The 144,179-nt window shown below is 35.3% G+C and overlaps 6 protein-coding genes across 7 annotated transcripts; 3 read left to right on the top strand and 3 right to left on the bottom strand.

Annotated features, from left to right (window-relative positions):
* Positions 1–10,039: 10,039 nt before the first annotated feature.
* LOC129002745 (phosphatidylinositol 3-kinase catalytic subunit type 3) lies at positions 10,040–24,501 on the bottom strand. Its single transcript, XM_054430775.1, has 2 exons — positions 24,329–24,501; positions 10,040–15,943 (listed from the first exon to the last, which is right to left on the bottom strand). Exon 2 carries the CDS (start codon positions 15,827–15,829, stop codon positions 13,199–13,201), a length of 2,631 nt encoding a protein of 876 aa, XP_054286750.1. The 5' UTR covers positions 15,830–15,943; positions 24,329–24,501; the 3' UTR covers positions 10,040–13,198.
* Positions 24,502–51,975: 27,474 nt separating this feature from the next.
* Positions 51,976–56,205, top strand: LOC129003311 (uncharacterized protein K02A2.6-like). The gene has a single exon (XM_054431604.1). It carries the CDS (start codon positions 51,976–51,978, stop codon positions 56,203–56,205), a length of 4,230 nt encoding a protein of 1,409 aa, XP_054287579.1.
* A 14,268-nt stretch (positions 56,206–70,473) lies between these two features.
* On the top strand, positions 70,474–90,986 carry LOC129002113 (glycerophosphodiester phosphodiesterase 1). The gene is made up of 6 exons (XM_054429687.1): positions 70,474–71,152; positions 72,232–72,407; positions 80,658–80,763; positions 81,416–81,508; positions 85,580–85,806; positions 86,420–90,986. Exons 1-6 carry the CDS (start codon positions 70,775–70,777, stop codon positions 86,562–86,564), a joined length of 1,125 nt encoding a protein of 374 aa, XP_054285662.1. The 5' UTR covers positions 70,474–70,774; the 3' UTR covers positions 86,565–90,986.
* Positions 90,987–93,250: 2,264 nt separating this feature from the next.
* Positions 93,251–106,887, bottom strand: LOC129002111 (DNA-directed RNA polymerase I subunit RPA1). The gene is made up of 10 exons (XM_054429684.1): positions 103,248–106,887; positions 101,654–101,773; positions 101,039–101,314; positions 100,437–100,634; positions 99,802–99,961; positions 98,759–98,853; positions 98,211–98,387; positions 95,710–95,827; positions 94,578–94,787; positions 93,251–93,634 (listed from the first exon to the last, which is right to left on the bottom strand). The coding sequence occupies exons 1-10, from the start codon at positions 106,661–106,663 to the stop codon at positions 93,344–93,346; spliced, it is 5,061 nt and encodes a 1,686-aa protein (XP_054285659.1). The 5' UTR covers positions 106,664–106,887; the 3' UTR covers positions 93,251–93,343.
* Positions 106,888–110,542: 3,655 nt separating this feature from the next.
* On the top strand, positions 110,543–115,731 carry LOC129002115 (programmed cell death protein 5). The gene is made up of 4 exons (XM_054429689.1): positions 110,543–110,632; positions 114,396–114,507; positions 114,943–115,109; positions 115,578–115,731. Exons 1-4 carry the CDS (start codon positions 110,561–110,563, stop codon positions 115,623–115,625), a joined length of 399 nt encoding a protein of 132 aa, XP_054285664.1. The 5' UTR covers positions 110,543–110,560; the 3' UTR covers positions 115,626–115,731.
* Positions 115,732–116,584: 853 nt separating this feature from the next.
* On the bottom strand, positions 116,585–134,484 carry LOC129002112 (protein disulfide-isomerase TMX3). 2 transcript variants are annotated; one of them, XM_054429685.1, is made up of 14 exons: positions 134,309–134,484; positions 130,523–130,571; positions 130,308–130,347; positions 128,861–129,024; positions 128,013–128,199; positions 126,638–126,715; positions 126,096–126,162; positions 125,676–125,779; positions 124,873–124,952; positions 123,906–123,959; positions 122,635–122,827; positions 121,907–122,102; positions 120,826–120,894; positions 116,585–118,778 (listed from the first exon to the last, which is right to left on the bottom strand). In XM_054429685.1, exons 1-14 carry the CDS (start codon positions 134,343–134,345, stop codon positions 118,753–118,755), a joined length of 1,344 nt encoding a protein of 447 aa, XP_054285660.1. In that variant the 5' UTR covers positions 134,346–134,484; the 3' UTR covers positions 116,585–118,752. The 2 variants fall into 2 exon arrangements, with proteins under 2 accessions (XP_054285660.1, XP_054285661.1); XM_054429686.1 differs by lacking the exon at positions 120,826–120,894.
* Between the last annotated feature and the right edge of the window lie 9,695 nt (positions 134,485–144,179).

Here is a 144,179-nt window from a genome sequence, read left to right as displayed (position 1 = left end):
TAAAGCAACTGTGCCTTTATATTTACTATGTACATGGTATAAATAAATTTATGTAAGATGTTTTGTAATACAGTTCCAGGAAAACTGCAAATATATTTTTGATTGACGACTTCAACATCCAAAGCATTTCTTAAAACTAATAAAAATTATTCAAAGAGGCAGGTGATAAAATGGAAGAAGCCCCTGAAGCATTGCAGCAGCCATAAAAACAAAATCAGGGACAACTTTGGGGAGACGGATGCTTAAAGCAACTTCACAACACTTTATTTCAAGCTACCTGCACTTACTTACTTGACTTTCCTCATCTTTTACGTGAGACCAAAACTGAAAGGAACAACTTCAATAAGATGTTTCCCTCAGCTTTGGTGATAGCTTTTGTTCAAGTATATGTTAAAAAGCATTATTCCCTGTTTGTTTTCAATTTATATGAAAAACTAATTGTAAAGATACCAATATTTTTCCATCTGTTTCGCTAAAATTGTAAGTAGCATGTACAACTTCAAAGGCTACCTTCATTTTTAGTGTTCCTCTTGGAAATAAATTTTATTTATTTAAATTATTTTTAGTTACAGCTATAAAAAAAGTATGAACATGTCTATAAGTAGTGGATTGAAAATAAAAATACTTAAAACAGTACGAATGAATACTTATCTTGAAAACTCAGTCTGAGTTATAGAAAAAAGTTAGCTTGCATTTGTTTTTTTAATGCTGGGAGAGAAAGATTTTGAGAAAATAAATCACATAATAGTTTGATTTCGCTTGAGTCTAGAGATTCCAAGGAGTCCCATATCTCAATTGCATACCAAAATCAGGAAAATGTAAATTTTTCATACCGTAGTCCTAACAGTGACAAAATACAGGGTTAGTAAAAAGTCTGGAGACCCCCGTTAATTTTTTAACGGCCTATATTATAAAAACTAAATTCAGCACCCCTTTATGGAATGTTATGAAGTACCTACTTTTTGGGCATAACCGCCACTTGGTGTACACCCCCAAAATGGGAGATTTCGGGGGAAACTCAAAAATTTCAAACGGTAAGATTGAGTGACCCCCTCATTTTGAAGGTCCTAATTAAAGAAAACTAACAACGCAAACTAGAGGTATCTGTCTCAATCCAGTAAAAAATGGCAGCTGATTGAAATCTTTAGAAATCAGAATTAACCTGCAATTTCATATTCAATTGGCTGCCACATTTTACTGTGTTAAGATAGACCTCTAGTTTGCGTTGTTAGTTTTCTTTTATCACGACCTTCAAAATGAGGGGTCACTCGATGGGGCTTAACATTTAAAAACTTTTGAGTTCCCCCCAAAATCTCCCATTTTGGGTTTGGGAACCAAGGTGCAATTAGGCTCAAATAGTACTTCATAACATGCCCTAAAGATGTGCCAAATTTAGTTTTTCTAGTATGGGCTGTTAAAACATTTACAGGGGGTCTCCAGACTTTTTACTAACCCTGAATATCTTGTAAATGGTTGGAATAGAATGGAAATTAAGTACAACATTCAAACTAAAATATATGTAAGAAATAGCTGTCTTGCTTTAGAGTACAAAAAAGGAGTTTGGAACATTTTACAATCCCTATAACTGATTACATTTGAATGTTATTCATCATAGTTAAGGTTAACTGAATCATTCCTTATTTTTCAATAAGGAATTTTTGATCCAATACAAACTTGAAGGAGAGCGTTGCGTAATGTGGAATACCAGCTGAGGCCATGTAATACAAGTACCGGTATATACCGGTATCTAACAGAGTATCATATACCGAGATCACTCCTTTTACTTATTTGTAATTTGAAACTTTCAAATAGTTCAAGGTGCACTACCTAGGTGATTCTTATTGTATTCCAAAGCTTAGACACATGTTAAAATATATACAGTGTGGTTAAAAAGTCCCGGAGACGTGTGATATATTTTATACTGTTATCGATAAAGGACCATGGATTACCTTAGTTATCCAGGTTATGGATTTACCTTGGTAAATCAATTATAACTATAAATGTCTACCTACTTGTTAAGCTTGAAAGAGTAGACATTTATGGTTATTATTGATATACCAAGTTTTATTACTTTATCTATAAAGGTAAAAAATGTATTACACTGTTCCGGGGGACTTTTCAATCATACTGTATGTATATGCTACTATTTAAAGCATGATTTCTTAAAAAATATCGCTAGCCTAACTGTGTTTTTTTACAGTATAATTTTTTAACTATATGTTAAACTAGTTATAATAATATAACAAAACTTAATATCAAGATGCATGATAACAAATAATATAGCAAGAGTGTGTATTTTATTTACAAGATACAGTAAGAACAATTAACTTTTATTGATGTAGTGTCTAAACACACATATTGAACATATATATTGAATAGAAATCAAAGTTATTCACCTGAAAATAATTATTTTTACTCAAAAATAGATCTTTAAGTTAATTATAAAATGACACTATTGATCATTACCCGTAAAATAACACATTCACATCCATACAAAATTAATTTAAAATCATAATGTGATGTTTATAGCAGAAATTTACCATGAATAAAGATCCACACTTAATCTAGTTATTTTGCAACAATATATCATTTTAAGAAAAAAAAACATGGCAAATACTAATCTTATATTAACCCTCAGTTTATGCATGTATTTTTTAGTCATCCTTAATGTTTGACATTTGAATATGTTATGCAAAAGTTGGATTTGTGTCCCAACACTGTAAAAACTTACCGTAAACTACAGGTTTAACCCCAGGTACTCGGAATTCACTTGGATGTTTTGTTGAAGTTTCTATCAAAACGTTCTCTAAGTCGCTCTACTTTAACTTCTGCTTATATAGTTTCTAAAGTATAAACTATAACTATAACAAAGTTCTTACAAAAATGTTTATAGTTTTTGTTTTTTTATAAATATACTTTAAAAATAAGAGCTTTGAATGGAGCTTTGCAAGTTAGAGACTCTACTGTTTTTATTAATTAAAAGTTTGTGATCTATTACGTTTTGTCATGAAAACGTTTCAAAAGTATACTATTAAAGCGAAATTATCAGGTATGAATTATTTCAAAGCTAAACAAATAAAATGTGAAATTATACTAGTTGTAGATGATAGAAAAGCGAATTATAACGAATAATACTAAAACATTCCCTTGTGTTGGTTAGTCTATGATAGAAGGCACTAAGGTTTGCCCCGAAGATGGATCGCTGCGATTCATCAGAAACGTCCACAGTGTTAGCCACTTCAATGATGCAGTCATCTCCAAAAGACCAAGATTTTACGATTACAACCACATAGTCTAATATTGGTAAACCCTATTGAAAGTGTTTATTTTGGCTAATTCACCTACAGGGTAGAAGCTATTTTGTTTTGTAGGTGACACATATGGACCTAGACCTGGGAGCAATTTTTTTTTTATTTTGATGATCCATGAGGCCAAAATACTATTCGTTCAAACTTGTATATTATATACTATACAGGGTGTCCCGGAACTCTCTACCAATATTTTAGGGCATTGTTCCTGGGTAAGAAACATATCTAAGTATCATATTTAAATTGTCCGGAAGTCCTTAGTTACTCAGATAGCCGCCATTTTGTTTTTTTCACTTATTAATTTTTTTCAGAAAATTGGTTAAACATACGAAGTTGAAACTTTGCACAAACATTTATGACAACTAGACAAAGCTACAAAAAAATTATGACGATTTTTCAAATTCATAAAACAAAATGGCGGCTGTTTAAAATTTTGTTTCTTAAATTACTCGAAAACCGTTGATGTTACAAAAATTTTACTAGAATAACTTTTTTAAGGAAATTTTATTACAAATCGATCGACACCTTTATCTTTAAGATCGGACGAGTATTAACTGAGATATGGCAGTTTTAGTGATACGTGACCGCCGGATATTAGTTGCAGCGCATGCTGAAAGCGGTCACGTATCACTACAAACTGCCATATCTCAGTTCATAATCGTCCGATCTTAAAGATTAAGGTGTCGATCGATTTGTAATAAAATTGCCTTAAAAAAGTTATTCTTGTAAAATGTTTGTAAAATCAACGGTTTTCGAGTAATTTAAGAAACAAAATTTTAAACAGGCGCCATTTTGTTTTATGAATTTGAAAAATCGTCATAATTTTTTTGTAGCTTTGTCTAGTTGTCATAAATGTTTGTGCAAAGTTTCAACTTCGTATGTTTAACCAATCTTCAGAAAAAAATTAATAAGTGAAAAAAACAAAATGGCGGCTATCTGAGTAAATAAGGACTTCCGGACAATTTAAATATGATATTTAGATATGTTTCTTACCCAGGAACAATGCCCTAAAATATTGGTAGAGAGTTCCGGGACACCCTGTATAGGTACCTATACAGGGTGAGTTTCTACTGACCGTGTTAACTTCGCCAGTGGGTTCTACTCACTAAAAGGAACAAAAAAGTTCCTATAAACCCATGTCCGATTTTCGACCGTTTGGCTGTTTTGGGGGATTTTGTGTTTTTCTTATTTTATTAGACTTTGCTCCACAATTTATGTAATAAAAACTTAACCAATTACTTTAGAGAGTTATAGTTATTATAATTGGAAAGAACATTAAATTTGCTATAAATCAAAGGTTTCATTCAACAATTATACCATTACATAGTCCACGTTATAACCAAAATAAAGTAAAAATGTCATTAAATTAATTAATTACGATAATTTTCACGGGCCTCCTTTGATACATAAACCTGCATTTATGCAATGTTGAAATGCATAAAAAACTTGGCATTTTAATAATCTTTCAAATGATATGCTATTCAATACTATTATTGATATAAACCAGTGAGAAATTACTAATAAACTACAATAAAACACGGTTTACAGATTTTGTGTTTGCACAGTTTTACTGTTAATAATAATTACTGTATACTCCATGATGTATTTTATTGAACTATCTGATAAAATTTGTACATTATTTTAACTTTTAAATATTTATTAAAATTATCTGAATTAATAAAATGTATAAACTCAAGGTTTTTCACATTTTCAAAGATGTAGTGTGTTTGATTCTTAAATGCTGTGTAATTAGTTTTACCTTGTGCTTGATAAGTCAGCTTTTATTGATTTGTCATCTATAGCTAGATAACTCAGCCGCTTGAACATACCTTGTTGAGTAATTTGCTGTTTTAACTTTATATTTCCAAGTCAATTAAGAGTTTTTCAACATTTATTAAAATATGGAGCCTTTTACCAATCAAGATTATGCCAACATGATGAATACAGTAATTATTATTAACAGTAAAACTGTGCAAAAACAAAATCTGTAAACCGTGTTTTATTGTAGTTTATTAGTAATTTCTCACTGGTTTATATCAATAATAGTATTGAATAGCATATCATTTGAAAGATTATTAAAATGCCAAGTTTTTTATGCATTTCAACATTGCATAAATGCAGGTTTATGTATCAAAGGAGGCCCATGAAAATTATCGTAATTAATTAATTTAATGACATTTTTACTTTATTTTGGTTATAACGTGGACTATGTAATGGTATAATTGTTGAATGAAACCTTTGATTTATAGCAAATTTAATGTTCTTTCCAATGATAATAACTATAACTCTCTAAAGTAATTGGTTAAGTTTTTATTACATAAATTGTGGAGCAAAGTCTAATAAAATAAGAAAAACACAAAATCCCCCAAAACAGCCAAACGGTCGAAAATCGGACATGGGTTTATAGGAACTTTTTTGTTCCTTTTAGTGAGTAGAACCTACTGGCGAAGTTAACACGGTCAGTAGAAACTCACCCTGTATATAAATATGTGTGCGTGAAAACGATTACTCGAGTAATTTCGGTAAGATATTGGGTAAATTAAGAATGAGTGAATAGTACTGGATAAAATAGAATGAGTTTACGAACCATCGAGATCAAGTCATAAGAATAGGGTGTTATGGATTTTAAAGTTTTTCCGAACTTGGTTTTTGTCAAATGTTTACCCTTAAACACATGAATGTGTCCAATTTCTATTACAGCCATTGTGTAGAGCTTAAAAAACAAACAATTTGATACTGTAGGCGAGAGTTAAGAAGTCCTCTGAGCCAGAGAGAATGCAGCAATGTTTGTATGTTGCCCCGCGGTATTTGCAGGTGCTCTTTTGGTTTTAACGCAGTGGATGTTGAGCCCTGACTGCCGCGTGGAACATGAGTTAACCCGCTTGACCCGCCTAGACCTCAAGTAGCAAGTGCCTGCATTTTTACAATAGGCCAGGACTCAGAGGACTTCTTAACTCTCGCGGACAGTATATTAAAGCATTTGTTGTACAATTTAAATTACAGAGAAAATTCCAAAAAAAACTGCACATTTTAAATTTCAATGTTATTCTTATTGAGAAAAGGAAAACTCTCCCAGTTTGCTTGTTAATGGATATAATTTTGAGCAGATTTTGCAAATTTATTTATTTCATACAATATTATCAACAAAACATCATTTCCCTTCTCTGTAGCAGCGAACCTAAGTACTCGTTAAATAAGTATAATGTTATTTAAATATGGAACATATATATCTATGATTAATCTTTTCTATACAAATATTTGTACTAAAATCCAATCAGCCAAAATTAAATTTGTTTAGTCTGCAGGTTTGCCGTGGCAGGGGTACCTATTTAACCTTCACTGCAACTGATTTTTAAGAGTATAGTTGAAAAATTAAGTGAAACCCTTTCAAACAAAGTATGATTGTAAATGTAACATAAAACCCTCATCAATCCAGACCCCAGTAAAACAGATATTTTAAATTTAATACTGATAAATTAGGTGGCAAATTCCTAATATATCCGTATGACACACACAGTTGCTTTATACAAAAACAAATCTGTGAAATGTACGTGAATTTTTTAATGAACTGGGAAATTTTAATATTTGGAAAACTGCTGAAAAGATCCGCTCTAAATTGTCGGTTTTTCTCGGTTTGCCTAGTTGAAAATCGTGATCGCGAGAAACTATCATAAATTATGGATGTTGTCGCGATCGGAAGAAATAATCTTGGACAATGCCGCCGTACGGGTAGATTATCACAAATTTTTCTAAGACCACAAGATGACCCTAGATGTGGCCGCATTCACAAATTATTGTCACAGGAGTTGTGCAGGTGTTGTCATCACAGTTATAACATACCACTATCGTGAGAATAAATTAGAGGTGTTGTCATGATCATCGGGAAGGTAAACAAAGTTGCTGCGATCCCAAGTAATTATCACTGAATTGCTGCGATTGCGGTAAATCATCACAAATTTTGCGATCGCTGAAGGTGATCACAGATTTAAAACATCACAGTAAATCATTATGGGCGTTGCCACTATTATGGGAAATCATCACGGGTGTTGCCGTTTTTAGGAGGTTGCTGCGATGGCAGGAAATCATCACGTAAGTGTCCGTATTGCGGGAAAACACCACGGATGAACTTGTATAGCAAATGTAGGTAAATGTAGGTATACAAAATATGGAGTTTATCCTACTGTCAAATATTTTTGCGTTCTCGGTGATAAACATGCTTTGCGGAATAGACTAATCTGTTTGATTACGGTAGATTACAGTTCAACACCTGCAGTAATACCAACGGCATAACATGACTAAAAATGTTTACTTTGACCATCTATGGAGCCATTCTTACAGTTCAATAGGTCTAATCTCAATTCTGTCTGTAAAGGGTGTATAAATTGCTTGCAAGACATCAGCTATTATCTATATATTGGACGATGGATATATTAGCGCAAAATCCCCAAATACCCTTTTTTGGGGGGGGGGGAAGCACAGATTAAAATCTCGCCCCGGGCATCTACTACCCTCGGTACGACTCACAGGTAGCACACAGTCCTTACTGAGCATGCCACAGTGCATACAGGAAGTGGAAAAGGCTATTGACTTTTCAATACTTAAGTCAACATCCCATCTATGTAAACCAGCCGTTGTCAATTAAAAAAAAAAAAAATTAAATTAACAACCTATAGTGTGTGCTATTGTATAAATTCCCCCTTTCCAACAACTATTCAACTTAACCAGTCTGTTTCTACAACTTCTGAATAAGTTGGACAGTTCAAAATAAGGGCCATTCTAATGAAAGTAATGATGTTAGTACCTAGAGGCAACCACGTGTTTACACTTCACGTGTTCCATTGCCTTGATGAATCAAATGATAATGGTAGAGTAAATATTGATAACATTGAGAGTTTCCTCTTATGCAATACTAGGCAAAGGTAATTCACTGTAGCCGAGACCAAGAATAAATTTTAAGAATCATTTTCCTGATTTGATGTACTACCCCGGAGGAACTATTTCGTATTTCATTTCTTGGCTGATCTTAATCTCGCTGACTAAAGACATGCACATCAGATCAAAGCTAATGAATAATGAACACCTTGTCGTGGTTATATAAGGCCCCGGCCACACGAGGCGAATTTAAGCTGCGCGGCTTATCTTCGCGCGAAGTTAAGCTGCGCAAAGTGCCTGGCCACACGGGGCGGATGAACCGCTTCCGGTTGGGTTTTCCCAGTCTCAGTACTCTATTAAAACATAGTTCAGTTCACTCTTTTTAGTCATGGACGAAACACATATGTTAGTTTGTGCATTAGTGTGTGGTTATCTGGAACCAAATGTTAACAGAAATCATTGGGCCCATCCCTTCATAACGGAAAAGCCATTTGTGTTCCAAACCTTTTACGAGCACATGCGAAACCATAGTTCGGAGTTTTTTGGTTATTACCGTATGTTTGTAGCATCTTTGACCAGTTTAATAAGCTTGTCTGTATCAAACAATGTTTGAACACCACACAAGCGGTAACAAACACGCAAAACAAACTCAAAAACCACTGGTAATGTCCGAAGAATATCTCCAATAAGCGCGGCTGTTGCGCGGTCAAACCGTATCGTGTGGCCACTCTCATAAGACTAGGTGTGTCATCCCCTCCAACTTAACTTTGCGCGGTCGAGAGACGACATGGCGCGGCTCAACCGTACATGCGGCTAAACTTCGCCTCGTGTGGCCACTCTCATTTGATTCAATGTGTTGTCGATTCCCTTAACTTTGCGCGGCTTAACTTCGCGCGGTTAAACCGCCTCGTGTGGCCGAGGCCTAACTGCAACAACATAATCATTGAGACTCACGCTCACACTGTTACTGGAATAACAAATACCAAACACCCTGTATCACTTTCTCTACACTTGACAAAGCCTCCCAGGAGATTAAATATTTTGTGTTTAGTTTCTCTTCTGTATTTTCTTTTTCCAATTAAGTTAGTCGATCAGTTTTATCAATGTCATAGTAGAAAGAGAAGATTTAACCCTGATTCAATAGCTTTACTTGTTACTAACTTCACACAAAATACCTGCATCTATAATTAATTACAGGCACAGTAATCAGGGCAGTTAGGAAACTTTACTGGATGTTTGTGCCTAGTTAGTGTTTAGAATTTAGAACTACGCACTCCATTTGGACAAGTTGAAAATATTGATTACTTTGTTGTTCAAGTGAAAGATATATTTTGGATACAGACCTTTTTGTACTGTAAGAAAAGGTAAGCAAAGGTTTTTAGTAGAAGATGTGCTCTTCTTGCAATACTTTGTTACACTTTTAAAATAACTTTATCTGCTGGAAAATTTTGTTTTTGAACTTATAACACCTAGAAACACAAACACTTTTTATTGACACTGTCTATTTTATTCCCACTAGCTGTGTGTCCTGGGGTTCACCATTTTAAAAGAAATACTGTAAATCTAGCCATCATTATTTTTTATAACGATAAATGAAAATGAACTCTTATAACTGAAATCACTAAAATGGGATAACTCCCGTCTCCCGACACTACAAGTTTAAGTTTGTTTTAGTGCAATATATATAGGCTAAAATTTAATTTTTAATAGGCTGACATTTATGGATGGATTTAACTATTAATACGAGTAAATATGTCAATTAATTGTGATACCAAGGGAACCAAGGTATAAATATTTTATGAATAATGAAAATATTAATTATTAGGGGTTTTAATTAAAATCTACAGTTATAATAAAAATTCAACTTTTTATTACTATATTTACATTTCATTATTTATTTATACCTAACAACATTCTACACTTTATACAAATCAATAAAAACCTTTACATATACAGTACATACAATTGAGGCATTCCATTCCAAAACTCACTCATTGCAGTTTAGCAAACTTTACACTAACTAAAAAAAACTTGTTTTTTGATTATAATTATAATGTTTTTTAGTTGTTAGGGGGTTACTTTGGTAGCAAATTATCTCTGGAACCTTTTGAAACATTTATATTTTCTATTTACGACAAGCTGTTTGCCTGAAATTGAGCTTAAAAATCTGTAAGGAGTGAGTTTTGTCATGGCATGCCTGTAAAGAGTGAGTTTTAGCATGATACCATTGTACTGAGTGAGTTTTGTCATGACACGCCTGTAAAGAGTGAGTTTTAGCATGATACCATTGTATTGAGTGAGTTTTAGCATGTCATTCTTTGGCAGTAGTAGAGTCACATGGCAATTTGAAGCAACTTTATTGGCCAGATGGAAAGAGAGAGTTTTGGAAAGCAGCAATTTCAGGTAAATGTGATGAAGATAAAGCATTTTGATAGGCAGGTTGTAATGAGTGAATTATGGAACAACAAGGACCTTAAAATAAGTTAGTTTTGGAAACCTGACTTTCTACATTTAATTAGAAATGGAAAAAGTGAGTTTTGAAAACGTTTAATGTTAAAAGTCAACAAATCCATTAATACTCCAAATTAATGATGCCAACATCTCAAAATCAAAAACTTTTTTGATAAATGAGTTTTGGAATAGAACGTCTCAATCTACAGTTATTTGCGAGACTATTTGTTAGCTTAGGAGAGTGATATTTTACAGGAAATAACACCACAGCTCCTAATATAATATTCATATGAAAAATTAATGTTAACTTTGCGTAAAAAATTCAAATTGATATTTCCTACTCCAATATTTATTTTTGGCAACACAATAAATCACGACTAGTAGGGAAGTATTTAGTATTAACAACGGAAAGATACCTCAAATCATGTCTGAAAACAAGGACAACGTTTTGTTTCATTTTAAAACTGATTAAATTATAAAATACTGTAAAAAATAAGGTTATAAAAAATTTTTAGATTACAAAATGAGAACAGAAGCTGGTAACTATGGATCATAAGCATAAAAAAATAACGTAACTGGTCCGAAACCTATACTACTATTAACATATGGTTTAGACAGTTAAGCAATGTTAAGCAATCTATATATATAAAATCCAATGTATGTTTGTCCTTTATGAACTCCGAAACCGCTTGACAGATTGTAATGAAACTTTCAGGCATTATTAAGCATTATTCAATGGTGGTTTGTGTGAAGTTTGGTGCAGATCCGTCAAAAGGGCTCCGCCCCAGTGGTTCTGGAGTTTCCCATGTTAACCTTATGAGTACTCTCACATTTAAATGGAATTAAAGAATCTTAACAGCTGGTTCAACTAAACAATTTGATTCTGTGATGTTCAATAGCATTGCTCCAACCTAAAGGTGAGTAAGCGTAGCAAACGAGCTTCACCAGGATGTGATTGAGCCATGCAAATGAGCTCATCTTGAAAATGAACGAGCATTGACATAAAACCATATTAGGACAGGACGACGTCTGTCGGGCCAACTAGTGTTGAATAATGATAACTTTCTGGCAAGTAACATCTATATATATAATACGTGAAGCCGTTTTTTGTTAACGCAACTCCTCCCTTATTTGCGGACCAATTTTAACGTTTAAGGTGTCAAAAAATTCGTCTCAATATGCAGTTTTGCAATAAGGTTTTAGAATTTTTAAATGCCAACTCTTAAGGGCGTGAGACCCTCTCAAAGGTCGGGTTTTCCCCATAAGAAATACATAGAACAAATTTAAAAACAAAAACAGCTGTTTATAAAAAGAAACTCATTAGCTTTTTGGGAGTAAATATTAATGTTTGCAATACAAGTTAAACAGTTAATCAGTTTTGTTGGAAGAACAGAAAACGCCTCAAGTTCAAATAAGAAATATTGAAAACGGGAGGATGAGACAATTAATAATGAGATATCTTATGCGTATGAGGAGAGTAGAAAAAGAGAGGTAGAAAATTCACCAACACAATCCAGACATTTCAAGTCAAAAATAAGAAGTTGCTATTGAAAGCTTTAGTGGCAATATTAGACCAAACATAAGTGAAGGAATTAGTGTTTATGTATTCAACGATCGAGTAGGGACAATCAAGTTTATTTTTATGATTCTAAGGCAAATAATATACGCTGTTCAAAAAGAGAAAGTTGCAATTGCTATCCAAGTCTTATAGCTACAAGAGCTAACTAACCTATTTAGACAAACGAATCCATACTTTCAAAACTTTGGGACAGGTATTAAGAGAACCCCAGAAACTCCACTGAACAACGTAAGACAGTTCTGATGCGAGGCATATACTGAGACTGAGCCAACTTTCAATGGTGTTGCTGCTTTCAAAGCAGATTATGGCTGTCCAGTTGGTAATCCGGAGACTTTTCGAGATTCTATACGAAAAAACCGTTGGTTTAGGAGGATGTCTCAAATAAAATTAACAAACTAAAAAACCCCAACTAAATTACTTAACACGGGTTATCAGTAAGGCAACCGTTTTCATCAATTCTTAATGCTGGAAAAACATTGTTGCAACATGTTAACTCAAATTGAAGCAGAACGTTTAGCTTACATTAAAAGTTATGAGTAAAAACTGAGAGCAGAAAGAATGTAGGTGAACATTGACGACGCAAATAGAGTTATTCAAAATAATTTTCTAACAAGTTTTCAAACAACTCTAAGATGTAACTAAAAATACTTGAATTTAAGCATAATGCTCTCCTCGGTGTTATGTTTCGTACTATGCGGCTCATTGAGCCGCACGGGTTCTCTAGTAATTTGTTAATGTTTATGATCCATACTGTGTCTCTTCTAGTATTCGTGCTGTAGACTGATTTCTAGAAATGTAAATGAAAAAATAATCACTCAATTATCAATTAACTTAATCACTACTATTGAGGCAACTTACTTAGGTGAGTATTAACAAAATAAATTAACAGATATGCTATTTACAATATTCCTACACATTTTTTACATGAATTTGTATGGATATATATCATTAGAATTTTAAGTTTAGAATCAGTTAGAAAAATTGAACATTAGTTCCTCCAGTACTGTGCAAACTTATGCAGCTGATCTACTAGAATGGCCATGACAGCAGTTACTGATATGTCCAGCAAGTGTTTGAAGTATTGGACAGCTTCTTCATCTCCCAAGTCCAGCCTCAGCTTGTCTTGAACTTTCTTGAGAGCCTTGTCAGGTTCTAGGGCTATGTCTGGAACATTGGCATTCACCATCAGCGAGAACAAGTTGAGTATCACGTTGGCGTTTCTCCGTAAGTGCAGGTACGCAGTGTAGCAGAGCTTACGGAACTCGTGGTAATATTCTGAATCTGTTCCACCCATCGCCTCCACCATTTCCTTGCTCAATTTCATGGGAGGAGGGAAAGGTTTCGGATCGCGCCCCAAGATATAGCCAAAGTCTATATGGAACAGTTTCCCTGTGGTGGTCAGAAGGAGGTTGTCCAGATGTCTGTCACCTACTCCCAGGATGTATGTTATGACGCAGTAGCCGGCACAGCTGCGGATGTAAGTGTCCATTATATCTGGAGCGATGCCATACGGACTGTTTTCACTAGGATGTCTCTTTCGCAGAAAACTCTGAATGCTTCCTTCTGACGTCAACACTTCTGCAATTGTCAAAGAATTTATGAACTGAACAAATCCGTGTTTTGTTCCAGTAGCTAATACTCTGTAAGGTGTGAGCCTCAAGTCTAAATTCTCTGAACGCAGCAGTTTATCCATTAAGGTTATTATTTGCAAGACGAACTGGTCTTGGCGCAAGTCATCCCCGTGCTTAAAGAGCGCAACATATTCAGATCCTTCTGTCGTTTTGAAGGTCAGCCTCAATGGCATCAATGCAGATTTAAACAGGATAGCATTATTTGGAACTATACCACGAATACAAACGCGAGGATCTAACGGGAAAGGCATTGGATCAAAATCAGCTAAATTAATTTTAAATGCTTCGCTGTCAGCTAACAGCATTTGTAGTTGTTCAATTTTCTTTTTCCGGTTGGTGTTTTCTCGTTGCACGCTCTTTACCAATTTGACTAGTTCGTCTACCAGCAATACCTGTTTCTGCAGTACTTGCTGCTGCTTCTGCCATTCTAAAGGCCCATTTTGCAATGTTTCTTGAAACATACGCATCACTGTAAGATACATTTCTCTCACTTTGGTTTCTTGTTCTACAGTCACCTCTTGATCTTCGCACTCTGTAATCAGGTACCAATAAAAGTAATTGGCTAACGTACAGTTGTGGCAGGCTCTTTGTATTAAAAATGTAGCAAGATTCTTATCTTCACTTTCCAGATCAGAGTTGCTCTTGCTATTGAGGGAATCATGAGATTTGCTCATGCAAGAAACGGACATTTCCTTTTGTTCACCGTCACTCGAATAAGAATCTTTAATCTGCATTTTTTTATAGGCTTCATTAATTTCATAAAAGTCTTCATACTTGAGAGCTTGGACTAGCTGGAGTAGATATAGCAGTAAATCATCATCTGACGCCTGTTGCAGCCTAGAGATGGCGTATCTTCGTACTGCAGGGTGATTGAAAGCTGGACTCAACAATTGTAGAGAATCTTCCACGGCCATCGGAGCCCACTGCTGAAGCATATCTACTGCTTGACGAGCCTCTACAGTCAATTCCCAGTTCACACAATACAAGAATTTTGCTAAGGCTTGCTTCTGAGTGCTCAAATAAAATCGATACTTCCAAATGTAATCCTGTTCTTCTGTAGTCAGTTGCTTTGTTGGTGGGTAAGCAACAATTGCATTCAGTTTGTCTCTAATTATTGCATTAGGTTTTGCATCTTTATCAGATATTCCTCTATGTAAACTACGGGTCAGATTGTGATGTTTGTTCTCTACCAGATTCTCCTGCAATACTTCAGAATCTGGCACAAGAACAATATCGGGATGGTCTCTAAACTGGTACAACTCGTCCCCATCCTGCTCATAAAATATCACAGAGTATTTAGTTCCGTGATAGGTGAATTCAGGAAACTCGACCATCAGGTACAAGTAATCAGAACTTCTTTTCTCCAGCTCTTTGAAATGTTCTATTTTACAAAAGGCTAGCCTATCCAACCAATCAACTTCAGGCAAGTGACCGTCTCGATGTTTCTTTGCTAGTTTAGCTAATTTTATAATCTGTTTTTTACCGTCGTGGCAAGCTTTACCAGGAGTGGAGCTTTGTGGACTGCCATCAGCCACACAGTCTGGCCACACTCTCAAGTCGATCATTCCCTGACGGAACACTCCATGCTTGCTGAAGAATGATATAGTTGTTCCCCCGACAGGCTTGAGAGACGCAGCTCCCACACAGTCGTACAGTGTGATGGCTAGTAGAGCATCACGAGGGAGGTCACTGTACTTGAGAGGAAGGGTGATCCAATCACAGCGAGTTGAGAATGGAGGAGAGGGGGCTTTATGAGCCGTGTACACAGGGAGTGAAATGGGCCTCCCACCAGAAAACACCTGACATTCTACCATCAGATCTGCACTCGATTTCTCATGAAGTCCTGAAAATTTTATCATTGGATCTGCAAGTATTTGGTTATATTCTGGCACCGGATGAACTCCTTTCAGAGAACCAATTTTTATCTGAATTTTCAAATCAAGAGAGGAGCTATAAACACAGTACAGATATTCATCAAGTGTCTTCATTGTTTTTTAATAGGATTCCAAATAGTCAATATATACTTTGTATATTGAATGGAATGAAACTCACCTTATAACATCAAATCATCAGTTCTTTGGCTCAATGAGCGATTTTGGAACCTGAAAATAAATTAGTTTAGTAATAAATTTGCTTTAGGATATTTTGAATATATAAAATTGTGTACCTATGTATCCTTTTTTTACCAGAGTCAAGAAACTTTGATGGAATATTAACTAAGCTGCAGCGCTCAACTACTTTTTGATTTATTATAGCCCAGGAATGATAAAAAAAATACTAAATCTAATGGTAGGTTGGTACTAAATTTAGTTGCTGGTTGCAAAGCTTTTTCCTTTTAATTGATTAGGCCTGGGGGCTCGGACACCTAAGTGATATTGATAGTAGTATTTTTGTAATATTAACTCAAGCAAGCTATACAGTTTTTTAACAGGAGGATTTACCACTGATCTGAATTTTGTTTAAGTTAAATTTTTTAGTGTTGTGATTGGAATTGCATTCCTGAATGAATGAATGAATGAATATAGTTTGTTCCAAAAAACATAGGCTACAAGCTGTGATTATAACTAAATAAAGTATAATAGACAGAGACTTTGGTCACTAAAATATTTTATAAGAGTTTTAATAAAGCCAAAAATTATAACAATAAAATAAAGGAACTAGCAGACATAGGCAGTGCTACCTGTGCGTCTGCTAAGTTGCTGTCAAATAGAAAAAAGAAAAATTGTTGAATTTTGGAATGGCAATTAAAAAAAGACAATAGGTCGTTATTATTATTAGTTAAATAAGTGAATGTATTTCCATGAACACAGTGCTGGTAAGATAGCGCTTTATAGATTTTCGTGTTGGCCAGGAGAGAGAGGGAGGGAGGGTGTGTGTGTGTGTGTGAGAGTTTGGTGGTAGTGAAGAGAGTGATGAGTGGATTGTAGGGTAAGAGTACAGTGAGGTGGAGGAGAGTGGTAAATTCGACTGCGGACAGTCCTAACAAAAGTGCCAAGGTCAGTCAGTGCAAAGGTCGGATCAAGTGCGCCGGTAGTCCGCCGTGATAATTGAGTCGGCCTCGTCGATATTTAAACTGAATAGGAAATCATTGACGAGGAATTTAAATACCTTTAATGAGTCACAATCAAAAAAATTGAAATCCTTAAAAATGTTGCATATGTTACGATAGACTAAGTGTGAAACATAGTATGAATTAGTCGTAGAAAAAGTATAATTCACTTGAATTGTGGTGATTCCAACTCTAGAAGAATATCTTGTGTTATATAAATGTGAAATATTTTGAAAAATGTTATTGTAATTTGTATGAATGTTTATTAATATTGATTTTACGTACAACTGGCGAACAGTGAGGACTCCTATTTCTTTAAATAGAGCGTCAGTCGGGTAACGTTTGCATTTCCCAAATCCTATTTTTAAAATCAATTTTTGAGCAATATTTAATGGTTCCAAGATACTCCTATAACAGCCACCCCAAGCTATAATACCAAACGAAAGTAATGATTGAACAAAAGCAAAGTAAGCCATTTTTAATTCCTTAACAGTCAAAATATCTCTCATGTGTTTGAAGGCAAAAATTAATTTCCTAATTTTATTTCTAACATAATTAACGTGAGAATCCATTTTAATCGTTCGTCAAACAATACACCTAGATATTTATAAGAGTTGACCTTTTCTATACTTTCACATCTACAAGAATTACTTTGATAATCGTCACATTCGTGGATTGTGAGATTGCCTAAATTGAAGTCTGTACTCTTACTAATAGATATAGGCATGAATTTTGTCTTAGAAACATTTAATGTAAGAACATTTTGATTTAACCACTTCTTAATTATCATGAGGTCGTGTGTGGCTCTGTCATACACCTCGGGCCAGGTCCTTCCTTGCAAGAAAATTAGGCTATCATCGGCAAATAAAAAGATTTTACCAAAGATCTTTAGTCTTGAAATATTATTCATATAAATAAGAATAAAACTGGCCCAAGGTTGCTGCCTTGGACCACACCATAGTCTACTGGCAATACATTACTAGTAATGTCATTAATGGAAACAAATTGTGATCTGTTACAAAGGTAGCTTTGGAACCATGAAAGGGAGTTTCCGCGAATACCAATGTATTCCATTTTTCTCAATAATATTGAACGGTCAACAGAATCAAAAGCTTTTTTTAAATCAAGGAAAATTAATACTGGATGGTTTTTTTCTGAAATCGCAGAATTTAATTCTTTATTAATATCAAACAACGCATCTGAAATATTTTTGTCCTGACAAAACCCGTACTGACGCTCGCTGAGTATGTTATTGATTTGTAAGTAAGTAACTAATTGGTCTTTCACCACTCTTTCAATCACCTTAGTAAAAACACTAAGCAAGGAGATTGGTCGGAAATTAGTTTTATTTGTGATGTCATTTGATTTGTATAGAGGAAATACTTTGGCTAATTTAAGACATTCTGGGAAGGATCCTGTGGTGATACTCAAGTTGACTATATGTAAAAGTGGCTCCCACAAAATATTAAAATTATTTTTTATGACGTCGGCCGATACACCATCATAGCCCGGAGCAGACCCTCCCCTTAAACTGAAGACATAGCGTCGGAGATCTAGTTCAGTGATTGGTTGAATCGTAAAGTCTCAATCAAGGCGGTAGTCAGAGTCATTCAAAACTGGGTCCCCACTATAATCAATTGCGTCAGCGAGTGATTTACCTACTCCAGAAAAAAATTCATTGAACTCATCTGCTACTTGTTTGTATGTTGTAGAAATCGGAGATTGCGAGCTAGAAACATATTTTCCAATAGGAAAGGGTTCTTTTATATTTACCCTGCCAGCCAGTTCATTGATTAATCCCCATAGTTTCTTGGGATTTTTAGATGCTTCATTAAGTTTTGATCGGTAATAATTACGTTTGGTTTGCTTTAAGTTAGTATTAACATTTGTCTTTAAATTATGGTAAAATTGTTTCAATTCTAAATTAAAGGGTTGTCTTTTAACTCTTTTGCTGATTTTATCTCTAAATCTGATCTGTCTGATTAAGTCAACGGTTATCCATGGTTTGAGTTTATTGAGCCTTGTTGATTTGTTACCAACTAATTTCTTTGAAGAATTTATACAATTAACAATTATATTACTAAAATGGCTAGAACAAAAATTAATGTTGTTTGAGTTTAAAACAGGGGCCCAGTTAGAATGTGTCAGTAGGTGTGATAGTGACGTATGGTCTATGTACAAGTGTGGAGTAGTGTCTTGTGACAAAGCAGGTTGTGTTGTAGTGGGTTTAGTAATAGTGAGGCCAGTGCTGTAGTGATCAGTGATGGTCGTTTGAATCACAGCTGATTTAATATCGCATTCGTCGTTATATTTTACAAAAATGTGATCCAAGCAGCTCTCGGATACCCCAGACACTCACTTGTAGGTTTGTCAATACATTGTACAAATCCTCCTCCTATTAGACAATCCAAATATTTTTCTGTTATACAATCTTGTCTAATAAGGTCAAAATTAATGTCTCCCATAAAAATGCAGTTTACATTTTTATTGATTTTATTAAAATAATTTTCAATTTCATTCACAAAACTGTCTGGGTTACTATCAAAGGTACGATAAACAGCAAGTATTAACATTTGTTTTTTATCAAACGAGAAGGCTATACCATTGACTATATAACACTACCTATTATTACGTTAGTGTAGTGTTATATAGTCAATGGCTATACTCAACCCGTAAACATCTCCCAAAGTGACCTGTGTTGCAGTAGCAGAAAGTCGTTTGTTAGTGTAAACAATGACTCCGTCATTTTTATTTTTGTGTGTATCAGTCTGGTGCATGTCAAATCCGTCCAAACCGGTTCCCTCCCCTCCCTCCCCCAACCAACACTCTGTTAACACTATGACATCTAGAGAAGAAATAAAATCATTTAAATAAACTAGCAACTCATCTGAGTTTTTATTGAAACTTCTAATATTGGTTTGAAAAATACACAAACCATCCCCCCCCCCCCCAGCACCGTGATCATAAAAAACAGAATATTGTGAAATGGAACTTAACTCTAAGCAGTGAAATGGTTTATCTAAATTATCATCAGCAGTGTCACACAGCATAGGTCATTGCCTTGTCTCCTGTCTGCAATTGTGTATTATTAGACTATTGTGCCATAACAGTAAGAAAAATAATGTCAAATAATGTAAACAATTCAAAACTTTTATCAAATGTAAACAATTAATTCACTTTAAAAACTAAACTACAGTATTGAGATAAAGAGATTGGAATGAATTATAATGAATGATATATGGTGTCCTTGATTTGATAATATCATAATGTTATAAGCTAATGAACCTTATTTTTAGGATTGTAATAACCAAAAGAGATTGAAGCTTTCAGCGGGAGAACATTTTTTAGAGATTAAGAGTCTTCTTCACCCCTGCGAAAAACTCTAAAAACATGCCTTGGCCGTCCCTCGCTCCTGATGGAATAAGTAAAGATCCAATGTTAAAACTTTTTTCCCTACAGATAAAGGTTGGTTCTAGAGCCCTCATACCTGATTTATCCAAAATAATAATTTGTATAAGTAAGTACCAAAAAATCTTAAAAGTAACGTAAATTTAGTTACTTTTAAACATTGATAAAACTGTTTTTATTTCATTTTCAATTTTTCGAGGTATAAGGGCCGTAAGTATAACTATTCAACAACATTTTTACCAAGTTTCAACAAAATCTGTTGAAAAACAGCGTCCGAAACGGGGGACGAAATTAGCATGTTTTGTCCCAAACGCCGGTCTGCCGAAGGGAGGCTACTGCGCTACTAGCCTTTTACAAAACTTGGCTCAGACGGCAGATGAGTCACCGAAACGTCGCAACCTGTCGCTGTCCACAGGACTCTGATCAACAACTAACTGCTACATATTACATTTTATGCAACTTGGTACAACAAATGGGCAAACTCTGTAGAGGCAAGGCATTTTTGAAATGAAAATTAAATTAAATGAAAATGCTTCTTTATTGAAGCGAACTTAGGACCTCATGGTCCTTTCTTACAGTTAACCTCTAAAAAACTAATAATAACAACAAAATAATAACAAAAAATACAATAAAGTTTGTAACATAACTAGTAATAAAATAGCATAAATCTATTCATCTTCCCTAACATACAGTCACACACACATACACCCTCTGCTGCATCTAGGCCTAACGCACGCCATCCCGCCAAGCCACGGCCATCCGGCCAAGGTAACATTCTTTCAGCGCCAAAATGATTTATTATAAACAGTTGTTCTGTGATGAGGAATGCGAAGCGTGGACGAGCCAGAGCAGGTATCCCTTGCGCCTCTTCCATTCAAAAATTTAAAATTCTTTTCAAGATAATTTGGAATTCCAAGATTGATGACTGAATGAGTAATGGAAAGTATTCGTATTTTTCTGACATTCTCTATTAATGTAATAGGGTGTGACATGGTCATCACGCCTAAGATTGAACAAGAATCGAACACAATAATTTTGTACACGTTGTAGTTTTGTTGCCAAAGCCACAGTCATATCATTAATCACAGTGTTGCAGTAGTTGAAGTGTGGAAACACGAGTGATTTGACCAGTTCATAAGAACTAAACCGACAGAGCAAAACAATTGAACCGTATACTTGAACTGTTTGTTGGCTAACTACTTTTTCATTTTTTGGTCAACTAAGTTAAAAAAACGGTACCTAGATTTTGAAGCTAAAGAGTTAATTTTAAAAAAATTATATTTTAGCTGATGTAGTTTGGTTGTAATTTAAATTATACGAGAGGGGCTTCCCGCCACGCCACGTTGCGTCGTGCAGGCAGATTCTGCCTACAATCTCACTTTTAATTTACTACAGTTTAGATACTCAAGTTTGGAGCTGTACAGAAAAGTTGCTAAGCTACTTAGAAAAACACGGATAAAATTAATATTTGCATAGTTTTATTCTATGTAATCATATGCAAATAAATATTTTTAGCCTCTCCATAACAATTAATAAGACAGTCGAAATGTAAATGATTGACGTGACTTTGAAAATTCATAGAATGTAAACCAAACGTAAGAACCTAATCAAACTTTAATACAAAACAGATACATACATACGGTAAAGAATTAATTTGTATGTTTTCAGAATTTTTGATTCTTTTAAAAGGTTTTTGTTGTTAATTATGTTAATTGCATTTTTCTAAACAACGGCAAACGCTAGAAAAATTTAAAAGCTAGTTTTGAAGGTCATTGTATTTATGGAAATATCCATTTTGCCAAGGCATAATGTTACGCATATTATTTATATTAACAAACAAACATTTAATTAGTTGCGCTCGCCACAAGGGCTCCTCACAGCCAGTGATGTAACGAGATGTTTTGTGCTCGATGTCCAAGTGTAGATAAGTTTGCCGCTGGGCGTGCGTAGGTGCGGGTCGCGTCTTCAGTAGTAGTTTGTTTACACAATGTTTTCAGAAAGGCGCGCATAATGACCCTGCGCTACCCCTCGTCCACACTACCTTCCCCCCAAGGCTATACCCCCAAAACAAAACTACACCTAGGGTGATGAAGACTCTTAACCTTTTCTATTTCTTAGTCCAAACTATATCTTACAAACAATTAATCTTCAACTGAGATCCATACAAAACCTGATTGAAAATTATAGGCCTATATTTGATTTTGAGACATTTAGTTTGTGCTTAAATTTGGCTGCATCGGTTTAGTATTTTAGTTGTGACAGGCACACACAGACAGACCACGTAGACGTGTGTGGTTTTGTTTATTTTGCATAGAATCTAAACAACTAACAGCTGTTTCCACTCCACAAACAATCCTCCTTTTCAAGTGTTAGCCGCCGCTAGAACTTGGACTCACCCAAACCACCATCTGAATCAGGCCTACTGAATGAAACTGAAGTTTCTTATGCCTATTATTATTTAATTTGACGGTTACTTGGGAATTTTTCCAACATAAACTGATGGTATTTTTGAATTCAGCTTGCAACAAATTGTTAGTAGTCATATGAAAATTAAATTTTTAATTAATTGTAACCATACATTTACCAAATTACCAAAGCAGATATAGAAATAAATCAAAATCGCTATGCATTGATAACTTATTTGATCCTAAAACAATCACTGGTACTTTCCTGTTAAGGGGAACGTTCATTTTAATCGATTAATTTATTTTCGATATATCAATATTTTTGTTTTCCTTTACGATCCATATTCCATCTTCCATCTGTTTTAATATCTTCAAACGCATTTAAATTACAGACAGACAGAAAAACAGACATAGCAAATATGTCTAAGTTATACTTGGTTAAATAACCGGATTATTGAGTTATAATGGTTATAGCTCGTATTTAGAGAATAGGAACTAATATTGTTTAGGCAAAAATAATAGCCTAGCCTATATTGGATTAAGAAATGAATCTATTCTATAACTAACCAAACTTGCTGTAGGCTAAGTTACCGTTTCAAAATTCTATTTGAAGTCATATGGGGAATAGACTATCAAACGGAATATTAAATTGTTACAGCAAGTTTGGTTAAGTATTTTAGATCAGTTTCATTTCAATATAATTATTTTTTAATTGTTTGTTGCTACTGAACAATATTTTTATTTATCGTAGTTGTCAGCTGATAACTTGCAATTTGTTAATAGGTAGGCTATCAATATAACTTAGGCTATCGAATAAAATAATTAAATGTTGATATAGGCCTATCGAAAAAGAATTCATCAATAATAATGAATGTTCCCTTTAACAGTAAAGTACCCAATCACTCTTCAGTGTTATTATACGTCATTTTTGTTGAAAATTCATCTTTGAATGCAAGTTATCACTTTATGTATCTGGACAACATTCAACAGCATGTAAAAAAAGTAGGCCTACCTTGTCACATTTATCACAATGAAAAATTTATTGTAAAAATGGTGTTTGCCGTCAAAAATAAATAAATATCGTACGTTCTATGCAGGATGGAAACCTTGCAAAATATTAAAATTCTAAAGAATTACTGTTTTAGGCTTGATACCTAGACCTTTGAACTAAAATATCTAAGGCCTAACTTACCGGTACCAGTAGTATTGAATTCTGACCCTAACAAAATTTTAGGCTTTAATATTCTCAACGGTCTCGGCCCCCTTTAATTAAATGAACTTGAGGATGATGAGCATGAGGGGCTTGAGATGAGTATCCTAGCTTATAGGCCTAAATTGTGTGTATTTAATTTGGATTTTTCTAAACATTTAAGTTTATGACAAAATCTATCAGAATAGATCTGGCAAAGATGTGGAATTCAAGTAGGCTAGCCTATTTATGCAAGTAAGTAAGTTAATTAGGTTAGTCAAGGTCTTAGATTTGGACTATGGATCAATAGGCCTACTTGTGGACCTAACTTACAAATAGTGTTGAAAACCAATAGGCCTAATTAGAATATGCTAGTAGTCCTAATTAGAATAGGCTAGCAGGCCTGATAAGTTAGTAAGTTAATATTGATACTTACTTTGTCCTTTGAAAATTGTTGAATATGTTTTATAGGCCTAGCAGGAAAATACACCCTTCATGTAGTGAAGAAATTAAAGACTACATATCAACAGGACTGATTACAGAGTCAGTAAAAAACTTTTTCTATAACTTATCAATTTTATGACTTGCTGAGAGAGAAGAGAAATAGAACGGAATAGAATAGGTGAGCTATGAGACTGACAGAGATGGAGATAAATACCTGCTAGTCTACTATGCTTCTGCTTGCTTGTTTTTTGACAAGTAAACAAGTAAACAGCTGGTGGTAAATAGACTCGACGTTCTGTAAAAATAGTAGTGTAACTAGTAAAAGAGAGTAAAAACGAAGTTAAAATAAATAATCAACATTGAGTCATAGATTATTGAACACTGGTCCATTACAACATTACAGCTTAATCAATACACCTTGTACTGTAAAAGAAAAAGATATAAGGCTAATTATTATAAACATGATCAAACATAATATCTTATACTTATCTATCTATACTATTATAAAAAAGAGGTGGTTGCTGTATGTGTGTATGTGTGGGGTCGCTGTCAATGCGCCACCACGTCAAACCGCCACCTCGGTGTTTTGGTCAGAGGCGTCAACCCGCCACCACAAAAAAACCGAGGTGGTGGGTTGACGTGTACGTACAGGTCAACCCGCCACCTCGACAACAGGCCACCACGACAACCCACCACCACACAATTTTCCGAGGTGGTGGGTTGTCGTACACACTCAAGTCAATGAGCCACCACGACAACATGCCACCACGACAACCCGCCAACACCAGTTTTTATCAGAGGTGGCGGGTTGTCGTGAAGCTCCATGTTCGATGTCGGCAACCCGCCACCTCGTACGTAAGCGACAACGTGCCACCCCGTCAACCCGCCACCACTCTTTTACGAGGTGGCGGGTTGACGTGTACGCTCAGTGTTCGGTGCCGTCAACGCGCCACCTCGCTCATAGGCGACAACGTGCCACCTCGACAACCCACCACCTCGCGGTTGGATTTATCAATAAATAAATCGGTTGGATTTATATTCTGTAGCACTAAATATATTGTACTTTGATTCAGTTAATTTAGAGAAAGTTAATGTACCTAACTCTTAAATAGCATTTCTGGACATTTTAGTTTATTTTCGGAAGAAAGATTGATAGGTAATTCAATTATTAACATGGTGAAAATCCGTCATTTGAAAGGGTCTCACGCCCTTAAGGGTAGGAACTTTCAAATTCTAAAACCTTAATGCAAAACTACGAATTGGTCCGAATCCTTTAACACTAACACCTTAAACGTTGAAATTTGTCCACGAATAAGGGAGGAGTAGTGTTCACAAAACACAGTCCTCGCGTATTAATATGAGATGATAAAAACGTATACCAAAAACAAAAACAGAATAGTTATTTTACTTAATTGCCAGTGAATAAACAATTTTTTTTTATTAGGCGTATAAATATATAAGTTTTTATGCGCACTTACCACCACGTGCGCACGCAACATACGTGTGAAAAGCATGCATTTTATACATTTAAACCGGCGATAGTCAGGGATAGTCTTGTGCCATTTTATAAAGGTGATTGCGAAAGCAAGACGCAAAGAAAATTGTATTCACTTGAATTCAAAAGGTAATTCGGGTGAAATTAACGGTATTCTGTGATTAGACCACGAATACTAGAAGAGACCCAGTATGGATTATAAACATAAACAAATTATGTTTTAAAAAAATAGTACAACACCCCATTGCTGTAACAATTATGGTCCAAACGTTATTTCAGCTTTTGTGATTTTGAACTATATACTATCACCGCTTTCCCATGATATAGGATGTTAACAAGCTTATGAGAGAAAGTATGTTTCAGAATGCTGATACCGTTTATTTTTACATTTATTTTGTCATTTCTAATGTTTGATATTAAGTAATCGTCGTGATATGAAATAAATTGAATCACGTATATTGACACTTTCAATTGGCTGAAGGCCACTGGGGCAGAGCCCTGATGGAATTTCAAATGTGTTTTGTTGACAAATTTACATGTCACGACCTATCCAACGACACCTTAAACTTGATGATCGGATGTGTAGCAGTTTCAAAACAATAATCACAACATTTGTGTTGGCCAATTAAATATTTAAATAATGATGATGTTTATGTGTAAATGTATCCTCGACTAAACAATTTTCACAATGTGCAGTATATTGTATCTACATAGGTTAAAACAATATTACTGATTCATTTGAACCTTAATTATGCATCAAGCAGTTTCATTATACGATTAGATACAAATTTGACTTAGGATTATAACCTGAAAAAGTCAAAGCCAAAGTCCTTTATTTTTGTTAACCTGATTTTTGTTTGAAAAAAAATTTTTTTTTGCAAGATAATGACTTTTGGTACCATTTGCCTCCGTTTAATAACTGATTATCGCTGTTAGGCGAAATAATATTACATTTGGATGTTAAAAATGTAACTGGCCTAAGCGTTTATTTCAAGTTAGGGCCTGATTCATACGTTGAAGTACAGTGCTACTTTACTAATATTACAAATGAATGTGTGTGTGTTTGTTTGGGGTTCAATCACTCAATAACAATTCATTGGGCACATCGGGATTAGGCTGAAATTTGGCATGACGATAACACTTTCCTGATTAAAATATAGGCTTGTTATTACCTCAAAACTATTTTCTTTCTTTTTGCCTTTTTGAATATCTCTCGTATGTATTTAGAACAATAGCACAATATGCCTCATTATTAAAAAATCAGGAACGAACCACGAATTATTACGGCCGATTGTTTAATATAAACAAACCCATAACAGTCAGTACTGGGAACATTAAAGGAAATATTAGGGAACAGAATACAGGGGTGTCCCGTTAATCCCCTCGCACGTTTCTACGAATGGACTTAATCTGAAATTTCTTAGATTTTTCTTTCACATCAACAGGCCATTCCAGTTATTTAGGTGTCGGGTCACTCAGGTCAGTTCACTTTCCCGTAGTTGCGAGATCGCGATTGTCCTTTAATTTCCAACCTAAATACTGTTTTCATTTCACGTAGTAATCACAAAAGAGAACCAAACTAACCTTCTGCTGTTGATAAAACTATTCTATGTCTTGTATTAATTTGTTTTATTTAGTCGTCGGATTATACTTTTTGAAAGATTTTTAGACAAAAGAATCCAAATCACTGTTTTGAATGATATTGGACACGTTTCTTTAAAATTGTACTAAAACGTCACTTACCAAATACCATAATGTGACGAGATAATACGTTATTTGAAAACAATTGGCGACTTGTTTAGTGTAATCATCTTCCTACCAACGGTCAATTATATCTTTACGTTATAATTTATTTACAATTAGTGAATAAACGGAACTATAGTTCGGCCGCTTAAAAAAGCGACCTCCTCCAGCATTGGTTTAGCATTAGTTCGCAGGTCGTTTTCTAAGCGGCCGAACTATAGCTCCTGTGCCCGTGATTCGCAACGGGAAGATGTAGCTCAAGTCCATACTGCCTAATCCAAACACTTGTTAAGTAGATTGAATTTTTAAACAAATAGCAATCAAATTTTTGCAAAAATGTATGCCCTACATTGTAATTACCATACTGTTTACATTAAAATATATCAATAACATAATTTTTATGACTTATGGTTATAGAATTTTTCTTCATTTCAATAATCAATTGCATAAATAAACCTACCACATAGTTGTGTAAATTACATAATGTTTACAATTAACATATGTTCTTCTTCTCATTTTTAATTTCTGACAACAGCTGGAGTTACATAACAATGTCTGTTTCCCATGAATCTTATGGAGAAATATGAACCTGTAAAGGGCCCCAGGGCCTCACCCTAATTATTTCCCTAAAAATAAAGTTTCCTGCACAACTTCACGTTACGCTCTTTCCAAATGACACCAAAAACATGCCAATCGGTTTAGTAGTAGTAGAGAGTAAATGTCACAGAAAAACCTGCTTGCGTATTAAATAAGTTAAAAATCCCTCATCTCAGAATTTTGAAAGCCCGTGGAGCAGATACTAGTTCAATATCGAAGGTGGAGGGTAGTTCTAATCCTCGGAGCGGTAGCTTGATTTTTGTCCAATTTGAGTCCAATCGGTTCAGTAGCTTATAGTTTATCTCATACAAACACACAAACACCACAACTTCTTTATAATAGTATAGATAGATTTAGTAGATGACTAGCTGTACCAGCGGGCTTTGCCCCGTTTAACTTCCTAATTTTCAAGATGATCTCGTTCGCATGGCTCAATCACGTCCTGGTTGAAGTTCGTTCGCTACGCTCACTCACCTTTAGGTTGGAGCTCGTTCGCTGCGCTCACTTGCCTTCAGGTTAGCTCGTTCGCTACGCTAACTCGTCTCCAAGTTGAAGTTCGTTCGCTACGCTCACTCACCTTTTTGTCATTAATTAAAATAAATAATAGTGCTGCACCCTGTTGGTAATCATTGTAACTTTAATGCAATTGAACATCATAGAACAGAACCAACTTGTTTAATTGAAACAGCTGTTAAGATTCATTAATTCCTTTTAAATATGAAAAATCATAAGGCTAACATGGGAAACTCCAGAGCCACTGGGGCGGAGCCCGAGAGTCCGATCAGAATAAAAACAACTTAGTTTTCCTATTTAATGCCTAAAGAATCAATGTACCAAATTTCAGCCTCCTAGGTAAATGGGAAGTGGGAGAATTAGTGATGAGTGTGTCAGTGAGTCAGTGAGTCAGTGAGGGCTTTACCTTTTATAAGTATAGATAGATGGATAGATAGATGTTATTATTATGTGATTACTAGCTGTAACCCGCGGGCTTTGCCCCGTTTAACTTCTTAATTTTCAAGATTATCTCGTTCGCATGGCTCAATCACGTCCTGGTTGAAGTTTGTTCGCTACGCTCACTCACCTTTGGGTTGGAGCTCGTTCGCTACGCTCACTCACCGTTAGGTTGGAGCTCGTTCGCTGCGCTCACTTGCCTTCAGGTTAGCTCGTTCGCTACGCTTTTGATGGGTGATTTTAACGTTAACTTCATTGGAGAAGACCCTAAGAGATCTGCCCTGCTCAATCTTCTTAAGTCCTATGGACTTTTCATCACCACAACCCAACCTACGAGAGGCCACTCCTGCATCGACAACATAGCAGTTAATTTGAACACCTGGGACTACGAGGCCAGCGTCGTTGAACATTTCGTCGCAGATCACTCAGCAGTGCTAATGAAATGGAATACTTCCTCTAATGTGGTGAGTCCTCCTTTGAATTCATGGCATAGCAGATATGTTTTTAACATTAGAAAACTTGACTTAAGCTTGATAGATCTATTTTTAGTTGCTTTAGGTGAAATCAATTGGTTAAACATCCTAAAAGGCCATGTAAATGATTTTGACGTATTTTTCGACAAAGTAAGGGAATTGTTTGATGTCTTTTTTCCATCTAAGACTAAGTTGGGCTCCCTTTGGAAGTCTAACAAAAAAATGCGAGAGCAGAGGTCAAAGTCTGGCCTTGACTGGTATACTCCCGAGTTGTCTAGGCTAAAACAGGACATGCTTGCCCTGAAGGATAGGTTTCACGAGACCAACCAAGCGGCGGACAAGGCAGCTTACCTAATCTCCAAAAAGGTCTACAAGCAAAAGATTGTGGAAGCCAAGAAAGAGGCAAATGTGAATCTGATTGTCTCAGCCAAAAATCAATGTAAGGCAGCTTGGGATGTGGTCAAAACGGCCACAAGAAGCAGTCGGGCGATACAAAAACCCCCACATAATCCAGACCAATTTAATAGATTTTTCATTGATTCTGTGGATAGTATTGTAGCCGGTTTGAAATCTTCTGATCCTAATGAGGTATTGCTGAATGTTGAGGTGAGTGCCCAAATTGTATCGTGGCAGCCTACTACCCCAACCGAGATTGAGAAGATTGTCGCTAGCTTTAAGAATTCGAACAGCCCTGATTTTTACGGTATGTCTACAACTTGGTTGAAGCGGGTGATAGGAAAACTTTCTCAACCTCTATCGCTGGTCCTGAACAACTTTCTGAAGAGAGGTGTTTTTCCTCCCAGCATGAAAATTGCTAGAACGGTCCCCATCTACAAGAAGGGAGAGAGAGATAGACTGGACAGCTACAGGCCCGTTTCTATCTTGCCTGTCTTCGGTAAGGTCATGGAGGCTCTGATGACTAAACAGCTCTGTGAACACCTGGAGTCAAACAACTTGCTGACGGATGGTCAATTTGGATTCCGTAAAGGCCGATCCACAACAGGAGCGGTAATGAGGCTGGCAGGTCTGGTTGGCGAAGCATTTGAGGCTTGTAACACAGTCACCCTCACATTGTGCGATCTAAGCCGCGCATTTGATTGCGTAAACCATACCTTACTGGTTAGGAAGTTGGAGAGTCATGGAGTAGGTGGCACTGTCCTCAAGACAATTGAGTCGTATCTTTCGGGTAGGCAGCAAGTGGTCTCCATTGAGGGGGCGATTTCAGCACCTCTAGAGGTAGCTTATGGAGTCCCGCAAGGATCTGTCATCTGTCATCGGGCCACTTCTCTTTCTAGTCATGATTAATGACCTTGACAAGACTGGAAATGTTGTATTGTTTGCTGACGATACCACCCTTGTGTCACGAGGACTGCACGTTGATCAGTCTGTAGCGGGAGCAGAGCAACATTTACTAGAAGCTTCAAACTAGTTTGAGGCCAATGGCTTCCAGCTGAATCAAACTAAAACACAGTCTCTTGTCTGCAGTCTAGCCAAACGTGCTCCTCCGAATGATCCAGTGAAGTTGTTGGGATTTACACTCGACCAAAAACTAACCTGGTGTGACCATATAGACCAAGTTTGCAGTAAACTATCGAGGGTATGCTACCTGCTTCTAAAACTAAGATATCTGGTCACAGAGAAATACCTGCTGAGTGTGTATCACGCAATGTTTCATTGCCATGTGAGCTATGGTATTTTGCTGTGGGGACACGCACCCATGACCGAAGAAATATTGATCCTGCAAAAGAGAGCTCTGAGAATAATCACCTTCAGCGATGGTTTGGCTCACTGCAAGCCTATATTTGCCAGGCTAGGTATACTTACAGTGTTTAGTCACTATATCCTCGCCTGCATTAAATACGTGTTAGACAATATTGAGGAGTTTCCTACCAGAGCAGCAACACACCAACATCTTACTAGGCATCGTACCCGACTAGATGTCCCTAGAGTTAGGCTGTCAAGGACTCAGAAAGCCTTCAGTAATGGAGCAATAAATATATACAATAAGTAGCCAAACTCCATCCTGCACCTTGAAAAAAGGAAACTCCTTAAGACGGTTACAGCGTATCTCAAAGACAAAGCCTACTACTCGCTGAAGGAGTACTTTGAAGACCCTCTATTAGGCCTAGGCTGAAGTATGCCTGTCCACAGCCTTAGTTTTAATTGTATAATTGTATATATGTGTAAATAAGTGATTTATATTTTTAATGACGCCATCAATCCCCCATGGGGTAAAAGATGAAGAATCGGTAATAAGGTAAACTCGCCTCCAGGTTGAAGTTCGTTCGCTACGCTCACTCACCTTTTGGTTGCAAATTAGCTGTTGTCATAAATGTAAAAGAAATAATAGTGCTGCACCCTGTTGGTAATCCTTGTAACTTTAATGCTATTGAACATCATAGAACAGAACCAACTTGTTTAATTGAAACAGCTGTTAAGATTCAATAATTCCATTTCTCATAAGGTTAACATAGGAAACTCCAGAGCCACTGGGGCGGAGCCCGAAAGGATTTTTTAAATAAGAATATGCCTATATGTTAATCGGGAATGTGAGCTATCATCATGCCAAATTTCAGTCCAATCCGACCAGTATTTTTCGCGTTCACTTGTCACAAACATACATCCATCCATACATCCATACATCTAAACTTTCTCATTTATAATATTAGTAGGATTGTTATTGTTTATATTTGATTTGTTTACAAGCTGTACACAGATTTAGTTTAGTTAGAAAAGATACTTTTAAATATGAATAAATTATTTCATACAATTTTCAACAGTACATTAGTGGAATGTCCCGAACCCATTGTGCCAAGAGTAAAAGTACGGTATTAATGCTACTTTGATATTATCCGGAGGCCACTCTTATACAGCGTGCTGCGGCGGTTATGTTAGGTTGGGTTATCATAAATATTTTTGTAGAACTTTCTTAGTTTCGTTATGGATGGAATAATACCAGATGAGTCATACCATCGCCAAATCCCCTCCAAGTAGGCCAAGGTCAGGTCGCGGTCAGGTAGCCAATGGCCGGAGCGTGCGCATCACCTGTCACCGCCTGTATCTTCTCAGGTATCGTCACTCATGTTGTATTGTTAGATTCATAATGAAACGAGGAAACCCAACCTAACATAACCGCTACAGTGCGCAGTATTTACTCAGTATCTACTCGGCGGAGTTCGTGTGGCAGCAAGGGGCGGTGACGCATTCAACTCAATCTTGCCTTCTGGGAGGCAGAACTCAAAAACCGCCAATTGCAATTGCAATCATTTCATATTTGGACAGTAAGTTAATTAAAGTATGTTCTTTCTAATTATGTGTTTTTTTTTGTCTTAGGTAAAAAATCCCTCTAAAAAACAAATGACCTCCGAATAATACCAAAGTAACGGTACCGGTACGGTATTTCTTGAAGCATGAAATGGAATTTCAAGCAGAGCATGATAAATTCAATAGAAATCTTGTTTTAAGATATCTCCTAATGAGATTTTTGGAATATATCTGTCTGGTATGAACTTCTCTGGGCAATACCCTTGACTCAAGAGGTCAAAGTACGTTACCGGTTGGGTCGAGTCTAGTTCTGTATCCTTTCTCAAATTCTTCTAAATAGAAAAACAGGTGCGCGCTAGTCCACACAAAGTACATTTTTGTCTGTTGTAGTCTGTATCAACGATGTATATTTTGTTTTATGTTTTTGGTTGAATGTATAATTATTTTCACCACAATACAGTTTTAAGAGAAATTATAACCGAACAATACATTTTCATAATTTTTGTTTAGGCCATACACACGTGAATTGCAATTAATTGATGAAGTTGTTAGGTAACTTATTTTGTAATTCATTGTCATAATGCTGAAAAAGAAAATAAGTATGGGTATTATACCAGGTAGGGCCTATGCACCTACAAAAAATCCTAAGAAACTAATAACTTATTTTTCAAAATTATTAAAGTTTCATGTTTTTGTCTTCAATAAAAATATGCGAAAACATAACAAATATTGTTATTTTAATTCTAGAATGACCCTAAGTCGTTAATTTGTAGTGAGTTTATCTTACAATTTTTTTTTTTTAAACAATAACCGTTGATTAAAAGGAAAAATTGTCTTGCGTGGATGCGCGTGTACTTTATTTCTATGGCAGATCTTTTTAGGAAAACGATTCGAAAATTAATGAATTCACAATAACTAATGTCTAGTTAACTTAACAGTAAACTAGATAACACAAGTCCAGGTAAACTGCAAAAAGTGATGCATTTTATAATACACAGACAACAGCGGCTTTTGCCAACAAAGATGGCGGGTTGTCGTGTACCCCATGTTAACTCTCGTCATAGATTAAACATACTCCTCAAGTAGATAAGTCACATATATGGGGCCGTTGAGTCGAGCTCGATTCCCCGGCCAAGTTGATGGCGAGGTAGTTCGTGTTAGACCCGCCGCAGCGCCACTGGTGCCATTTTGGCGCGGCATTAGTCCAGAGAACAGCTGTTTGCCGCGGCATTAGTCCAGAGGACAGCTGTTTGCCGCCAGATTAATAAAATGGGGTTTCCTTGCGTACTACTGTACTGTAATGAGTTTTACCGGACACCAATCAGCTGATTATACTGTATTTGGGTGGCATTGAGTAGTTATAAACAAAAACATATTATGACTAGTGATTTTTAGTCCTTTAGTTGGTGGTAATATATCATGATTTGTACAGATTTCGCTACACAACTGCGAAATAAACTGTTTTCGCTACATTTTTATCACCTGCAAAAATGTTACAATTACTTATTACATTTTTAACTAGTTGTTACCCACGGGCTTCACCCCGTTTCACTTCATAAGTATTAATCAAACTGTCATGTGGTTAAGTTAAGCTGAAATAAACCAAACATAATACAGTAATACAAACAAATAATCACATCTGATTTTAATAAGGTAATAAATTGAAAGAATAACAAACAAATAAGTACAGCTGAGGTATTTTTAACATCAGGTACTGTATATGGAAAGTTCCGTTTGGAAAGGAATTACGGTCTTAAAGAGCAATTTATGAAATAATGGATGGTTGTGCGCAGACTTTAAAACACAAAAATCAACCGCATACAATTTAGTTATTACATTTTTTAGTTTAATTTAAGCATAGGTGTAACAAAACACAATTACTAAATTAACCTAAATGTAAAAATCCATGTGAGGTGAAAGTAATGCTACGATAATTAAACACATGTTAAGAGGTGGCAGAGGCAAGTTTAAATAATCGTCAATCTACGACTCGTGCAATTAATTGTACGTTTGCAACCCGCACGGCTAGTGTCTGCTGACCTTGAGCAGTATCGATCGAAACTACCATGGGTATACACTTACTATTCAACTTACTACAAGATTCCCGTACGTAGAACGGGCAAACAGCTAGTGTAAACATAAAAACCTTTATCAAAGTATTATAAAAAATCAAAGGGATGACAACGCCTTAATATTTTTATCTTTTGTTCTATATAACCCCACAATCTAACATACATTATTAAGTTAATACTAATCGTGCGTGCTATCTCAGATATTCAAATGCCTCTCAATTTATCATTAACCCACCACATTACTGTCATTAAAAAAAGGATCTCCAATTAATACTAATGTGAAACTTAAATCCACCGAAGCTGTGCAACTTTACCAGACTGACGATTGAAAAAATGACACCAAAATTGATTTAATCATAATAATCAATTTAATAAGAAGAGATGGTATTCACCCTATCAAATAAATATTTTTAAATTCGTTTATTAGAGAGTTCATTTTATTTAACTAAAATCGTAGGTCCATGTATATCTATTTTGATGATAATCTTCAATTCAAAACACCAATATACCAATAAAAAACATCAACTACTTTGTCGCATTTTGTCGCTGTCGCCCTGGACGAGACGGCAGTTTCCGTCACGCCGCAGACGCAGCGACGAGTCCAAGTCTCCAAGATGGGTCAAGCCAGAAGTGGTACCAATAGGCCTACTCTTGGTTGTTGAGAGTTAACTTTATCTGAACTCCCCTTGTCTTGGATTGGCCAAGAGAAATTTTCAACCAATGACGGGAAAGGTGAGTCATCCACATACCCCTCCCCACTGCTACTACAGTAGCTTTAAAACACTCACTCCCACCTTAAGTGTTCTCTAGCATTGACATGTTTAGTGCTATGTGATCTATTTTTTATCAAGTGAGGTGAGTGATAAAGTGAAAGTTTATATATCGGTTTAATACGATTTATATTAGGTCACGTACTGCTATTACAGAATCGTCACTTTTGGTAAGCAAAATATCTAAGAATCTTCATCACCCCTCTTACTCAAAGGCAAAGCATGCCTATAATAGTTTTTTTTCTGATACTTTGTAGATACTAAATACTTAACACTTTCACTAAATGATGATCATTCATCAGAAGTATTCAGACAATAACGTACAAAGCAACAGCAAAACTATAAATCATGTGTCCGGCCAGTGTTGTATATCGTTGGTGTCGGCTTAAAAGCGCGGGCTCCGGCAAAAGGGCGCGAAGATGTGTAGGCATACTACTATAGCCATTAGCAAAACCTCAGGTTGTTTTTTACTAAGTGTCATCGGAAGACACTTCACTGAAGATTCTTAGACCAAAATATATAAGATTTTATTATTATAACTGGTGAAATCATGTGTCGGCTTAAAAGCGCGGGCTCCGGCAAAAGGGCGCGAAAATGTGATACTACTCGTCGTTCGCAAAACCTCTGGTTGTTTAACAAGTGTCATCGGAAGACACTTCACCGAAGATTTTTAGACCAAAATATATAAGATTTTATTATTATAACTGGTGAAATCATGTGTCGGCTTAAAAACACGGGCTCCGGCAAAAGGGCGCGAAGATGTGATACTACTAGCCGTTCGCAAAACCTCTGGTTGTTGTTCAACAAATATCATCTTACATATTTTTAGGCCAAAATATATAAGATAATATTTTTGTAACTGGTGAAATCTTAAATTAAAGTTAATAATTCGAAGATAAATACTGTTTTTGTTTTTAGGTAAAGTAATACAATAGATAAATATAAGCCGATGCATGATGTGTAAACTGTACGTGCATACCTTCGATTTGATACCTCAAACATGAAGCTTAACTTATTTACAGTTATTCAAGTTCTATGCTTACACTAACCTCAGTTTCTTTTGAAGAAATAAGTAAATAAAACACACATACAGTTGACACAAAACACAAATAACCTTTTATTATAGACATTTGCATTTAGACCTATTGTTTACAGGATTTTTTAATTAATTACCAGGAACAATAAAGGTTAGGTTATTTCTTCGTAATTTTAGTAAACTTCACGTATAGGCTACACACGATTTACAACTCAATAAAAAGACGACTTTTTCCTAACAAATCTGAGGTTATGTAGAAAGGAATGAATTAAAAATAAGTTTATTACTGTAAATCATTTGTTTGACAGGACTGTTATTTGGGCTAGTAATTGGCGTATTGATTGTTTTACGCGGGCTACTTTTTTTTTGGCTAGGAGATTTTAATGTTTCAAGAGCAGTTTATCTAATTCCTCATTTTACTTGCCTTATTTTTCTTTCATTAAAACAATCACCCGCCTATATTCTAAGGTAGGTGATAATTTACCTATATAATATACTTATACTCTAATATACTTATATTCTAAATTAGGCACCTTCCTTTAGTATTACACTACATCTTTTGTTGTATTAGAGCGGTGCATACGAATTGCAACACTGCAGCCCACCATGGTGTAAAATACTCTTTAAAACTACATGATATGAAACTACTATTACGTGTAAAATAATATCATAACCAAACAATATACTATTTCTATGTAAAAACGTTATAAATAGAAGACAACTGCAAGCGTAAAAGCACGTGTTGCAATGGCAGTGTCTATCGGCATCTCCCACTGCTACGTCACAGCGGTGGAAGGTGAGGTGCGCGTGGCGAGGGGGGGGGCAGCATCAGGCGGCACGCGTTCACTTCAAAGGACTGGGACCCTTGTATGTTAGTAGTCCTGCCCTCAAGGTCACACCGACACCTCCGAAACGCAATCAGCCCACTACTAGTCTTTAACTCTAGTCATAGTCTACCCCGTCCACCCACGCAACCAGTCTTTGATAGTTTGTTAAGCTAATAAAATAATATAACAAACTAATTACAAACATCCTCAATTAACTTCACAAAATAAATTTTCGAGTCTACAACTTTATAAATACTGTACGTTAATTTAATACAAATAATATGGCAGTGTTATCAATCTTAACATTTGATAATCATTATAATGTATAAATTCCATTTCTTTTTTAGCAAAATGGCAACTCCTGTAAAGAAATGTAGTCGCAACCGATGTTCGTTCATCGGCTGTGGAAGAAATAAGGCATCTCATCCAAAATTAAGATTTTATTCCTTCCCTGTAGCAAGACCATCTATTTGCGAGATGTGGATCACTAATTGTGCTAATGAAAAATTAGATACCTGTACAAAAAAAAACTCTAAATAAGAAAGTGGTTTGTGAATTGCATTTCGAAGATGACTCTTTTTTGAATACACTGAAAACCCGATTACATGCATGTGCCGTGCCAACACTACTGTCTCTAATAGAAGAAACGCCTTCCGACAATGTGCAAACAGACAAAAAGAATATGACTCGGTACACGATGGACGGATTGAAGCCAACGTCGAGAAAACCCCAGACACAAATACAAGTCAACATCATATTGAAGACGAGATTATCGCTAGTTCCTCTCGTAGAGAATTATTTGCCGACCAAACGTCACCAAAAACTCCCCAGACCCCTTTATACAAAAAATTTAAAAGTGTTAAGGGGCGCCAGCCAACTCCAGAAAAATGTGTTTCTCCTGGAAAAAGTAAACTGGCTAAACAAGTTAAAGCCTTGCAAAAAATAAATAAGATGTACCGACAGAGGCTCAACAGATTAAAAAATAAAGATAAGGTTCTTACTAAGGACGATGTTATGGATGCTATTAAGGATATGCTACCAGATAAGGTGTCGAAATTCGTTTGCATGCAGCTAAAGCATGCTGGCGCAAACAAACTGCCATGGTCCGAGGAAGAGAGGCAACAAGCTTTGGCCATGAGGTAAGAATTAATTTATATTATTATTTGTACATATTATATTATAATATAGTTTACTTCAATGAGAAATACTCACATGTTCAATGAACTTAATAAATCAACATCCCCCACAAAAAGTACTGTAAAATTCTTATAAACAGGGTGTGTAACATTGAATTAAACTTTCACGTTGTTTGCTGTACAAATGTCTTGTTTAACCATACACATTTAATATCCGTATCTCATTGGGAATTAGAGAACATTAAAAATTGAAGCAGTTGTATTTAAACGGTCTCATTATATAATAATGACATAATATACTTCGCTATGAATTAGGTCATAGTAGGTCGTTTAGGTCCCACCTCTTGCCTTGTGTTTGTGTACATTGTCTTGATGTGCCGCTAAACACACGCACGCACACACTCGCTGCGGTGTTGCTCTGTTCTATTTTTAGGAATCTACCTGACCGTTCACGCTTATTCGTTGTTGGCCACAATTGCCGTACCACTACCAGCCACTGACTCACCTTTTACTGATGATTACTTTAACATATTTATCGTTTACGTTACACAATTGCTATCACGTTAACAGATTCAACTGACTGATAACAAATAACAAAATTAGCCGACAGTACAGTATTTAAATATAAACACATGTACTTTATTTACAGATGCAATTTGTTGTATATAAAGGTTAAGTTATATTTTGTAATTAATACTCCACCTGTAAGCTAGTGCATTTTCTTATGACTTAAGCTAGTTGTAATATTTGATTTTTAGATACAAATCACCGGCCCTCTATGAACAGATGAGGAGCGATGGGTTTGCATTGCCAAGTCCCTCTACCATCGCAAGATGGTTAAATGAGATTGATTTGAAGCCTGGCGTGTGTCCGGAAATCGTCCAAATGATAACCAATAAGGTCCTGCATATGAACGAGTGGGAAAAAAATGCTGTTCTATTGTTTGACGAAATGAGCATCAAGTCAAGTCTCGAATATGACTCTAAAAGAGATTTGATTGAAGGTAAATGGTTTGCTATTGATAATTAATTAATTACTGTTTATTGTATCTTTGAATTCATCGCAATGGGTTGAGAATAAATATAAAATTATGAGTTTTTTTTATGTACTGTAAAACTAGCTACGTACCCATAATTATTTATAATAGAGCATTTTCAGGTAATAATAGAGGCGAACTCTAAAGTATGCGGTTTCAATAAGAGGTAATACAGAATGTCTTTGGTTGATGCCTTTAAATTTTGATGTGTAGCAGAATCAAACTACGGTATGTATACAACCGCATCAAAATGAAAAGAAGCGTGAAGTTGTTTTATGATTGAAATGGCTGAGGAATATTTTAGGAAAAAATAAGTTATTATGGTTAATTAATCAAAGACAGACATCTCATTTAGTCATTTCATATTAATAAAATTGAAGCTGAAGTAAACAAATCGTCAATAAGTGAATTGATTGTTAAATGAAAAACATTATTAATCTTAATTTGAATTTCAGGATTGCTTGATCTTGGAGATGGAATAAGGAAACCATTTCCAGCGACCCATGTTTTGGGTATAATTTAAAACATTAAATTATAACAAAACAACATTTCATCAGCAATAACATCAATACAATCGATCAACAATAACAGCTATAAACTATATGACATAACAATAGCAATGCAGAATGACCATGAATAAAAAAAACAAGGCATAAGAATAATAATAACAATAACAATGATAATAAAATGTATATCATATCATACTAATATTATAAATGTGAAGGTTGTGTGTTTGTTTGAAGTTAATTTTTAATTTCTTTCATAGTACAAATAAATTGTAACCTATCTCTTTAAGGAGTATGTAGTAATTACATGTTAGAACAAGTATGTGAATTTTTGTCACGAAAAAAAAAACAGAAAACATTTCATCCAATGACGGGCAATATGGTTAATTTAATCATATTTTGTAGATTCGAAAGAAATCCTTCAGTGCGGCTTTTCCGCCAAAACCTGAAGCACCGTATGCAGGCAGCTCTCGTACAGCCACCAGCTGGGGCTAATTGTGAACCAGACAGTGACGAGTTACTAACATCGTTGGTCGAGACTGATGAGCCGCTCACATCATCTGACGCTCCAACTGTCGTTGTCAACGAACATCAGACACATAACAACGATCGCGACATCTTCGATACGGACGAGGAAGACGATGCCGACTTGGATTCATACAAAACATGTTTGGAATCATGTTCAGTGAGGTAAAATGTTCATAAGATGTAACAATAAAATGACAGGTTTGACAGTAAAATGTCTGCAAATTTCTAATTAAGTTAATTTAATTGCAGATTTAAATTAATGTTGTAGCAAAATAAATTGTCAATTTAAATAAATATTTTGAGCAAAAGATAAAAAGGATAATCACTTGAAATAAATCAAACATGAATAATAACTTTTCCACAACTGTATGAAGGAACAATTATTGTAATAATTAAGCATTGATAAAGTAAGTAACTACACTTATTAGCGTTGTAATAAGCTATAAAGCTGAGTTATGTAATACAAATCAAACCATTATAAAGCAAATAAAAGTATAAAGGTTTCATATAAAAAGTGAGATTCTCTTAATTACTATTTAATAAATTGTAACATTCTATCAGGTATTTCACCGGCTACGGCGTCAGAGCTACTCTGAAGAAATTTCAATGCGCAGACTGCAAAGGGGACCTTCTGAAGCCACTTTCAGATGTAGAAACTTCTGAAGAAGCCCTTATCCAAAACAAGGAATACCTTGCAGAGCGCAACAGTTTGTCATACCCATCTGACAAAACAGTGGATGTGGTGGACATGCTACTCGATATATTGAATGCGACTCTGAAGACTAACATAGACAAAGTAGGCATAACAACGCATGTAATGCTGAGGGCAAAGAGGAGAATATTTAAATTATATCCACAATGGCTTAGCAACAATTCCAATTGTTATGACCACAGAATCTACCTCCTCAAAAAAATTGTTTTGGCAAAAATTAAAAAATCCCTCCAGTCAATGTCAAGGGAACTGAGACAGCCTGGTGGCAAGTATGGTGGCCACTGGGAGAAAATCATGAAATTAAAAAACAAATAGAGGGACTTCACTACAATTCGTATTTTAGACTGGAAATTCAATATTCATTCTAAAGATAATACTTTATTTATCTGTATTAAATTTGTTTACATTCTTAAAATTCTTAATTTTTAAAATTGTTCTTACATTCTTTTGTACATGCGGAGTTTTTTTAGCCGGTAAGAGTCCGGCACTACTCATTGACACGGGTTTTTGAGTGTCCATGAGGATTTCCTCTCCGCCCGAAAAAATTAAAAGGATAAAAAAATCTGCATGTTCATAGAAAATAGTCTGTTGTAGGATAAACATCTCAAATTTCACTTTTATTACATTGCTACCAAACTTAATTTTAGCCCCGTCAGCCTTAAGACAATAACTTGAACAGAACAAATTGTATACGGCGTGGGTGATACAGTAGAGTATACTTGTGTATATACTTAAAAATTAAATTATGACAGGGTATTGTGTCGAGATATAAATAGGATATTTTATTTCTCGATTCAGGGACAAGATGAAATAATATTGCAGTCGCGTGAGTGCTGGAACGATTTAAAGTGGTACTTGCACACGCTTATCAAGTACACTTATCAAACGCGTCTACCATCGCACTGCCACTAGTGTACTATCAGTAAGTGTACTGCCATCTCGTGACTCGGCTACAGTAAGTGTAGTTTAGTTTCAGTATCTATCTAGTGTCTGTCTGGATAGTGACCCGTCGTCGCTCGCCTCGCCAGTCGCTACAGCCTTCGAGCCTTCCGCTCGCCATCACACTTCTAGTTCCTGAATTGGCCGCGTGGCAGTATTGAACGGCTGCCTAGAACGTACGTTTCAGAGAAATCCAACAGAGACCGCAGCGGTCGCGCCAATTTTCCCGAGCTTCAACGCTTAGCATGGGGGTAATAGATCTACTTGAGGAGTATGTTTAATCTATGCTCTCGTCAACCCGCCACCTCGCATGTAAGCGACAACGTGCCACCACGTCAACCCGCCATCACTATTTTATGAGGTGGCGGGTTGTCGTGTACGCTCAATGTTCGGTGTCGTCAACCCGCCACCTCGCACGTAGACGTCAACCAGCCACCACGTCAACCCGCCACCACACTAAAGAGGTGGCTGGTTGACGTGTATGAACATGTCTAAGCACCACCAGGACAACGTGCCACCACGACAACCCGCCACCACACATTTTTCCGAGGTGGCGGGTTGTCGTGCACGCTAGAGTCAACGTGCCACCAAGACAACGAGCCACTACGCCAACCCGCCACCTCAAACTTCTTCTTCTTTTTGATGGCGGGTTGACTTGGTGGCGGGTTGACGTGGTGGCGCCTTGGCGCGTTCCCTATGTGGGTATGGGAAAAGTAAACTCGAAAAATACTGGTCGGATTGGGCTGAAATTTGGCATGATGATAGCTCACATTCCCGATTAACATATAGGCATATTCTTATTTCAAAAATCCTTTCGGGCTCCGCCCCAGTGGCTCTGGAGTTTCCCATGTTAACCTTATGAGAAATGGAATTATTGAATCTTAACAGCTGTTTCAATTAAACAAGTTGGTTCTGTTCTATGATGTTCAATAGCATTAAAGTTACAAGGATTACCAACAGGGTGCAGCACTATTATTTCTTTTACATTTATGACAACAGATAATTTGCAACCAAAAGGTGAGTGAGCGTAGCGAACGAACTTCAACCTGGAGGCGAGTTAGCGTAGCGAACGAGCTAACCCGAAGGCAAGTGAGCACAGCGAACGAGCTCCAACCTAAAGGTGAGTGAGCGTAGCGAACGAGCTCCAACCTAAAGGTGAGTGAGCGTAGCGAACAAACGTCAACCAGGACGTGATTGAGCCATGCGAACGAGATAATCTTGAAAATTAAGAAGTTAAACGGGGCAAAGCCCGCGGGTTACAGCTAGTTTAGCATAAAGCACGACCCCTTTACAGATTTTTTTTTCTCGTATTTACGCCAGTGGCATTTTTGTAATGAAGTCAAACACTTTTAAGGGAAAGCGGTCTAAACCCACTAAAGTTTGGTGGATGTGCCGGGGATTGAACCCGTCCCTCCCGCACCGAAGTACGAGACGCTAACTACTAGGCTAGCAACACACCTTTTCTTTTAAGTGTATTAATTTTTTTTAATGGATGTATCAATTAATTATCAACATGGTTAGTTTTGTGTTTTACTATTCGGCATGTGCATGGACTTAAAATTAAAAAAGGGTAGATAATAAAAAATAAATAAATAAAAGATCAAACAATTCTAAAAAAAAACCCTGTTACTTGTCATATAATACTATATGCAATGAGCAAAGTAAGAGCAAAAATTGATTTATCTCTAAATTGTAATCAATAAAACCATACATTTAATATATTCCAAAGTATAATAGGTAATTATGCATATTAATATTATCATTTATGACTATGGACATGTAGATTTGTCTTCAATACCCAAAATCTATGCTTGATGTATACTAAATAAGCATTGAGTAGGTTAGGGTTCACTTACTCTACGAATCATTGACACAATGAGCCTCCAAATATGTAATTCTTAAAACACATGGCTCACTTACTCTACAAATCATAGTCTATACGAGCTTCGTAAATAATATTGAAGGTTCACTTGCACTACAGGCTCGTATACTATACGAGCCGATCAAAAATATCAAATAAATTAAGAGGGTTCACTTACTCTACAGATCATTGTGCCTATGAGCCAAGCGTATGAATTCTTGAATAATTCAGGAATAAGCTCGTATAGTATACGAGCCAAAATACTGAATTTAAATAAATTACAGGAGTAGGCTCGTATACTATACGAGCCTATTTCATGATAACTATTACACAAATAGAAGACGGCTCACTTACTCTACAGTTCATTGGCACAATGATCTGTAGAGTAAGTGAACCCTCTACAAATATTAGAAGGCTCACTTACTCTACGGTTCATTTAGCTACTCGTCGCGCGGTTTGCAGCGCATCGTTGCAGGCGTGTATGGTAAACCAATACCGCAGTTCTGCCGTTCTGCCTTACTTCTGCCGTTTACTAGTCTTGCAGCGTGAAAGAGAGCTTGTTATGTTAATGCATTGTTGAATTTTTAACTTGTGTACTCGTTGCTAGAAATCAAGCAATTATCAAGTACCGGTACAGGAGCTATTTTAAGAGTTATTACAGACTTAATTTTCAATTAATTAAAAAGACTCACGTAAAAGCTTATGCAACTAATGGAATTACTTACTGTGTTATGAACATTTCTATATAATTAAAGTTGTAAATATTTTAAAATTGTTTAGAAGATTGCCTTTTTAGTGTTTTCTACAAACGTGTCTCAACTTATACACATAGACTGGTGGAGTGGTAATTTATATTTCTAATCATTTAACTTTAAATTATGAACGCGCTTTCAGTCACGTGAAGTTGAATTAATTAAACTGACATTAGTTTTTACCATAAATGATAAACCTTTTGAAATTGACTTAATAGCTTTGTATAGAAACTATAAATATGATTTTTATTTTTTCCGCAATGATTTGCAACGTATTTTGAGTAATTGTAAAAACACAGCTATTATGTTAGGAGATATAAATTTATGCATTTTAGAACAAAATAACAGTGTCATTTATTATTTAAGTATAATGAACTCATTTGGTTTTGAGTCGTTTATAAATGAGCCAACTTGGGGGAGAGAAAATTGGGTAAAGTGTTTAGACCATGTATTCATCAGAAGTAAGACTAATTTAATTTTTCATAGTAATTTAGAAAACTATGACTTTACTGATCATGCTGGAGTTAATGTAAATTGCGTAACAAGTTGTGATAGTGCTTTGAAAGAGGAGTTTGTCAAGGCTGTAGATCATTCAATTTTAAAAAGAAGGTTGGCTGAAGTGAGCTGGATGCCAGTGTTTGATTGTGAGGATGTTGATAAATCTCTAACAGTTTTTTACGATATTTATAATAAATGTATTGAGCAATCAAGTTTTTTAAGACCTATTAACAGTAAAAATAGGCATCGAACTCCATGGATATCGGACACACTAATTAAAAAGATAAATGAAAAAAACAGACTTCACTCTCGATTGAAAAAGCACTATGACATACATTTGTTTAATAGATATAAAGAACTCTCTAGAGAATGTTCTAATTTGAAAAGACGGGAAAAAATTAATTATTACTCATCTAAAATTGAAGCAGTAAAGGGCTGCATCAAAGTCTTATTGGAATATATGCAAATCTATTATGAGAAAGTCAAAAAATGAACTAACATCGATTAATATAGATGATGAAATTGTACAGGTTGAGGGTAATGAAAAAATAGTTGCTGACTCATTCAATAACAATTTTACTGGTATGCCGGATAAGCTGATTAGAGAATTGTATGGGCCGGGATTCCCCGCCATGCCGGATATCGGTCTAGCGTGCAGCTCAAGGTTACGTTTATCTGAAATTACTGAGGTAGAATTAGAAAGTTTAATCTTAAGCAAACCAAATAAACAGTCTGTTGGCTTTGATGGTATTTCCATAAATACTATAAAAGAAAATGTTAAGATTTTTGTCCCAATATTACGTCACATTTTTAATTTATGTATAAAGCTAGGTTACTTTCCTTCTAGTCTAAAAACAGCACTCATTGTTCCAGTATATAAGGCAGCTGATCCATTGCAAATGAATAATTACCGACCGATCACTTTTAAATACCTTTGCTAAGCTGTTAGAAACTTGTGTGAAAAGCCAATTAGTTAAATATTTTTCAGATAACAATTTATTTTCAAATAATCAATTTGGGTTCATGAAAGGTAAAAATACTGACCTAGCAGTTGAAAGACATATAAGCGAGATAGTTAATCATGTTGATGAGCGTAAACCAACAATAGGAGTTTATCTTGACTTTACTAAGGCATTTCACTTAGTTAATCAAGACATATTATTACATAAACTAAAGTTATATGGAATTCAGGGAAATAGTTTTAAGTGGTTTGAGACTTTTTTAAATGAAAGAAAACGGATGGTTAAAATAAAAAACGTTTACTCAGATGTATGTTCTCAAAGGCTTGGCGTCCCTTAAGGGGGAGTGCTTGGACCAATTTTATTCACAATTTATATTAATGACATGTTATCAATGGATTTAAAATCGAAGATATATGCTTTTGCTGATGATACATCTTTAGTATGCAGTGCTAACAATTATGATTTACTGAGGATGAAAATTAATAATGATTTGGACGTAATATCAAATTGGGTGATAAGAAACAAATTAATCGTCAATACTTCTAAATCTAATGCAATGATATTTACTTACAAACCTCATTTGACAGAGTCGTTGAAAGAAGAGATCGATCTACGTTGTCATTTAGTTACTTGTTTTCGTGATTGTTGCTGTACAAAAATAAATTTTGTTGATTCGGTCAAGTATCTTGGCCTTCATATAGATTCAGATTTAAAATGGCATACACATGTTAATCAACTATGTAAAAAACGTAGAAAAATTAACTATAATTTCTTTCATTTGAGACAGTTTATTACTCCTAAACTTCTTAGAACGCTATTTATCCTGGTTTGAATCTACTCTTAAGTATGGTTTAATTCATTGGGGAGGGACGTTTTCAACAATACTTAAACCAATTGTAATAATGCAAAAGCTTACATTAAAAACTATTTGTGGTGTAAAGAAATTTGACTCAGCTGCACCACTGTTTCAGTACTTGGACGTAATGCAGCTAGAGAAGATATATTTATATTCAAATAGCTGTAACCCGCAGGCTCTGTCCCGTTTAACTTCTTAATTTTCAAGATTATCTCGTTCGCATGGCTCAATCACGTCCTGGTTGAAGTTTGTTCGCTACGCTCACTCACCTTTAGGTTGGAGCTCGTTCGCTGCACTCACTTGCCTTCAGGTTAGCTCGTTCGCTACGCTAACTCGCCTCCAGGTTGAAGTTCGTTCGCTACTCTCACTCACCTTTTGGTTGCAAATTAGCTGTTGTCATAAATGTAAAAGAAATAATAGTGCTGCACCCTGTTGGTAATCCTTGTAACTTTAATGCCATTGAACATCATAGAACAGAACCAACTTGTTTAATTGAAACAGCTGTTAAGATTCAATAATTCCATTTCTCATAAGGTTAACATGGGAAACTCCAGAGCCACTGGGGCGGAGCCCGAAAGGATTTTTGAACTAAGAATATGCCTATATGTTAATCGGGAATGTGAGCTATCATCATGCCAAATTTCAGCCCAATCCGACCAGTATTTTTCGCGTTCACTTGTCACAAACATACATCCATACATCCATCCATACATCCATACATCCAAACTTTCTCATTTATAATATTAGTAGGATAAAAAGTTTACTAGTTTATTTCAAACAGTTGTTATTAATAGGAGTACGAGAAACTATACTGAGGGTATGCTTATGATACCACCTGTTATGAAAGACACAAGCAGGTTACAGTGTTACCATAAAGTAGTAAAATGTTTTAACTTTAATTTTAGAGTACTCAAAAATATGCAGGATTTGAAAATTGAATTATATAAAAATAAATTAAAGGAATTGATAAAGAATAACTCAATCAAACAAAGTGAAATAATTAATTATCTAATGTAGCATATACCGTTAAACGATTTGTAAATATAAAATAGTATGTAAGAGTGAATAGCCAGTGAAGGGATGAACCATAAGTGTTTGAGAAAAATCTAATTAGATATAAGGTATCAGTGACAGTGAATTTAAAGTTAAACAGAAAAAAGACAGTTAAAATAAAATGAACCTACTCAAGACAGTGTTAAGTTTTTCAACCACACGTGTTTTACAACACATGGTTGAATATTTGTATAAAAAAATGTTTTTTATGTGAATAAAGATTTTTGAACTGAACTGAACATAGCCGCATTAATGTTAATGTGCATGTGCATTTTCGCCAATGATAATGTACCAATGTCGACCGTACCAATGTCTAAACTTTACTTTCAAATGAATTTGTTGTTAAATTTTTTTATGTTTATACATCATACAGAATTTAAATGTTTTTACGTGACAAAAATAACGAAATATAACAAGCTACATTACATACAATATAATTTAGGCTTGAGCTAATGGAAAACTGTAGTTTTCGCATACTTGTCTTAACTTACAGATTCAATTACATCCTTTGTTTACCAAACAAGATATTTACATTTATTGAAAAAATAACACTTAGACAGATCAATAATTGTAAATTACGATGACAACTGCATTTACATAACAATCCTTATACAAAGAAGTATGTTTTTGTGACAAAGACCGGCCTTTTACAGTAATATGGTTTACAGTACTTATTAATTGCGCGGTTGTTAAATGCCCTTATAAACATATGGAAATTAAAAATTTAAATTATTAAATCATTTTCTTTACATACTCATGAACAATACAAAACGTTCGCTGACCCCTCATAGGAATGAAAAGTAAAGATGATCGCAAGATCTCAAGTTCAAGTCACGTTCTCATGGGCAAAGACCTGGCTGAGAACAAGCCAGGCATAGATTGAATTTCGATCTGGAATGCATCGTAGAAGAAATTGTAGCCGATGGGAACAATCGACGAGAAACAATATTGTTCCCATCGATTCCGAGAAATTTTACATGCATAAAGAAATAATTTTACTTACGGTCAGCACCACGCCATCTGGAGGCTGGTCATGAGGGGAGAAGCCAATGAGGACGATGATCGAAGATATTCCACCGATGATTGGAGGGTAGGCGTTTCCCGAAGACATCGGGGGGAAGAACCGATAATCCAGGAGGGGAAAGGAGGTCTTGGGGAAGAAAAGTGTTAATCAGTCTTGGAGAGGTCTCAAGAAGTAGCACTTCAAAGAAGAAACTGTCGGGAGTCCCGGATCGAGTAGGGACAGTGACTTAACAGGGTAGTTTGAAGCACCTATTAAGATCCCGACCAGACTCAAGATCACGAGGACACAACCACGGCTATTCTTCAAGACCAAAGGCACCACTACACTACCACGCTACCAAGGACCAAAGCAACCCGAAGAGGACGGCCCATAGGACGAGCGACCGACGACGAGAGGAAGGACTACGCTTGGATCAACCCTTGAGTCTCGAGCGAACAACCCCGGAGTCTACGCCCGCACCAAAGCACAGAAAACGTACTACTATAACCATAGGGTTATAGGTACGTAGTAGTAGGTCATAGTAGTACGTTTTCTGTGACCAAAGGAACGCCCCGGGGAACCTTCCAATCGTTGCCCAACTGCCTCGTCTTGTGGTATGTCCAAATATCTTCACTCAATTGGTAGCGTGCACAACTTAAATGTTAAGGAGAAACTCCATAAGATATAACAAAATCTATATATAAATGAAATAAATAAACTATAAGAAAGATAAAGTAAATATATAAAAATAGGGCAGACGAAGTAGAGTTACTTTAAAATTCATATAAACTTCATCCCTCAATTAAACTAAAAGGGGTCAACCTAAACAAGAGCAATTTTGAAGTTTGAATAAAACAGGATTCAAAACGAATCCAAATAAATAAACCTGTTAGTTAGACTATTAATATAGACGTGTATATAATAATAGAGGCAATTTCAAATATGAGTAAATAATTGAAAATTAGGGTGTTAACCACGTAAGCACGTATTTTAAATGTATGTTTAGTTAATATATATTATCAGAGGGATGAACTAACTTGTATGTAAATATTGGGTTTAATTTAGCTTAGAATGTTTTAAGTGTTTACGATTCATATAACTAATAACATTTAAGTCTCAAGGGAAATATTTTATTTCTTATCATTTTGTATAAAGAAATTTTAAATACAATTTAAGTGTTAAGGGAAATTTTCTTTAAATATCCTTATACAAGAAACAGAGTATAAAAACAAAATAGGCTCTAAATAGTCATTTATATTATTTCAATTTTATTTGTAATTTTTCTATTCTGAATAATAATAATATCACTGTATAACAATTATCTTCATTTTATGTACTTATTTTATGTGTGCACATTTAGTTATTTTTATTAAATCATAATTATTATACTGGAACTGGTGTTCACTTATTCCACGATCCTAGAGGTCCTCCACCTAGTGAGTACTCTACCCTAGTTACATTCCCCCCTTTGAAGTAAATTTTGTTTGGTCAAGGTTTTCGTAAGTTTCTTTTACCTCTACAGAGGAGTAGAGGCTAGAGAGTTTTACACCCTCAAGAACTAACTGTGTAAATTTCTTTAGTGTGTTACGTTATATGAAAGATCCATGGTTTAAAAAGATCAAAATCACTCATAGAGAGGCTTACTGATGTGATGAGGTGAGGGAATTTACTTAGCTAAATATATAGTAATCCTGGTAATTATATCTCAGTACAATTATATCTATTGTACCAACACGTACAATAGATATAAGATAATTCGATAAGAAATTATTTTAAGAGTTATTGTAGTATTCAGATTTTCCAAAGATTTCGTAATTGATCGTTATATTGCAAAACATCAGATGATGCAGAACAAAATATCATCATCATAATCATCTATATATACTAGGTGTGCAATGCAGTTGTATGCTTGCAATATTGACCGGAGCAAGTATATTAATAATTTTTTAAGTCAATGCTACGTCTGTTATATGTAAATGGAATGTCTACTTGCTGTATCCAAAGTCAATGCTAAATCTAGTTCACGTAATTGAGACATCTCCTGGTTGAATCCTCTTATTCAGTGGTACGTTTGTGTTATAATTTCTAATAGACTGCATTTGAATTACCAGCTGATCATATGATCTTTATTCTTATTGATTACTATTGTTTATGTTTAGTTTCTATTCTATGTTAATGGAATAATACACTTTTTTATCTGATTTATCTTTTATTATGTTATAAAGAGTTACAACAGTTTTGGCGACGAGGTAAAAGTATAAATTTGTTTATTCATACATTAATGACCAGTTGCATTTTTTTTTTCAATTACCTTTTCTTCAAATAACATGTTAATAACTACATCTCAGGCTTAGGAACATTCAAGTTACAACAACAAAATGAACTCAGAACAATTTGACAAATTCATAGAAGGCCAGAAACAACAAATGGATCTTCTATTTCTGTTGTTTGAGAAACTAGAACAAAAATGAAAGATAACACACCAGATCCAACTGCTCAATTTGAAAGTTACAACTCAGAAAACGAAAGATTTTCAGCCTATATTGAACGATTTGAAAACTATCTCAACATGAAGAATGTGTCAAACAAAACTAAAAAAGCTCAAATTCTATGTGCATCAATCGGTTCTATCCATTACAACAACTTAGTTGCATTCAAAGGACCTACAAAGAAAATCAAAGACTTGGAATATGAACAGCTAGTTGAAGCCTTTGGCGAAATGCTATCGCCTAAAAAGAATACTGTAGTGTCGCAGCATTACTTTTTCTCCACTTACCAATCAGAAAGTGAAAACATACCTGACTATGTTGCAAGTTTGCAAAAACGACTTGCTGACTGTGAATTTTACATAAAATGTGAATGCAGAGAAAACATTTCAACAGCTCACATTTTCTTAAGGGCTCAATTCATTAGGGGCATTCGTGATAATAGCATTCGAGAACAACTTTTACAAGGAAAGGAAGAGAACTTTGATGAAATAGTCAGGAGAGCTATAGCTCTTGAAGCAGCCCAAATCCAGTGCAAGGAACTTTCAAACATTTCAAAACCTCTGATCCCTAGTTCTTCAGTGCCAGATATAATGAAAATTCAGAAGACCACTAGACACGATCATCCATCCACTCGGACATCATCATCATCATCATCAACATCATCTCCCTGGAAAAAGCCATCATACAAGCATCGATCAAGCCAAAGAATCGATTATGAGTCCTTAGGAATCAACAATCTTTGCTTCAGATGTGGAACATCTAACCACCGATCAAACCAGTGTCGAATAAGGCGTGAAAAACTATTCTGTGAAGCATGTAAGAAGAATGGCCACATTCAAAAAGTTTGCATCAATACCCTGACCAAGAAATATGCTTCAAGTAAACAAGTTAACCGATTCTCTGACAATGATATGATCAATGACTCACAATCTGATTGTTCCTACGGGGCATGCAACATAATCAGTTCAGTATCCAAAGATCAGAAAATCATCAACCTCTACGAAATTGAACCTGGACATGGAAAGTACATAGTAGAGGTAGCGATAAACCACAAGAAACTGAAGATGGAAGTAGATTCTGGTGCACGGTACACAATTTTACCAGAGGATAAGTTCTTAGCATTGAATTTGGGAATAGATCTTCAACCTTCAAATCTAAATTTTCGAGCTTATTCCAATGATATTGTGCCATGTAAAGGAAAAGCAAAAGTTACATTACAATATAAAGAACGATCTTTAAAAGCAGAAGTGTATGTAGTTTCATCAGGCCACGATCCTATTTTAGGTAGAGATTTGATCCGTGCTTTCGACATTGAACTAAAACAAATCGATCATGACATGAAAACTAATCCAAAAGTCCATTTGGTTGATGGCGACAGAAAGAACTTTCAAGATATGAATAACATTCTGAATGAGTTTGCTTCAATTTTTGAAGAAAAAATTGGTTGTGTTCCTAACATTCAAGTTTCATTAACTTTAAGAGATGACGCAAAACCGGTATTTACAAAAGAACGTGATGTCCCATATGCACTTAGGGAACGTGTTGAAAAGGAGTTGGAATCTTTAGAAAAAGAGGGAATCATCACTCCGATTGCGACAAGTGACTGGGGATCACCTCTCGTCATCATTCCCAAACCAGATGGTGGACTGAGACTTTGTGTGGATTACAAGTGCGGTGTAAACGAGAGGTTAGTCTCGGCTAATTTTCCTATAAGGACGGTTGAAGATGTTCTTAACAGTCTCCGAAATTCCAAATACTTTTGCAAACTTGACCTTTATAAAGCGTACTTACATTTAGCAGTAGACAAAGAAAGTAGTGAAATCCAAACTATGTCAACACATAAGGGAACCTTTCTCATGAACCGTCTCAGTTTTGGCATAAAAACCGCTCCCTCAGAATTCAACAGAATTTTGTCACAAATCCTCAATGGACTTAATAAGTGTGAAGCTTATTTCGATGACATAGTCGTCCATGGAGCAACCCAAGCAGAATGTGCTCACAACCTTCGAATGTGTTTAAGAAGACTAACAGAATACGACTTACATCTAAATCGAAAGAAATGTACATTTTTTGAAACAAAGATTGAATACTTAGGACACCTGATTGAGAAAAATAAAATCAGCAAATCTCCCGAGAAGATAAAGGCAGTGATGGAAATGTCAAGACCGCACGACGCTGATGAGGTCAGAAGATTCCTTGGAATGATTACTTATTACTCACGTTTCATTCCAAATCTATCTACGTTGTCCTGTCCCTTAAGGGAGTTGCTCAAGAAGAAACACCGTTTTCAATGGACGACAGAATGTGAATCATCCTTCCAAAAGCTCAAGCAAGAGATTTGCAGTGACAGAGTCCTGATTCCTTATGATCCAAAATTGCCAGTTGTACTTTCTTGCGATGCAAGCCCTGTTGGCATTGCGGGAATACTTAGCCACATCGTAAATGGTCATGAACGCCCTATCGCTTACACATCCAGATCACTAACACCTGCAGAACAAAATTATAATCAACTAGATCGAGAGGCACTTGCTATTATATTTTCTGTTGGAAAGTTTCATAACTACTTGTATGGAAACCAGTTCACTCTTGTCACAGATAATAAGCCTTTGAGCAGAATCTTTAGTCATGACCACTCTTTGCCGAAAATGACAACAGCTCGATTACTTCGATATGCTTCATTTCTATCTGGATTCAATTATAAGTTGAAAAACAAATCAGGAGATGAAAATGAAAATGCTGATTGTTTATCTCGAGCACCTTTGTCTCAAGACTCAAGATCAACTGATATGAAGATAAATGAAGAAGTTCACCTTCTGTATGCTGAGTCACTTTTCCAAATTTCTTCAACTGCTATCACGAATCAGACCATTGCAAGTGCAACATTAAACGATTCTCATCTCAAATCTCTTATGAAAACTCTACAAACAAGCAACGAAGACACACCCTACACCCTTCTTGATGGAATTCTCTTTTGGCAAGATCGAGTTGTCATTCCACAGAGCCTTAAAAATTCAATTTTGAGAGAACTTCACACAACACATATCGGTATAACAAAAATGAAACAACTTGCAAGGCGGTATGTGTACTGGGAAGGGATGAACCATGACATAGAAGACCTAGTTAGATCTTGTGAAATCTGTGCTAAGCTCCGTAACAACCCCCCGAAGGTGATAGTACACCCGTGGGATCAGCCTCACTCCAATTGGGAACGTCTACATATAGACTATGCAGGTCCTTTCGAGGGTCATCATTTTCTAGTTGCCATTGATGCCAAGTCAAAATGGGCAGAGGTCCGAGTCATGAGACATTCTCCTACAACTGAAACAACAATACACACACTTCAAGAAATATTTTCATTCCATGGCTACCCCAATTCATTGGTCACCGATAATGCATCAATTTTCACAAGCGATGTATTCAAAGCCTTCTGTATTGATCATGGTATTACCCAAAAATTTATTGCCCCAGGCCATCCAGCTACAAATGGATTAGCCGAAAGAAATGTTCAAACTGTGAAGAAACGTTTAAAATCAATGGCAAGTGAAAAGGGCACCATGCCAGAAAAGGTCAGGAAAATGCTTTTACGCTACAGAGCCACACCACTTGCATGTGGGAAAAGCCCAGCAGAACTTTATTTGCACAGAAGATTAAGAATAGAGCTGGATGCCATATTTCCTATTCCAAAGAAGATAAATAAAGAAAAAGAAGTTAGGCAGACAAAACATGTAAGATCGATGAGAGTAGGAGATAGAGCCCAAGTTCGCCTTTACTCTGAAAATGCCGAAATCTGGGAATTTGGAACCATCCAATCCAAACTGGGCTATCGACATTACATGGTAAAGCTTGACTCTGGACGCTTAATCAAAAGGCACATCAATCAACTCATAAGAACAAGAGTACCGCCTAAAACGACAAATCAACGGGAAGAAGATAATCAAAGACGCTCCACTAACCAACAGTCAGAAGATATCCAAAGACGTACTGTTAGGTTCAATATTCCAGGGATACCAGCATTACAACGCTCTACAAACAGTGGTTCAACCATTGTCGGTCGTACGCTACAACGGCGTTCCACGACTGGTCAAATACCAGTAGTGGAGGCTCAACATCCTGAATGTGGCATCCATTTTCCTGATGAAGTCAGAATTCAAGATCAATCACCTCGACGTTCCTCGACTGGCCAAATACCGGTAGTGGAGGCTCAGCATCCTGAATGTGACATCCAGATTCCCGATGAAGTTGAGTTACCTCAGTTACGTAGGTCAACACGTGTTCGACAACCGCCAAGTTACCTTGAGGCTTATGTGTGAGCTCAAAACTTATGTGGGGAAGATTGTTATAATTTCTAATAGACTGCATTTGAATTACCAGCTGATCATATGATCTTTATTCTTATTGATTACTATTGTTTATGTTTAGTTTCTATTCTATGTTAATGGAATAATACACTTTTTTATCTGATTTATCTTTTATTATGTTATAAAGAGTTACAACAGTTTGGTTCACATAAACAATGGAATGTCTACTTGCAGAACCCAAAGGTAATGCTACATTTGTTATACGTAAATGGGAAGTATACTTACAGTATCCAAAGTCAATGCTCCTTTTGGTTAACGTAAATGAGATGTCTCTTTGCAGTATCCAGTGTCAATGGTGCATTTATATCACGTAAACGGGATGTCTAGTCTACTTGCAGTATCCCAAGTCAATGGTACAATTGGTTCACGTTAATGAGATGTATACTTGCAGTACCTATCTAAATCCAATGGTCTTTCTGTTTTTATAAATTAAATGTCTATTGATGTATCCAATGCAAATGGCACATTTTGGTTCAAGTAAATGGAATGTCTACTTGCAGTATCCAAAGTCAATGGTACATTTGGTTCACGTAATGAGATGTCTCCTTAACGAATCCTAAGTCAATGGTACGTATGATTCACATAAATAATGGAATGTCTACTTGCAGTATCCAAAGTCAATGGTACATTTGGTTCACGTAATGAGATGTCTCCTAAGTCAATGGTACGTATGATTCACATAAATAATGGAATGTCTACTTGCAGAACCCAAATGTGTTATATGTAAAGGGGATGTCTTCTTACAGTATCCGAAGTCAATGGTCTATCCGGTTCTAATAAATTAAATGTCTACTTGAAGTATCTAATGTCAATGGCACATTTGGTTCACGCAAATGAAATGTCTACTTGCAGTATTTAAAGTCGATGGTTCATCTGGTTCTCATAAATTACATGTCTACTTGCAGTATCTAAAGTCAATGGCACGTCTGGTTCAAGTTAATGGAATGTCTACTTGCAGTACCTATCCAAAGTTAATGATACATTTGGTTCACGTAAATCGGATGTCTACTTGTAGTATCAAAGTCAATGTCTCTGTTTCTTGTAAATGGGATATCTATACTTCCAGTATCTAAAGTCAATAATGCATCTGGTTCACGTTAATGTAATGTCTAATTAATTTATGATATAACCCAGTTACAAGAACAGTTTTAATCAATTAATTACCTTTTTGGTTTTTCTTGCCTTGAAGTTCTATTCAATGCTGTTCTGTTCAAAAACCAACAAGAACTTCAAGGCAAGAAAAACCAAAAAGGTAATTAATTGATTAATGTCTAATTGCTGTATCCAAAGTTAATGATATATTTGGTTCACATAATTTGGAATCCCTATGTGCAGTATTCAAAGTAAATTGTACGTCTGGTTCACGTAAATGAAAAATGTCTACTTGTAACATCAAAAGCCAATGGTGCATAATCCTTATTGGTTATACATTTTGTAGCAAATAATGCTCAACGGTATCAATCCGATTGTTCTTCCCTTTTGTTCTCTATTTTGCAATGTGCTAGTTTAGATGATTTATTTGTAAACACATGTTAAAACTTTTGTTTACCTTTTTGAACGGAGCGAAGCTCTTATACTACACTCCTGCTTTAGTTTTACAAATACTCCTCATGAACGGCTGAAGCGATCTGCATGAAATTTAGCACAGTCATAGTACCCAACCACGGGAAGGTATAAATCTGAAATGGAACAAATCGGACCACGGGGGTTTTCCCTATGTGAATTTAAACTTTTAGAAATTTAACATGGGCCTTATGGGTTAAGTGGATGCCATGACAGTATTTGCAAGATAACAATAAAAAGGTATTATTCCCCTAAAATGAAAGTCTCCTGCACAACTTCACGTTACGCTCTTTCCAATGAGACCAAAAACATGTCAATCGGTTCAGTAGTTTCGGAGGAGTAATTGTCACAAAAATCCTGCTTGCGTATTAAATAAGTACTAGTGTCCCTCTTGCTCGAATTCGAGCAATTGCTAAGTATTACAGGCGTTATTTTAAAACGAATAACATTCATAATTTCTGATGACTTTAAAAGATTCGACTCAAAGATTATGGAAATACTCAATATGTACATAACAGGTCGATATAATCAACATTTCTTGTAAATATCTTATCATTTTTCAAAAGATGATCTTGTTTTTTAGAGTTTTCTACAAATAGACTTACTCATAGCCGCATTAGGTTGTCTATAATAACGATTATAAACGAAAAAAAAACATTATTTCTATTTCTACTCCTTGGTGGTGTTTTACTACTTTCCTATGTTTACATAGTTTGCAAATCGACTCTAGATATTTCATTTCAACAAAGTCAGTAAATGTTTGTAGTAAACTGTTAAATTAGCAAACTTATTGACTGTTTTCAATTCACATATTTTCTTTTTCTCACTTTTAATTTCTGACAACAGTTGGAGTTGCATAACAATGTCAACAAAACACACCCTACATGAGCATGGTGGTTTTTTGTGTTTATTACCATGTTAATCTTATGGAGAAATACGAAACTTTAAAGGGCTCCAGGGCCTCACTCTCTAATTATTTCCCTAAAAGAAAGTTTCCTGCACAACTTCACGTTACGCTCTTTCCAATGACACCAAAAACATGTCAATCGGTTCAGTAGTTTCTGAGGAGTAATTGTCACAAAAAACCTGCTTGCGTATTAAATAAGTACGAGAGCACGCCCCGTGGTCGAAAAATCGACCAAAAGTATGTTTTGTGCAAACTTCTCTATTTTCACCCCACACTGTTAAATAAAACATGTGATTGGAATGTCTTCCATTTGTTTTGATTTTCTGTTTATATTTTGTTGTTATTTCGTCATCACCATAGCAACCCATAAAACCCATGTTAATTTTTTAAAATTTCAAACTCATTTTTTGTGCTTATTTTTGAGCCTATTTTAGTTTATAAAGGGATTCTGCACACCTACAGGAAAATAGCTTTCTAACGGTATGCGTAGATTTTCCGTACGATACACACGAGCTGAGAAAAAAGGTTTTAAAGAAACATGCTTGCCTATTAATATATAGATAGATAGATATAATGGATTTGCTTATGTTAAATTTATTATTTTAAGAGCAACCATCACTTAATTTGAAGACGATAATTAAATAATAAATAATAATTAGTTGATTTGGAATTAGGTAGCTGGTGCCCATTCTACGTACGGGAATCTTAGTAGAAATTTCTTAAATTCAGAACAGGAGTTGGTTTCCATATTTAGTGTGCACTTTTCCAGATATGCTGGGAAAACTATTACTGTATAGGAATACATCTAAACCTTCGCAAATACAATATCTGACAGTTTCAAGCCAAAACGAATGCTTCGCAATTAAATGTTACCCAATCTTGTTAGTCCATATTTTATATCTAATGAAGGAAGCAAAGGAACTGCTTTATAGATCTACTAGCAACAGTGCCCGTTATGGTTAAACACAACGGTCTCTAGTAAAATAATGGTTATGAAATCCATACACCACTTTACTCACTAATATTAACTAGTGCACATGTTGCTCGAATTCGAGCAATTGCAAAGTAATACAGGAGTTATTTCAAAACGAATAACAGTCATATTTAAAATGAGTTTAAAAGAGTCAACTCAAAGATTATCAACGTGTAACAAAAAAAGCTATTCACGATTTATATAACATTTATCAACGTTTCCTGTAAATATTGCATCATATTTCATACCCTGGAGTTGCTTTTTAATGTTTTCGACAATCATTTCTTGACTTATAGCACAGAAAACATACTAATATTTTCTGTGTAAATAGCCATATAAGGTTGTCCATGTTTATCTTTGTTATTGATAAACCTAAAGCATTACGGCCGGTTTTCTCCTTCTCAAAATGCCTCGCTGTACAGGCAACACAGGTCATTGATAGGGGATCAATTGAGAACGAAAAGTCGTTTTGGGGCGCATTTGTAACCTAATAGTTGAGATTGTCCAGGGTCAGGTGCTGACTGTGATGAGTTAAGCCTTTTACGCGCCACTGTTCTGTAGCTGCGGTCGTTATCACGATTACGCCTCCTGTCTATGTTTCGTTGTCGTCGCGTCGGTGGCATTTAAAAGATAAAAAACAACAAATAAACAAATTATAGCTACACAAAACAACGATAAATGCAAAAATTTTAGTTACAATCATGCTAACCCGATCCTTCATAGCGACACAAAAAAAAACAACGATAAATACACAAATTTAAGATACAACCTTTGACTATTAATACAACAACATACAACCATACTAACACGATCCGTCTTATGGGTTATGTTTACACAGACTCAAATAGTAAATAAATGAACTCAATGCGTTTCATTGAATTGAAAAATAAATAACAGCAATTAAATTATACAGCTGATCAAAATGTAAACAATTATGTTCTTCATAAGGATAACATGGGAACTTTCAAAGCCACTGGGGCAGAGCCCAAGGGTCTTTTAAAAAAATGTAAGGCCAGTTTGCAAATCTACGCGACACGATCTTTTCAATGAGACGTCAATGGATAAAATCGGTTAAGAAATGGCGGAGGAGTTCAACCGACAAAGTTTCATGTAGCGTATTAATTATATAGATGGTACAGTTTAAGCACATAACATTAGAATGTTTAGAATGTAGAAAATTTAATCAAAGAAAAATTAATTAGATAACAATAAGCTGTTGAATTATTAACACATGTTTCGTATGATTAGATTATACATACTGGTAAACCAATTATTACCATCTATAAAAATAATTGGTTTTTCTTTTCCGAGTCGGGTTAGCTCTTCTACCCGACCGATTTTCATAATTTTGGCCAACTAAGGACGTACCGCAGATTTATTTGAGCTACTGTATTGTTTATTGAGATCGGACTACCTAAAGCACACTGCTGAATCACGAATCAACGATAATTACCTATCTGCAATCAATGATACGTAACTCTATTTTTATTTAAGTTATTTTATATGTCTTAAAATACTTCAAAAGCTTTCACTTGAGATATTGATAGTTTTAATCAATTAAGTTCAAGATACTGTATCGCTCAATCATAAAGTATAAATTGCATTATATCTTGGATATGGAATTTAGTTTTAAATATATTTAATTAATTCTAACTACGTTATTCTATTTGTTTTGACCTAAGAACCTTCATTGAAATACCACTCCCATTTCATTAAAGCACACAGCTAAATCACGACCAACACAAATTGTTCAAAAAATTGAGTTCTTTATCATCGATTTATATCCAAACGATCTTGCTTGCAACCTCAACAGTACTTTCATAATTATTTGCAAATACAGTGTATTCACAAATTAGGTTATCCAATGACCTATTAATTAATAAAATCGGTTCAGTAGAACTGTAGATTTAATTGTACAAAGCTTAAGAACAACATCTTTAATTCAGTATTTTCTCACTACTATACATTTGGAGGTTGCTTAACGTTTTTGCAAATAACTTTGAAATGGCGAGGAAATCGACCAAAGTGGAGCGTGATATTCTGAAAGAGAATAACATTTCCTACAAATTACCATTATGTATTTCTTGAAATTACAAGAAATACATACTGTTTCATTAAAAAGTAGTGTAAAATTATACATATTGTCATATTTGATAGATAGATTGGCATTAATTTGGCTAGTTACGTATACAGACAAATTAATATTTACGTAACAAACAATTTACAGTATTTATTTTGCTTTTTGGAAATGCCACATTGCTATTTTATTTGCATCATTTGTTGCAAAAGAAGCCACATGACCATATAAACGAGTAAGCCCCTAACATTACGTAGAGAGATTAATTGACAACTTTATGTAGCCTATGTATAAGGCTGAGACAACTAACTGACATCCCCCATGTCAATGAATTTTAGCTTTAACAGTAACCCCACAACCAATTTCTCAAAACTATGATAGAGGGTTATTCATTTGCACAGAAGTACATATGTACGATATGAACTGACGCGACAAGACGAAGGAAAAATCAAAAACGGATATACATCCCTTTGAAGTTACAACGTGCCTTCTCAACAAACAGATATTTTTTCTTATATAAAATCATAGATTAATCTGCTTTACACTGGTAAAATAGCGGACATATAGAAATCACTACTAAAAAATTATAAAAATTTAGCATTTTTTTTTAAACCAGAGCAGGTAAAGTGTTTAACTGCAAAAGATCCACCAATACGATTTCAATAAACCCTGCTATAGTAGTGTGCTGCTCCTAGTATATCGAGCTCTAAATATTTGCGTTACCAACGGAAGCGCAAACAATGGCATTGTTTCCTATTGTACAAGCCTTCGAGCGCCCGGTTGGCGGTTTTTTGCTGTGTCTGTCTACTCACTACTGCTTGATTTCATCGCAGAGGCGCAGTGTGCGTGATGTTAAGCGTCACAAAAATGCAAATACCCCATTTATATTATTGAGCGAAGCACTTATAATTTTGTGCTTATTTTTGTATTTTAATTTATAAAGGCACTAGCTGTACCCGCGGGCTTTGCCCCGTTTTACTTCATAAGTGAGCTCGTTCGCATGGCTCAATCACGTCCTGGTTGAAGTTTGTTCGCTACGCTCACTCACCTTTAGGTTGGAGCTCGTTCGCTGCGCTCACTTGCCTTCAGGTTAGCTCGTTCGCTACGCTAACTCGCCTCCGGGTTGAAGTTCGTTCGCTACGCTCACTCACCTTTTGGTTGCAAATTAGCTGTTGTCATAAATTTAAAAAAGAATAATAGTGCTGAACCCTGTTGGTAATCCTTGTAACTTTAATGCTATTGCACATCATAGAACAGAACCAACTTGTTTAATTGAAACAGCTGTTAAGATACATTAATTCCATTTAAATATGAGTACTCATAAGGTTAACATGGGAAACTCCAAAGCCACTGGGGCGGGGCCCGAGAGCCCGATCAGAATAAAAACCACTTAGTTTTCCTATTTAATGCCTAAAGAATCAGTGTACCAAATTTCAGCCTCCTAGGTTAATGGGAAGTGGGAGAATTAGTGATGAGTGAGTGAGTGAGTGAGTCAGTGAGGGCTTTGCCTTTTATATATATAGATTCTGCACATCCACAGGAAACTATCTTTCTAACAGTATGCGTAGATTTTCCCTGCGATGCACATAAGCTGAGATAAAAGGTTTTAAAGCATACTAGCTGTTACCCACGGGCTTCACCCACCCCGTTTTAATTCATAAGTATTAATAAAATTATTGATTGGTTAAGTTAAACTTGAATAAACAAAACAGAATACAGAAATACAAACAAATAATTACACCTGATTTTAATAAGGAAATACATTGAAAGAATAACATACAAATAAGGACAGCTGAGGTTTTTTTTAACATTATGTATAAGGAAAGTTCCCTTTGGAAAGAAATTACGACCTTAAAGGGTGATTTATGAAATAATGGATAGTTTTGCGCAAGGTTTTTCTCGTCATGACGAACATTTTAAGTTTATGGTTTATGGGGGTGTGACTTGTAGTTTTCTCAAAAGTTCATGGGTACTTTTGGCTTTATATATAGATTTCTGCTTGCCTATTAATATATAGATTCACTTAGATCAAGCATCTGCAGTTGTTCGCATTTCACGGATTGTGGCCCATTCTGTAAGTAACAGCTGTGTTTAAGTCGTATACATAAAGTTGGGCATACTTTGGTTCAATGTTAGAGGGTATTAACGGTCCAATCAGATAGTAGTATGTTTTCTGTGCCGATGGTAAAAGTAGTCCGAGTACTTAAAGTTATATAGACTAACTGAATGATGTCGATTCATTTTGACACATCGTTTTTAAAAATCCATCCATTATTAACGGAGGAGTGGTGTTTCGTAGAAATCACCTTCACGTATTATACAGTATATAAGGAGTACCATAAGATACTTTTATTAACATTTGATATTATTACACACCAAGTTTAACATGGAGGATTCGAAATGTTTAATGTCAAACTTTGTCTCAACTAATTTGAGAGAACGGCTTGATAAATAAAGGCATGTTTATTTATTATTTGTTTTATTAATTAGTTTGAAATAAATAGAAGTAGGGAAACTTCTTTTTTTTAGCAGTAGCAAAGCTCTGCCAAAACAATTACATATAAAAACCGATGTTCATAGTTTGGTTTACTGATATCAATATTTAAATGAAGTATGATAGCATTACTAAGTGACAAATTATCAGTTCACTGAGAGATTATGTGAACACGAGACATCTTCTATATAAATAAAATTAGAGTTTTGTCTGTACATTATTTCTTAGTACGATCTAGGACTTGCCTGAAATATTGTGTTCAACTGTTACGGGCTAGAACTAGCGTAAGATGTGTTGGTGGGATAGAAAAAAGGTAGAAAAATTACAGGGTCACGTGACTTTCTCTCAGTAACACTCTTAAATTGTATTTTAGCTTTTATTATGGTTTAAAACGCAATACCATAGATCCAAAATGTTATAACACACATATTTTTCCTTTGTTCAGTTGAATTAGTGATTAGGGTAGAGGCAGCGTAAAGAAAATGAGCAAAATACAGGGCAGATAGTGGCGTACACAGGGTAGTATTTAAAGGCTAAAAATAGATCGTTTAAGGAGTTTTCTTATCGAATAAATTCCTACTGTGTGTATTGATGTCATTAGCATTGTTTTTCAAACGTGCTATTATCTCACGTCAAAAATGTGCTAGTATAATTAACGACTAGTGTACATGTTGCTCTAAATCAAGCAATTGCAAAGAAGTAAAGTAGTTATTTAAAAACAATTATTAACTTATTTAAAAACGAATAAAAGTAATAATTTCCGATGAGTTTAAAAGACTAAACTCATAGATGGAACGTACCTAACATTTCCATATAATAGCCTAAACATTTCTTGTAAATATTTTACCATTTTTCAAAAGCTGATCTGGTTTTTAGTGTATTCTACAAATATTTCCCACTTATAGCCACATAGGTAGTCCATGTTGATCTTCGTCAATGATAACGTAGTCAGCATGGTACTACCCATTGTCACCAGTACAAATTTCAGTAATTTTTTTATAGAGATACAATTTTGTTTACAATAGGTACTTAAGAACTGCCTGATTTTCTGCATAACCTCTCTGTCACAATTTTATTTGCCTCAATTGGCATTAATTTGGCTAGTTACTGTTACAACGTAAGTTATATTTACCTGAAAATATGCAGAATTGTAAGGCCTACTGTTGTTCAGATGGGTTTTTGTTTCCCTTGAATGTGAATAATGCGAATCCTTCAATGCAAGTTTTAATAAGGTTTCTTGGATGTAGACATATTATTTTAAAATCACTTGACTTTTATGAAAACATATATAATGTCCTTGCCGTACCAGTTTAATTCAGCCTTAGAGGGGTTTCCTTTGCAAATCATCATAAAGTTAAGTCCGTGTTTCCTACAAAATAGTAGCACTTCCGATAACATCCTTGTTCATTGTTTGTGGGAATCTTCGTATTGTAGGTGTTCTTCTTTTATATAGGATGATAACGATAATATTTTTAAAAAATCTCGATTTCTGCTACTTGGTGGCGTTCTATGACTTTCCTATGTTTCCTTGGAAAGCAATTACGACCTTTAAGGGCAGTTTATGAAATAATGGATAGTTTTGCGCTAGTTTTCTCGTCATGACGAACATTTTAAGTATATGGTTTATGGGGGTATGACTTGTAGTTTTCACAAAAGTTCATGTGTACTTTGGGCTTTATATTGATAAACTAGTGGCTTGTAGGGACATAAGTCCCTAAAAAGCTCAAATGTAAAACAAACTATTGTAATATTTAAACAAACTCAGAATAAAATTATCTATGTGTCAGAATCGATACAGTGCTACAATACTACATGTACTCATATTAGTACCCTGGCCCAGTTATTATTTCTAATATTATAGCTCTACTCCTTTTGTAAAGGCACAACTGAATTAGTGTAAAGGCTGCCCTATAAGTTATAGTTGATTATAGTTTCGTTTCTGATCAACATAAAATATAAACTACTCTCTGTGTCAGCTTATGTGGTGGTATTCCTCCTAAAGCTGTGGTTGATTTTATACACTCTTTAAAATAGGCCAATTTAAACGTTCAATGGGTTCATAGTTTGTTAAGACCATAGTAAAGTATTTATTTGTTAATCCGTTATAATTTTTAAGTTAATAACACAGCGCTGTCTGATGTTATGATGCAATGTACAGATAGCCGACAGCTAAGCCATATCAGCTATAGTCATGTTAATAGTATATTATTTTTCATTCAATGGATGTAAATTTTGTTTGAAAACATTTTACCGTTTATATTATTTATTTAGCCTACAGTTAAAAAAGCGAATCATCGACTGATTACTTGCCATTGGTTAGGGTTCCATTATCATGTTAATGAAACCAATCAAGAAAACAAATTCATCAGCATTGATATAGGTACATATTTTTGGTTAGTGAAACATAAAGAATCGGAAACTACCTCCAGGGTTTACTGTTATATATTCTATCTTTACTATCTATATAGATTGTATATATATACAATGCATGTTGGGCTATATTATTTTAACCTTTTTTCCTTGGAACAACAGACAGTAGATACCTGGTTAAAATCTACTCCAAACAATTTTATTTTTCCGCCCATTGGAATTTGTTATAGTAATTAATGAAAGGAATATATGTATTGCCTGTACAAACCTATTTCAAATTTTATTCCCAGGTTATTCTCTAGAGTAACTGTTAAGGGGATCCAGGCTTCAGAAAGTGAAAAAATTGCCAAAATTCACTTCTTTTTTTTATAGTATTTTATTGTTATTTGGTTATTTATGTACAAGAAAATATAAGTTTTATAGGTATCCTACACGTTTTTCATAACAAAAAATATATTTTCCCCAGATACTACATGCGCGCGTCTTAGTATTTTCTAGGACTTCGATCGCGATTCCCCGAAAGTTGTGGTTTTTAGTGTTTTGTAACAGAAAATTTGATATATCTCAGCCAATTTTTGTCCTATCATGTTGAAATTTTTACCAGATGTTCTTTATAGTATTTACAAACTTTTGGGTATAATTATTAATATAAGTCAAATAGTTAAAATAATAAAAAAAATTTTATTTGAAATATAGTATAAGAATTTTTTGTTTGTTTTTCAACCTTTATAAAATAAAAACTAATTATCCTACAAACAAAGTAATACCCAGGATTTCAGTAAGTGTACATAGCTACAAAAAGACACCTAGTTGAACAAAATTGATCAACTATTTTATGAGTTATATCAAAAATAAAAATGTGTTACGTTATGATACATAAAAATACATAAAATGGTACTGTGGTACATAGAGTGGCTACAACAAATAAAATAACAGTTTTTAGGCCCATTTGATATAATAAATATCTTAAAAAAATGATAAACATAAAAAATTTAAAAAATGTATTTTCTGAAGCCTGGATCCCCTTAAGGTTATTCCACTCGATAAAATCATAGATTAAACACTACAATTACGTGTCAAATTAAATGTTATGAAATTTAAAACAAAAGTTTTGAATAAATTTTCAACATATGTTTTGAAATAAAAACAAAACAGAAGTTTTCTAACTAATCTTGCATCGTTGATTATTTAGTCAATGGGGCTATTTCATGTTAAACATTCCTTCAGCACAACAATAACCTACTAATGTGAAGAAATGTAATCAAAGTAAAATAATTTTGTAAACTTCGTGAACATATGTTTAAAGAAACCAAATCTTAAATGTTTCAGCCATTCTACTTCCATTTACTTTGATTTTAACCATCTCCCACGATTCTACTAAATTTCATGCGCTTGGCTAATTTACATACAAATACACAAATTTGCAAATTGCACAGTAAAATTAATTTCAACATTCTAAGACATAACGACAAAAGTCTCAATTGTAGGTAACGTCATCCCTGGTTTTATATAGTATACAGTACATTGCAGAATTTACTGGCAAATGAGTTAAATTCAAATGTAATATTGCTTACTGGCTTAGATGAATCACGATCAGCTGTATTGAGGTAAACAAAAATCAACAGACAAATGGCTTCTAATGCTATTCTTATGGAGAACATTTTACGTTATATTATTGACTAAGTCAAAGGTTTTATCTAATTTTGTGTTAAAATTTGGGGAATTTCACTATTTTTCCGGGATCGAGACCTTTAATTTGAACCCTCTCCCGTCGTTCTACGACTACCCAGTCGCCCACAATTTTGACGCAAAGAATCGGCTTTCGTAATTAATATATAGATAGATATTTAATTTCCACAAAATCAGTTAATGTAACCAATGCGTTTCGTTGAATTGAAAAACAAAGAACACAATTAAATTAAACAGCTGATGTAAACAATATTATGTTCTTCGAAAGGATAACATGGGAACTTAAAAAGCCACTGTGGCAGAGGCCAAGGGACTTTTTCAAAAAATTTAGGCCAGTTTGCAAATCTACGCAACACGCTCTTTCCAATGAGACGTCAGTGGATAAAATCGGTTAAGAAATGGTGGAGGATTCAACCGACAAACTTCGTGTTCGCGTATTAATTATATAGATTTCATATGTGCATGAAATGTTGGTGTGAAACCAACTTGTATAACTTTAAGCTAAATGGTTTAAGTTACCTGGCTTCGTCAAGTGATCCTTCTTCAGTATCACACTACTATAGTTTCGGACTTGAAAATAAGTCCATCTTCAGAAAACGTCAATAGGTCATCTAACCAAATTGGTTAGATGACCTATTGACGTTTTTGTTAACCTGAAGATGGACTTCCAGAGGCTACCTCACCATGTATACCTTTGAAGTAGAGGCTATATTTATTCCCAAAAGGTATCAAACGCCAGATCCTGATCAAATCTTTTCTATCACTTTAAAGTTTGTTTCGTGTTTTTAGTCTTCACGTACAGAGACTTAAATCTTTGTATTAAATTGTTAGCAATCATAAATCGTGGACAGAATCTTCCACAAAAGATAAATACAATATAGTTCAACACCCTAGAACTCCTTAAAAAAAAAAATGTTTTGTTAAGGCTTCGTCATAATGTTAAAAATACTCAATACAACAAATTCATTAATTTTACATATGTAAACGTTGATAGTTGTGTGCGTATTGTATTTTAATATATCTTCTGTATACATATAGTCCTCTATATTTTCTGTGTACACAAATGCTTCTGTATACACGTTTTTGCAACTCACAGTAACTGAGAAATATTCTAAACTGGTGAACTGTTTTTATAAATTTTTGCCATTATTTCTCAACCCGTGCTTAAAAAATTAGTGACTCGTGGATAAATCCAGATACGAAATTTAATCTAAATCGGACCACAGGTTTTGTCTGTAGCTCTGTATCTGGATCATACAAGTGTGTATTATATAACCTGATATTAGTCAAAATATGTTTTATTCTATAACGTTTAATTTAATTAAACATAAAAGTCATGCTCCCTCCATTTTTAAAGTATTCAGTCCAAAAATGTAATAAATTTACTTGTGCATACATATTTATTTCGTTTTAAAAAATAATTGAGGTGATGCAATACACTTATGTAGGCAGTCGCAGCAGTCGAATCCGGGCATAGCGCCTAAAGTTTCACGAACGCAAACCGCGCAACGAGTAGCTAAATGAGCCGTAGAGTAAGTGAGCCATCTAATATTTTGAAGAGGGTTCACTTACTCTACGGATCATAGTGCCAATGAACTGTAGAGTAAGTGAGCCATCTAATATTTTTCTGCAGGCTCGTATAGTATACGAGCCTATTCCTATAATTTATATTATTCATTATTTTGGCTCGTATACTATACGAGCCGATTCCTAAATTATCAAATAATTCGTAAGCTTGGCTCATAGTCACTATGATCTGTAGAGTAAGCGAACCTTCCTACTGTATTTTTAAATATAATACACGAGGCTCATAGGCACAATGATTCGTAGAGTAAGTGAACCCTCTTCATTTATTTTTTATTTTCGATAGGCTCGTATAGTATACGAGCCTGTAGTGCAAGTGAACCTTCAATATTATTTAAAAAGCTCGTATAGTCTATGATCTGTAGAGTAAGTGAGCTGTCCCCATTGAGTATTCACGTTAGCCTAGCAAATAGCAAATTCCAACTTCCCTTCTCTTCTCTCCGTCACCAATCAATCACGATCGTCTCAACAATCTGATTCCAATCCCAATGGCTAGTCTGTTCTGTTTGTTTATGTTTATGTTTATACTGATAGTGATGTGATAGTTGACTAGTTGTTGATACTTGACTTTATAGCCCGTCTTGCTTAATCCTAGATCAAGTTTTAAGTTTAACAGCTTCATTTGGATTAAGTGACCCTTTTTATCTCTGTCACTTAGACTATCTTTAAAAAAAACCCATCCCTATAATCTTAATTCAAAGATAACTCAACAAACGAGGCCTTCCTCTTCAACTTCAAGAAAGCATTTAAGTTTATGTGTGTAAGTTAAATGTTGAAGCTAAGTGTTGATTAATCTCGTGGAAGTGGTCTTAACTTAAACGAAAATAGTATTTGTTATTATTTTTTCAAACAGATAAACTGAAAATGAAGTTCATAAACAAACCATTCAGCTTTGATATCGGTGTATTTACAAGTTGTTTTATGTTTTGGTCTAGCATTTATTGTTTCATAGTACTGTTCTTCGAAACTATTTCATTGAGTGTATTTTCTGGTGTTTTGTTGACAATAATTGTACTCCTAACCTATGGGACCCTCTGGTCTGTTGCTGTGCCTCAACCTGATCCAGCACTAGTCAAAGAAATTTTAGGAAGCGATCCAAAACTGATGAGATTTAGAAAATCTAACTCAAGTTTGTCTGGAGAAGAAGAGCAAGTTGAAGATGACAAAGAGTACTTCACAGTAATAGGTCACAGAGGGGCTGGACTTGATGCACCAGAGAATAGTTTGTCGGCAATAAGACAGGTCAGATCTTAATTTATAACCTAGGCCTAAGTTTATTATGAGAAACAGTACAGCTCCAGGATTTTCCGATAGCCGGGTAGACTTCAGTATCTGTTGTCAAAAACATCCGTTAGTTATGTAAGGTTAACCTAACTAACCAAACGATATATCAAATGAAACAATCGAATAGGGTAGTTGATATTTTCATTCGGTTGTTTTTGACAACAGATTAACTTACGGAAGTCCATCCCCATAGCCTAACTTAATTATATCAATTAAATAAAAGTCTAGTTACTTTTTCATACTAAGTATTATTAACTTATAAAGTCACTTAAAAAATCAAGCAAATGAATGTGGTAAGAACTATTAACTATATAATGTTACATATACATACATTATAACGTATTACATATACATACTATATATAACGTTAACTAGGTAACTATGTAACGTCATAGCTTGTCACCTTGTCATCTCATTGTCTCACTAGCTGTTGGATAAATTATTGGAGCTAGATAACCTCTGAGTAATTGTTGACATCTATTAACACGTTGACTGCTGAAAACAACGTACAGGCGCTCCCCAGTGGCGGACAAAGCCCCGCCACGCAACCGAATCAGCGAACGCAATTGGCATTAAAACATTTCAGTCTGACGAATCACAAAAGAGCAGTGGTGACTGTGCTGCGTTACCCCGAGAGTGGATGTAGTTCACTGAAACACCCAAAGGTAGCAGCACTGCACGGATCCGTATCCAGTGTCTTTGTAATGTGGGTTGAAGAGAAAAAATCCCCGAAACCGGGACAAAAGCATTGCCAGACAGGATTTTACGGGAAATTTTAGTACCAACCTACACCAAAGTAAAGCTCGCATTCTAAGCTGGCAGTCTGGCAACGATTATAACGTCTCCGTCTGAGGCTAAGCTCACACTGACTCAATATATTTCTGTTGGTCTGGTGCCGACTTTTGTCGGCGCGCGCCACATTGAAGTGCTAGCGACGCCGACTTTTTTAGCAGTCAACGTGTTAATGGTTCAAAGAGTTGTAAATCTGTTATTAGCTAACCCACCAAGTTAAACCGAGCCTTGTGTTATTTTTTCAGTGTCATGACAAAGGATGTAAAGCAGTCGAGTTTGACTTAGTTCTGACAGCTGATGGCGTACCAGTGCTGTTCCATGATGACACTGTAGACAGGATTACTAACTCATCCGGAGTTGTTCAACAGATGACATGGGATCAATTAAGAGCTCTTGACATATCAGAGAAGCATCCATTGCAGTAGGTTCATAGCAAATTTAACTTTTTGTTATCGGTAAATAACGTGGGATTGTTTCAACGTCCAGCTGTCTCTGCCACTCATGCGGTCAGTACCAGTGGTTGTATCAGCTAGGTAGCCATCATGCAGCTCGCCTACCAGTTTGGAATTAACTTATTTTGTCTCTAAAGCTGCTTCAGGCATTGAAACAAACACTTTGTGAAAACAACACATGTTTTGGCCAGTACTGCCTAGCTTTCAAATCATTAGGTGGAACCATGTTCCTTACTGGTCATTGCAATAGACCGTCGCGGCAAGGAAACTTGTAATATTTATTTGAGTGTCTGCAAAAGACAACAATTGAAGTAGGCTACAGGTTCCACATAGAACCTGCGATGTATTATCAGATTCAAATAACAATAAAAATCTATGTTTTTTTTGTTTCGATATTAATATCATATTGAATTTAATAGCCTACCACATGATATTTAGAAAAATAAAAACAATAAAATTCGCCTATTGGGTCTGATAATGATTGGAGTGTCCAATCGAAATCGATAACCATTTACCATCTTTTCTGTTTACCATCTTGTGAGTAACAGTTTGCGTAAATATGTGTTTTAAGTGTTATAAGACGTCTCTTTTATTTACTTTCTGTAAATTTAATAACACATACAATGCTGATCAAGATGTTATTTAATAAAACGGTACTTTCCTGTTAAAGGGAACATTCATTATTATCGATGGTTTTTTTCTCGATATATCGATATTAACAAATTGAAACATATCAGCTGACAACTACGATAAATATTGTTCAGTATCAACAAACAATAATAAAATGAAACTGTTCTAAAAAAATAACCTAACATAACTAACCAAACTTGCTGTAACATTTAAAAATTCCGTGTTTAACTTGCCTTTTCTGTTATCAAACGGTTAGTTTAGGTTGAACAGTTTCATTTCTTAATCCATAGCCTATAAAATATAATATACTGTTTTAGCCTAAACAAGATCAGTAGTTAGTTGTTGTGAATTTGTAATGGATCGGAAAACAAAAATATCGATATAGGCTTTCGAAAAAATCATCGATAATAATGAATGTTCCCTTTAACAGGAAAGTACCAATAAAACATTATCAAAGCTTTTTCTTTAGGCCTATTTTATCCTTAGTATTTTCTTTGATATTTAGGAATAACAATTGAAGAAACCATGAATTTTCTATCTCTATGTGGTTACTACAACTTATCAACAGTAGGCTAGGCCTGTTGAAAATTGAAAACAACAGTTTTAGGTTAGCCTAAATATTTTGTTACCTAGTTTTATTTATTAAATATTAATATAAACTTAAATAAATCATAAATCAATTTGATGTTTACATTGGAAAAACAAATAAAAATATGTTGTAGGCTTAATCGATATTTTATTGAGTTGGATAAATATCAATAGGAGCCTATTTATTGTTATTCATCTGATATTATATCGCAGTCTCTGCGGAACTGTACCCAAAGTCTTTCTCGTTACAAATGGTGAAGGTAAAAGAATTTGGAGGTCGTAGACATTTTTTATTACCAAAGAAGGTACACCATAGAAGTCAGGGACGTATTTAAGTATCTGCCGCCTCTAGGCAACAAAGTTTGCCGCCGCCCCTCCCGCTCCCACTTTTCAACGCACTCCCCGACCTCACTAATATCACCCCAATGGCCAATACATGCCCTGTCAGCTAGTTTTGTGGAAAAATAATCGGTAATAATGCATGCTGCATCAACAAATTTAATAACTTTTCACCACACTATGATGTTTTTAGCTGTTTTACATGCGTTAATTGGTGGCTGAAAGTTACGTTTTGCTGGCCATGCCAGCTGTCATCGTCATTTGGGGACCGAGCAGGTTCTTACATCCCTAGGGCAGCAAAATCAGCTGATCGCTTACTTTTTTTAAACATGAACGCATAATAAATACACAATCAGTATCCATAGCATTGCAATAGAATTGTTTTATTGTCACCGCTGCCTAGCAACTATTTATTTGAATTTTGGCTGATTCCTCAAATGATGTCTTCACATAACCTTAAAGTTCTAGTTGTGTTGACTATCAGTGTGCATCATTATTGTGGTGAATAGTGCAATTATTAAGGTATAGTGTGGTGGAAAATGGCGTTCGTACCACGGACCGAAATGGTTTTGCAGCTCTCGATCGTTTTAGGTTGACTTCGTCTCGAACCTAAAAACTATCTCGAGCCGGCGAAACCTCATTTTCGGCCCTAGGTACGAAATATACTATTTCGACCCCTTTTAACAGACGTTTTTTGTGCCGTTTTTTGCAAAACATTCTGACTTGGATAGGCCTACACGGAATGTACCATTTTTTATCTAATCAGTATTTTTACAATCCCATTTTGCGGCTTTAAACGGCACACAAAATCGTCTGTATACAATGGTTCTTATAACGCTTTTCATTGAACACTATTAGTCAGATCCACTTGAGAGACGTGCTATTGGCTTTGATTTGAAATGAAGGAAATATGTTTTCTTAAACTATTTTTTTTTACAAAAAACACATGAATCGCAAAGAAAAATTACGTACTTTTACTGAAATAATAATATAAAATTTTAAATTAGTTAAGTTTGGTACAGTGGTAAGTATTTAGTTCACACTTTCCTTCTTGATTTTAACCTAGCAAAAGAATCTTTCAGCTAGTGCTGCCACTGCGTAGTGGTGTATGAAGTTAACAGAAGGGAGTGTTTTCTACGTTTGTCACTAAATAGCGGCCGGCACGGCGACCCGCTCCCGCGGCGAGCGTGTCCGGCAGACCAATAGGGCAGCACGGACAACTCTACACAGCTGTGTAATAAACTATTGACGTTTGTTTGACTTGGATGCGTTCTGAAATAGTTGTATACTTAATACAAGCTGCTATACCCGTGCTTTGCAACGGGAAGAAAATGTGACCTAGAGAGCTATTCAAGTGGTGCTGATGTGTGTTTTAAAATACAGCATTTCTATGATTTAGTTTGAAAATATAAACTGATTTAAAAGTGTAATCCTACTTTCAAACCCCCTACTTTTGATGTTAATAGATCCAAAAGAATATACCTACCTCCATACGGACACATACCTTAGCATCAATTTCTTCATATTACTGCTTCATGAATGACATTTTTTACCATAATTCTTCAATTTTAGTCAAGCCTCTTTCCATGTAGCTTACTATATAAATTACAAAATAAAAACTTTGAGCAATACTTAAACAAAACTTATACAACCTTTCTTTAAAACCAAACATAACCCTCCTCAATCTTCATTTTTCTAGTAAATAAACAAACACCAATCCATTGCACTGACCAGCTGTTTCATGAACTAAATTGAATTATATCATTTGAACTTTGGAAATATGCCAGGGGTAGCCCTTTGGAAATTAGCCTGTGGAGCAGAGCCCTTAGGAAATTCGTCTATATCAATACTTTTCGGCAAATCTACACACTCTAAGCTTCATTTTGATGTGCCATATGCTTATATTTTTGAGCGGAGCGAGCGAAGCTCTTATACGTTGACTTTTATGCATTTCGTAATATGCAAACTCCTCCTAGACGGCTGAATCAATCGTTTTCAAATTTTGGATGGTGATAAAGACCATATCGGTGAGTGCCAACATCTATATGGCGTTAAAAATAACTCTCAGGAATCCGCCCCACTGGGTCTCAAAGTTTCAATGTAATCCTTATGGAAGCAGTATTTGACACATAAACAAAGACATATGATCAGCTGATGACTGTTGAATGCAGTAGATAAATAAATAGCTGATAGCATTATTCCATAGATATTAGAACATAAACGGTGGTATGGATCATAAAATAATCAAATGACGACACTAGCTTGAGGTCCGCGACGTAGTAAGTGTTAAAGGAAGTACTAAAAGTGAACAGTCTAGAGTGTGGAAACTGTTTATAACAATTAGATTTAGGTATCTGCATTCCTAAAATTCTATGGGAAGGGAGGAAAACGGATCCGCGACGTAGAAAGTGGTGAAGGAAGTACTAAAGGTGAGCAGTCTGGAGAGTGCAACCTGTTTATGACGATTAGATTTAGGTATCTGCATTCCAAAAATTATAAGGGAAGGGAGGAAAACGGGCCCGCGACGTAGGAAGTGATGAAGGAAGTAGTCAAGGCAAGCTGTCCGGAGTGTGGGAACTGCTTATGACCATTATATTAAGGTATCTGCAATCGTAATATGCTATGGAAGGGAGAGAAACAGTTCCGTGGCGTAGGAAGTGGCGAAGGAAGTAGTAAGGCGAGTAGTCCGGAGTGTTGGAACTGTTTATGACGATTAGATTAAGGTATCTGCAATCATAAAATGCTATGGGAAGGGAGCAAAACGGGTCCGCGACGTAGGAAGTGATGAAGGAAATAGTCAAGGCAAGCTGTCCGGAGTGTGGGAACTGCTTATGGCCATTATATTAAGGTATTTGCAATCCTATGATGCTATGGAAAGAGAGGGAAACAGGTCCGCGATGTAGGAAGTGGTGAAGGAGGTAGTCAAGGCAAGCTGTCCGGGGTGTGGGAATTGTTTATGACGATTACATTAAGGTATCTGCAATCATAAAATGCTATGGGAAGGGAGGGAAACAGGTCTGTGGCGTAGGAAGTGGCGAAGGAAGTAGTAAAGGCGAGCAGTCCGGAGTGTTGGAACTTTTTGTGACGATTAGATTAAGGTATTTGCAATCCAACGATGCTATGGGAAGGGAGGGAAACATGTCCGTCACGTAGGAAGTGGTGAAGGAAGTAGTAAAGGCGAGCAGTCCGGAGTATGGGAACTGTTTATGACGATTAGATGAAGATATCTGCAATCATAAAATGCTATGGGAAGGGAGGAATACGGGTCCGCGACGTAGGAAGTGATGAAGGAAGTAGTCAAGGCAAGCTGTCCGGAGTGTGGAAATTGCTTATGACAATTAGATTAAGGTATCTGCAATCATAAAATTCTATGGAAAGGGAGGGAAACAGTTCCGTGGCGTAGGAAGTGGCGAAGGAATTAGTAAAGGCGAGCAGTCCGGAGTGTTGGAACTGTTTATGACAATTAGATTGAGGTATCTGCAATCATAAAATGCTATGGGAAGGGAGGGAAACAGTTCCGTGGCGTAGGAAGTGGCGAAGGAAGTAGTAAAGGTGAGCAGTCCGGAGTGTTGGAACTGCTTATGACCATTATATTAAGGTATTTGCAATCCTATGATGCTATGGGAAGGGAGGATAACGGGTCCGCGACGTAGGAAGTGATGAAGGAAGTTGTAAAGTCGAGCAGTCCGGAGTGTGTGAACTGTTTATGACAATTAGATTAAGGTATCTGCAATCATAAAATTCTATGGAAAGGGAGGGAAACAGTTCCGTTGCGTAGGAAGTGGCGAAGGAAGTAGTAAAGGCGAGCAGTCCGGAGTGTTGGAAATGTTTATGACGATTAGATTGAGGTATCTGCAATCATAAAATGCTATGGGAAGGGAGGAAAACGGGTCCGCGACGTAGGAAGTGATGAAGGAAGTAGTCAAGGCGAGCTGTCCGGAGTGTGGGAACTGTTCATGACTATTAGATTGAGGTATCTGCAATCATAAAATGCTATGGGAAGGGAGGGAAACAGGTCCATGATGTAGAAAAAGGCTTAGAAAGTAGTAAAGTATGAGCATAGTGTGAAAACCGTCTGTGGCAGTTAGATTGATGTATCTTTAATCCAAAAATGCTTTGAGAAGGGAAGGAAACAAGTCTATGACGTAGGAAATGGTGACGGAAGTGGTAAGGCTTGCAGTGCAGAGTGTGGGAACTGTCTTTGGCAATTACATTAATATATCTGCAATCCTAAAATGGTATGGGAAGAGAGGGAAATAGGTCCACGACGTAGGGGGTGGTGAAGGAAGTAGTAAAGGTGAGCGTGTTGAGTGTGGGAATGGATTAATGTATCTGCAAAGCTAAAACGCTATGGGAAGAGACTGTAGACTGTAGGTTAAAATAATTTCGAAGCACGAATCGATACATATTTCGATACATGCAATCGTTTATAATAGAAATTTACAACTGAGTTGACAACAGCTGATTTTTACTCCATAGAGGATAAAAACTATTTTTACTCCATAGAGGATAAAAACTTGTTTTACTTCCTAAAGATAAAGAGTAAAATTGCTATTTTAGACCCACAACGCATGCATTAAAAACGACTGGTATTACTGCAGTATGACCAAAACAATATAAACCCTTGATGACTCCGCTCAATTTTGTGGATGCCTCTGCGAACGCCACCTAGTTATTTGGTAAATGACCTTAACCGTTTACATAAAATTTGATTGTATCACTTTAATAATATAATAGATATTTGAAATGGCTATTTTGCCGTTCCCAAAATTATTTGTTAACATTTTTTTTAGATTAAAACTTCGTTTTTTTATTTTTTTACCCTCAAAATTTTGCCGCCCCTAAAATTTGCCGCCCTAGGCGGGCGCCTAGTCCGCCTATTCGGAAATATGTCCCTGATAGAAGTTTATCATAAGAGATAAACTTACCATCAAAGAGACATTCTAAATGCCAATAACTGGTCAGGAGTGGTACTATGCTCTGTGGCTGTTTCATAAACTAGGCCTGCTCCACTGCAGGGTGCTGAATCGGTCCGGCATAAGAATTGTGATAGGGTTGGGTTTCGTTATAGTGCTTTTACATGCACTTTGTGTCTGGTTTAAAAACACCTGTCAGTCTGTCCAATATAATAAGAGTTTCATTCTCCTCACTTGAGGTTACACCTGACTTTTCTAATACAGTTGTGTTCCTGGGTCTTGCTGGTCCACATTCACAGTATTGCCACGATTATTCTGAAATCAACAAGTTTTAAGCAAAAGGTTAAGATAGTGCACCGTGCTATCAGCTATTCCAGTCGAGTCGTTCACATAAGTCATACAGTGACCTGGATTGAACAGGTCCCCAGTTTTTATGCTGTGCATGTTCGCTAAATGTTTTCGTGTAGTGTCGAATATACCCGTCCTGTCTTTTTATAGGTAATTTTTATTTAACTGCTGATGGAGTGAAAGTAAAGAAATGTTATGTTGATTGTAAATAAAAGGCTTTGGTTGAGTGTACTTCTATACTACGCACCCAAAAATGGAGTAATCTCCAAAATAGATGTACTGCAGTATCTGGTTGAGAAGACGCTAAGGACTAAATTGTAAGATTTTTTTATTTTTCCAAATTGAAAATATTTACTGTTTACAGCCTCTTTATTTTTGAAACAATAAAATTTGTAGTATCTAACAATAAACTTACATTTGGTAATACTATCCATAGCTATAATACAAGACCCCGTCGATTGGTTAACACGTTTGCTGCGGCACATCAAATGGCGGGCGTATCCCCAGTGTGGCGCAGCCCTCAGCGTTGAACAAACCCGATTGCCGCTTGTGATTGGCTTTCTAATTTTGGTCTGACAAATAGCAAATAACGTGCGGGGATGTCCTGCTTTACAACGAGAGTCGACATAGTTCGCTAAACACCCACAGATAGCAGCACTGCTTGGAACGTAGCCGGTCCCATTAGAATTGTATTGCCAAATGGAGGGAAAAAGACAGGACAAAAAGTAGATTTTTGAGATTGCCAGGGGGGGATTTTACAGGGAAATTTACCACCAACCTACACCACCAACAAAATGCAAGTCACATACTACACGCTAACGTGGTATAGGTCAGCTTTTGGCCGACACTAGAGCAAAAACGAAGATATACAAAAGGCATTGCCGAGCGTTCCTGATGGGGTATGGACGCACCGTGCAGGGGCCAAGCACCGTACCCGATCGGGAACGGCCACACTCTACGTGTTAAACATAATAAATTAGAGCTTTTTTTTTTAAAAAAAATCACCTATACAGGAAACAAATATTTTGACATTAAGCCACAAAATATCAAAAAAGAAATAATTAATACGAATAGATTTTTGAATTTGGCAAAAGCATTTCTAATTCAATCAGCTTTCTTTTCTATCGGGAGTTTTGTTCTTGACTCTTTTTATTTGGACTTTTTCTCTTAATAATTTTGATTGTATTTTTTGAATAACCGTTTCACTTAGTTTTAGTTCCCATGACTCTATTTCATGTAACTGTATTTTTGCATATTATGAAATACATATATTTTGTTTGAATGATTGATATATAGACTAGTCTATTTACGAACAATCTGCCACATTCAAGTGTCAGAACTATACTTGATAAGTGTTTAGAATAAAATAACCATTACTACTGTACTTGTTTGTTGTAGGGAGAGATTCATTGGTGAGAGAGTCCCGTTGTTTAGTGATGTGATCAAGCTATGTCTAGAGCTTGACATGAGAATGATCATTGATGTGAAGGATGAGAGTACAAAGGTGAGAAACTCACTTACCTTGATCACTGATTGAGTTGCATTTTTAATCCAATTCAGATGACATTTTCATATTTTGTGCATAAATACTTTAAATATTTTGTTATAGATTAGTTAACGGATATAGTGGAACTTGAATAATTCAAACACAAATGGACTGGTGACAAATTTGAATTAAGCTAGCTAGGTTTAAAACTTTTTGAACATCCCCACGATCGTGAACATATCATCATCATCGTCCCTTGTATTAGTGAAAACATCGTTGTCTCCCGTGATCTTCTCAAAATCTTGAACATCCTCTGCTAACACAAAGACACACATCAGCATCAGCATTATATCCTGGGATCATGAAGACATCACCATTGAATCTGCCGATTACGGCAAAGCTATTGCACGACAAACCAATAAAACAATAACTGACATTACCTGGTAAAACCAACAACTGATTTCAAAAACCGACCCATCCTTAATATTTATTATTCTTAAAAGAGGATTGCAACATTTTTTTAAAAGTTAAGTTGCAATGTAGACGATCTAAAAACCAAGCCAAGTTTATATTTTGAGTTTAAAAGCCCCTCCAAAAAAAGACTGTACAGAACTACATAAACATATCATCACTTCCAATAACTTAAATAATGTGATTTTACTTTTTACAGACTGTGGAAGTAATACTGGCTGCATTCAAAGAACACCCAAAGCTTTACAAACGAGCAATAGTTTCAGGCTTCAATCCTTTTCTCATTTATATGGTAAGTTTACCTTTTGTCTAATTTTGTTTTACACTAAGGATTTTTTGTGAGGAGAGCAGGCTTGCCTAAATGTGAAAGGGTCCAATCTGGTACAAGAAAGAAAACTTTATACTATACACAAATACATTTTAGAATATTTCACTGTCACTGACAGCATATTCAACCAAGGAAGGTTTGAGTTTGACAGCTGTCTCCAATACCCAATGTTATTGATAAAGATGTTGACAATGTTGCAAATATGTACTCAATTTACTATTCCTAGGTAATATACAAACTTGCCCATTATTTTCCTCCTTAACTTAACTTTGTAATTTACATCAGAGGCTTGGATCTAAAGTCAAATCCCGCCACCAACTGTCAAACTGTAGTCTGTCAACTGACTCCACTGACCTTTTAGTTTTCGCTTTACGCTTTAAAAAAGTTACTGAGATGACAAAAAAACTACAACTTCTCTCTAGAGAAAAATCTTTTTGTTAAAGTGGAGTCTATAAAAAACTGTACCTGTTATACTTGTATATTTTTATGCAATTTTGTGTTTATTCCCGGTTGCTACATTTATAAGCAATATTTGTTTCCAGTTTTGGCACCAAATTACCAATTTGCTGTTAGACAGTCTGCCGCATTAGGTAAACCAGATTAACCTCAATTCTTGCGAGTGTTCGTTCGGACCCTATAAAAATGTCATCTAGATTGTCTGTGTTCTTGAAAGTTATATTGTTGAATACTAAGTTTCAACCAATTGGATTTTGGGTACCGTAAAACGGGGTAACTTGAGACAGTGTGGTAACTTGAGACAATTTGCAGATGTTTTTTTAATTTTTTTTGTTGGCATACCTGATGAGTTATTGGGAGTTTTCTTAGTGTGAACATGTCATGGAAGTTGATCCCTTAACTACTGCATATTACGACATATTGTTATATTCAAGGTAAGATGCTTTATTTATTAATTTATTTTGGGTTACAGATGTTCAAAAATTATAGGCTGTATAACTTACCTTGTAGTGTCAAGTATATTATTAGGAATTCAATGATTGTTATTACTTACCTAACCTCAAAAGCTGAGTTGTCAATAATAATCTTCTCACTAAGCTATTGCCAACCTAAAATTTATAAAAAAATAAAATACCCTGTTCTGTCCTTGGTGGGGTAACTTGAGACAACTGTCTCAAGTTACCCCACTTTTGAATGTCATACTATAAAAAGTGTATATTACAATATAATAGCTTAGTTTGATTATTTTCAGGTCAAGTTATGGTGCGTAACCAGAAGAGGGCTGTAGGCTCACGCAAATATAAAGATTTTACACCAGATCAACTTGAGAAGGCTATGAAGGATGTAAAAGGAGGCCTATCTTTGCGAAAAGCTGAAGAAAAGTATGGCGTACCACGATGCTCTATTAATAGGGCCATAAGAGGTAAAAACTCAAGTAAAGTTGGCAGACCGTTTGTACTGAATGAAAACGATCAAGCCACTGTAGTTGAATGCTTAAGTAAAGCAGGTGATTGGGGCTTTCCACTCACATTGTATGATGTCAGGCTGATTGTGAAATCTTTCCTTGATCGTTCTGGAAAAAGGGAAGTCCGTTTCAAAGACAACCTGCCGGGCCGTGAATTTGCCATTTCGTTTTTGAAGAGGCATCGTGACAAATTGAGCCAAAAAATGTGCCAAAACATAAAAAGGACACGAGCCAAAGTTGATCACGATATCATTAATGACTATTTTGATGAACTAAACCAGTCAATGGAGGATGTAACTCCCGAATTAGTCATAAATTATGATGAAACAAATATGACTGATGATCCTGGCCTGAAAAAGGTGGTTGTTAGAAGAGGATGTCGTCACCCTGAACGCATCATTGACTCAACAAAATCAAGCACGTCCGTCATGTTTGCTGCGACTGGAGATGGCAAACTTTTACCTCCGTATATAACCTATAAGGCGGAAAATCTGTACAACACCTGGACAGAGCATGGCCCAAAAGGGGCTATATACAATAGAAGTAAGAGTGGATGGTTTACATCTGAAATTTTTGAAGACTGGTTTGCCAGAGTTGCTCTACCTTACTTTTTTAAGTTTGACAAAAACAAACCAAGACTCATGATTGGAGATAATCTCTCTAGCCATATTTCTCCAGAAATTGTAAAATCATGCAATGATCATAACATAAGATTTGTTCTTCTTCCTCCGAACAGTACTGGCATAACTCAGCCATTAGATGTTGCCTTCTTCCGCCCATTGAAAATAAAGTGGCGTCAAACTTTGGAAGACTGGAAAACAAAACATCGAGGAGTTGTACCTAAAGACACATTTCCTAGATTATTAAACAAATGTCTCGTTGAAATGGGTGACGACAAAATTTCTAAAAACGTCACTAGTGGTTTTAAAGGATCTGGCTTGATTCCTTTAGATCGAGAACAAGTCCTAAAGAGACTTCCACAAAGGACTCCAGTCTCTGAAAGCCAAGCCGCCAACCAAGACAATTCCATGATTTGGGTTGCTTCATTTCAAGAATATTTAGAAGGAAGCAGAAAACAAGAAACTGCTGGCCTAAGGAAAGCAAAGAAGAAACTGAGTGTTCCAGCTGTTAAAGGAATCTGTGAAGAAGATGTCCCTGAATTTACAGATACTGGTGCCATCTCAAAACAGAAGGGAAAGAAGAGGAAACTGAATGAAAATCCTTCTGAAGCTGTAAATAGACCTTCTACTTGAAGAGAGTGAAGAAGAAATTTGGAGTGATGCAGATTTATGTGAGGACAGTTCAAATGATGACTTCGATGACTTTAGAAGAAAAATTCTCAACGCCAGCTGTTCTGATGTCGAGGAAGAAGAAAATAATATAAAGAAGAAAGAAGAGATAAACATTGAAACACTTCAGCCCAAACTTCAGGAAATAAACAAGCAAGTTGGGTCTTTTATAATTATAAGCTACGAAGGCAAGTTTTTACCCTGGGGTGATTGAACGATTTGACGAAGAAGGTGCTACAGTCAGTGCTATGAAGGGGACTCTCAAGGATAACTGGAAATGGCCGGAAAAAAAGGATGAACTTAACTATCGTTGGGAAGATATTGTTGGTGGTATTAACCCCCCTAAAATGCTCAATAAGAGGGGGTATTTTTCTGTACCAGAATTGAACGAAATTTACTAAGTTATGTCTGACATTGTGAAAAAAATTGTTTCCTCTTTTTTAAATAATTTTTATAATGTGTATTCCTTTGTTTTCCTAGATATTTTATTATGTCTCAAGTTACCATTGCATTATCTAATTTGAGACAACTGTTGTTTTAACATCTGTGTCTCAAGTTACCCCATTTATATGGGTAACTTGAGACACTAATAAAAATAAATAAATAAATAAAATTTCTATATTTACACCAATTATTAAATGTAGAAACCATAGTAACCAGGGTAACTAATGTTTTATTCTAGTTTTTGCAGATTTCCCTATAAAATTATTTGGTAGGGGTTTCTTTTAAGTTGAAAAATGTCTCAAGTTACCCCGTTTTACTCGGTACTTAAATTTTTAGTTATTAGTAATCAAAGTAACTAACCTTCCTGCCCGTAACTAAACTGTGCAATTCCTATTGGTCTTCCGTGTGTATTCCACTAAATTCTTACACCAATGGGAATTGTGCTAGTTTAATATTTCTGTTGAACTGGCCCAATTGGGTAACGTATTATATATGTATTCAAATAAATTGTTTTAAGTAAAGTATTACCGGTATGTATTTACATGAAATATTTCTTGTTGGTAGATATTGTATTCAAGTAAAATTTTCAGAGTATTAGAAGCTGTTAAGTTTTGTGTATTCAAATAAAATGTTTTAGAATAATAAAAGGAGAGCGTGACGACGATAGCCTGACGAGGCTATGGCGATTGAGGAGGTTAACTAAACAAATTTTAATTTATTTTTACAAAAATTGCTAAAAAAGCTGTGTATATCTCGAGTTGAGAGTCAGGGAAAATTTGACCTTTGGTACAGTAAGGGAAAGTCAGGGAAATCAATTACTAAAAAATAGTGTGAACCCAGAATTTTATTTGCTCAAATAATCTACTATTTTTCAAATTACAGGTCCGTTCAAAGGACCCAGGCATTGTGTGTTCGTTGGCGTGGCGGCCATACTACTACTCTTTGAGCAGCTACGGCCGAGACGTGGCCTCGGTGCGGCGCCACTCTGGCGTGCTGGCGCATGTTGTAGCCTGTGCTGCCGATGTACTCGGCACCTGGTTGTTGACTCATGTCGGCTATCACACTCTTGGACTGTCAGCTGTTTTGTTGCACAAAGACGTTATTACTTCGTAAGTAACAGTCTGTTGCTACGTTTTAGTAAGTTCAAGGCCTAATTCAATTGAACTCATTTTTATATAAACATAAATACACTAAGTCATAAGGAACATTTAAATTACTTTTTTACTTTTCATAAAGATTTTTTGTATAATTTGTCAAGAAAATCTTCATAAAGCTTTATAAAGCTAATACAAACAGATTATGAATAACAAAAGGTAATCTAATCTTAATTTTTTTAGCATAAAATAGTACCGTAATACTAAAGTACTGTACCAAACTAACCAAAAAAATCTAAAATTTAAAAAGGTACATAATTATCTTAATCTTTAGAAATCAAATTAAATCCACTGTCATCCGATCCTGGTTTTGATTGTTTTTTAACATGATGATTAATTTTCAAGTTAAACAAGCCATCAGACTCTTAAATCCTTTTCATCACCTGGGTTGTGAGGAGTTGCCATTGGTAGGAGCTCCCAAGTAACAAGAAGGATTTGTTTGCCTGTTATTCAACTCTAAAATAAACCTTCGCATTCAAAATGACCTGTGCTTGGAAAATAAACTAGTCAGTTCTTTAGGTATTGCTACCTTTTATTAAATTATATCAACCAACACTTTCCTACCCAGGGACCTGATAGCTGCCTGGGAGAAGAAGAAGGTACGTGTGATTGCGTGGACAGTAAACAGACCCCAGGAGAAGGTGTTTTTCAGACATATTCTACAGGTCGCGTACATCACTGATACTTTGGTTAGTGAGACCACGCTGCAATGATTGAGGCATCTTAACTTGGGAAAATAATAACCAGCATTTTTAACACATTAGTCATGTAGGAAATATTTTATCACAAAGTACAACTCAACCTATGTGGATAAAACTTACATTGGTAGTTGAATCAATGCAAGATACAGTAGACGCTCACTAATCTGACATGTTCGTGACTTTGGCTGTACCTACTAGATTATTGTAAATGCCGGATTACTGAACGCCTTCTAAATCTAGCCATTATTGCTACTCCTGATGTCTGCCTATCGCTCCCGACTCTCTCAAACGATAATATGGTTTAAAACAGCTTTCAAAAAAAGTTTAGATCTTTACACTGATAACGGATTGTTGAAAGTGTTGGACAATCGGATGCTGGATCAGCAGACATTTACTGTACTATAGAACCGTGGCAGCTACGACAGAGTTAAAATCCTGGTTTCACAATTTACTTTTAAATGTAATGTTCACTATCGTACTGAACTGGATCAGCTTTATGTTGCTTTTTTCCTAGCATACTCAGGGATCCAACCCATTGTCGGATTTGAGAGGTGAAAGAGATCAGATATGTCAGGTTATAAATATTAAAATATTAAATGCACTTTTCAGGATGATTATTATTGCTAGGAATATTTGTATTAAGAGATGATTTTTTAGATTTTATAGAAACAAAGGATGATAGTTAATCACAGCTAAGCCGAAGGCAATTAATTTCTGTTTTTGTGAGCAAAACTGATAAACATTGCATCAGTAAGAATCTGTAATACACCTCTAATATTGGCAACAATTAATGTTAATATTTATCAATTAAGTTTTGTTGTCAGCAGTTACATATTTTTGGTTTTCTTCAAAAACATTTTATACTTTTATTATTGTAATTTATGAATAGTGATTGACTTATGAAGTATTACTGTGCACATTTGCTTTTGTTTTTGTGCAAAAGAATATTGAGTGATTATGTTCATGGTTACAACAGTGAAGTGATCAGTGTAAATGCTTACATAATTTAGCCACTATGAGTTACTGTAGTTGTACATTAATTCAGCCATAATTGGTATCAGATGTTACATTTTTTACATCAAGCATAACAATGGGTTGACATTTTTAGGTCACATGCTTTTTACCAACTAGGTATAGTAATTGTTTTAAATCTTTATTAAAATATGCCGAGACTGACATGACTCGGCATATTTTCTTAAAAATACACTGAATTATGGTAAAAAACTATTTGAATATTTGTTTATCCGAGTGGCGTCTGGTCCCAATTTATTCGGAAGATTGGATTTCTACTGTAGGCTGCTTTAATTGAACCATTAACAGTGTACTTCGTGGGACTTCTTTAAAATACTGATTTCTTTCCACCCCTTTTTTATAATACCAAACTAGAATATTAGTTCAATAATAAACTGCAGCGCCTTTCATATCCCCATTAAGTATCTGAGAAACTAAATAAAAATGAATTTCAGTTGTACTGTACCAGACTCTATGAGAGAGGTTCACTGAACTATGTTTTTCGGCAAAAACAAAACTGGCGACCAATAAATACAAATGGGATGTCTACTTCAGTATCCAAAGCCAATGTTTGCATGCTCTTATATTTTAATTTTAGTGATTTGTTGCCAAAGTGTAATGGAGGCAGTTTTTTTGCAGCTGATCTAGTTTTATGTTTTATTTATTATGCATATCACTTAGAATATTAAGTAGGTTGTATGTTAGTTGTTTTCAAAATGGTTTTATTCTTAGTTTTGTATGTGTGTTTGTTGAGTTTCTTATTTTAATACTAAACATCCACTTTAGCAGCTTTGGATATTTGCTAACATTTTAAAATTTGTAAGCTCAAGAAATTTTTATCAGGACTGACCTCAGTTTGATTTCCTCCAACGCATTAGTTGCCTTAAGAACAAGCAATTTAAATTTACATAATTCTTTTTTAGATAGTTAATTCGTGCAAAATTCTACTCATGTCATGGTGAAAATTCAAACACTGTGTAGACTAGTTTTATTATCATTCATAAAAAGCAAATGACAAGTCATTTTATTGATAGGTACCGAAAAAAAATATTTCTGGCTGTCAGTATTGCAGTGAGATTTATTTTGGTACTTGTATACCTAAGATGTTAAATTGTGTGGCTTTAGAATGTAAAAAAAAACTTTTTAAAGATTTTAGTACAAGTTTGTATTCAATGTAAAGGCTAACTAATTTAGGTCTAGTACATTTTGTTTTATTATCCAGTGTGCCAGTTTTAGTAATTCACTTTGAAAGTACATTATATTTGGTGTTAAACATACTATTTATGATGCATTCTTGACATTGAGTTCTTTTGTACAATTATTTTATTATTTATATTTGTTGCATTTTGTTTATATAAATGTATAGTTCGCTTGAACTGCAAGAATGTATAGACAGTTCCATATCTATTATTAGTTTAAAGTTATAATCAAACTGCACAAATCTATAAAGGCTGTATTTGATATAAGATTATTTAATTAGCGAATTTCCCTAAACAGCTTTTACCGTAGGTGGCACGGTGAGACCTAGGCCCGGGACCGATTTACTTTTTAATTTTGATGTCCCCAGATGGCAAAAACGCAAACCGTTCAAAATGTTATATACATACATATATAGATTTAAATATATGTGTCCGTGAATGCAAGTTGAGTAATTTTTGTCCGATTTTGATAAAATTTTATTTAAAATTGTAAGGCGGGATAAACTTGAATGAGTTCGCAAACCAGCATGATCAGACCATGGAATGGGGTTTTATGGGGTAAAAATTGGTTTTTCTAATTTTTACCCTCAAAACACAAAATTCCCCAATTTCTCTCTAAACCATTATAAAGAGCTTAAAAAATGTAGTATATTAAACTAATAGAGTTTCTATACGGTTATTTGGTACGGAGGAAATGAAAAAAAATTTAAATTTAAAATTCTTATGTTATTCTTGTAGAGAATATTGTAAAATGTTGTAGTTTCCTTGTTTATGGATATATTTTTATCAAACGTGGAACTGTATTCTTTTTAATATATGTCACTTACTTTCAGTTTGTTCGCAAATAATAATGTAATAATTATAATTATATGGTACAGTTTTACATCAAGTGTTTACATTTATTTTAACTGATAACCAGTTTATTCCAAGATTTTTTGTTTTATTTGAGTAGGCCTACTACATAAAAAAAACTGTATTTTATTAATTTTGATGATGAGACTGCAAATCATAATTCTGGATTGTGACAGACTTGGGGCTAAGAGAATAGCCCTGTTTGGTCAAAAGCAGCCAGATGATGATGAACCAGACACTAATATCTTGGACAAAAGCTCCTGCCCCTTGTTGAAGGATGTAGTTGTAGGTATATGCTTGCCAAGTTAGTAGCAAGTGGGACAAGTTGACATGCCGGGACCAAGGGTATGCCCCTTCATACAATACAATATCTTGATGATTGTTCATATTATTATTATTGATTCTGTTGTGTGTTGAACTTTGGTGTGTTGATGAAATTTATTCAGGTTACAGTTTGGAATCTCTCTTCAAAATTTTAATCCACAAGGAAACTCAGTGCTTTATGTTGAGAAAGATAAAAATTACAATTGGTGCAAAGCTAAGCTTAGATACTTATAAGCTTATCAGAGCAAAAATAATCTACTGTCATCAATCACAATCACTTGTTTGTAATGAATTATATAAAGTTATTACTTCTATATGCTATGCTTACAATTTGTTGTCAATGTAGATCTACAAAAAACAGTAAGGTAAGATGTGGAGTTTTTATGAACTCATGTAATAGAATTAGCTCACAGATAAAATATATAGACGTTTGTTGGCTTTGTCACACTTACCGTATATTTTATGGTATGGTGGGAGCGTAAAGTAATTTAGTCTTACATTATGTCCAACAGCTCAGGGACTAGAAACATGTATTTTAGTTGAAACTACAACTTGTAATCAATCCCATTCAACTTGAGTTAGAAACACGTCAATGATTAACTCCTGTAAACTCTCTCCACCCCAACCTTTCACTAAAAACTATGTTACAGTCTAATGGAAAATCAAAGTTTTTCCATGAGATACGTTGGTATCATCACTACATACCCACTGTTTGCTTGGTATCCAGACAATAAAGCATCATTTTAAGTTCATTTTTGGTGATGGAGGATTTGCATTATCTTGTCTTACAGATCACTACAGGACATTCTCTATCACGATTAGTAAAAAAAGTTTTCTACACTGTGATGAAAAATTTCCGCATAACCTGTTAGATAAGTCAAGAATATTGCGATATAGGTCATGTAGACAAGCTAGTGATGACTCAGTGATTAGATAGTATAATTGGGCCAATTACGTTCTCACAAATCCCACCTTGTGAAATATAGTGTACATATTTTGATGTATTTATCTGTGCCATTTACAAATAAATTGATTTTAAGAAATGAGATTATGCATCTTTCTTTTGAATCTTACATTGACTATGTTTTTATGAAAAAAAAACACAACTTCTCACTCACAAGAGTTACCAGAGAATTTATGTAGAATTGCTTGTAAACAATGAATAATTACTAAGTATTAGTGGTTTCTTGAGTGAGTGTGTGTGTGTGAGCGTGCAGAGCCAGTGGTGGCTAGATGGTGATTTATATTTAAAAGGACCTCAACTAACTATAGAAACAAAAAAAAGGTTGTAATAATAATAATAATCATAATTAGGTTCGGACAAACTCGTTAAGTTATATTATTCTTTGTTCTATAGCAGACTACAATGTGTAGTAAGATGTCAATTTTAAAAATAAATTTGGATTTATATAAAACTAGCTGTACCCGCGGGCTTTGCCCCGCTTAACTTCATAAGTATTCGCATGGCTCAATCACGTCCTGTAGGCCTACTGTGTCACATCATGATAAGTATTATATAACCTGATAAGCAAGTTAATCATAATTATAACTCCTTGTCAGTAACTCCACTTCAACACTTTAAATATTCTATTACTTGGTTTATAACGGGTGGTCAATAATAACCCCTAACATTTTGTTTAGTGGCAGCTAAGCTAATTCATGGGTTAGAGATATGATTTTTGCGTTGAATGGTTCCTTAATTAATAGCACTTTTTGTAATATAGGTTGTTCAAACCATTTAACTTTTCCAATGAAGGTGGCATAAAAAATCCATGCAATTTGCGGGTGTGAAGTAATAAATAACAACGCCATCACCCGGTCTCTAGACCTAACCCCTTGTGATTTCTGATAGTGGGGCTACTTGAAAAGCAAGGTTTTCGCCACGAAACCCCAAACTGTTGCAGATCTGAAGAACAGCATCCGTAATGAAATGGCCGCAATACCAATGTCCATGATACAAAGGGTGATGGCAAGTTTCCAAAAAAGATTGGTGCTTGGATGTCGGTGGACATAATATGAGGGAGGTCTTATTCCATAAGTAAAAATTATTTAGCTATGTATGTAAATATTTCTTTTGAGTTTTAATAAATTGTAATTGTTGTTTAGCACAGTTTTGTTTTATTTATTACTTCACACCCGCAAAGCAAACATTGCATACTATGCAGCCTCCATTAGAAAAGTTTAATAGTTTGAACAACTTATAGTTACAAAATAGTATATTTCATCACTAGGGCCTAAAGTGACTCTTTTTGACCATGAGGTGAACTATATTTTTCGTCATATTGCATAATTAATTAACCATCTAAGCTTCTCACCTAATAAATCAATTGATAAATAATTTCGATTGATACGATAGTCACAATCATTATTTACAACAGTTTATTTTTACTCCCTAGAGAGTAAAAATGCTAAGTATAATATAAATTATATAAGTAATTATAATATAATATAAAAGTATAAAATTATAGTGCAACCTGTATTGCTATACGGGTCAGAAACTTGGTCTTTTACCAAAAAATCCCAGAAGCGCCTTATTACTTTTGAAAACAAAATTTTGAGAAGAATTTTTGGACCAGTAAAAGAAGGAAATGCATGGAGGATAAGGGAAAATAGAGAGTTAAAAGAATTATATGGTGAACCAGATATTGTGGGAATAGTTAAGAGTAGGAGGTTGAGATGGATGGGCCATATTAACCGTAGAAGTGAGAGAGAGATGGTAAAGATGGTACTCAGAGGTATACCAGAAGGAAGGAGACCATTAGGTAGACCAAGAATGCGATGGGTTGATGAGGTGACGAAGGACTTGAGAGGAATGGGAGCAGACTTGGAGCAGGCAGAGGATAGAAGAGCTTGGAGGCACATGGTTGGCGAGGCCAAAAACCACCTAGGTTTCCAATGGCCACAGGAGTAAGAGTAAGTAAGTAAGAGAGTAAAAATGCTACTTTAGACCCACAAAGGCCACAACGCATGCATTAAAAACGGCTGTTTTTGCTGCAGTATGACGAAAGACTGCTTTTAATTAAGGAACCAATTAACGCAAAAATCATCTCTCCCTTCTCAACCATGAATTAACTGAGCTGTCACAAAACAAAATGTTAGCAGTTATTATGGACCACCCGTTATAGTTGAAATTTGGCCCAATAACTTTGAAAGATACTAACTGAATTAAACCCATTTGAATAACCAATGTTGGGCTATAATATACATAGTATGCCATCTCTTTCTACAAAAAATCAAAATGAGAATACTTTTTTCAAACATGAGTAATGCCATCCTTGGTATAAATAATTTGAAAAACCTGTTTTGATAAAAGAATCTTTAATTAAAACCTAACTTTCTATATACAGTCTGTCCACCAAAAACCCATTACAAATATTTAGGTTTCATTCCCAAGATTAGGATTCATCAAGTAGATGACACTTGAGGGTTTAGTTGATGAACCAGACCAAATGCTGAGGTTCCACACTTCATGGGCTGTCCAAGCATGATCCTAGCGCTCGGTGAATCTAGCTTGTCCCGACGGGTACCTATCACCGAACTCTTCAGGAACTTGAGTGAGGACTCAAACGACATCTGCTGCAGTGGTGAGTTGCTTCCCTCGATGCCTGTGCGGTTGAGTGGCTGGAAGCTGCCGTCATACGTCATGTAATCGGCAATCAGCAGCAGATGCCTGGGGTCCACAGTGATACCATACACCTGTGCATACAAGAGTTTAAACATATTGTAATCACACAAAACCCAAACTGCCGATTTCCCCCATAAATACTGGACTTAAATATTAACAGTTAATAAATGTTATAGAATTGATCTCACATTCATGTTTAGGTGACAGTGTCAGGAGTTTAATAATTTCAGTGTTTGGTGCTCATAAAAAATATGATTTTTAAGTTAAATACAAATAGGTATTGTTAGTCAGCTACCAACAAAATTCATGTGTGTTTATTTGACATATTATGTCAATAATTATGTAAAATAAATGCACATGAATTTTCTAGGTATATGACTAATAATATACTAGTATTTTACTTAAAAATCATATCTTTTTATAATCACCAAACACTGAAATTATTAAACTCCTGACACTGGTACCTAAACATGAATATGAGATCAATTCTATAACATTTATTTACTGGTATATTATTAATATGTGTATGCCTATGAAATAAAGCTAATTTATGTGAGTAACTGTGTCCTGTTTGCCAAAGACAGCAAACTTGTTGAAAAGAATAATGAGTGACAAAATACAAGAGAACCAACTATAAAATTTCCCAGATAATTCACACTCAGTACATACAAACTAAAAAAAAAACTCATTAATATCATATTCCTAATGCCAATACAGTAAAATAAAAAAATACCCCCGCCACAGCAAACCTGCAGACTAAGCGAATTTCAACTCGTCTGATTACATTTTTACTAAAATATTTCCATAAATAAGACATATTATTCCCTATTTAAATAACATTAGATTTAACGAGTGCTTAGGTTTGCTGCTACGGGGAAGGTAAAAAGTTAAAATTAAATCGGTCTCGGGTCCAGGTCTTACCATGAGTACTACGGTAATAGCTTATTCCCTATATGGGAAATTCGCTAAAAACACATCATGTCCATATGACTACGAATCAGACAAGTCTCTGACCTTAAACACATCCTGGATTTCCCTAACAACAACTTTGTTTGCCGCCTCTATGCCGTACGTATGTGCCATTGCGTGAATGTCATTGGTGTAGAGCTGGTTGATGTTGAGGAGGTCGTGGTGTTTGAACACTTCTGGCATGTTGATTCCATCAGTCTTGAACATAAGTCGGTCGTTTGCTGTGTAGACGAACGCCCGTCGGATACCTGCCACCTGCCAGAACACACAAGTGAGCTAAATATGTTAGACTAGCTAGTGCAGGTAAATGGTGGGCTCATCTAATATAAATAAATTAAGTTTTTGGGATTTTTTTAGAGGATACATAACTTGCACTGGAAACACAAAACTTTACAACTAAAATACAAATGTTCAAATGTGCACAAATGTTTTGTGTATATAGTTGTGTTTATGTATATAAACACATATATAGTTGTGTAACTATATATACTAATGTTTTGTGTATATAGTCTTAAAGTTTTGTATTTCCTGTGCCAGTTTGGACTCTTTCCCGTTCAAGTAAGCCTGCTATCTTCTCAAAAAATCCTAAAAACCTCGGCCCTTATGCTCTATGCTACACCCTTAATTTCAATAATTTAGGTTCATTAAGGGGATAAAGGACAGGATAAGTAAGTAAGCTTACCTTAACAATTGTAGGCATCGCACTAAAGTAACGCAAAAGAAAACAAAAAGTAAACACTGAATATCACAGTACAGACTGCTTCCTTTACCAGTGAAGGACTTTCAGAATCTAGCGACTGTCAATGTTGAAAAAGGGTCAAGTGGCCTTAAAAATATTCAGCGTTTTCTTTTGTGTTACTTTAGTGAAATGGGATGCCTACATTGTTAAGGTAAGCCTGCTTATCCTGTTCCTAGTCTCCTCAATTCTCAGGCAATAAGCCCTTTCCAATTAAACCTAATTTAGGAACATTGATACTTTGAAGGTAAATTTATTTATTTTAAGAAAGCAATGTTTTAATGGTTTTTGTTTTTAAACCTTTCTCCAAAATGTTAAATTAGGTATATCATGTGACAGCTAGATGTCAATTTTAAAACATAATGACAGTAGTAAGACATAGTTTTATTGTGAACCTTGCTTTCTCGTCTCTGAGCCGACTGGCGAGTGCGTTGACCTTACCTGAGCCACTGTAGATTTGGCAGCCAATTCCCGCAGCAGGTTGGACAAGTCAACTCGGCCAAGCTTGACTGGGAGACAAAGTGTCACCTCACACCACAGCTCACCCTCTGTGTCAAACCTGGAACAAACAACCACGGAAAAATAAACAATGCTAATTGAAATTAAACAGTTGTTCTGCCAATACGTACAACTATAGACTCACTAACTTAACCACTTAATAATAATAATACAATAATTACAAACAGTTACAATAAGATGACAGGCAGTGGCATACTATCATAATTCATAGTTGTGTCCTCTGTGCTCGTGGTGAAGGTCATGGGCATCTTCCGCGATCGTAAAGGAATGGTGAACGTATTCTAGTTCACGGTGAAATAATGAACATCTTGTGACATCTCAAGGACATCATCTTGATCTTTGTCTCCAAATATCGTGGCAAAACCATGAACATGAACGTTTCTGTGGTCTCGGAGCAATCATGAACATTTTTTGCGGTTGCGAGACCTAATTAACGTCACCCGCGATCGCTGGGAATCGTGATTTTCAATTGTGCAATCTTTGCAGATGCTTTCAGCTATCGTGATAATACAAGTTCAACTCGGACAGTTGTAATTCTAACAGATTATCGATTAAATTTGTGAGGCTCCTTCCTAGGCCAAGGCCTTCGGCAATCGCCATGTCCGCTGTCAGGGGAATACGGCCCTGATTTGGGGGCCTATGTTGGTGAGAGGCCTGAGGCGGACCCCCACCCCCACCACCCCCCTGTAGGTACGCCATTGATGACAGGTTCTAGCATTTCCTAAGGTTATGCATCTCCCTTTAACACCTGCTAGTCTTAAAATGCTATGCATTCACCATCCTTCCCGAACAGGCGACAGATTTATCTGCTTTATTTTTTGGCGTTTAAGACGACATATAAATCCACATGATAGTTGTAGATGTTATGGTCGGGAAGCGGTTATTTCTGTTGATTCTGTACTCTGTAGACTGTTTGGTGTTTGTAAAGTAACACACTACTTTCCCGCGTTTGGTGCTCTGCAGAGGCACTATATCGTTGTATGAGGCATACTATGCTTAGCCCACTAAACACTCTATACTGATGTAAGGGAAATGTTTATTAAATTTAAATTATTTTAATTCACAGAATATAATGTACATAGAATATCATGATCAATGGCCAACTAGTTTGACTATATTACACTTCACCTTGTTGGCAGAACTGGAGAACAGCTGTTAATTAACTAAAGTCTTTTTTTGTAATGAGCTGTTTCTTCAATCTTTCTTAGTTGGCTGATTCCCATTAAAATTGTACAAACTCGTGAAAATACGAGTTCAAGCATTAGGCCTACTGTACTTGAAACAGTCATAGTGCGTAGGACCTGGGAATCACAGCCTATTTAAGCCAGTCAGATCATAGGAATTTTACCAAGTAAGACTGTTGCCTTATTTAATTACTGATATGGTAATACTACATTTATAAGGAAGATTATAAAGGATTTCCATTATTTAGAAGAATAAAATTATAATTTGTTATTACCAAGCATTGGAGTAATTTGTCCAGGATCGTACCATCTGAGGGAATTCACCAAATGATAGGTTATCACAGCAAACACCATCTTAGCTGCTAGCGTGGCGTTGAAGAATAATAATTCTAATTCAAATCTTGCCTACCTACTCTCCGGTGATTGGCCTATCCAGGGGTACTGGCACAGAAAACGTACTACTATAACCCAGAATACCAACCACATGGTAAAAAGTGGCCATGCAATAGCATAGCAACGCTGGTGGCGCTGCCTACGGATTGACAGGCAAAGCTCTCTAAAAACACTTAATGCTTTTTACCATGCGGTTGGCATTCTGGGTTATAGTAGTACGTTTTCTGTGGTACTGGGTAGTGTACAACACACAACATATTTTTTTGGAAACATCTTTTTGGAGCAAAAATTTTTTTGTTGGAGCGTATCGTGTTTTTGGCGTGGCTATATAGTAGTGCCAGACACTTGTTCCTGTTAAATGTTCTGATGTTCTCGTTCTTTAAAGAGGCCAAAAAGTCAGCCTTTAGATAAAAGGTTAGCAGGCTAACACTGAATTTGTTAGGGAACAAGGTAAACTTAGTTCTTAAGTTAGTATAAGTCTTGTTTAAATTTACAATTTGATGTTCATCTATATAAATCAAATTTTCAAATAAAATTGGGTCCATATAAATTACCTAACCAATTTAGTTTCTTAACAAAATCTGTTGTTATGATTGGTTGCCGATATACCCACCATTTATTTACATGCTTGGGTAAGTAGAGGGATAAAATTGAACCCTTAGAATTATTTAATAAAAAAAATGTATTGATGCACTAAGAATTCGTTGTTTTATGTTATTTAGAGTGGAATGGAAATGCATCATACAATAGTAACTGATATTTAATTTTTTTTATTTTACACATTTTTGCCTGTTTTAAGCCACGTTACTTGCAAAATCTATCCAAAATTACATTTAACAGCCACACCTGTAGTTGTGAATACTGTCGCTGGACTGTAACACCTCTCTAGTCCTGTCCTCTGTCTCGTCCTCTCCCACCACCTGATTCTCTCCCTCCCCGTCTCTCTCCCCCTCCTCCTCTGACTCGCCTCCCTCCTCCCCATCCTCAGGATCCTGGTACTCCTGCTCCTCCTGCTGCCGCATCCTGTAACACATGTAAAATGTAACATTTTTCTAATAGACAACGAACTAATCCTACTTTGAGTCAATGCAAGAAAGGAATTGCATATGTCTTAAAATAAAATATATTTATGATTTATTTGTATTGAAAATTGAAACTCTTGTTTGATATTCAAAATCAAGTTCAATTTCAGGGACTATAGAATGATTACGTTTTATGTGCTAAACAAAGGATACACCACATATTCAAGACAAATACATAACTATTTAATAAATTACAATTTAACAGTTGGGCTAATTAAATTACTAATTTGTAAAAACTCAGATTGTCAGTTATAGAACAGGTTAAAAGAAAAGTCCATAGACATTATTACAAACTGATTTCTACAAAATTACCTCCGTCTCTCAGCTGTGGCGTCTTCGTCATCAGCCACGGACTCATTGTCTGAACTCTCGTCCCCACCCGCAGCCGTTCCTGCGAGTTCAGGCTCCTGTCAAATAAATGTTAAATTGATATGAAGCAATGTATATATATATATATATATATATATAAAACAAACAATGCAATATCTCTCAAAAAAAGATTGCAGTTACCTGTCTGTAAATTAAGAATCTTATAACTAGTTGTTTATGTGTCAGCATCTTTGCAGGCAATAATCTTGTGAGCAGACCACTAAACATTGTCTAGCAGGACTGTAACAGTAAGTGTAGGTAGTAGCTGCTGACACAAGTTTTAGTAGTCTGCTCTGAATATGGTTATCTGCAACAAAGCTGAAAAGGTAACAATTAGTCATAAAATTCTGTCTGTGACACTGTTATACTCAAACTTGTTTGTAGCGTTTTTAATAGAAAGTACTATTTGTCAGATAAAGTGAGTGTTCTAGGTTTAGACATATGAAAGTTGAAATTTTACAAATCACCACTGCTAGAAGCGAGATAATAAAAATTCTCATTTAGAGCTGAGACTTGAACAATGACTCATTTTTAAATAATCCACACTGGAAATTTTCTTTATGTAGGCTATTGTATGATGAAGATTATATAAATCAGGTAAAAAGGAACTAATACACAACTAACTTGCGGAAGGAACGAGTTCAAGACAGGTGACAACACATGAAAAGTTAACAACTCAACAAAGAAGGAATGACTACCCGAGAAAGGAGTTCCAGACAGTTGATAGTACTGAAAGTTCACACTTAATTTGATTTTTCATCTCTAAAAATAGGCTTCTTCAGAAGGAAGTAGTAGAGTTCTGTGGAAGAAGCCTTCTTGTAGGGGCAATATATAAAACTAATTGTGTTGTGAACGTTTTGTGTGCTATCAACTGCCTGGAATTCTGTTCTTGGGTAGGTTAGTTGAGTATCTATTCCTTCTCCCTTAGTTGATTCGTAAGCCAAGTGCTCTTTCCTCCAAAAATTATATTACGTTAAGCTAGGCACCTTATTGTCAATATCTTCGTCCTCATAGTCCTCGCCTCTTCCCTTGCGTGTTCGACCGACTGTTTCCTTCTCAGCCTCTGAAGTAACTACCTCCTTCTTCATGCGGCTGCGTTTGTACACATTGGACACCACCTCCCTGATAAACTTTTGCTCCACGTGCCTGAATATTATAGTAGACATTTAAGAAAAAAGACAACAAAACTAAAAAACAAGAAGTGCATAGCATTACACTGTCTTTGTCCTGTGTAGGATCACCCATCCACACGGGCCTCTAAAGGTCTGTCTCAAGCAAAGCAAAGGGTGAGCTGGTACAGTAATAAAAACTTTACTGATAAGTTTCAATCGACAGGACAAGACTCAAACAACAGACACTTGCTGCCTTGACATTCTGTTTTGCTACTAACTGAGTCCCCAACTTACCAAATTGACTCTTATTGAATAAAAAGGAGTGTTGTTGACATTCACTGTTCTACTTATAGGCTGAATTATGCTACAATTTGTACAATGACCATAACACATTAATTATATGCGCCTTAGACTTTACAGCGGGAAAACATGTGAGTGTAAGTATTTTCCCTAGTTTTAGGGTTGAGCTAGTAATCTGTTTTTGATGATGATAATGTCAAAGACTGTACCTAAGGACATGTTTGGGCCTGATGTCCGTATCGTGTTTGTATGCAGCCCGAGGTAAGAACTGGAAGTGCACTCTGTAGGTATAGTTGCGAAACACACCCTCGTAGTCTAGGTGCTCCCTCACTTCAACATACTCCAACACATCGGCGAGAGTAACTCTTGTCATGGACTTCCGTAGTTTTTCCGCCTTGCTTTCTAGCCTACAAACATTTTAAGTTGTTTATGATCAGTTAATGTGGTTTTAGTTATTTGCCAGTGCTTATTTTTTAATAGGCCTAGTGTACACAATTGCATATGAACTGAACTACTTTGTATGGCAAAAACAATCCTATAGGTACTTCTCACTTTTTAGCACGATGGGTTTAATTCTGGTAGTAGCTTAAGCAGTCTATTGCTGTTTTAATCTTATTAGTAAAAAAGATACCGATTTCTTATGTTACTCCGTTAAAATGGCAACCTTGTAAATTGGGAACTACCAGGCCAAATATAATGGTATTTAACTTGCATTAACACTCTTACATTTGTTAGTATAGGAAAAAAATAATACTGGAAGATTATCGCTCGCTAGCTTATTTAACAATTTTAACCAAACCAATATTATTACCTGTGCAGGTTCTGATGAAAGGGGACCTCCATGCTTGGTGTTTTAATATTCTTGGAAGCTACCATTAGTATTTCTCGCAGTCGAGGGATTCCTAAAGTGACGTTCATTTCTCCTCTTCCCGCAAAGTGGAACGTGTTGAGTGTCATCTGAGTGGAGGGCTCTCCGACCGACTGAGCTGCCAACATGCCCACTGGCTCTCCTGGTGGACAAACTGACAAACTGGACTTCAAACTGATCATGTCCTTTATGTCATCCTTCAGCTGTCCACTTATGTTGCTGAAATTGCATTTTCTAGGTTTAGTAGAATGATTTGGTAGAAACAGAAAGTTGTAACTTAGTAAAAACGAAATCTTATTTCCCGCTGATTATCTTAACAGTTTATCTGTGCTTTAAGTAAACGCACAACTTAAGTTTGTTGCAATGCATCTGGAGAACCGAGTTAGCCAGAGAGGTGGCCAGTTAAGAGGGCATCTGCGCTGCAGTCAAAAGATTTAATTGAGAGTGTAATATGAATTGAAATTCATCAGTATCTATCTGAAAAAACTTGAGATATTAGTAGTCAGATCTGCTTCATGAAAAATATGTAAGAAAATAAGTTAGGGTGTCAGTACTTACTTTTTGTTTAAGTAGTCATTCATGATTGTTTCCAGTTTTTCTGTGATTGCATGGAAATGAACATCAGGTTGAAGCTGAGAAGCTATTGGGTCCGGACACTTCATGGCCTTCTTTTCATACCTGGAATAAAAATATGTAACCATTGATAAGATAACTATAAAATTTGGATTAAACTTACGGTAAGTCATTCCACATTCAATATCCCTACAGTGTCACAGAGCATCCATGAGCTTTGTAGGGCCTATATAATTTTCAGCGAATGTCATAAAACAACTTGGCTTGCACAACTTTTTGCTCTCCTTTTATTCTTTTTGTACTACTTAGTTTTGAACTTTACAAAAGTTAAAATCCAAAATACAATATAATAATAATAATAAATAATAAAAAATAAAATAATAATATATAAGAAGCAAAAGGCGACAGAAATAAGTCAAATGCACTTAGGCCGGTTTTATAAGGGTCGCATTTATAGTAGACCGAGCCTGCATGAAAACATGATGCTCCCCAAAATTTACTAATAGCATGGCTATCTACTGTTATACCTTTACTGCACAGGGAAGGTAGACTATAGACAGAGAGTTAAAATTTTTGCTCTACCAGAGTAATCCTACACTCATCTCCATTCATACTTGGCTTAAAATACCTACTTTGTATGGTCGCCATTTCAATGAAAGGTATTAAAGTATTTAATCATATTATTTTGAAACAACTATACGGTTTGAAATGCTCATGATATTAGTTTTAATAAAGCACTAAATTGATTAACACATTTTTATGATTTTTTCAAGATGTTTGGATAAAAGATAGGTAGGCTACTAAACCCTGTATGTGCACTGCAGTTTACGTGTATACGGATATATACATTATAAAAGGAAAACATAAATTTAATTTTTGTCAAATAACAAAAAAATTAAATGCGCAGACTTAATGTTTGTTAGGCCTACATGTTCCACATTCACATGGAATTGAGTACAGTAGACTCCCTCTTATCCGGACACCTTTTAACCGGACGTCGGTTTAACTGGACTACACTCGACGTATATGACATCTCTTTAACCGGACAATTTTTATCAGCACATTGGTTTAACCGGACTAGATCGGCAGGAAGTGGGTGGTACTGTAACGACTGTTCTCGTGGGAAAGATTTGAGACCAGTGATCACATGTCTGAATACAATGCTCTCCTAAATTTAAGTCGAATATCACCGTAAGCGGTCCATTTTAATGAGTTTTTGGGGACGTCGGCTTAACCTGAAAAACCGTTATCCGGACTGGCCTTGGTCCCGAGGAGTCCGGATAAGAGGGAGTCTACTGTACAGCCACCAAACCTGTGACAAATTCCAGTTATTTTGTTGAAGAAAAAAAATTAAATAAATAGGCTAAAACATTGGCCTATTTGAAAAGTTTTACTAATTTTAAATTTAGGCCTAGCCTATGTCTTCTTCCAGAAAGCTTGGAGTTTTAAACTTTAGGCTAATCACTACTAGGAACACACTTTTTTTATTTTTCTTTGTCGAAGTTGTATTATTTTTAGGATGTCTTAAAGTAAAGGATAGTATAAACTAATATTAAATCATCTTGCTCAATCTACCTACCTCATTTTTGATTCTTCATCCAATTCATGCCACATTTTACAGATTTTTGACGCTGCTTTACTTCGGCCAGATCTTTTGCTTACTTTCTTGTGACTTTTATCTGATTGTTGGGGACTAATTTCCTGAGAAAACAAAGTAAAACCACTCCTCAGTTTTGGATCTGCTTGATGTTTCTTCTTCCATGTTTTCATCTTCTTGTTATGTTTTTCAATAACAGAGTTGTTTCCATGATTTTTCAGTTGATCAACAATTTTTTTATCTAGAACATTCTGGACGTTATCAGCTAAAAACGATATCTGCTCTTTATTGAGAAACTGTGACTTCATCACTTCCATGGCGTCTTCTCCGTAGCGGAACTGAACGATGGAGTTGTCACTGTCACGTACAGTCAAGTCATAATTGACTGTCAAACCTTCAAGATGTTTGACCAAGCACCGCTGGAGATATCCACTACGACTTGTCTTTACTGCTGTATCAATTAGGCCCTCACGTCCTGCCATACAATGGAAAAAGAATTCCTGAGGTTGAATCCCAGTCATAAATCGTCCGTCGATAAAACCACCGGCCCTAGGAGACAACTCATAAGGAGGAAAACTAGGCAAAGATCTTCCAGAGAGCATAATGGGAGGACGTTTTCCTTCCAATTCAATTTGCCCCAAGAGGCATGAGATTTGCATAGTATTTACAGTGGAACCCTTGGCCCCTGACTGAACCATGAGCTGCAAATTGTTGTCTGGAAAAAGCTGTAGCAACCCTGATGGAAGACAAGCTTTGTTGATGTTGTTGGTGTACGTATCCAGACATTTCTTGTATTGATGATCTAATAATCCGCGGAATTTCGGGTCTTTTCTGTATGCAAATCCAATCTTCTCCTTCAATTCTTCAACAGCTGTGTCTTCGGGTAGATCTAACGCTTTGGCAGCTACTTCACTTCCCACCTTTTTCAATGCTTTGATGTGTTTTAGTCTCTCTTTGTCTGCTTTCTTCACTACTAGAATATCTTCCACACCGAGCGTAAAGCCTTCTATCTGCAGAAATGCTGTGAACAGTTTAGCAAATGAACTCAAAAGATGACTAGACACTTGTCCTCCATATAGTTCATACATACAATGGACCAAACTGTACGGTGTGGCACCATAGTGAGTTTTGTCAAGAACACCACACAGAAGTTCTCCTCCTCTAATGATTACTTCAGCTTCAGACATCGTCTTGGGATCTGAAAATGGTGTTCCACCTGCTACCCAAGGCCTTGAAGGACCTTTCTCCCATGCTTTGTAACCAATTTTAGCAGAGGATGTAAGATTCAGTGGCATCTTTCCTTTAGGAATCAGATTGATGATTATGGTGGAAATAATCTGTTTACCTGACCATAGTCTTTGAGGCTTTAGAAGAGCAGGAGGCACTGTTACAATGTCACCTTGAATGGATGACAGCGCTTTGAACACTAAATTCATGTATTCTTCTCGAGTGAAAAAAGAGCCCCGAATTGTCAGTCGCACTCCAGATATTACATGATCTTGTATGAGTCCACTTAAAGGTGTGCCATCTTTAGGAACCAAGTACTGTTTACAAACACTTACTAAATTATAGGCTTCACTCCTTCCCAATTCGCTCTGTGGAAAATGGGCATTCATTTCATCCCCATCAAAATCTGCATTATAAGCTTTACAATTTGCATAGTGCAGTCGCAGAGTTTTATCCCCTTTTAATATTCTGGCTCTATGTCCCATTATACTCGGCCTGTGCAATGTTGGTTGTCTGTTAAGGAGTAATATATCACCATTGAGCAGATGACGGTGTATGATCTTAACACCTTTAGAAGTGCCAGCTTCATCAGGGGTAAGTAGAGTCTTAGCAATGCCTTCTCTATTAACACTGTTATCACCAGATGGGATCCTAGTTATAAAACCATCTTCATTCTCAATCAAAACTGCACCCGGATGAACGTCCGGTCCATTCATTACCATTTTACGCAGTTCTTTGACATTCCATGGTGTGACAGGAACAGGGTATGTCAATTTCATAGCAAACATTTCAGGGATTCCTATTTCATCAATATTTAGATTTGGATCAGGAGTTATTACAGACCTGGCAGCAAAATTTACACGTTTGCCCATCATGTGCATCCGTATGATTCCTTCTTTCCTTTCAAGTAATTGTTTAAGGCCTTGTCCCTCTGTGGGAGTTGAACCACCAAATCCCATATTTTTATCAAGTAACACATCACAATGTTTCTGCAAATCTTGCCACGCCAATTGAAGTTTCTCAGAAAGATTAGACCCCTTCAACTGATTAATTACTCTGATTCGTTCATTAGATAAAACGTCATCTTCAGGTCCAGTTTCTTCCTTTTTGTTCATCAGATGAATAACACTTCTAATCACAAGACAATCTTGCAAAACTGATTTATAAACATGATTCTGAGGATGTTCAACAACAGTACCATCACGGAAGTTTACTGGTCTGGTATTAATTGGTGTGACTGGAACAACAGTCATAAAAAATAAGTCTGTTGGATGGGGCTCTGAAATACTTTTTAAAACTGGCACTATCTCCTTCATAAAGAAGCCCTCGTTAAACCAAAGCTCTCGCAAATGATTCTTTGAATCAGAGGGTAAAATATACACCCAGCCACCTTCTCGTAAAACTGGTGTCATTTCAGATGTGCCCTTCTTCTTCAATTTGTCTTTAAATTTACTTGCCACCTCAAGTTTTGCTTCCATCATTAACCTATTTCTCAACGATTTAAGTCTCCTATATGGTTCTTTACATTTTGGACACGATTTCCCCTTGAACACATATTGTTTGATGCTATTTATAAAACGTGCTCTCATAATTTCGGCTTGTTTCCAATCATCTACTGTTCTAACCTTTTCTTTCATAATTGTGTCTATTTCTTTGTCAAGTTGTGATGAGACTAAAGCACCAAACCCTTCGTCACTCAAACCTTCATTAGCATTTGACATCTGAATAAACAATTGCTCAATATCCAAAGCATCTGTTACATAGCCTTTATCAAGTAACTGGAGCTGGGCCACAAGGAGATGTTTGCGTGCTTCTGGCAGAAGAATTTTGTGGCAGCTGAGACATGAAGAAGTCATAAACGTAATTACTGTGTTATGGAATAATGGATTCACTACTGGTAATGGCAGTTCTATATGTCCCATATGGCCAGGACACTTAAATACATTGTTCGAACATGTAGTGCATAGTATTCCAGGCTGTGATGGACCCAAAGCTGGATCATACAATCCTCCAGGTAGTGTGTGACCAAGTTGAGTAAATGTTAAGGGTGTACTCAGTTTGACCACACTTAGTTTCTTGATTTCTTCATCAGTAAAGACACCAAAAGACAAATTTTGAATGGATGAAAAATGTCTGCGCTTTTTAAACTTACGTGGTTTTTCTGTAGCCATTTTCTAAACTTAGGCCCTGCTAAAATAGTTTATAAGTTATCATCAATCATTTCATTTGCTTGGAAGTGGAACTCTTGTAAATAGTTTTTACAAAAGGATTGACAAAAGTAGAAAAATACTAAATCACTTTAAACACTGACAAGGCACGTGGTTCGTTTATATATAACTAAGATCATGATAACACCAACATCTTTAACCTCAACTTTTTAGAAGGAAAGCACTAAGCACAAACAAGGAAACAAGTAGTATAGTAAGGTTATGTTTACAAGAACACAACGTGACAACATGTCTCTTCTCTTCTCTTCATCAACGTGTGTTCAGTTCAGCTGTTCAGCTGTTCAGCTAGAATCAAAGACAAGCTTCAAGCTTCGTTAATGCCAGAAAAAAAGAGTAAGAACCGATTATATAATCAATAGTCTATATATACGAATGATTAAAGAAATCTTTATTTAATCTGTCCCATAAATGCTAGTAAAATAGTGTCTAAAAAGCTTATCGCCCCATAATTTATAACTAGTTTTTTAATTAAACTCAGTATTTTCGATGTTGAATTATTTTCTAGTTCTAATTTACCTCATGTCCGGAGACTCTGATCACTAGTATCGAGAAAGTTTGTTTCTATTATTTCTTTATTTGAGGGTTAATTGTTAATTTCCCCTCAAGTGCTGTACTGTTTGGTTAAATAACTAGGGGAGTTTAATTTTATCATCATATCGTTTAATTTGGTTAAACCGGGTTTTAAATTAGTGAAATAACAAAATACATCTATGACAGAACTAACAATAAAATTTGCCTCAAGTGTTCCATATAATCTACTAAGGGAGTATGTTTTATATATGGTTTTACCATGAGATTATGCGCTATGACGTTTTCGTGCTTAGGCACTATGAAACAATTGTGAATTAGGCAGTGTGGGATTATGCACTATGACACGCTTCCCCATTTGACGGCACGGCCACGGTATTTACTCAGGGGAGGTATAGAAGAGGCTACGATGACAGCTGAGGGCTTCTTATTAGCTGAGGGAACGCCTTTACCGTAACAAAACGTTCGGTAGCCATCGGCCGCACGATTTTTAATTCAGCTGCAGTTTTTTAATACGGACAAAATGAGAGTTTAAAAATTAGAAATTAAAAAAATTATTGTAGGCCTAAAACTAAAAAAAAAATATATAGGTAGTTACCTTTCTGGTAATTATATCGACCTCCGGACCTCACGCGAAATTAAAATTTTTTTTTCCCTAAATGTTTGAAATTTCACGCTGATTTCAAAAATGATTGTCGTTTTTTTCGGAAACGTCCCGTTTTCCCGGAAAATGGGAAAAACGGGAAAAATATTTTTTTGCTCAAAACCCATGTTGTGGGCGCTCAAATTGTGCGGAATTTCATCCTGAACAAGAATATGTAGTTTTTATTACGATCGCTTTTAAGTAAACCATCACTGGACAGGTTACCCAACCTAACATAACCTAACTTAGGTTTAGATTAGGTTAGGTTAGGATAGTTTAGTTTAGGTTAGGTTAAGTTAGGTTGGTTTAGGTTAGGTTGAGTTTCGTTAGGATAGGTTAAGTTTGGTTAGGTTAGGTTAAGTTAGGTTAGTTTAGGTTAGGTTAGTTAAGTTAGGTTAGGTTGGTTTAGGTTAGGTTGAGTTTCGTTAGGTTAGGTAAGGTTAAGTTTGGTTAGGTTTGGTTAGTTTAGGTTAGTTTACTTACAATACTCATGTTATTGATAAACTAACCCAACCTAACCTAATTTAGGTTAGGTTAGGGTAGGTTAGTTTAGGTTAGGTTAGCTTAGGTTAAGTTTGGTTTGGTTAGGTTAGTTTAGGTTAGTTTACTTACAATACTCATGTTATTGATAAACTTACCTAACTTAACTTAGTTCCCAAGTTAGGTTAGGTTAAGTTAGGTTACACTAACCTAACCTAAGCAAACTTAACCTAACCTAACAAAACTCAACCTAACCAACCCTAACCTAAACTAACCTAACCTAACTTAACCTAACCAAACTTAACCTAACCTAACGAAACTCAACCTAAGCTAAACCAACCTAACCTAACCAAACTTAACCTAACCTAACCTAACGAAACTCAACCTAACCTAAACCAAACTAACCTAACCTAACTTAACCTAACCTAAACTAACCTATCCTAACCTAACCTAAACTAACCTAACATAACTTAACCTAACCTAACCAAACTTAACCTAACCTAACGAAACTCAACCTAACCTAAACCAACCTAACCTAACCAAACTTAACCTAACCTAACCTAACGAAACTCAACCTAACCTAAACCAAACTAACCTAACCTAACTTAACCTAACCTAATCTAAACCTAAGTTAGGTTATGTTAGGTTAGGTAACCTGTCCGGTGATGTTTTACTTAAAAGCGATAGTAATAAAAACTACATATTCTTGTTCAGGATGAAATTCCGCACAATTTGAGTACCTACAACATGGGTTTTGAGCAAAGAAAAATTTCCCCGTTTTCCCGTTTTTCGGTGATATTTTACTTAATAGTGGTCCGATCGTAATAAAATTTACATATTCTTGTTCAGGAGGAAATTCCGCACAATTTGAGTGCCCACAACATGGGTTTTGAGCAAAAAAATGTTTTTCCCGTTTTTCCCATTTTCCGGGAAAACGGGACGTTTCCGAAAAAAACGACAATCATTTTTGAAATCAGCGTGAAATTTCAAACATTTAGGGAAAAAAAATTTTTAATTTCGCGTGAGGTCCGGAGGTCGATATAATTACCAATTTTTTAATTAAACTGTCATAACCTAACCTAACTAACCAAACTTGCTGATAATGACAAAATTGAATGAAGGTTTACTAATAGAAAAAATAATTCTGTTCATAAAATAAAACTATAAATGCCTCAAATTAAATTTTATATTTTTTAATTATAAAATTAAACTGTGATAACCTAACCAAACTAACCAAACTTGCTGATAATGAAAAAATTGAATGAAGGTTTACTAATCGAAAAAAAGTTCTGTTCATAAAATAAAACTATAAATAAGTTAGCTCAAATTCAATTTTATGAGGTTTTAATTATAAAATTTAACTGTTATAACCTAACCAAACTAACCAAACTTGTTGAAAATGCAAAAATCTTAGACAAAAAGTTTGTGCCCACGATGGGTTTCGAACCTGGTACCATAAGTTTCGAAGCCCGGCACGCTATCCACTTGACCACCGAGGCCGATGGCTTCATTTCGTTTCATTGCGCTAATGGTGTTCCCTCAGCCAATAGAATGCTCTCATTTTGTTCTTATTAAAATAACTGCAGCTGAAATAAAAATTGTGCCCATCGGCCTCGGTGGTCTAATGGTTAGCGTGCCGGGCTGGTATACTGTAGGTCCCGGGTTCGAATCCCGCTAGTAGCATTAACTTTTTGTCCAAGATTTTTTTTATTATCAGCAAGTTTGGTTGGTTTGGTTTGGTTATTACAGTTTAATTTTATTATTAAGTCATTATAAAATTGTAATTGAGCAATTTCTAGTTTTATTTAATAAACAGAATTATTTTTCCGATTACTAAACTTTTGTTATATTATTTCTTAGGGTTAGGTTATGATAGTTTAATTTTATAATTAAAAATAGTAAAATTGAATTTGAGGCATTTATAATTTTATTTTATGAACAGAACTATTTTTGCGATTAGTAAACCTTTATTGCCAAAGTGCTCTCTACTACAGCGCTGTTCACGGAGGAATTTTGAACTAAATGCCTCATTTGTACCTCCCCTAAGTCAGACCCCACGGCCACCTTTGTATTTTTTTTTTACTAAACAGTTTATATTGCAGACCTTTTTTACTCCATGTGATATATAGTTTGGGATGGATTCAGAATAAAAATAGAAAATACCAAAAAAAAGCTCATTGAAAAGAAAAATGGCCGACCCCGAGTTAGAAGCATTGAGAGCTCAGAGGTTAGCCCAGTTACAAGCTGAAAGAGGAATTCAGGTATTAAAAATGAACTTTTTAGATAGTGCAACATTTTGCCTAAATTAACTTCTGATTCGTTACCCATGTTAATTCATTAGAAATATTAACAATGAAAATGTGTAGATAATACCACAACAATTTAACAGGCCTAGGCCTAGGCCCCTAATATTATTAAATGAAAATAAATTAATTAATTGTAAGTTATGAATGGCTGTTTAGAATTTCCCAACTCTTTGTTCCTTGAATGAATGCAATTTCCTGCTCTTGCCTGTTCACAACATGCAATAAGGCTAAATAATGGCAAAAATAAATCGTTTACAGTAGGCCTAGCCTATGTAGAAACAGGCAGGAGCAGGAAATGGCATTCAAGTAGCAATGGCAAATAAATGCCTATTGATGTTTTTGAAACATTGATGATTATCGTTTCAAACATAGATTTTTGTGGTAAGTTACAGGAAAGATATTTATTGCACGTTGATTTTTTGACCCAAATCATAAATTTTTGCCCCTAAGTTATGTTATTAATGTTTATTTACGTGGGTGGGTCATAAATGGGGCCAACAACAACCGAATGAAAGGGTTAAACTAACCAAACTTGATATAGATACCGATAACTTATCGAATGAAATAATCTAAACTTATATAAGATACCTTCAAACGGGGCTACTTTGTAAAACTTTTATTGATTTTTTGCTGTAACTTTTTTGTTTTAAGAGATAGGACCATGAGAAAAATTCCAAATTGTGCATTTCATTTAGTTCTTTTGAGTGCTACATTTGAAAAAAATCTATATTAAATACTTTGGGGGAAAAAAAATTGTGGCTATCAAAGTAGCCCCGCTATGGGGCTACTTTGTAATGAACTTAAATGCCTTGTCACAATGTAACCACTGGTTAAAGGGGTTACTTTGATGGCAGAGGATACGCGTCCGGTAACCGGACGTGGATTAGACGTCCGGCAATTACTGTCATAACCTAACCTAACCAACCAAACTTGATGATAGTGAAAAAATTGAATTAAGGTGAAATTCTTTCTCTATAAAAAAAATTATAAATGCCAAAAATTCTAATAAAAGATGTACAGTTAAGAATAAATGGTATTCAATGCAAACTCTTCGACAAAAAGTTAAAGTCATCAATGGGATTCGAACCCTGGACCTCTTGCATATCAGCCGATCACCTTATCCACTACACCACGAACACCGATGGCTGGTCATTGTATTGTTGTGGTAAAGGCGTTCCAGGCTCCCGCAACCCCATGACGTCATTGCCGTACGCCTTATCCACGTCCGGTTACCGGACGCGTATCCTCTATGTACTTTGATACTTCTATTGAAAGCTGGGTTTATTATGATTATTTTGGTATGACTCTGGTTGTTCTAACTTACTTACTTTTTATAGTTTTTGATCTAAGACAGGTTTTTTAAAATGCCGTTCCGAGATTTCCGAACTTTACAGAGGTTTTTAAAAAAAATCATATCCAACCTTAACCCTCCGAGTGTCCCTTGTTTTGGCCTTAATGTCTGCCTATGTTTTGCTCATTTGCAAGGTTTTATTAAAACGGATCTGAGAAGCTTGAAAACAATGTTAATTATACTGTTCTATATACCATTTTGTTTGGAAAATCATGGGCTTCAATATTATACATAAAACCTAAGAAACATTTGTTTCAAAAAATTTTTTTAGGTAAAAAAAATATTTTGGAAAATTTTTCAAAAAAAAAAATAAGTTTGCGCTCAATGAAATTGTATAAATTATAGGCGTATAAATATTTGAAAATAGCCACTTTGTTCTAAATTTTATGAGGATTACAAATATATAGTAATATAAGGAAGTAGATTTGCAAATAAATAAGTTATGGGCAAAAAACAGATTTCAGTACATAGCGTTTAGCTAAGAATGCATAGCCTCTATAAAAAAAATTATAAATGCCAAAAATTCTAATAAAAGATGTACAGCCACTTTGTTCTAAATTTTATGAGGATTACAAATATATAGTAATATAAGGAAGTAGATTTGCAAATAATTAAGTTATGGGCAAAAAACTGATTTCAGTACATAGCGTTTAGCTAAGAATGCATAGCCTAACCATAGCTAGGAATCTGGCTGATAATTTACATCAATATCACTACCTACTTCTTCAGGATCATCAACCAGCCCTTTAAAATCACTTAAATCTTCTTATAATGAACCATGTATATCACTACTTTTGATTTTTAACACTAAAACAATGATAAACGTAATAAAACACATCAGTCATCGGTGCGAGATTAACCAAGCTGTTTACAAATATACACGTCAGCTGTCTGCTACAATATTTTCGGAACTAAAATGAACAGCGCTTAGAGACAGACCTCCGGAGAAAGCTCTGAATCTGCCAAATAAAACGATACCTAACTCGATCCAGTTCAATCCGATTTTACCAACTTAACCCTCCGAGTGTCCATAGTTTAGGCCTTAATGTCCGCCTATTTTTGGCGCATTTGCAAGGTTTTATTAAAATGGATCTGAGAAGCTTAAAACAATGTTAATTCTACTGTTCTATATACCATTTTGTTTGGAAAATCATGGGCTACAATATTATACATAAAACATAAGGAACATTTGTTTCAAAAAAATTTTTTAGGTAAAAAAAAATATTTTGGAAAATTTTCAAAAAAAAAATAAGTTTGCGCTCAATGAAATTGTATAAATTATAGGCGTATAAATATTTGAAAATAGCCACTTTGTTCTAAATTTTATGAGGATTACAAATATATAGTAATATAAGGAAGTAGATTTGCAAATAATTAAGTTATGGGCAAAAAACAGATTTCAGTACATAGCGTTTAGCTAAGAATGCATAGCCTAACCATAGCTATGAATCTGGCTGATAATTTACATCAATATCACTACCTACTTCTTCAGGATCATCAACCAGCCCTTCAAAATCACTTAAATCTTCTTATAATGCACCACGTGTATCACTACTTTTGATTTTTAACACTAAAACAATGATAAACGTAATAAAACACATCAGTCATTGGTCCGAGGGTAACCTAGCTGTTTACAAATACGCACGTCAGCTGTCTGCTACAATTACGATCGGCTCGGAGAACATAAAGCGCTTAGAGACAGACCTCTGGAGAAAGCTTAGAATCTAACGAAAAGAACGATACCTAACTCGATCCAGTTCAATCCGATTCAGTCAGTCATAGAGCCTTCGCCGTAAACGATGTTCGTGTGTCGAAAAATCAACACATTTTGACACTACACAAAATGTGTTGTGAGTCGATTTTTCGACGAGTGACGCTCGGAGGGTTAAGGGAGTTGGGCATTCTTAAATTAGGCGTAGCTTGTTCAGAAACTTTTTACATATTATGAAATGGCTTCTTTTAAATATTTTCAACTCTTGTGAATAAAATAGCAAAATTGTATCTTTTTCCTACCAAAGCAATGAAAATCACCCATTAAAGCAAAATATTTTGATGCAACTTAAAACTAGATATGATAACTTAAACTAACAATACGTTATAAGTAGGGTTTACCACAGTTATAGCGTTAATGTTAATAAATAATGATTTACAATGTTCTTTTTGGTCTTTGTTAATAATTCTAATAATTTGTTTTCAAACAACAAGAATATCATTGATATAGAAGCTATATATCTCCACAGAACTATCCCATAGCTCAGAACTGACTGGACAAGTGCAAGATAAACAATTTTTTTTGTAAATTCTTCCTATTTTGGTAAATCTATTTCTGTCAAGTGGACCTTTCTTTAAAAAAAATTTGTGTTCAAGGGAGGAGATGGAGGTCCAAGCCAAAAAGCAGCGGAGGAGAGGAAAAGGGAGACAGAAGAGATGAAAAATTCTATTCTAAGCCAAGTTTTGGACCAATCAGCAAGAGCAAGATGTAAGTAATTTGACCTATTTCAAACTTTTGTTCTTTTGAATTCATAAACGTTTTTGTTTAAAATTCATTGTTTGTGATTGTGACTTTGTATAGCATAAACCTACTTATCCATTTGTGATTTATAGATGTTACATAGATTTTATTTTTTTGTTATGCAATCTTAAGACTATTTTATTGACTACCATAAATGTGTTGTACATTTATATTTTTTACGGAGATGTTTTATTATTAAATTATTTAAATCCTGTTATTCAATTTTAAACTAGATACTATCGTTATATTATCAATAAACATGATTTGATTTTTATAAAGGGACCAGTTTTGTAACTTTGTGCATGCTCTTACTTCCAGAGACTACCTAGATATGGTTTGGATACATATATGTGATATGTAGGTTTTTGGGGGTTTGTTTATGCTGGATATGACATGTTGCAGTGAACACTCTTATGGTGGGAAAGCCAGAGAAGGGTCGTATGGTGGAGAACATGCTACTGCAGATGGCCCAACGTGGACAGTTGATGGGACGGCTTGGGGAGAATGAACTCATTGGTATCTTGGAGCAAGTCAACGAGAAAATGTCACAGGCAAAAACAACAGTGAAGGTGGGTGAAAACTAACATTCCATCTTATTTACTGTAAGTGGTTCCAAAATCTTTGAGTCTTAGGCCAAAACGGTTGAAAAGTTGACCAATTGATTTAAAGAAAATGTAATTGTTATACTACAGTTAGTTTACAATATTGTGCATCATCTCCTGCAATCATCGAGAATCATGAACATCTTCAGCAATCGTGGAGACATCATTATTGTCTCTCCCAATTGTGGCAAAACCGTAAATTTTTGTTCGCACATCTTTGCAGATACTTTCTTCAATCAAAAAAATAAAAGCTTTATCTCAAACAGCTTGGCCCAAAAACTGTTTCTGGTGCTGAGCAATCCCTTGGCTAGCTGTTGGCCTGACTCAACCCGAGATTATCGATGAACCGCAGCCCCCAACTTAAAATGTACTGGAACTACCTGGAATGATCCTGTCTATAGACAGCTGTATTATTATTTGTCTGTTGTGTTTCAGTTTGACAGACGGAGAGCTGCCTTGGATGACTCAGATGACGACCTATAGCCCATTTTATTTTATTTTTATCATCTTGCAACGGACTGTTAATATAATTAATTTAGGTTAAGACCTCTCTCTATACTAACTATTAAAAATCAATTATTTGCTATAATCGTGTGTTTTACAAAATTCCCCCATCCTTAAAATCAGGCATCAAGGTTAGATGAAAAGTTACAATGAAGAATCAGTTGATCATTTTTAGTTAGTGATACGGTGTAACGGTTTTATAGAAACACTAGCAGAATACCCGTCCTTCGTACGGGGTTGGCATATCAGTATAAAATGCTTATTGCAGTTATACTTAAGCTTTGCGTTTGCAATGAGGGAGGACACAGTTTGATCAAATTTGCTTCTTTAAATTTACAGTATTCTATAGTATTACACATCTATCATAGCCATAATTTTCTACCACTTTACCTAAATAATAGAGAAAAATAAATTATCAAAGATTCGCCAAAATATCACAAATTATTCATGAAATTAAAAACATAAACATAACTGTAAACAATCATACTTTGACAGTTCTCATTGCCTAGCACAGTTTTTTGTTGCTGCTTAATTCAAATTAGCTGTTTTCATAAATGCAAAAAATGTAGTGCTGCACCCTGTTGGGAAATCTTATAACTTTTTAATGCTTTTGCATATTATAGAACCAACTTTTTATGTCGAAACAGCTGACTAAATTCTTTAATTCCCTTTAAATAGGAATACTCATAAGGTTAACATGGGGAACTACAGAGCCACTGGGGCAGAGCCCGAAAGGATTTTTGAGATAAGAATATGCCTATATGTTAATCGAGAATGTGAGCTATCTTCATGCCAAATTTCAGCCCAATCCGCCCAATAGTTAATGCGTGATTGAACTTCAAACAAACAAACAAACACACAAACTTTCACATTTATAATATTAGTAAGATCACACTCACTAATTGAACACATCTTATACACTTGGTAAAAAGACAACCATGTAAAGATTATAAGTTTAATAACAGTACCAAACTACACATACAAGTGGGAGTTACAATTCTATACATTGTATAACAAGTATTTGTTCTAAGTAGTTAAGCTCAAAATTATTTACAGGTTGTACTTTTATATTGTCGTATGAATGTACAGTTGTTACACAAAATCTATATTTTAAAACTAAAACATGCTCTTAAAAATAAGACACATTAATGCACAGTCACAATAAATTAAACTCAGTAGATCCCTCTCTTAGCTGGAAAAAAACACTATAACCTATAAGTAATTTAGTGAAGTTAGTACATATTGATCCAGTTAAATTTTAGGGCAAAATGTGTCACTTTAGCCATAATATACACTAACAATAGTGATTTAAATACCTGAATCCAATTGTTGTATTCCACAATTAGTTTCGACCTGCTAAGAGGTCATCATCTTTAGACCTCTAGACGAGAAATGTCTAGACCAAACTTCCGCATTAGCATTACCGACACCGGTTCGCTCGTGTTTACAATTTTATTTTATCGGCTGTATGTGTGTATGCGCTATGTGTTTGAGTTTGTGTATGTGTCAAAAATTTTTAATCCTGACGACCTTCATGTGAAGTAATCATCCTTGATGATAGGAGGTCGAAACTAGTTGTGGAATACAACAATTGGATTGCCAGAATCAGGTATTTAAACCACTATTATTAGTTATTCTTCGCAATCCGGAGTCTATTCATTCTATAATGAGGAAAATAATGTACAGCAGTGATTTTAGAAATGACTTAACACGTTCGCTGCGGTCCATCAGATGGCAGGTGTAGCCCCATTGCGCCGCAGCCCGCAGCGTCGAACAAACCGGATTGCCAGGTGATTGGCTTTCAAATTTTGGTCTGAGGAATAGCAAATAACGTACGGTGATGTCCTACTTTACGAAGAGAGTCAACGTAGTTCGCTAAAACACCCACAGATAGCATCACTGCTTGGAACATAGCCGGTCCCATTGTATTCCCAATTGGAGGGAGAAAGACGGGACAAACAATTGATTTTTAAGCTTGCCAGATGGGGATTTTACGGGGAAATTTACTGCCAACCTACACCACAACAAAAAGCAAGTCACACACTACACGCTAACGTGGTATAGATTTGCCTTCAACCGACGCTAGAGCAAAAACAAAGATATACGAAAAGCATTGCCGAGCATTCCCGGTCAAGCAACTTTAACTTTCAATTACCCCGCATCTTACGGGGGCCAAGTACCGTACCCGATTGGGAACGGCCGCACACAGCGTGTTAATGTAGCTTAGTTAACTTAAGCTACCTTCTATAAAACAGCAAAACTATTTTGAACTACAGTTAAGAGAGGTTCTACTATTACAACCTAATAGTATGGTAAACAATCAAATAGGTATTCAATTTAAAACTTAAGTACAAGATAAATTGTTGACATGTTACAATAATACTACAAATTAAAACTCAACAATGAAGGTGGTGTTTAGAAAGATCGATTCAGGACTTAGTTGCCATTTATTTGTCATTGGGCATTCGTTAATGACCATTTCTTATTGCTTTTAATGTCTTTGTTACCACTGTTATGTAAATGTGATCACAATACAAATAGTTCAAAGCTTACAGAAAAAATTAGGTTTTTAACATATGTAAAATTACTCATTCCTGCTAAAGTTTGTGGCTTTTGTTGATTCATATCTTCCATTGGGGCCAAGTCGTGTCATTTTGTATTATTTGAGTCCCTTAAACTCACAAGAACAATAATGTTAATATTTTTAAACAGGTTAAAAAGTGTAGATATATTGTTCTCTTGAAATGCCTTAATATAGAGAAACATGCATTACCTAATTGCAGTAGGCCTATACATATAAATATCATAATTGATGTTTTTATATGTACGGATCTTGAGTTGCTTTTAGCAAATAAATAATCAAAGTATCAAACAAAAAAGGGAGTTAATGTTCATTTACTTAAATTAAATTAAAATCTTAAAATCATGTATACAATGAACTTAAATTAAATTGAAGAACAAAATAGTTGTAAAACAGTTAAAAACACTAGTCTAAATGCCACATATTCATACTTGCCTTGCCTAATGATCACAACAAATGGTTAGATAATAATTTAAATGCGGAATGAAAGAAGCGAGGTGTTGCACTTGAATGGTGTCTCCGTTTTTACTCTTTCTTCTCATGCATTTCATCTGCAGAAAAAGCAACATGGCAAATGTTAGAGGAATATCATCAGCAGTATCTAAATCAATGATTAATATTGATAAGTTAGGCTTCTTCAGAAGTAGATATGGCAGTTACAAAGACACCAGTTAAAAATCAGATGTCTTATTTGTGTGTATATAATTTATTTGTGCCGTGACTCGTCTGCAACCTTTCTTCAGGATAGTTACCTTTGTCCTCTCCAACCTATAATTCTTTAATATTGAAAAGTAAACTGATTGTACAGAGATTTTAAAAAAGTTCCATACTACAGAAAAGTTAGGATGTGCCAAGTAAGGCTTAATTTATGTTTGGCTGGCTTAGGTTACTAAATTATATCATAGATAAAACATATTCCCTCAGTAGATTTCTCATCGTTATGTAACTAAACAGCTGAAGACAACTTTATTGTTAGTTTTGTACGGTTTATGTAGAGGTCGTGTTTTGTTTACAATTTGTTTCCCATTATTACAGTCATTTAAAACCTCGTTTAACCAAATAATACAATCTAATCATAAACAATAACTTGTCCCCTAGTTATATAACCAAAAAGTAAAGCAAAATTCAAGAAATTAACCCTAAAATAATAGAAACAAAATTTCATCGACACTAGCGCCCAGTGTCACCGTACATGAACTAGACACGAAAAACGTGCTTCAAAATTTACAATGGGATGAGAAGTCTACTTGTGTTGGTTAGTCTATGATTGTATCTTAAAAAGTATTTCCATATGGTTAATTTCACATTAAGATTTTTGTTAAAATAAAAGTGTTTAGCGAATTTTCTGGTTATTTGATGTATCCTGCCGTTAAGTCTAGCCATTTTGTTCCTAGAACCACAAGATGGCTGGATAATTTCATACAGCTCCTGAGGAGTTAATTATCATCCAAAAATATTTTTTCAAACACCAAAGTGATTATAATTTTAAATTATCTATGACACTGTGGGATTAGAAGTTTTCTTTGTAAGTTTTGAATTCTTTTCCAAGGGAGTCCATGGAAGCCAACGGCCATCTTGGATTTGCTCTTAGAAGAGCAACGTTAATTTAAATAATTCAATACAGCTGCTGAAGAGTTATTTACCATATCAAAATATTTTTTCAAATACCAAAGTGATTTTTATTTAAATGTCTAGTGCACTGTGAGATAAGAAATTTTATTTGTATTAGCGAATTTCCCATATAGGGAATAAGCTATTACCGTAGTACTCATGGTAAGACCTGGACGCGGGACCGATTTTTTTTTTTGTTTCGAGGTCCCTAGAGACCAAAAACACCATCCGTTCAAATTCATATATATATATATATTTATATATTTATATATATATATATATATGTCCGTTAGCACTATAACTCGAGCAAAAATGATCCGATTTTGATGAAATTCGGTACAAACGTGTAAACCTACGTTTATTCGAACGAGTTCGCGATCCAGCATGATCGGACCATGGGAACGGGGGTTTACGGGGGGTTTTATGGGGTAAAAATAGGTTTTTCGCATTTTTGACCCAAAAAACATATAATTTAGCAATTTCTTTCCAAACCATTTTGTAGAGCTTAAAAAAACAAATAATTTAGTATATTGAAGCGTTATTATGCGCCTAATGGTTACGGAGAAAATTCCTAAAAATTGTAAATTTAAAATTCCCATGTTATTCTTATGGAGAATAAGTAAACTGTTGTAGTTTGCTTGTTTATGAACATATTTTGATCAAATTTGAAAAATGTTTTTATTTCTTACTAACTATTAACATAAAAAAAAAACAGTTTTACCTCCCTGATGCAGCAAACCTAAGTACTTGTTAAACTAATTCTATTTAAATCGGGAATAAATGTTATATTTTTAAGTAGACATTTCAGTGTAAATCAAATGGAAATTCGCTTAGTCTGCAGGTTTGCTGCGGCGGGGGTATTTTTTTTTTTAATCTTATGAGTTAGTTAGTCTAGGCTCCAAGGACTCTTAAGCTAATTTTTATACAAAGTACTCAAACCCCTACTATTCAATTATCCACCAATCTCTATTGCACACTTTTACTCACTAGATTTGCTCTGCGTTTTTGAATCATTAGTGGCTTCCTCAATGAAAAAGGTTTCTTCAGAACCTGCGCCTGAAATCAGCAGGAAATATCCAATCCTCTGATTAAATACTTTGAGTTGTCACCAAATCTAGATTGTGAGAGGAAAATCTAATCGAAAAACCTACTGGATCTGCAGATTATGAAAATGAATTGAAGGAAGACAAAACCTCAAGTAGAATACAAACACAATGCAGCACATGACATTAGAGAATTGCTAAATCTATATCAAGCAAAGTGACAACAATTTGGGATCTCCTGTGAAAATCTTTCAAGCAAATGGGAAAAAGTATGGGGTTGATAATGAATTATATCACTGGGTATAACTAAATAAAAACCTCTCTAAGTACATACTACAATCAGAGATACAGAAAAAAAGTTTTGTTTAGTTAGGTAGGATATCTTTATACGATGATTAAAACTACTAGGTGCAAGAAGAAAGTTTAAGAAAATGCCGTCTGGGTTGGCTGACTGGGGCAAAGATCAGAGGGAGATCAAGTATGTACGAGACAAATACAAATCTGACAATTACCTCCACAAACTCGTAGGAACAATAAACCCCACAACCCTTCAATATCATCATCTGTGTAATTCAAAATATTATATTGAATTATATTGCTCTCCATTCAGAGGTCAATACACTGTAAGTTAATTATCACTACTGGGAGTGAGAGTGGTTTGGATGATCACATTAAATCTGGCTGAAGTCTTACATTCTTATAAAAACACCTTTGAAGGAATCTGAGTAAGTAATTGACATATCCAGGAGAGTTACTTTTCATTAAAAAATTGTATGGCTTATCACAAACAAACATAGGCATTCGGATAATCAACTCTGAACTTCCGTGGTTCTTTTAAGGTAAATTCTAAACTATCAAGTCCCAGCATTATCATGTTATTAGTGAGATTAGTGATTAGTGACATTTTAACCCAGGCCTTCAGAAAAAAATCACCCACATCCTGCTCTTAGACTGACATCCCGCCCCTCGCGTACATTGCCTTAAATTACAAACTTCATAACAGAGCTGCTTGATTATTTCCATACCTTCTTCTTCCTCGTCGTCTGCATCCATGATGTCGGCGCAACAGATGGAGTAGCATATAAGGCTGAGGAAGCCGAGAGGTAGGCCAAACAGTACGGCCGTCAACACCGGATTACCTCGCCACATTTCAGATAGCGAGGAGCGAGCCTCGAAGTAACGCCTGTACAACCGCACTGGCAGTGTGTTCCCTCCATACGTCTGTAAAATACAGCTAGTTGTTAGGGGTGCTAGTGTTGCTGTAAAGTTACTAGGCTGGTTATAAAAAAAAAAAACGAAATACAACCAACAGATTTCATTTTAAGCCCAAAATGTAATTGGAAAATAGACAATGAGTTTGTTGATTTCATCAACTTGTAACAGCTTGAATAGCTCTAAAAACAATTACAAGATGAAAATTTTTCTGTTCAAATTATTCTCTGCAAAGTCTTAAAGACGAAATATCAGAGATTTTTATGTTTCATTCTGGTTTATATCTAATTATACCTAGGACTACAAATTATCTCAAATTTCAGAGTTTGTGCTAAATTCTGTCCGATCATCTGAACATTTTCAAGTTTATGTCAAAACAGATGGCCAATTTTGTTTACATCCATACAAAAATAGGGTTATCGTTACAGTTGGTGATTTTTTAGTGAATTCAAGTAAAATATTGTAATGTTATTGGTATAAAATGTAAAGAATAACTTCTTGATCAATAAATTTACGCTATTGTACAACAAGCAGTACTAACCGGAGCTGACTGGTTAAGTACAGCCTGAAGGAACAGATGTATTGCGGCCGGAGTGAGCCGATGTGGCTCGTCATCTGGCATGTGGTGATGCTCCGTCGTGGAGTTGACCACCAGCAGGTACGGTAGCGGTAACTCTGTCATGGCGATGGAGTTGGCCAGCTCAGGGCTACCAACCCACCCAAACTGGAACCACCTGAGGAACAACAAACCATAAGACAAATGTATTAACATTGATTTAATGTATTAACATTAACTTGATTTCTCATTAGCCTTTAATATTGGATAAATATTATTTTCCTGACTTTGTTCAGTTATTCTTCTAACTAACTTATTTTCCAAATTCTTAAACAACTTATATCTATAACAAAACTCCACAAGAAAATTATAGGGTGTTTGTTGGAATTGAAAAGAGTCTTTTTACTTTCTCCCCATATACCATATGAAGAAAGTGATTGTTTTCGTGAAAAGTTTCGAGTTTGAGTGGATATATCTGTTTTGGGTTCCCCTGGACCCAAAAAAGTGGTTTTTGAAGTGATGTTTGTGTGTGTCTGTCTGTATTTGTAGATGTGTACAGAGTTACAGACCAAGTCCTGAGGTCCGATTGTGATGAAATTTGGTATGTAGGTACTTGTCTAAAATGATTCCCAAATATTGGGAATTTATGAAAATTTAAAAATTTTGAAAGTTTTAACACACATTGACAGTTAAAAACCTTAAAACGATGTTAAAACACATTAAATTCCATTAAATTAACTCAATTAAATTCCTACATTTTAATCTAAGAGTTGTCATTCTATGCATTAATTTCCTGTACAAACAAGTTGAAATTTATGAAACTGAAGGGATTTTAATTCTTAAACTATCATTATTAAAACGTTTTTATTAGCTCACTTTCTTGTCTGTTCGGTACAAATTTTGCAATCGATTTTAAACCATTTCCCAATGAGCTAGAGGCTTGAAACTTGAAACATAGCTCACAAATGGATGACAATGCAATATTAAATCATTTCATTTTCATATTTCCCATTAGCTTCCAAATTTTTAATGTTTACATTTTGGATGAATGTAAATATATCAATTAAGTCAGCTGTAAATACGGTACTTTAATTTGACAGTTTGTTCAAAGAGCACAAGAGGTACAGGTTCTGCTCCCGAGAGATTCTAAAGTTAACTTCCCCTTGTAAGTTAAAATTACTTTGGCCAAAAATTATTAACTTGAACATTATTGTAAAAAACCACTATAACAATAACATGAATAAAACAGAACTTACTTGTGATACCTATCCCTATTGTTCATGATTACTGACTCAATCATATCTCTAAACCTGAAACAAACAAATTTATTCAAACACTAAGATCACTTTCATTGGCAGTATACAACTATAGTAATTGGTAAAATTGATTAAATCAATAGTTATTGGTTGCCTTGATAATTTCCCTCTTGGTTCTACAATTTATTCTTTTTAATACTGGGCTATGGGCAGATACTATTTCTCACCCCGGCAGGGATGCTACTGTAGGGTATGGAACACGCCAGGAATGTTTTGGAATTTTAAGTGTAAAATCCTTTTTGGAAGGCAACTAAAAAGGTGTGCCCCATCGCTAAGGTGACTGATGTTTGGAAAACTAAACTGTCTACATAAAACCCATTCACCTAGGAAACCTTAATATTAACACGTTCGCTGCTGCCCATCAAATGGCAGGCGTAGCTCCAGTGCGGCGCAGCCCGCAGCGTCGAACAAACCCAATTGCCGGGCTATTGGCTTTCATATTTCGGTATGACGAATATCAAATAACGTGTGGTGATGTCCTGTTTCATGACAAGAGTCGACGTAGTTTGCTAAACACCCACAGTAGATGCCATTATTTTACAATAAAACAAAATTAATATAGCACAAAATTACAGTTAACAAACGTAATGAGTGAGTCAAAATCCACCAGGTATAGTTTCAGAACGAGTAACGATAATTACAAATGGATTGCACCACAAAACTGCCACTGTCATACACGAAGCACGGACAAAAATACTCCGACCTACACCGGAGTGCGGCTGCACTCAAACGGAATAAGTTTGGCGGGTGCACATTACCGCCCGGGCGGCGCGCCGCAGCGTGGCGGAGCTACCGCCCGGGCGGTAACCCGCAGCGAACGTGTTAAGGTGTGGTTAGCCTAATTTACATTCCATATCACTTAATAGTGGCTAACCTAACCTGCTCACTGACAGACATGGACACTTACTCTATCATCTCCTCAGGTACTTCTTGCAGTTTATTCTCCTGAACAACAGCTAGTACCAGGAACTTGTTGGTCCTCATCAGCTACAACACATGATATGTTACAAGTTAGCTGAGAGTTTTTAAAATTTATCAGCATAAAACAACCAGCAAGTTTGAGAATGTGTTTTTAGTTCTAAATAGAGTTTAGGCTAAATTGAGTGTAACTATTGACTTCACAAAAACATGAAGTAGGTAGACATTCCATTTTCCTGCTTAATCCATCAACTTTTTAATGACAAATTAAAAATACCCCCGTCACAGTAAACCTGCAAATTAAGCTAATTTATATTTCAGGATTTTTACTAAAATGTCCTTAAACATGTCGGATTTATTCCCTATTCAGATTACATAAGTACTTACAACTACAGGGAAGCAGCTCTTTCATAAACAAGAAATCTATACATAAGTCTACTTCCGCCATAAGAATAACATGGAAATTAATTTTAAATGTAAGTTACCGTACAATTTGAATTTTATATATAAATATCTATATGAATTAGAACTATGACCTATGGTAATAACTAATTGAAGAGAAATATCTCAAAAGAAACTTCCTTTATGCAACAATCAACTGTAACATTATGAATTGCTAAAAGGAAATGTTTTGTTCTCTAGTAGCACATCGCTCTTCTCATTTAACTTTGTCTTTGAGTTAAAAACTCCATGAGTCCATAGCTACACTATGGTGATGGGTTGTCTACTTCAACATACAAAGACAATATTCAATATATCCTACTATGGTATTACTAATTATAAGACTCCTACCTGGTCAATGTTGGTCCGGGTAACTTTGACAAAGGTGCTGAACCTCTCATTGTTAACCCACTCTGAAAGGCTGGCATTGAGCCCTCCAACACTCATCTCTCCTTCTGCAAAAAATCAATAGTTAGACATATAGTTCTCAATCACAAGCAAGCAACATAGGCCTAACAGGCAATAGAGCTAGTCAAAACCCTTGGAATCATTGTGAGGGGTAGAAACCTGCCTCAGGCAGAGCTCAAAGGTAGGATGCAGTTTATCTGATACCTCAATTTTGACGGGATCTAAAAAAAAACATAACCAAGTGTTCTAAAAACAAAAAAAAGTGGCCGACACGTTTAGGTTGTGGTCCGCCCCCTCACAATTAATCAGTCAAAGGTATAAAGACTGAAGAGTTAAATTAGTACTGTATTTTTGTTTACTGACCTTCAAAGAAATAATGGGTTTTCTCCTTGTGCACAAAAATCTCTGGTGGTTCTTTCAGCCGTACATGCTGAAACAGAGAAAATATTACAGCAGTTTAGACTGGTAATGCTCTAATTAAAAAGAATACAGTTCATCTAGAAGATTTTTAAAAAATGTGTTAACTTTTGCAAGGAAGCCTACTTTGTCAGATAACCACAAATACTAGAAAAGACCCGGTATGGATCATAAACATAAACAAATGACGCTTTTGGCCCGAAAGTAAACAAAACCATACGTTTTAATTAATGCTATTAGTACATGGGTTTTGTTTACTTTTGGGCCAAAAACGTCATTTGTTTATGTTTATGATCCATACCGGTATTTTTCTAGTATTTGTGCACGGTTACTGTAGGAAAAAGACATTGTTGTGTCCTTTTTTAAAAAATTTTTTAAAGCTGATATTAGAACTCAATAGGCCTACATTATTTTTGTGAACAATTAGTAAAAATAACCAATGACCAAACATCAAAAAATAAAATTATACAAACTTTATAATCACTTACTTTCCTTGCAATGTCTTGTGAAACAGAGTAAAAAAATCCATGAGGTTGAAACATTTCTGCCACTTGGTAGTAAGTTTCCTGAAACAATAAGTTTATGTCAAACTATTTGGCAAACCGAGCTAGCTTTCAAATATTATACCAATAGGATAAATTAAGGTTTGGTACAACAATCAATGATTTTGAAAATAAAATGGTTTGAGATTTTTTATTTTTTATTTTAATGACAATGTTGATTTGTTTTTTTTTATTTCTATCTATGTATAACCATATTTTCCCCAGGGAACGGCACAACGGTTCCCGCAACTAGATTATTGTCCTAGCAATTTTATTCAAAATGACTGCTATCACTACAAAATTACCTTAACTGTAAATCTCTGAGAAAGAACGGATAGTTTCAGAAGAATTAATGACGTAGTTTCTTGACAACAAATGGTTCAAAAGATTACTGTTGGTATGATCTCAGTAAAACCTGTATTTTTCATAATTATTTTGCTATTTGAGTTTCATTGTACTGAATACCAATTAGATTCAGAGATTAAAGTGAACATTTTTTAGCATAGATTGCATCATTGACTTTTGGATAGGCCTACTAAAGTAGAGACACCCCATCTAAATGGATTAGCTCTCGCCTACTATTTATAAACAAATTTAGTTAAATAAGTTTACAACAGTCAATAACTGTTTTCCCCCTAAGTTTTTTTTTACTGAGACGGTTGATGCCATATAAAAGATTTTGTAGCTGAAAATAAATAGACATATCAGTTTGATTTGGTTAAACATCTGTGTATTCAACAAAAATCAGTATAATTTATATTAGCAAACTCCTAATATAAATTAAGAATAAAATTCAGCTGGCTAAATTCATCTAAGTACAATTTAATTCTTAAACCTGCAAAAACGTGGCGGTATAAAGTCTAATTGTATATATAGTCAAAGAGAATACGGTAGTAGACTCCCTCTTATCCGAACTCCTCGGGACCGAGGCCAGTTCGGAAAACGGGTTTTCCGTTTAAACCGACGTCCCCAAAAACTTGTTAAAATGGACCATTTAATTGCATACTGTATACAGTATTTGACTTAAATTTAGGAGAGTATTGTAATTAGACACATGATCACTGGTCTCTTTCCCACTAGAACAGTCCTTTGAGTACCGCCCACTTCCTGCCGATCTAGTCCGGTTAAACCGATGTGCTGATAAAAATTGTCCAGTTAAAGAGATGTCATTTTTCTGCCGAGTGTAGTCCGGTTAAATCAATGTCCGGTTAAAAGGTGTCCTGAAAAGAGGGAGTCTACTTTATTTATTGATAAAAACTGAATCCTGGAGTTCCAAAACCAACTTGAAGCATTCACAGATTTTCTTTTCCAATTGACTTACCCACAATGGCCCCTCGTACTCTCCCACGTAGACAAAGAACAATGGGTTGTTAGCCTTGAGATGGTCAAGACTCTCGGACCTTGTGATTGGCTGTACTGGAGGACCACTCACTCTCATGGCAAAGTTGATAATCTCCTCCTTGGTCCGGTCTCCGTGGTACGTGTGAGTTGCCTCGTCTCCTTTCAGGCTGAAACACCACAGGGGATTTACAATGCAAGTACATAATTATATGTGAGATGAAACATTGAACAAAGAAAACCCTACATATGATAACAGACTGAACTGTGGGATTTATTGGTGGAATCCACCAAGAGTTGACTGGATGAAAATGGTTCGATGAAAGTTGATGCAATTTTCTATCACACCATTTCCATGCGGTGTGCTCTTGATTTATTATTGTATTATTTCCATACTAAACAATAATAGGTCTACTGTAGCAAAAGTGAATAAGTTGCAAAAGTAAACAGTGAGCAGAGACTGAAGTAAATTGGAGATGAAGACTGAGAGACAGCAAACCGACTCAGCAAATATTACATTCTGTCAACATAGCCATTTTAATACAAGTCTTGGCATGAAATATTCTCAGACTGTCCAAAAATATAGACAACCAAGCATATTGGGAGCCACTATGATTTATATTTTCTTACATTAAATTAATTTAACTTGAAGCAACGTTGGTCTGGGTGAGGACTAAAGCTAAGTTGGATGATGCATGGAAGACAAGTGTTTAAAGCCAAAACTGCAGTTTGGGGAAACTGAACCCTACATTTGTAGAACTATTGAGATTCAGTTATATATGAACTCTTAAGAGCTACAATGTGTATTTAGGTAGTTTTATCAACCCTTACAACATGATTGTGGGGAACCCAGTGACTCCGAACTTGGTAGCCATGCTGGTGAACCTGGTACAGTCCACTCGGCCGACACGTATGTTGGTGTTGTACAGAGACTGAGCCACATGCCCCCACACAGGCTCTAGTCGCTTGCAGTGGCCACACCACGGGGCGTAGAACTGAAACACAGCAGTGCATCAATACCAGACCAAGCATTTTCATAAAAAAAACTATTACTGATCTTGTGACCTATTTCCCAGAGCAACACTACCAATTAAGCATCACAAAATAATTTGTTTTTTGACTACTTTAAAGTAAATTCAGAGAGGCGAGAAATTGTTACCGGTACTAGTTATACTATAATAAACAAACAAAAACATTCTTATTTCAGGTTGAGTTTTGTTGCTACATTTATTTACCAACTGGCTCCAGTTAAATTAATAGGCTATATCCACAAACAAAAATTGCATTACCCTCGTACAACACTTTAGAATACAGTAATTCTTCACATTTTCACTTTTTTTTATTTAAAGAGGCCCTAAAAAATCTTAAACATAATGAGCTCCTAATCTCTTGATAGAGGCTCTTGATACATCCTGTGGACCGTAATAGCAGAAATGCCTTCTTATAAACTCAAGCCTCACATAAAGAATTGAGTGAAAATTTAAAAACATACGTTTTCAGGAAAAGCACTTTGCAAATTTTTTCCCCTTTTTTCAAAACTTTTATTATTTTTTTTATTTCATTAACATTTGAAGTTTCATAAAATGTCCATGGTAACGCAATATCAAGCGTACAAAGAGCATCTTTAGTGGAAAATGGAAAACCTTTATTAATCTTGTAATTCCTCCTTTCAACTCGAAACGACCGGCACTATAATCCTGACGTACACCCCGAACTAGTCTCTAAAACCAACTGACTCCATCGACACCAGGCTTGCCACTGTCGTGCTCCAAAGTTGAAAATTTTTCCCAAATGGTTGTGACGCCAAATCGAGGGACTGACTTATTTTGTCATGGTAGTCAGTTTGCAATGACAATAAAATTATAATATGCTCCTTTTTTGTAAGTTTAATAACCATTGATGACATAAAAATATGGCTTTATATATTTCGGCATGAAAAATTAGTCTAAAAACAGCGTGAAAGTTGGAAAATGGACCCTAGGGACACGTCATGGTCGTGAATTTAGAGACTTTAAAAATACGAAAGAAATACCTAGAACCTATTTAAAACCAAATAAATGTGTGTAACATGTTGCCCCTGTCCCAAAAAATATTAAAACACATAATAATAAACTACAAATCCAGTATCTACGAAGTAAAAGGCCAGGTACATGAAAACGTACGTTTTTAAATTTTCACTCAATTACCAAAATTGAGAAATTTATCATCTTACTGGAAATTACTTAAACAGTACTGTATCTAAAAAGGTTATAATTAAACTTTGTATAATGAAACTTACCATTATTAGCCACTGTCCATCTTTTTTAACATCCAGAAACCTAAAGTAAGAAGAAAGATTAATTAGAAAATTGTGTCAAATTCTTTTTACGAATCACTATTAAAATAGAAACATAGGCCTATATTTTTTGTTCTAACAAAATCAAAATATTCCACAAGATTGGAGAAATACCTACCACAATAAAAGAGGTGATTGTTATAAAAATTCAAATTTACCTGTCACTTAACTCCAATACACGTGAACCTCTCACCAGTTGAAGGAGACCTGTAACAAATTTATTTTACATAATAATTCCTATAAAAACCTTGCAATACAGTGGAAATAAATAAACACAAAAATAAATAGATAAGTTTTAGGCTACATTAAAATCATACACCCAACACAAAACTTGGTAAATGGCAAAGATGATACTCTATTGTACAATTATATGTTTTAAAAAATAAGATACTGCACCAACAAAAAACCGGATCTGTTATTTTGCACGATTCACAGAGCTCATTTTAGTGTGGTGGTTGTGTTGCCTTCAGGCCATATGAAGCCTACCCTCCCTAGGAGAAACTACAGAAGATAGACCAACGGGAAGCAAGTTTAACTGTGCCTATAAGAGTAAAGGTATTAAATGGTGGAAAAGGCTTGGTGAGCGTATCTGCCCCACGGTAAAACTTGTCAAGTCAGATTTCTTATTACAATAAGTTAATTAAGAAGATTTTCAATGTTGGTTTTGTCAAAATAAAATGGTCCGGGTGTTAAGTTGCCAAATGGCATTTATTTAGTTCAGTTGACTACTACAGTAGACTTCCTCTTATCCAGAATCCTCGGGACCGAGGCCAGTCCGGATAACAGGGTTTCCGGTTAAACCGACGTCCCAAAACACTCATTAAAACGGACTGTTTACTGTGATATTCGACTTAAATTTAGGAGAGCATTGTATTTAGACACGTGATCACTGGTCTCAAATCTTTCCCACGAGAACAGTCGTTTCAGTACTGCCCACTTCCTGCCGATCTAGTCCGGTTAAACCAATGTGCTGATAAAAATTGTCCGGTTAAACAGATGTCATTTCCGCCAAGTGTAGTCCGGTTAAAAGGTATCCGGATAAGAGAGAGTCTACTGTACATAGCATTATTTCCACCTAAATCTATCTACCTTCTTCTTGGCTGAATATTAACTAATATTGTATTTGGTTCTAAGTTTATTCAACCAAACTAACTTGTACCTACCCAATAATCATTGACAGTACAGAAAATAGACCCTCTTCAGTTTAAACGGGTAAAGTTTCGCTGAGAAACTTGAATAGGCCTATATTATCGGATGAAATGTTAGTTTGATAATTATATCATATTGGATAGGCCTGTAGTTTTCACACGATATATCAATTGCACGTTTTTAAGAAGGCTTTTTGTACACTGTGCTGCTGCGGCAATTAGGTTAGGCTAGTTAGTTAAGTTTTGCTTAGTTAGCCTAAGTGATAATAAGGAAAAGTTGATATTTTGTTTAATTTTTTAAATAGATAAATTCACAAAGATAAATACTATGTGCGGATTTTAACCCAAATATGAGTGAAGGATGAGTGTTTTATTTTACATACCAACGGACAAACTCCATCTTTACATTCTTACAACAAAACAAGATGGAAAAAGTATTTAATAACAATAATGTAGCGTTCCCTCTGGCCTTAGTGAAAATACATGCATTTAGATAATAAATAATGTACATTATTATTCAATTATAATAAATAATAGATAATAAATTATTGATATAGGCCTACATCAATAATAAATAGATGTTGAAATATAGAAAAATAAACAATACAAATACTATTTACAGAACAACAGCCTAAGAAAGTCCCTGCATTTAAATAATAAATAGTGTAGGCCTACATAATGATTAAAATATAATAAATATTGATAATAAATTTTCCAAATTAGGGACTACGTTGAAGCTTCCTCTTCATCGAAGCTACACTGTCCAGGCAAAAGTCAACAGTCTCTGGCACGCTGTTGCCCGCCCTTTGCATGCGGGTGAGTGCGGCATTCATCTCGTAGTTTGTGCGGTGGTGCTTCCTAACAAACAGATCTCTCGAACAGGTGCGTTGAGGAGTCCGAAATTGAAACTGCTGAAGCATATCAGGGCAGTCAAGTGAACAAATAAGGAGCTTGTACAAGACAAAAAAGTAACTCCAACGACCATATTATAAATTAACTGAATTTATCAACGAACACAAATATAGCCTAAACAACAAATAGGAAAGCAATGCTCAAGTACACTCTCACACACATACACTTTCACAAGAAATTGACGATTCCCCTGTCTACAAGGACGGCGGAGAAGACATCGATGATAAATGGTAAATGGACAACGAGATCAGCGATGTGCCTCCTGGTTTCCAGATGCTGAAGACCCAGCTCACGATAGATTTCATCAATCGGGACTTGTAAATTGATAAATTTAACTTAACAGGAGCTTGATAATATTAGTGTAGTGATGCCTTATGTAGCCACAGTACTATCCTGATAATTAGACCAATTCGTTAATTACAAAGCAAAAATGTGGTTCGGATTCCACTATAAACTGTAGGCCTATGTCCTTTAGTTGCCATTGGCTGTATGGGCTATTAATTAACAGCTGTGTCTAAGGAACATGTCGGCGTTAGTCCCTAACAAGACTACAAGATCGCGCCACTCATCTCCAATCATAATTGGCTTAAAAATACCTACATTCATAAGGTCGCCATTTCAGAATAAAGTAGGCCTATTAAAGTAAAGTACTAAGACCAGCTGTTTCCTTAGTCAGGACGATAAACACCCAATGATCAAGAACAGCTGGCTCCAGTTTCGGGTACACTTCCATATCTGTTGGCACTAACAACCGAATGAAAATATCGATCGATATATTGATTGGTTAGTTAGGTAAGGTTACCTAACCTAACCAACCAAACGATATATCGAATTAAACAATCGAATAATTAATATTACTCATTCGGTTGTTTGTGCCAACAGATATGGAAGTGTACCCCCAGTATCAAACCAATAAAAAGCTATAAACTTTTCTCAGGATCGAACCGGCGACCTGTGGATTACCAAACGAGCACTTTAACCACTGATCTACCCAGCTTATCCGACAATGTAAGCTCTCTATAGAACTGCACCCGTTTCAGCATAAATGCAAATGGTTAGTTGGCATTCTTTCTTTATTATCGTTTTCTGTCAACACATTAACAAGTTCTTTTATTTACTATTTGAGTTTGTGTAAACATAATCCCCGAGACGGATCGTGTTGGTATGGTTGTATCTTAAGTTTGTGTATTTATCGTTGTTTTGTGTCGCTATGAAGGATCGTGTTAGCATGATTGTAACTTTAATTTGTGCATTTATCGTTGTTTTGTGTAGCTATAATTTGTTTATTTGTTGTTTTTTTCTTTTAAATGCCACCGACACGACGAAAACTAAACATAGACAGGAGGCGTAATCGCGATTACGACCACAGCTACAGAACAGTGGCGCGTGACCCTGGACAATCTCAACTAGTAGTTACAAAGCGCCCCAAAATGACTTTTCGGTCTCAATTGGCCCCCTATCAATGAGCTGTGTTGCCTGTACAGCGAGGCATTTTGAGAAGGAGAAAACCGGCCGGAATGCTTTAGGTTGATCACTAACGAAGATAAACATGGACAACCTTATATGGGTATAAGTCAGGAAATGTTTGTAGAAAACATTAAAAAGCAATTCCAGGTTATGAAATATGATACAATATTTACAGGAAATAATGATTACTGTTAAAAATTGTGAGTGTATCTTTTTTGTTACACACTGGTTATCTTTGAGTTGACTCTTTTAAACTCATTGTAAATAGGACTGTTATTCGTTTTGAAATAACTCCTGTAACACTTTGCAATTGCTCGAATTCGAGCAACATGTACACTAGTTTAAATTAAATTCACACTAAATCACTCATTTTAACCATAACAATGTAAAAACAAACAGTATACAACTATAACTTACCTAAAAGTAATACAGCATTGTACATTAAAGGAGCCATAGTACAGATAAAGATAGATAAGTTTCTTAACTATTCTACTTTTTGTTAAAATAACTAATTTTATGTCTGAATGTATACATAATTAAATTGTCCATAGTTTATTACGACATAACCAAGGCAAGCATCTGTTCATTTTCATTGATCGATTAGCAGACGACAAATTTAATAAGATAGAGACGTCGGCGACAGCGCAGAATGACAAAACAGCTGACTAAAAAAAAAGAAGCCTTGGAGGAGTAATTCTGTGATAGATTAAGCCATTGATTATACCTTAAGATGTAGAATCGGTGATCAAAACATACTCCCTAAAGTCAATGATCATGGTGTGAATAGTTCTTCATACTGCATGAAGTTACGTAATTTTATTGTTGGTGACCCATAAAACAAAATATATCATTGCTAGTCACGCGTAATCTATACCATTGACTATGTTATATAGTCAAATGGTCAATGTCTATACCAGTACCGGGGGACAGAGCCTTGTTTGGTTGTGGTTAGTTGGCTTTAATCGTAAAAACATCGTAGACATTTTATAATTAATTAACGAAAAAAATATAACAAACCATAAATATTCGATCGCTGAAATAAAAAAATCCATATTGTTATAGTAAAACTTCAGCATGAGCATACTTTTTAAAATACTCTTGTATGATGATGTAGTAGTTTATTTTCAATACTGTAATCCTACTCTAATACGAGCAAAGTCTGTTGTCTGTCTATCTGTCTGTAGTCTAATTTTAAAGGGTACCTCGAAATCCAATGGAAGCATTTTGACTAAATTTTAGAAATGCGGACTTATAACCTTAAAAACGTGATTGACTACAGCCTTTACTTTAGAAAAACTCGTGTTTGCTAACACAACTCATTTGAAAATTTAAAAACGTTCCAAATATCTAGGAATGTCTTAGGCCTAAGACATATTAGGCCTAAGGCATTTTCACCTCTTAAGTTGAATATGCCAAACGACTGGGTGATGTCAAAATCACAGAGTGGTTGGATCCCTAATCACTTCCCTGAGATCCTCTCGGGCTAGGACCCTTGGATGTCCAAAGTTGAAGTGAGGTTTTCAAAATTAAATATTAATTGGTCTCCATGGAAGCATGAGAAAATTCACAATGTTTACCTTTGCGTTGACATTTAAATTAAATGCAATCAGAACTGCTAAATGCTTATTTCACAGTTTCAGACAGCTGATCCTAACAAATTTAAATACAATTTTTACACAAATACCGCATTTTTAGCACTAACAACTAACGCATAATAAGGCTCTACCTATGTGGTGGTATATTTATTCTGAAACTTTGTCATAGATTATGTATTCTATAAATCAAAATAGACGTAAGGTAGTCGACAAATATCAAAATGTGAAAATCAAAATGTCATTGTTGCACATACAGTACTTTATTTATTTTTAGAATGTTTTGTTACCATTTAACTCTTTGGGGGTAAAGTCCTCTTCACCAAATCACACTCTTATAATTATGCCTGTACAGTTTCACAGGATAAGTACTTTTAACTAATTTCCCCATATAGGGAATACACTATTACTGTAGGTCTCATGATAAGAACTGGACCCGGGACCGATTTACGTTTTCGTTTTGGGGTACCCAGAGGTCAAAACACCATCATTTCTCGCAGCAAATCTATACAGGGTGAATAAAAAGTCAAGACCCCCCCCTCTAATATTTTTCCAAGTAAATATACAGAGATATCCTTTTGGTGGTCGAGCAATCTTAGCAGAAAGTTTCATTTTATCATTTTGAAATTTTTTAGTGTCCCCCCAAAAGGGGGGATTTGGGGGGCAACTCAAATATTTTAAATGTAAACCCCCTTTAAGTGACACCTCATTTTAAAGTGTGTACAAAAACTTAAATAATGGTGAAAACTAGAGGTCGCTATCTCTTCTCTATCCAAAATGGTAGCCCGTCAAATGTTGTGGAAAATCAACGGTAAAATTGTTAATATTGGCTGCCATTTTGGATAGAGAAGAGATAGGGTGCTCTGGTTTTCACCATTCTTTAAGTTTTTGTAAACACTTCAAAATGAGGTGTCACTTGAAGGGGAATTACATTTAAATTTTTTGAGTGTCACCCAAAAGGGGGATTCAGGGGACAACTAAAAATGTTTCAATCGAAACCCCTATCAAGTGACACCTCATTTTGAAGTGCTTAAACAAATTTAAAGAATGGTGAAAACCAGAGCTCGCTATCTCTTCTCTATCCAAAATGACAACCAATATTAACAATTTTATCATTGATTTTCCACAACATTTGAGGGGCTACCATTTTGGATAGAGAAGAGATAGCGAGCTCTGGTTTTCACCATTCTTTAAGTTTGTTTAAGCACTTCAAAATGAGGTGTCACTTGATAGGGGTTTCGATTGAAACATTTTTAGTTGTCCCCTGAATCCCCCTTTTGGGTGACACTCAAAAAATTTAAATGTAATTCCCCTTCAAGTGACACCTCATTTTGAAGTGTTTACAAAAACTTAAAGAATGGTGAAAACCAGAGCACCCTATCTCTTCTCTATCCAAAATGGCAGCCAATATTAACAATTTTACCGTTGATTTTCCACAACATTTGACGGGCTACCATTTTGGATAGAGAAGAGATATCGACCTCTAGTTTTCACCATTATTTAAGTTTTTGTAAACACTTCAAAATGAGGTGTCACTTGAAGGGGGTTTACATTTAAAATATTTGAGTTGCCCCCCAAATCCCCCCTTTGGGGGGTCACTCAAAAATTTCAAAATGATAAAATGAAACTTCCTGCTAAGATTGCTCGACCACCAAAAGGATATCTCTGTATATTTACTTGGAAAAATATTAGAGGGGGGGTCTTGACTTTTTATTCACCCTGTATAATGCCTGTATATATATATACAGGTCAAGTGTCATTAAATAGGTACTGTACTACAGCCGTCATTTTCAAGGAGCTATTTGAGTGAAAATATTATAATCAGGTGGGGAGTTCGCTTAGTCTGCAGGTTTACTGTGGTAGGGTTTGTTTGTTCTTATTTCTTAATTACTCATAAAAAATATTTCTGCGGGGCTTGTCTTGGTACTGATAGTAGCGTGTTAATGCTTTCAAAGAAAAATTAAAGTCTTCAAGTAGATCGCAAGATGAGAGTAACAAAAAAACTTCTCTTGGGGTGTTACGTGTAGACGAAGCGGCTGACAAGCTAGCTGTCCATTAATCTTTTTAAATTGACGGATGGCCTGATATCGAAGAGGAATTGTTGTGTAAGATTGGTTTATTGTACGACATCGTCAGTCAAACAACTTAACGTTTTAGTAAACAAAATTCTTAGTAGAAATTACTAACCAATGACTGTACTAGTGTCTTTAGGCAAATAAAGGCTAGTACTCACTAGGACACCCGGTCGCTTATCAACCGGCGATCTGGTTGACGAGCGACCAAATTGCACAAATATCGCCGTGTGTGTACGTGTCTGTCAATTTGGTTGACGGCGATTTGTAGGTTGCCAGGCAACTTTTTGGTTTTCGGACATGTATCGAAAACCTGGGGGTTTCCGATCAACCATTTTATAGCCGGGCAATCAGATTTCTCAAAAAACTAGAGTGTGTACGCTTCAGCGACCAAGTTGATCAACTAAAGACGGCTAGCGCATGCGCAGTACAACGAAAAATGAACTGACGAAACAAACCCATGCTAAAATCTCAATCTGACGTCCTTTTTTTCTATGTGAGGTGTCACGGGTGTCACTGGTTGCTTAGTATGACGGAAACTGTCATCTGAAATATGTAAATAGTTCTTAAAATCCTGTGGATTTTTAAGTCGAAAAGCTCGTAGGAGTGCCGATGTGGCTGGCTGTAACTATTTCTACTTTAAAGCCACCCTTTAACCCAAAATCTTCTAAACAATTTCTTTCTTCTTCTTTACTTCCCACAGTTTTTAATATAATCAAAACTTCAGCAGCTATTTCCTCTCCGTCGGGGGCATGGTGTTGTCATTGAGATTCACACTTTGATAGGCTTAAGCCTGAACCAGAACAAAACAAATTGTCTATCCCCACCAAATTTTGATTGATTTCCAGCTTGGTTGAAAGTGCTAGGTATCCTAGTGTGTACCACCCAGCAATAAAACGTTCAATCATCAACTTAGTCGCTCGTCAATTAGGTCGCCGGTTGATAAGCGACCGGGTGTCCTAGTGAGTACTAGCCTTTAAGGCAACCGTCAACATAAGTAAGATGTGAAATTATTAATGCCAAGTGATTGAATAATACCGTTTATGGTTGCTTTCTACCCGTATACCACAGGGAAATTTGCTTGAACTCCTAAAAACATTTTTATTCACAAATTCAAACAGTATGCTCATTTTTATTTAATAATAACAAGAATGAATGAGTTTGAATAACTCTACATGTTTAAGATAAAGTACCAGGGGACCGAGCATCGAAACGGCACACGGAAGATTTCTCAGGTGCCGTTTGACGTCACTAACTGCTGACGTAACTTTGAGGGAACACCAATAACGCAACGATAAGGTTTTGTGCCATCGGCCTCGGTGGTGTAGTGGATAGCGTGGCGGGCTGATAATCCGAGGGTACCGGGTCCGAATCCCGCCGGTAGCATTAACTTTTTGTCAACAATTTTTTCCATATCAGCAAGTTTGGTTGGTTTGGTTAGGTTATGACAGTTTAATTTTATAATTAAAAAATTATAAAATTGAATTTTAGGCATTTATAATTTTGTTTTATGAACAAAACTATTTTTTAGATTAGTAAACCTTAATTAGATTTTTCCATTATCAGCACGTTTGGTAAGGTTATGACAGTTTAATTTAATAATAGAAAAATTATAAAATTTTCTGTTTCTTCAGACGAAGCAGTTAGTGACATCAGCAGTTAGTGACGTCAAACGGCACCTGAGAAATCTTCCGTGTGCCCCACCGGACCGAGCATTGCTCGTGGTGTTTAATTTGTGGGTGACGTTAAAAGATAAACATATACCTACATATGTACAATTTCCATTATACTATAAAATACCCCCGCCGCAGCAAACATGCAGATTAAGCAAATTTCCATTTTCCTGAACTTATTTGAAATGAAATCTAATTGAAATAACATTAGGTTTAACGAGTTTTTAGGTTTGCTGCTACAGGGATTCTTAAATCATCTATCAAACAGTAATGATCCATTTATAATAAATCGACATGGTATGTTTTTTATAACATAAAGGTTACATCAGATATTCATATCTCAATTATTAAGAACGTAAGATTTTGATAGTAAAATTCTTGGATCATCTATCACACACTAGTTCTAACAAACTATTTTTTTAGAACTGTTGTGTGTTTTTTTAATATTTTTTGTAATAAATGGATCTGCTAGAAGAGATGAATAATATTGGACAACGTAAATTTAAAGAATAAATCATTAAAAAGTTTGGAATTGAATATAAAATCTAAGATTGTGAAATAAAAAAAAAAGATAAATATGGATAATTGGCTATACTTCCCTAAAATATAACAATAAAAATATTTTACAAAACCAAAACGACATTTTTTATGTTTTATTAAAAGTAGTATTTTTCAATATGCCACCATATTGTTTCTATGAGGGTTAGGGAGCTGACATTTTCCCATAAAATATTTTTTTGTGCTCACGTGGTGGTAGGTAGGCCTACGCATGAAAACTTATATATTTATACACCTAATGAAAAAAAAAACATTGTTTATCCACTGGCAATTAAGTAAATTAAATATTCTATTTTTGTTTTTGGCATAGCCTACATTTTTATTATTTATCGTTTCGTAAAGAACAAATTACCATTTAAGAAAATAGTTGTTAGCACTCCAACGCACGCCGGGCAACTGCTAGTACATATTTTAGTAACATGAAAAATATGCACAAACAATAAAAAATTAGGATTTTAAACATTATTTATCCTTAGCATCCAAGGTTTATAACCCGAGCACTACTATTGATACAACCGATGGTTTAAAATTAAATATAAAATGACTTCCTTAACTACTATTAACTACACCAACTTTAGTTAAATGCCAAAAACCAACAAAAAAGTTCAAAAATCAACAAAATTGATTTAGTTACTATCATTTTACTACTTAAAAATAAACAAATTAATCAAATAAATATATAAATATAGTAATAGAATGGCATAATACAATTTTTAAATTTACAATAGGATTGATCTATTATTGTTCACATAAAGTTCAAAAGTGTATTAAATAGAAAGGAAAGTGCTACTTTGTCCTTGCGGGAAGTTTATGCTGCAGCCTACACAAGAAGAGATAATTAGTTAAGTTTCCTTTCAGAGGAAAGTCCTTGAGACTTTGACAAAGTTATTTCTCAAAACGATCACGGTTCCAGGAAGTCGCCCCATTAAGAAAAATAATTAGATTATTAACTTTATCGTCAATTCACAACAAAGTTATAAGTATGGAAATCACTTTAAATTTACATTTCAATCAATATTTAAATGTTTTTTAAAGTTTAGGTGTAACTAGTGTTACCCGGCGCGCGTTGCTGCGCTTAACAACAATTAAGTTACTTTAAATGGGTTACGGTCGTTTAAAAAAACGCATTTTTCTTCAAAAGGGGGCGAAACATTCAAATTTTGAACTGCTATAACTTTTGATAGGATTGACGTAGAGATCTCTAGTTTGCGACATTCTTTTAAATTTTTCATGCCCTCATATTTGATATGGGTACCTTCAAAGGGGGTACCTTGCAATTTAAAATTTTAAGTTAAGGGTAGGGGGAGAAAGGGGGTGAATGGGAACTTCACATTAAATTCACAACAATTGTGGCTCCATACGTCAATAGACGATTCCCGCCAACTGCATATTTCTATCTATTGCAGTTTTTACATAAATTAAGAAGCAAGTTAAAAAAAAAAACACCCTGTATGTATACTTGAATGCCTGTGGATAAATTACAAAGCAGACGACAGTGATGTGTTAAACGTTGATTTCGTATTCCAGAGTGGAGGGTTTTAAGCGTCACAAATTTGCATTTGGATGTTTACTTTTGATTTAATCTTGATTTAATGCTGCGGAGTTCCGCACAATAACAACTTCACTGCGTAACACGTCTAATAGAGTTACAACACTAAATGCACAATCCAAGTGTTGCAGTTTATGCATAATGATTTTTGTGACTTTTGTACGTACCAAAGAACTAATTAGTGATATCATTGACTATTAAATACTGAAGGTTATGACTTATGATTTCAAATTATATGCATTTTGTATTCGTATCGTTTTGTGTGTTTATACAAGTCACTGACATTTTACAATATTTTATAAGGAGACATTCGAACTCTAGTCTTGTTACTATCTATCTGCATGTTGTTAGGAAAGCATGATTAATTATTGTTCAGGGACAAATGACAACATATGTATGTGTTTATTTCGAATTCACGTTTCTTTAAAACCCGTTGTCTCAGCTCGCGTGCATCGAAGGACAGATCTAGCATACTGTTAGGAAGATATTTTCCTGTGCAGAACCCCTTTATAAACTAAAATGGGCTCGAAAATAAGCACATAAAATTTATATGAAATAAAAAAATAACATGGACCTTACGGGTTGCCATGCCGGTGATGAAATAACAACGAAATATAAACAGAAAAACAAAACAAATGGAAGCAATTACAATCACATGTTTTATCTACAGCGTGGGGTGAAAATAGAGAAGTCTGTACATTACATATATTTGGTCGAGTTCACGACCACTGGACGTCCTCTAGTTTCATTATCATTACATATATCTATACTATTATAAAAAAGAGGTGGTGTCTGTGTGTGTGTATGGGAAAAGTAAACGCGAAAACTACTGGTCGGATCGGGCTGAAATTTGGCATGATGATAGCTCACATTCCCGATTAACATATAGGCATATTTTTATCCCAAAAATCCTTTCGGGCTCCGCCCCAGTGGCTCTGGAGTTTCCCATGTTAACCTTATGAGAAATGAAATTATTGAATCTTAACAGCTGTTTCAATTAAACAAGTTGGTTCTGTTCTGTGATGTTCAATAGCATTAAAGTTACAAGGATTACCAACAGGGTGCAGCACTAGCACTATTATTTCTTTTACATTTATGACAACAGCAAAAGGTGAGTGAGCATAGCGAACGAACTTCAACCTGGAGGCGAGTGAGCGTAGTGAACGAGCTAACCTGAAGGCAAGTGAGCGTAGCGAACGAGCTAACCTGAAGGAAAGTGAGCGCAGCGAACGAGCTCCAACCTAAAGGTGAGTGAGCGTAGCGAACAAACTTCAAAAAGAACCTAAATTTCTTAAACCATGTCCTCACTCATAACTGCTATAAGCATTTGATACTTATATGCCAACCCCGTACGAAGGACGGGTACTCTGCTAGTTAATCATAAATAATAACGGAGCACAGTTGAAGGCCCCACTACAAAAACGTTAAACCCATATAAGAAACTTGTAAAACTAAATGTATTGTTAGTGTCATGGCAAGAATAGTTAACAAGTTTTTATTAATAAAAACACAACCCAGGATTTTACATAGATCGAAAAGCTATAATCGTATTAGCAACCGTGATGCGTTGGTTTAAAAAATTACTGTTTTTTGGCACACTATGTGTCCGGTCGCTGTTACGTCATCCACTTAATTAAATTGAAACACAGATCAACAATTATCGTGTTATAATGTTTGACGTACAATACTCTTTCACGTTGAAATATAAATTTTAGTTATACTTTAAACATAACTTTGATTATTACTGTGATCTAATTGTTAGGCTAAGTAGGGGATTTAATTTCTTTAAAGAAATAATTGAAAATGCATTTAATTTTATAAAAACATGATATCTTATGTAGAGAACGTAAAGTAAAATTATTTATAAAAATTACTTATTCAGATGGTTTCCTGGCTCAAAGGTCAAGCAACGTCAAAGATATTGGATGCTCAACGAATATACCCTCAGGGGGAATGGGAAAAACGATTTATAGACGATGTCAACAAATATGCTTACGTTTCCACAAGGTAAATACACTTTGTGATGTTTGGACTCATTTAGATTTTTGGCAAAAGGAATTTATTTCGAATACACAGTTTACATAAGTGATACCCCCGCCGCAGCAAACCTGCAGACTAAGCGAATTTCCATTTGACTGATTGGATTCACACTGAAATGTCTACTTAAAAATATAACATTTATTCTTGATTTAAATAGAATTAGTTTAACAAGTACTTAGGTTTGCTGCATCAGGGAGGGTAAAACTGTTTTTTTTGTAAAATGTGAATAGTTAGTAAGAAATAAAAACATTTTCCAAATTTGATCAAAATATGTTCACAAACAAGCAAACTACAACAGTTTACTTATTCTCCATAAGAATAACATGGGAATTTTAAATTTACAATTTTTTGGAATTTTCTCCGTAACCATTAGGCGCATAATAACGCTTCAATATACTAAATTATTTGTTTTTTTAAGCTCTACAAAATGGTTTGGAAAGAAATTGCTAAATTTTATGTTTTTTGGGTCAAAAATGGGAAAAACCTATTTTTACCCCATAAAACCCCCCGTAAACCCCCGTTCCCATGGTCCGATCATGCTGGATCGCGAACTCGTTCGAATAAACGTACGTTTACACGTTTGTACCAAATTTCATCAAAATCGGATCATTTTTGCTCGAGTTATCGTGCTGACGGACACACACACACATATATATATATATACAGGGTGTTGAAAATGTCTGGAACCAACATTATATCTGGTGAGTGGTTAAAGAAAAACAACTGATATTTTGTGTACGGATATACTATGGTTTTACCTATCTTATGGTGCCTTATGACATTTTTTACCACTTATAGGGAACG

The sequence above is a fragment of the Macrosteles quadrilineatus genome, unplaced genomic scaffold (assembly GCF_028750875.1).
Source record: "Macrosteles quadrilineatus isolate MER2022 unplaced genomic scaffold, UCM_ALF_1.0 Scaffold_9__3_contigs__length_116548681, whole genome shotgun sequence".
Taxonomy (NCBI): domain Eukaryota; kingdom Metazoa; phylum Arthropoda; class Insecta; order Hemiptera; family Cicadellidae; genus Macrosteles; species Macrosteles quadrilineatus.
Note: the sequence above shows the minus strand (reverse complement) of the source record. Positions and strands in the feature narration are given on the sequence as shown.

Excerpts from the sequence above, each read along its gene's own strand:
- LOC129002745 (XM_054430775.1), bottom strand. The coding sequence starts at position 15,829 with ATGAAGACACTTGATGAATATCTGTACTGTGTTTATAGCTCCTCTCTT.
- LOC129002111 (XM_054429684.1), bottom strand. The coding sequence starts at position 106,663 with ATGGCTACAGAAAAACCACGTAAGTTTAAAAAGCGCAGACATTTTTCA. Across the intron at positions 98,854-99,801 it reads ACGAAGATATTGACAATAAG|GAGCCTGAACTCGCAGGAAC; the intron begins GTGCCTAGCTTA and ends TTTATTTGACAG. Across the intron at positions 95,828-98,210 it reads GACAGTATTCACAACTACAG|GTTTGACACAGAGGGTGAGC; the intron begins GTGTGGCTGTTA and ends TGTTTGTTCCAG.
- LOC129002112 (XM_054429685.1), bottom strand. The coding sequence starts at position 134,345 with ATGGCTCCTTTAATGTACAATGCTGTATTACTTTTAG. Across the intron at positions 123,960-124,872 it reads GTACCTGAGGAGATGATAGA|GTTTAGAGATATGATTGAGT; the intron begins GTAAGTGTCCAT and ends TGTTTGTTTCAG. Across the intron at positions 120,895-121,906 it reads AGACGACGAGGAAGAAGAAG|GCGCAGGTTCTGAAGAAACC; the intron begins GTATGGAAATAA and ends TGCTGATTTCAG.
- LOC129002113 (XM_054429687.1), top strand. The coding sequence starts at position 70,775 with ATGAAGTTCATAAACAAACCATTCAGCTTTGATATCGGTGTATTTACA. Across the intron at positions 72,408-80,657 it reads TCAGAGAAGCATCCATTGCA|GGAGAGATTCATTGGTGAGA; the intron begins GTAGGTTCATAG and ends TGTTTGTTGTAG. Across the intron at positions 85,807-86,419 it reads CACAAAGACGTTATTACTTC|GGACCTGATAGCTGCCTGGG; the intron begins GTAAGTAACAGT and ends TTTCCTACCCAG.
- LOC129003311 (XM_054431604.1), top strand. The coding sequence starts at position 51,976 with ATGAAGAATGTGTCAAACAAAACTAAAAAAGCTCAAATTCTATGTGCA.
- LOC129002115 (XM_054429689.1), top strand. The coding sequence starts at position 110,561 with ATGGCCGACCCCGAGTTAGAAGCATTGAGAGCTCAGAGGTTAGCCCAG. Across the intron at positions 110,633-114,395 it reads AAGCTGAAAGAGGAATTCAG|GGAGGAGATGGAGGTCCAAG; the intron begins GTATTAAAAATG and ends TTTGTGTTCAAG. Across the intron at positions 114,508-114,942 it reads CCAATCAGCAAGAGCAAGAT|TGAACACTCTTATGGTGGGA; the intron begins GTAAGTAATTTG and ends GACATGTTGCAG.